Source organism: Siphateles boraxobius, unplaced genomic scaffold (genome assembly GCF_051911475.1).
Source record: "Siphateles boraxobius isolate OS27281-9 unplaced genomic scaffold, OSU_SipBor_1 46, whole genome shotgun sequence".
Lineage (NCBI taxonomy): Eukaryota > Metazoa > Chordata > Actinopteri > Cypriniformes > Leuciscidae > Siphateles > Siphateles boraxobius.
The window spans coordinates 9958342-10102520 of NW_027509097.1; the positions used below are offsets into that span (position 1 = coordinate 9958342).

At 38.4% G+C, this 144179-nt stretch overlaps 6 protein-coding genes across 6 annotated transcripts in view; 5 read left to right on the forward strand and 1 right to left on the reverse strand.

Annotated features, from left to right (window-relative positions):
* Nucleotides 1-3713: 3713 nt before the first annotated feature.
* Nucleotides 3714-11274, forward strand: pdk2a (pyruvate dehydrogenase kinase 2a). Its single transcript, XM_077200727.1, has 11 exons — nucleotides 3714-3969; nucleotides 5105-5246; nucleotides 5921-5992; nucleotides 6356-6540; nucleotides 6630-6719; nucleotides 7261-7338; nucleotides 7554-7630; nucleotides 7722-7820; nucleotides 8309-8419; nucleotides 9175-9288; nucleotides 9924-11274. Exons 1-11 carry the CDS (start codon nucleotides 3852-3854, stop codon nucleotides 10065-10067), a joined length of 1230 nt encoding a protein of 409 aa, XP_077056842.1. The 5' UTR covers nucleotides 3714-3851; the 3' UTR covers nucleotides 10068-11274.
* Nucleotides 11275-15673: 4399 nt separating this feature from the next.
* Nucleotides 15674-18760, forward strand: LOC143710271 (uncharacterized). Its single transcript, XM_077201259.1, has 8 exons — nucleotides 15674-15736; nucleotides 15992-16066; nucleotides 16210-16278; nucleotides 16387-16449; nucleotides 16647-16716; nucleotides 17083-17532; nucleotides 17625-17720; nucleotides 17846-18760. The coding sequence occupies exons 2-8, from the start codon at nucleotides 15992-15994 to the stop codon at nucleotides 18247-18249; spliced, it is 1227 nt and encodes a 408-aa protein (XP_077057374.1). The 5' UTR covers nucleotides 15674-15736; the 3' UTR covers nucleotides 18250-18760.
* A 1466-nt stretch (nucleotides 18761-20226) lies between these two features.
* Nucleotides 20227-98174, forward strand: myo1d (myosin 1D). Its single transcript, XM_077200723.1, has 22 exons — nucleotides 20227-20848; nucleotides 35731-35939; nucleotides 37325-37418; nucleotides 38857-39022; nucleotides 39398-39451; nucleotides 39764-39859; nucleotides 40772-40888; nucleotides 40983-41186; nucleotides 41775-41920; nucleotides 42063-42177; nucleotides 42304-42474; nucleotides 50204-50274; nucleotides 52637-52711; nucleotides 52803-52935; nucleotides 53412-53578; nucleotides 59537-59744; nucleotides 74979-75202; nucleotides 76371-76509; nucleotides 76615-76719; nucleotides 76842-76955; nucleotides 80988-81142; nucleotides 95680-98174. Exons 1-22 carry the CDS (start codon nucleotides 20754-20756, stop codon nucleotides 95834-95836), a joined length of 3015 nt encoding a protein of 1004 aa, XP_077056838.1. The 5' UTR covers nucleotides 20227-20753; the 3' UTR covers nucleotides 95837-98174.
* A 2528-nt stretch (nucleotides 98175-100702) lies between these two features.
* On the reverse strand, nucleotides 100703-106345 carry cdk5r1b (cyclin dependent kinase 5, regulatory subunit 1b (p35)). The gene is made up of 2 exons (XM_077200730.1): nucleotides 106039-106345; nucleotides 100703-104689 (listed from the first exon to the last, which is right to left on the reverse strand). The coding sequence occupies exon 2, from the start codon at nucleotides 104510-104512 to the stop codon at nucleotides 103598-103600; it is 915 nt and encodes a 304-aa protein (XP_077056845.1). The 5' UTR covers nucleotides 104513-104689; nucleotides 106039-106345; the 3' UTR covers nucleotides 100703-103597.
* A 324-nt stretch (nucleotides 106346-106669) lies between these two features.
* psmd11b (proteasome 26S subunit, non-ATPase 11b) lies at nucleotides 106670-125712 on the forward strand. Its single transcript, XM_077200726.1, has 13 exons — nucleotides 106670-107088; nucleotides 110295-110396; nucleotides 110491-110687; nucleotides 111131-111188; nucleotides 111469-111663; nucleotides 111757-111901; nucleotides 122973-123033; nucleotides 123228-123290; nucleotides 123378-123503; nucleotides 123641-123676; nucleotides 123888-123939; nucleotides 124225-124367; nucleotides 124460-125712. The coding sequence occupies exons 1-12, from the start codon at nucleotides 106998-107000 to the stop codon at nucleotides 124365-124367; spliced, it is 1269 nt and encodes a 422-aa protein (XP_077056841.1). The 5' UTR covers nucleotides 106670-106997; the 3' UTR covers nucleotides 124460-125712.
* A 1011-nt stretch (nucleotides 125713-126723) lies between these two features.
* Nucleotides 126724-144179, forward strand: part of ogfod3 (2-oxoglutarate and iron dependent oxygenase domain containing 3) — a 24311-nt gene continuing 6855 nt past the window's right edge. The window contains 9 exon segments of the mRNA XM_077200729.1: nucleotides 126724-126900; nucleotides 127143-127206; nucleotides 127209-127356; nucleotides 132041-132116; nucleotides 133206-133248; nucleotides 134772-134836; nucleotides 135323-135379; nucleotides 135825-135978; nucleotides 138791-138914. Of these exon segments, the coding sequence (XP_077056844.1) occupies nucleotides 126833-126900; nucleotides 127143-127206; nucleotides 127209-127356; nucleotides 132041-132116; nucleotides 133206-133248; nucleotides 134772-134836; nucleotides 135323-135379; nucleotides 135825-135978; nucleotides 138791-138914 (799 nt within the window). The 5' untranslated portion in view covers nucleotides 126724-126832.

Consider the following 144179-nt stretch of genomic DNA (forward strand, 5'->3'; position numbering starts at 1 on the left):
TACAATAAACAAGTAATTAAAGTGCCCCAAATAAGCTATTTTAAAGGTTCCTTATTTTATTTTTTCAGGTCTAATACAATAGGTTTACATGCATCCAAGGTAAAAAAGAAATAAATAAAAAACTCTTAGGTTTTCATATACTGTATATTGCACATCAGTTTTTATTTTTATTTAATTTTTTTGCTATTATGCGACTCAGATCTGTTTTTGTAATGAAAGTGTGAACAGCACAAACCACACGGAATCCGATCTTTTAGATTCTGATTTGGGCCACTTCCAGATATGTGGTCCTAAATCCGATACAGGTCTGATGTTTTGCAACGTGACCTCAGTTTGAACGGTAATATTAGAATTCATGCCACTTTTCCATTACTTATTCGTCACAATTCTGCACACGTGCATCACTTTAAAGATTTTACATGCTACCTGAAGTTATTGCATGCATTACATGTGACAGCTCTATATAATAGCAATAAATGTTTAAAACTCTGCTCTCTTTTTCACATTATCATCTTCAATTTTAATATTGCCTGCGCATAAATTCGCTTGGTCCTGCAGCAGATCACACAATAAATAAATGCGTAATCACCTCCGTGTTTACTTCCGCATCATGTGTGCTGCGTTAAGTATTTTTATTGTTCTTTTGAGCATGTGGGTCAGTTCAGGACCATTATTTGTTCACACTGGAATCTGATATTGGCCACATTCAAAACAACAATGTGCACAGCTATACAAAAAAAAAATCGGATCTGAATTGAGCATTAATGCTTGCAGTGTGAACGTAGCCGAGGTGACTGAAAACAGTTCGTTCAAAGATTCAGTCTCTCTAACCCCCTCCTTTCCACAAGACTATACTCTGCTCTGATTGGTCAGACGGCCAAGTCTATTATGATTGGTTTACCTGTTACAGCGATTATTTCGGAAACAAAACACCGCTTACCATATCTGAATTTATATGATAAGAACTATGGCATCAGTTTTTCCCAATCAACTCCAGAGCAAGTCCTTATCCTTTTGAAGTGCATGCGAATTGGATTCACAGCCCTGAAAACAGTCTTCTCAACATGTCATCAAACCTTCCAGGCCTCATCTACAACTACAGAGTTTGAGGGCGGGTCAAAGTAGACATCATTCACAGGCAGCCAATGAAGACCATAAGCTGGTATTATGCAAATGTGTTACATTGTTACGTAGGTATGTAACAGGAAGTGAGACTGGGATTGCTGATGACTCTTTAAGCAGTTCAGAATCTATAATTTTTTGTAGGAGACAACTTTATTTGTCGTGCACTTTGATATTTGAAACTTTGCAGACCTTTAACATTCACAAACAGCTATATTACACACGACAGGAAAGGTAATATTTGAAAAAGCAATAGGGGCACTTCAATAGTAACCTACATTTTAGACAAAATCTTGGCTATATAATGGTTTTAAATACATTTCCATCTTTTTAAATCTGACGGCTCCTCAGCAAAGTATCTGGTTATACATTATAGATTCTCAATGGATACAGTATGTCATCATGGTATTGCCTTCATGAATACTTTGTATTCTCACATTCGACTCATTTTACATATTATACATGTAGTAAGGAATTACGCATATTTAGACTCAAAGAATTTATAGCATTTATTCATGTTTTATGGCAGGGGTCTGTGAGAGTACATGCAACTGTATATTGCAACAACTTTAAAGTTAAAATCTTTAGAATTAGTTATCATAAAAGTTCTTTAGATATTACAAATATGCTTTTGAATATCACATCTGCACCTACAAGTAATTTCAAAAGGATGTATTGTGGAATCTGTTACTGTTGTGAAAATTGCTCCTGAAAAGGAATGGCCTGAGAGCGAGTTTGACATTTTGCTCTAGGCTGTTCCATTCATAGACGTACACGGCACATCAATGACCCGTTTCTGAACATAAAGGAAATTTCCACTGGGCATGTTTTCTTCTCCCCAGGTCCCCAGGTCTTAATGGCTGTACAATCACTACTGCATACTGCATAGACAAATGCTTTGGAGTTTAGATAACACAGTTTAAGGCAAATCAATTTGCTACAACTGATCTTTTATTATTAAGCCAAACAAAACAATACACCATAATGTACTCCATCATGCGTTTTAAAACTATAGAGCCAAATAGCATACTTTAGTGCCAAATAAAGTGTTTTAACAGCTTTGGTTTTACTATAACGTTTAACTTACTGTTGTTGTTTTTTTTCTCTCTCTCTCTCCAGACACACCACAAATGTAATGAACAGGGCTGGGCAACTCTGGCCCTCAAGATCCACTTTTCCTGCAGAGTTTATCTCCAGCCCTGAGAAAACGTATGTGCCTGCAGTTTTCTAGTAAAGGAAAGTAAATCTCAAGGGCCGGAGTTGTCCACCCTTGCTCGAAAATAGCATTACTCCCCATTTACGTTGGTGGAAGGTTAAATAAAATATTTTTTACCACAAGGTGGCGCCTTGGATAACTTGCTAAGCGTGGAGCTGTATAGCTGAACATATGGGAAACGTTATTTGTCATGATAATCATGGACAGAGCCACTACACTGTAAAAATGATTGATTCATCTAGGTCTCCATTGTGATAAATCATCTGATGAGAGTCACTGCATAACCCGTAATTATGAATGCATATGGAAATCTGCAGACTAATCTCAGTTTGTTCATTTTTAAAGATACATTTAAAGATAGACATTTGTTATATACATCTAAGCTCACATTAAAAATGGGGGAACCTCTGATTTACTCAGCTGACTGCTGGCTGGAAGGGGAGAGTGAAATATGCATGACTTGTCTCTTATCGAGACTGCCCTGGTTATGCAAGAATGGATTTGGCACTTAGTCTTTCATAGAACATAATGTCCTCAAACACACATTCACAATTCAAAACAGAAAACTTTGGATATGAACGTTATATTATGTATAATATGGATTTGTCCGATTGAACTACCTAACTCTTCTGTATTGGACATGTCCAATATTTAACTCAGTTCTTGTAATCCAGCTCTGGTAAAATAGCAGAATTAAACTATGTCAGGCTGTGTGCTGTGATATATCAAAATTTATATTTTATTTTATGGTTTAGTGTTGTTCTGGATGTCCTGTAATGTGTTTCTCATTATCTTCATTTTTAATTTAAACTCATTATTTTGTTGTTTTTATGTTCAAACAAAAGTCAATAAACATTTTTGGGGAAAAAAATATTGATTTGTCCCTGCATGTCCTAAAAAATATCCGTGTGGTAAAATGAAGTTCAAAATAAATTTTTAGCCTAATGTTTTCATACATTATCGTAATTTTTACCTTGATTCAACTTGAGTAATTAAATTTAAATGAATTGAATAAAGTGTAATTAATTGAATATCATGGGTAGTAACTTTTGCACTTGATTTTATGAAGGCAGTAGCCTAATTAAACTAAAGTTTTCAAAGGAATGTTTTACAGTGTGCTACAATTAATAAGGTAGCCTACATTATTGTTAACGCAATATACCTACAATTCTGATAAGCATATTGATTTAGCTTTAATGGTTTTCATTAATGATCATTACAGTTGGATGTGCTTCTTCAGGACGCAAACAACACAGTTGTCGAGGACTATCATACACTGTTTATGTCCCTCACTGAATGCTTATTTAATCCTCCACATGCTATTGGACGGATCTGGAGTAGAAATAGGAAACTCGGACTCTGATTGGCTGTTGAGTGCTCTTGGAAGAACAGCTGCCTCATAGACCATCATATACAAGGCAGTACATGCATTATAAACATCATAGCTATTGATAAAACTGGATCTCTGCAGCTGCTATATCTGGTATATCTCAGTTTCAAACCAATCATCGAAATGAAGTTCGTCAGGTTTATAATGAAGAATGCTGCTTTGGCCAATGTGCCTCATCACATCGAACACTTCTCCAAATTTTCACCTTCTCCACTTTCCATGAAACAGTTTCTCGATTTTGGTGAGTGCTTTTTCAGCTGTGTTATCTGCTCGAGTATGAAATCATTTGTATCCCTAGATTGATAAGGAATAGCTTTCTAGCCTGAGTATAGGCGCTGTCTTTGTGAATGGAAGTGCTCGTGTGTAACGTTATCAGAACAGGCATTGGCATGGCATTATTATTATTATGCAGTACGTTCATGATTACGTGCATGACTATGTAGTTGCTCGTGCAATTTACATCTACCTGATGCATTAATTATTATTTGATACTGCTCTACTGTAGCTATGAGATTCGGGAACAAATTGTTATTTTGATTCGGATCTTTTCAGTGAATCCGCTGACTCGGCTCACAGAATCAGTCTGAATTTGTTTACGAAAATTATTGAACGATACATTTACAAATCTGCCTGAATCAACAACTCCCTAACTTGAAATTGAATTGAGGGGATAGTAAGAGTATTTTGGAGTGAACCAAGGACTGATGGGCTGAAAGCCAAATTACTTTAAGAATAGCAAAAATGCCAAATAAAACGCCTACGTTACTTGAATTGTTTTCCGACGTATTTATTTAGCCGTTTTTAATAAGTGCAATTTTATTAAAACACTCAAAAAATTCAGGTAGCAGATGTAAATACATTTTAGTAATGTTTACGTTTATGTTTTAGGAGATGAATGGCTGAAACAAACTGAACTGGACCTCAAGAAATTAAATTAAACATCCCTTTTAATACAATTTAATCGGCGAAAAAATGCAATAAACTGCTATATTTTCCAACATAATGTCTCATTTGAAAGTTTTAAAGCACTTCAGAGAAAACGCGATGACGTAGTGGCTTCAATCTATTTTCTGAACCGGTTCTTTGAAACAAATTATTGGAAAGATCCGATTCGCAGCAATGACTCGGAATGTTCCCATCACTACTGTTGTTCATACTGACTGGTTGTTGCATCATTTAACTGCTCTTTGCTTTGCCTTGCACCACTGCCATGTTTTCGCATATGCATTCGACTGTTTAATTGCATTATGAACGTGCATAGGCCTACATTTCAGTCCCGAACTTATACCATTCTTCATATACTGTATTTATGACACCGTGTAGTGTGTGTGCGTCCAGCGTGCCAAACTTATTTTTTACATGTTGTATTTGTCTAGGTTCCACCAACGCATGTGAGAAAACGTCTTTTGCTTTCCTGAGACAAGAGCTGCCCGTACGTCTGTCAAATATCATGAAAGAAATCAACTTACTCCCCAAAAGATTACTTACCACACCTTCTGTACAAATGGTTCACAGCTGGTGAGTTATACAACATTTTACTGTACACGGATCTACCAAGATTAGTATTGTTATAGAAACGACGGATTGTTTAAGAGGCGATTAGATGACCAGAGGCTTGTTATTTATTGTTAGTATGATCCGAAAACACCGCGGTCTACTTGAGACTAGGCCAAATTCAAAGTTGTGTGACGTAGTAGTAGAGCACGTGAACTTTGTCCCACATTCTACGTCAGGGTGTGGGAGCTATAGCCTACTTCTTCAAGAAGGGACTCGTCTGCTGTGAACTTTGTCCCACTTTCACTACCTCGTGCCTTACCCTTGTTTTTCCTTTTAGGAAGAGTGGAAACTTAGGCATAGCAAAAACAAAACAGTCTTCCATTAATATGCATGGTATGCAACTGTTTAACGGTTGTTTTTACACAGATATTAGGTCAATGTTTTTGTGAATTGCATCCGTTTAGTGCGATACATTTGTGCACATCTTAAATGAAATCTCAGATTTCCAGTTTGTATTAATTATAATTTTCTTAAATGAACTAAATATAGGCCTACATGATGTCACAAAGATCTGTAAAGAAGTTACCAGAAGAGTCTTTGGACATGCTCGTTTCCCAAAGTTTATTTATTTATTATTATTATTATTGCATTTATTGACATCAATTCAAATCATATTGCTTTTTTTGTGTTCTAAGGTATACTCAGAGTTTGATGGAGATCTTAGAATTCCTGGAGAAAAGTCCAGATGACCACAGTGTGTTAGAAGAGTAAGTAGAAATTAATTTTGTAAATTTCATGGAAACATCTTATGTTTGGCCTCAAAATCAAAAGAAAAACAAGAAATTATATTTAGAAGCACGTTTTACAACCATCAAGATTTATTCAATTGTTTGCCATTATTTTCATGTCAATTAAGTAAATTTTCCTACAAAAATTCTCATGAGTATAATGCATCAGGGTTATGTTAGGGTTAAAAAAAAAACAGCGTTATATTGAGAATTGAGCGGATTGTCTAATTATTGTCATGAAAAATATTTTGGTCATAGGCTTTGTTGTCAAACTAAGTATTTACACTTTGTATTTTTTTCCTTGTTCATTGCCCATTTTAACACTCTTGACTCTGCACACAGGTTTGTGGATTCTCTGGTCAACATCCGAAACAGGCACAATGATGTTGTACCCACAATGGCCCAAGGTGTGATTGAATATAAAGAAGTATTTGGTCAAGACCCAGTCACTAATCAGAATATTGAGTATTTCCTGGATCGTCTCTACTTGAGCCGGATATCCATCAGAATGCTCATAAACCAGCACAGTAAGCACAATATTAAGGCCAAATAATACCTCTGAGCATCAGTGCTTCTTAAATTGCTTGTATTTATGTTATTTTCTCTGATTTTTCAGCTCTTGTATTTGATGGAGCCACAAATCCAGTTCACCCCAATACCATTGGCAGTATAGACCCTCATTGTCAGGTGGCAGACGTTGTTAAAGGTAGGCTATAGTGTGAAAAATCTATCTGATAAAATCCAAAAACATGGATGAGTGGGTGATTGTATATAAAAAAATAGATGTATTCCAAACCTGTAAGACTTTAGTTCATTTTTCGAAACACAAATGAATATATTTAAAAAAAAAAATCTGAATTTCTGTCCTTCCCTCGACAGCCTACGCAACTAACACAACATAATATAAGTGAATAATAGTCTAAATTCAATCTTTTCCACATATAAAGCGACCTTGTCTCTTCAGAAAAGTTGGACTAAACCGCTCAATTCATATTGATTAGTTTTACAATCTCTTTATGAACTTTTTGAAACGTCAAAGTGGTATTTGCTTTGCTGCCAATGGAGGGACAGAAAGCTCTCAGATTTCATTAAAAAGATCTTCATTTGTGTTCTGAAGATAAAGGGTAGGTAATTGTTGACAGAAGTTTAATTTTTGGCTAAACAAACCATTTGACCTATTTGTTTAGTCAATACACGTACACTTATATCTTTCTAAAATATATTATGTCAACACATTTTTCATGTAGATGCATATGAAAGTGCCAAGATGCTGTGTTATCAGTACTACCTCTGCTCACCTGACCTGGCACTTCAGGAACTCAACAGTAAGATCAGATAAATCTCATTATGTTCATGTTAAATACCATGACAAAATCACAATATATATATTTAAATCTATATTTGTATTTAATATCTAAATGTATTCCATCTATTGGTTCTACAGTATTTGTTTCATGCATAATAGCTTAGAGCTAAGTTATAATAGATGTTTTAGCAGCTATAGACAATATTGACACTGTGACTGGTCTTCCTTTTACAGCTAACAACAGGAATCAACCTATCAGCATTGTGTATGTGCCTTCCCATCTGTACCATATGCTATTTGAACTGTTCAAGGTGAGCTGTAGCCCATCTCATATTCTGCCCTGAAACAATGCTGTTTACGTAAGATCTGAATGTTGTCATGACAATATGGTTTCTTTCTCAGAATGCAATGAGGGCAACCATTGAGAACCATAAAGAAGGCAGTAATCTTCCACCCATTCAAGTTATGGTGGCTATAGGAGGAGAGGACCTCACTATCAAGGTGATTTTAATTTGAACAAGCATAATTTGTTGTAGGCAAAAAAAAAAAAAGGTTAGACATTTAGACATGTCAATTATGCACATTTTCCAATAAATTCTCATTGATGTGTTAAAAAAAGTTCTTAGTATTTTTTTTTTTTTTTTTTTTAAGTTCTTAGGATTTGTCAGTTCACTGACACCTTATTGATTGTAGTCTGATGTAACTGGAGCCATCAGTCATTTTCCTATCAGTGAAACACCTGCTGTTGCATAACACAGTACATGAGAGCTGACTGACCTTGTTGTTTAGTCACCTTGACAATGCTGATTTGAGTCGTTCAATTGCTAAACAGTTGTGTTCAGGGGTCAAAGTCACGGCCAGTGCCCGTCTGTTGGTCTTGCGTCTCACCCCTCTCTGTTTTTTCTCTCTGTGCCCTAATTCACTCCCTCATTCTTTTTCTCCTTTTTTTCTAGTTTTAATTCTAACAATGTCTTCTTTTGTCTTTATAGATGAGTGACCGAGGTGGTGGAGTTCCTTTCAGAAAGATGGAGAATCTCTTCAGTTACATGTACTCCACAGCACCAACACCCCAGATGGATGAGAAACAAATGGCTCCCCTGGTGAGACTTCACCGCATTATACATAAAATACAAATAGAATTGCAAGAGTTATTATAGTTAAAGGAGTAGTTCACTTAAAAATGAAAATTCTGTCATTGAAAAGTTGTTTCAAACCTGTATGAATTTTTTTCTTCTGAAATATTTTGAAAAATGTCGGTAATCAAACAGTTGATGGACCCCATTGACTTCCATAGTAGGAACATTCACTATGGACATACATACAGTAGTAGGTGGATCAACTGTATGGTTACCGACATTCTTCAAAATATCTTCTTTTGTGTTCAGCAGAAGAAAGAAATTAATACAGGTTTGCAGCTACTTGAGGGTGAGTAAATGACGACAGAATTTTCATTTTTAAGTGAACTACTCCTTTAACTAAAGCTAAAACCATACAAATTTTATTGTTACTTGAAATAAAATAAGTATTAGCTGAAATAAAACATTTCATTTAATTTCATTTCAGCTTTCCAAGGCAACATTTCTCATTTTCTTTCAGTTTAACTTCATGTACTAAAATAACTGAAATTAATACTAAAATAAAAATGTATAACAACTATACAGACATATTAATATAATGAAATAAAAAAACAAAGAAAATGTCGAAAAAACACAAGAAATTACTAAAACATTAAAATGAAAATGAAAGCGGAATATATATATAAAAAAACATAATGCAAAATATAAATAAAACTAAAAAAGAATCAAAGAAAAAATAACACTGCGTCTTTATAATATCATCCACCTTTTGTCCACAGGCTGGGTTTGGTTATGGGTTGCCCATTTCTCGACTCTATGCCAAGTACTTCCAGGGTGACCTCCAGCTCTACTCTATGGAGGGCCATGGTACTGATGCAGTCATTCACCTGAAGGTACATTTAAAACCTTAAAGGAATAGTTAACCTAAATTTTAAAATTCGGTCCATTTTCAGAAAATGAAAATTATTCAATTATTTGTGGAGCTCCAAATCTGTATGACTTAATTTCTTCAGTTGGACACAAATTTCAAAGATAGTTTAAAGAATGTTTCAACTGATTTTGTCCATGCAATTAAAAATCAATGGGGTCCAAGCATGTTGACAGTTTTGGAACGATACTATTGACAGATTTCAAACTATCCCTTTAAAGCGCATGTGTCAAACTCCACACCTGTCCTAAAGAGTTTAGCTCCAACCAGCTCCAAAACACTTGCCTGGATGTTTTTGGGGCTGCGTCCAAAATCAAATACTTCCCTGCTTATGTTGAAAACAGTACGCCAAAAGAGTAGGTGAAAAGTACCCGGATAACCAACTACTTCCGCAGAGATTCTGGAGTGTGCATTTGATTGACACTTTACTATCCCATGAGGCCACCGGAGAGGATTTATGAATGAAAGTGCCCAAGAAACTGAGTCTGACACTCCTGCTTTAAAGAACGCGTTTAAAAATGCTTGGAACTTGTTGTAAATAAGAGTACTTAGAATACTTTGTGTTGTGTTCTAACAGATTACATCATGTTTTTCCCTCAGGCTTTATCCACTGACTCAGTCGAAAGGCTCCCTGTGTTTAATAAGACAGCTCGACGGAACTACGAGGTCACGCAGGGGGCAGATGACTGGTGCGTTCCCAGTCGAGAGCCACTGGACTTGGCCAGGTTCAGACTGGCCAAGTGAAATGAAGCATGAAGCCTCCAGGAAGGAAATAGGACAGTTTTCTGACCTCCTGAGATGAGTGAATGGGAAAGGACATGGTTTCCACATGGCAGAGCCCCAAGTCTCCACTCACTGTGAAGCCGTGTAGTCTCAAAGCAATACCGTAGTTGTTGCATGCAATGGTTTTCCTCTGCACCACCACCATGACTATATCATATATTTTTTTATTTGAGAAACTAGGTTTTGTCACAGTGTTACCTGCAGACCATACTAACTCAAATGAAGTGGAACAAAGTACCAAGAAAATCTTTTATTGGAAGACTGTTTAGTAGACGTTCCAGTGTGGAAAAGTGAGCCAGACAGTCAATTTAACTTCTGAAGCCTGTGTTAGCGGATAAGGGCCGTCTAGACTAGTTATTGGAACCAGAAAGTGACAACGGGCTCGTGCTAAGGAACTTAAAAGCACATGAAATCAGAGTTCAAGGGCCAAGATTGGGTGATAAAAAACCATATGCAACCTATGATGGTTAATCTGTGTAAAAGTGTGCTAGAAGTACATGTTGCACTGCAATATTAACGCTGAAAATACAAATATTAATTAAATGAGTTTGACTGCTGAATGTAGGAGTGTTCATACTCAAAGAGAAAGAGATCATAGAGGCCATTATTGTATCTGTATTAGTGTGTGTGGGGTTAATATGTCAATGTGATCCCTAGTATTTTCTTCACACTTGCGTTTAAGACGCTAGAAGGGGATCAGTTGGAATGTACTAATTATCTCATTGATTTAAACTTGAAACACTTAGAACTGAAATGCACCAAGCATTTCAAACACAGTGTTTTGTGCATGTTTATTCTTAAACATGCTAAAGCATTTTAGATACCTCATCGACTGAAGATAGTTTGTCAACTCTAAGACCTTCGTTCAGCTGTTGCCTTTTTCAGATTTGTGAGCCTTTGGCCACTAGTTCTCTGCGAATATTATACAGCATGAAGTCAGAGCTTCTAATTTTAAGACTGCTCTTTTGAGAGCATGCCTACTGTATTAAATCAACCATCTGCTTTGAACACGCATCATATAACCTTACATGTAAGGACCATATTTTGTGTATTTAAGTTTTTGTCGTGTTATTCCAGAAAATCTAAACTTTATTTTTGTAACATGTTTTCCATCTAAAGCAAATGATGAGTATAGAATTGAAATAAAAAATTGTTGTCATATATTTCATTTATGGGAGTCATTTATGAGTCAACAAGTACTCTCAACTTTATTGATGGTTTTATTAGTGCAAGGATGGATTATAGAGAGGACAAAGATGATTGGCAGGTGTGGATTGAGATACTACACATTGATCCTTTGCCCAGTAAGGCAGAGGTTAAATTGCATAGTAAACAACATACCTTTTAAGGTCAGAGGTTACATGGAAAGTGAGTTGGCATGAATGGAAAGGCATGAATGGAACAACAAGTATGAAAGAACCAATGAACTTAGCAAATCAGATGTGCAGTGATAGAACAAAATTAGTTCCTGCTAAATGTGAAAATAACGTCAGGATCATTTCGTGTCCGTAGAGACTGTGTTATTGATGGATTAACTGGTTGATAAACAAGTGCTCCTCTTACAATGCATCACAAACCATAAAGCACATGCTATGAGGTACTCCATATCAGGTTAGATGGATAGCTTGTTTACATGCAGGAGCCTTTGGAATGTTTTAGGCCTTGGTAAACAAATCTATGTGATAACATTTCTAATTACTTTTCATTTTTGAGCAATCATAGAAAGCTTCTGCACATATTCAGTATGTTTGAATGGTGTTTTTTGTTGTTCATGTCTCACATCTTCACACTCTCAGATAACTTACATAAAATGGGCTACAACAGCTTGACACTGAGACAGAAACCTTAAAAATTGAACTAACACATTTTTCGGCAAAAAATATGGACCCTTTATGACAACCAATTTCCGTCAGGTAAAAAACATGCTTCGGTAAATCATAATTATGAAAAAAAGTAATTATGATTTGCCACAGCACTTTTTTTTCTCATGTGGCTGAAATGGGCTTCCATATTTAAAGTTATAGTTTAGCAACAAATAAAAACAGCCAACTAATCCTCTTGACTTTAAAAAGCTCTATATAATACATTAAAACTTGAATATAATAAACAGAACGTTATTGTCTGTTGGTCTGTCACGATCTGTGTGTTTAGAGTCGTTTTAATGGACTTTCAGTTTGCATTCGTCAGATACCCGTTTCCTATGTTTGTTAGTTTTTTGTTGCTAGTTTCCCGCCAGTCTTTAGTTGTCATGGACACTCATTAATTATCACAGCTGTTTGTCATTGTCTCATCATCACTGTATTTAGGTTCCTCTTTGCGCTCACTGCAGTGTCTGGTATTGTTTGTCTTTGTTACATGTTTCTTGCAATTGGATTATCTGAGTTTGTTTTAGAACATTTTTTTATCTTTTTCTTCATCATCTGGATGTATATGTGACGTGCTGTAGATGGTAATATAGTTATCGTTGTTATTATTCTTTGTGTGAACGGGCCTTTACACACCCTCATGTCATTGTAAACTTGTTTGACTTTCTTTCTTCAATAAAACACAAAAGAAGATATTTTGAAAAATGTCTCAATGTTTTGTCCATACAATCCAAGTCAGATGTTGTTTTGGACCCCACTGACTTTAATTGTATGGACAAAAACATTTGAAACATTCCATTTTAGGATTATTAATATGCAAATTTTACATTACCAGGCGAAGAAGAAAAAAAGCATATAGAAAAACAAAACGCTCACAGGAAAAGCATTGATGATACAATATAATCAGCTATTAATATTTGGTTGGTTCTCTCTTGTTTTTGCATGTACGTAATTTCTTGGTATGATAGCTAGGCCAAAAATGGCGCGGAACAATTTGGCATATTTCTTTGTGTTGTCACACATAAAACGGTTGACTCCAAGCACAATATCCATACAAAATCTTTAACAAATTTGTAATAATATTGGAAAAAAGGGTGATTTTCCTAGGCTGGACATCACTTTTGGCCACTACTGTATTTATAGCCACACAGGTGCAGAAGACTGCATGATTATCTAAGCATTAAAAAAGAGACAGTAACAGACGACTTCCCCCATAGAGTGCCCTGTTACGCAGCTGTTAAAGACTGAACCCTCATGTGCTAGAATCTACAGAGACGTGCGAGTATAGCAATGAGCAGTTCCAGGAACCATGATAGGAAAAGTACAGCCCTAAGAGAAGGCCATAAATGATGCCGTGTATGTGTTGCTCTGTGGGTGAGTGGAAATGTACGGGGTCGGGGGTGAGTGATGTATGCAAACATATCACAGTTCACAACAGGACGTAATGGGATTGTCCAGGTGGCTGTTCTCTTTCTAGCATGCCTGTCATTCCCCAGGGCGGTTTACTGATGTCTCCTGCTTATGTAAAGGGCCTGTGCTTCACATCAAAACATGAACATTGTTTTCCTGGGTGGACTATTGTACTGACTGGACTGATCTTATCTAATCACACAGTCGACGGCTCATTGCTCTGTTGACAGTGAGAGTTGAGGTTTCTGCCAACTATTTTAATATATTACCAAATGGTGTGTGGTGTTGTTACGGTTAATGAGAACAAAACACAAGGTTCCGTTGACCCTATTCTATTATTATGCCCAGATGAGATAAGATTGGATTCAATTTATTCAGAAGTAATGTCACTTAATTAGACCCCAGTGAAACACATTACTCCCATTTTACGCAATAAACCGGTTTGATTTTGTTTTTACAATGACAGTTAAGTACTTTACTGGGATGTTTGTTTTATACAATCTTGCCAACGCATCAGTACTCAAGAAAAATTAGTGCGCGCACGCTTACACACACACACACACGCACGCACGCACGCACGCACGCACGCACGCACGCACGCACGCACGCACGCACACACACACACACACACACACACACACACACACACACACACACACACACACACACACACACACACACACACACACACACACACACACACACACACACACACACACACACACACAAACAAAATGTGCCATAATAATATACAAATTGAAATTTACAACATAATATAAAATGCAACAGTATCAAATTAAAATCCTAAGACAATACCACATTGTCATTTTAGCATCGGGATACTTTTATAGTTTATATTAATATGTATTATATATTTATTGATTATGTATTTATGTGTTCTGTTTTCATTAGGTAGTTTTGTTGTGTGTTTTTTTCTCATTTTGAAAAGTTTTTTTTAAATATGTCAACATATTGTTTTATTATTTTTTTATTTTAGCTTTAGTTTTTTATTTCAAGTTAAAATAAAAAAATTAGCTGAAACAAATTGATTATACTTATTAAAACACGTTTTTAAATATTTTATTTTATTTCAAGTAACAAAAATATATATTTGCATGGTTTTAATTTTAGTTTTATTTCAGTTAAATAACCTGGGCAATAAGGAGCACTAGACTAGTGAATATGATTCAACAATTGTTTGTGATGATTCAACAATAACATGATTAGTGTTTCACCAGAATATTTTCAAAAGTAGTATATTAAAGTGTATGTCCCTGCCAGATTTGTTCCTGTCCAGTAAACTTGTGAAACCCCAATGTTTTAAAATAAGTTAGAGGTCACCACCTAGTGGTGGCTTTCGTTATTGCAGACACTTGCATCCTGCACACAGACACTGGCAATTTCATTTCCACCAGTCAAAGAAAGCGCATCTTTGACTCACAGCGCATATTTTCCACGAAACTATTTCCTACTCACTATCATTTAAACTTTATTAATCCTCTTTAAATCTTCTTCAATGGCCACATTTCATATTTCATATTGCTTTTAAATGTGAAAGCAATCTCATTTAGCCTATTTTTCAGGAGTGCAATATTAATTTGTTCTACTAACACATTAGATTAAGCAAATCATATATGAAGTGTTTTTTAAGATATGCTATTAAACATAATGTGTTTGCTCAAAAGAGAGTTAAGATCTTGTCACTGTTAAGCTGATAATGCAAACAAGTTTTTTGCTATAACCAATGACTTGTCATGTGGTTTCAGAATGATGCTTGAAAAGGCAAAATCTATAACAGTCAAATAACTTGTTAAATTGCAATGCGAAAGTAAGTAATTGCTAACTTGGTAAAGCATGACTAAAACCTGGTTGATCACAAAAAGCTAATTAACTTTTCCAAATGCTCAAACAATGAAAACATGGTTTAGTGTAAAACTTCTGACCTAGCCTGGACCTTGTTCCTTTTAAAACATATTTTAATGCATTTTCTTCTTTGTTTTTGTTTGTCAGCATTGCACATATTTCTACCAATAAGTTTAACTCATTTGAACGTACTTCAAGGAACTTATTTTAATAATATTTTGCATGCATATATGCAAATACATTTTTGCACAACATTTTCTGCTGACCTGGTGAGCTCAAAAACGGCCTGTGGCTACTTTTCATGTGCATGTTAGCACCTTATTTGTGAACATTGTCACTAGAGTTTCATGTAAGAAAATGTTGGTGTGAAAGTCTGACCAGAAACTTCCTTCTGCATGGCTGTATAGTGTCCAACCCCACTGGTGCAGTATATAAACTCTATCCTATATAGTTGACTTGCATAACGCATAGAGATCTGCTCTTTGTGAAAAGGTAAGCTTCAAATGTTCATAATTTCTAAAAGACAAAAACAGAAAAAAAAATAGATCACTTAAACCAAATCACTTAATTTAATTACCTGTTAATTCCAAGAGTTTGCATTCTTGATTGTGGCAAATTAACCTAATAGCAAATACATTTTTCAAATAGAAATGCACTTCATATTATTATTTTTTATTTTATTTTTTAAAAATGTGTATAAATAAATAATACAGTCTAATGCAGCTTTTTTTTTTTGGTAACCTTTAGATGCTTTCCTTATGCATCCAAGTGTTTGCGGTACTGGTTGTACGTGCAGCTGACACTGAGAACAGAGATATTTCAGTAAGTAGGATCAAGTTGGTTAATATAATTAATGTTATAAATAAAATAAGACCAACATTACATTACAATATTCTTACATTAACTCTGCGGTACAGTAACTGTCCATATGTTATTTCACATTATTTCATTGCAATGTCTTCCAGTACACATTCAGAGCTTGGAATAACCGGTTTGACCAGCGTTTGCAGGAGCAACTTGCTGTTGTGTATAAGGTCACTACCTTATACCCTGCTTTTAAAATGATTTGGTATCCTAAATGTTTAAATTTCTAAAGGAAGAGTGGTCTAAACATTGTTTGTCTTACCTGTGTATTTATTTAGGAGATGGAAAGCTTGAAACATGAACAGGTAGTAATTAAACAAAAGCAAGAAGCCTTGAGCCAGGTAATATTAAAGTTGATAATCTTTAAATAAAAATAAAAAAGTATTCTAATCAGTCTCTCTGGATCTCGTTGGACTTGCAAAAAGATTTAAGTAAATATAACACGAATGCAGATTAATTGCACCATCTCAATGTCAACATATGGCTGGAGGATAAGAATTCATCGTACGGTGAGATAAACTATTTTGTTTTGTTGTAGGCATTACCGTACTGTTCACAGAAAGCTATTGATACAGACGTGGAGATGAATTTGACATCACTAGAAACTGGTCAGTTTTTTGATAAAGTATTCTTTATGGTTTATTTAAAAAAAAATAGATATAGATAAACACTGTAAAAAAAAAACGATATGATCAATAAGTTATCTGTTTTTACATCTCTTTAACTCATCAAAATAAATTAAGCAATTTTCAACTCTTTTCTTATAAGTTATACAAGATTCAACTCATTTTAAGCCAGTTTAATGTAATTTAAGTTGAAATTACTTAAACGTCAAAGGTGATTGTATTTAAAAATTTAAGGCAGCAACTTTATTTTTACATTATACTGTCCTCATCATTAAATTATTATTTTTTTTTTTTATGTGTGTGTTCGAGTGTGTTTTATGAAGGACTATATATATTTGTCTTTGTTAGGCAGCAGCCATCTGCTGTATACCCTCACCCAGGGTGAAGATGGAGTCGAAGGCTCCGGTGAGGATGACAGTGGCCCAGACCTTGACCCCTGCTTTCACTATACCGTGTTGGACCAAGCCTGGAGAGCTACAAACTACAGCACCAAGAATATTACTTGTGACAATCGTGTCCAGTGGAAGGGCTGGTACCGTCTCTTCTACCGTGGGAAAACCATCCAGATGCCCGAGAGGTGCGTGAGGAAAGAAATGTGTGGCACGCAAGCTCCGCTGTGGCTCGTCGGTGGTCACCCCCGGGTACGAGACGGAGTGGTCACCCGTAAAGTGTGTGGAAACTGGAGAGACAACTGCTGTTTGTTCAAATCCCCTCCCATTCAGGTCAAAGCATGTCGGGGAAACTACTACGTCTACAAGTTTGTCAAACCGGTAGCTTGCCGTATGGCATATTGTGCAGGTAAGATGTGATGCACACAGGCTTTAAGAAAAAAAAGAAAAAAAAAAGATTAATATTGTGTATATATTGACTGTTGCACACCATCTTTTCAGACATTAACACACTTGTCTGTGGGAAGTGCAAAAAAAGTGAGTCTTGCGTCAGCAGAGACAAAATCACCTGGTTGTGTAAGAAAAACCAAATGAGAGGTGAGTCATTTCTCTTCATTATTATTCATTAAATGAACAAATGGTGTGAAGCGTTGTTATTATAATTACAATGATCTACCTTTTAATACAAATAATGGAGCATTTTCCTTTCTTGTGATCCGTAGTGAAAGCAAACATCCATTTTTTTGCCACCTACCCGACCAACATCTCAGGAAAAGTGAACAAGATTGTGTACAGGAAAGTGTATGTGAATCAAGGCGGGGCTTTCGACTCTCGCTCCGGGATCTTCAGAGCTCCGGTTTCAGGCATCTATCAGTTCTTCTTCTCCACACAGACTGGGGGGAGTGGGGAAACTGACCTATGGCTTGTTGTTAATAACTACTGGGTGGCTGTGTCCCATAGTAATGTTCAGGGCTCCAACTCAGTTGGGAATCTCTCTACGTATATGACGACTCTGCGCAAGGGTGCTACGGTTTACGTGACCCATAATCGTGGCCGCTCATGGGCCAATAGCGCATCCAACACCATCGCTTTTGGGGGTTCATTACTTATGGTGAGAAAAATCTAAGAGAATGTAAATGTCAACTGTAGCAGAGTTATGAACATTTACCCCTGGTTTCACAGACAAGGCTTAAGCCTAGTCCCAGACTAAAATGCATGTTTGACCTGGTTTAACCTTAAGTAACGTTGTATCTTAAAATATGTCAGTGCCATTGCTTTGTCTCAAGATTCAAAAATCAGTAATGTTTTTTTTCCCCCTAAGGCACGTTTATAAAAGCTACTTAAATGTCCAAATTGAACGGCCTAATCCTGTCTTAATCTAATCCCTGTCTGTGAAACCAGGCCTTATAGTTTAAATGGAGGCCAATTTAATAGTAGGTTTGATATTATATATACAATGGTAAAATGTCCTGCTATAGTTCTGTTTATTCATTGCTTTTTATTATTCATTTAACAGTTTTTAATACATGTGTCTTGCTGAGAGATATATTTCCAATGCAAAAAGTGCTTTCCAATTTCTAAGTGCTTTTTTTTCTATAAAAATACTTTGCCATAAAATGTCTGAAATTAAGACTAAACTAAAACTTTTTTGTCATTATTTTATATATTTATTTATATTAATATTTCTAAAAATATTGAATTGTTATTTTTTTAAATAGTTTACCATAGTAGATGACTAATATAATAACAATAATAATAGTGCAAATTAAAGAAAACAGTATTTGTTTCAAATATTAAAACATCTCAAATGCAAATTCCCTTAACAGTTTTCTAATGAGACAAATCTTACTCTGAGACAAATTTTTGAGACAGACTTTTCGGTCGTTATATATATACAAATATATTTTTTAAATAAATATTCTTTAAAATATTACATGTAAACACACACACACACACACACACACACACACACACACACACGCGCGCGCGCGCACACACACACACACACACACACACACACACACACACACACACACACACACACACACACACACACACACACACACACACACACATATTCTTTTAACAAACATTGTTTTCTTTTACACTATTATTGTTGGTAAACTACTTATATGTAACTATAAGTAACAGCATTGTCCCAGACAGTGTCCTGGAGATACAGGTGGGGGCAGCAGAGTCATCTCATTGTGTTTAATCAGATGTCACTGGGCCACAAGTACATGTAGTTCCACAGAGCAACCTGAAGCCATCCTCAGTCCTCATTAAACTTAAACACGTTCTTGTGTCCCGAGTTCACCGCAAACACGGTGACAGCACGTGGCAGACCAAATTCATGTTTTACCATATTAACAAAATTACGAAAATGTATATTATTAATATTTTAGCTGACCAAGAAATGGCCAACCACCATTGTGCTACCTGTGAGCACCTGTACATTTGGTTTCATTAGTTCAAATGTCATATATGTTGTAATTAACTGAAGTTTTATGCTGAACTACTGTTGGGAAGTGCACTCATGGGATTTTATCCATTGCCTTATATGGCTAGAGGACAGACGGACATTCCAGAGATATTTAGAAACTCACTGATGATGATGACTAACAGTCTTCAAAGAATTCTAACTGCACAATTCAAAGTCAAATGTCCCTCCATTTTACTGATAATTAAAATGTTAACTCTGGCAAATGGACTCATTTAAACGAATTCAAGTAGTATCTAGGCTACGTCTTTTATGTTAAACAAACATTTTGTTATTTATTAGTAAGCAATCCAGTGCATATGTTTACTTGTAAATTTACTAGATTTTTTAATTGTAATTTTACCAATAATTTATTCACTTATATTAGCTAGCCCAACAATTTATTCATTAGCCTACAATCGGCTACTTATTTCTTAGCTAGCACAAATAGTGGCAAGTAGCCTAGCTTACGTTTTTAGCTGGTGACAAATAAACATTTTCGCCATTTAGGCTACTTTCAGCGATCAACTATTCACTTCTGAATAATACGAATTCCGAGCGTTCATCATTTGGGATTTTGTAATAGTCTACAAGTATGTTGCTAGTAGCAAGAAAAAAAGAAGAAGGGCCGGATGTTAACACTGCTTAGTCGACGGCAACTGTATCCACCTTTGTAACTGTGTCATGTTAATGTACAGAGGTAAGCGCGAGCGGGAACGCGCCCGAGAGGGGAGGGGCTTGCCTGAGACGGGCAGGATACCGAAGCCACAGTGTTTAGGCGAGAAGAGTGGAGCTCGTGGAAAAAGGGATGAGAGCGGTGCGACTCTCGATGTAGCGGACTATCACTCAAACACCGGGAGGCTCGAGAAAGTTGTGTGAAGTTTTCAGGCGACGGACGAGTGTGTGGCTTTAAGTGTTGTAACCTTCAGCAGACGAAAACAACGTATAGTTAACGCACATTGCTTGTTTATTTTTTTCCCTTTCCTAATAACATGAGAAAAGCCGACGAATAGTGCGCTAGGCAAATGTAAACAAATTCAGGAAAATGCATTATCGCTTCGGTTTGGTGTTGTCGAATTGACTTGAGTATTCGTGGGAAATTCAACAGTCAGCTTTACATTTCTCCATTACTATATTTCTAACGCGTTAAAATGGCAGAACACGAAAGTTTGGAGTTCGGAAAGGCAGACTTTGTTCTTCTGGACAATGTGTCTTTGGAAGAGTTTATGGCCAACCTTAAACTCAGGTAAGATAATTCAACCTGTTACCAGGTATTATAGTTGTAGTAGCCGCTATCTATCTATCTATCTATCTATCTATCTATCTATCTATCTATCTATCTATCTATCTATCTATCTATCTATCTATCTATCTATCTATCTATCTATCTATCTAAAAATGGTGATGCAGATTAGTGATGAAATTGGTTATGTTTGTGAACTGTTTTAATATTGTGAACTGGTAACTAATAATAGGTTGCAAATCTGAATCATTCTCATTGATTTTCTGTTGCCAGATGAAAGAGTTCCTCAAATCATCTGGCAAAACATCTTAAGGTGTAATCATATATTAATTGACTGATACTGGGCAAGTTTTTTCAGGTCAAGAGAACAATGCATGACACATCTCATGTCTACATTAAGGGAATTCTTGGAATTGTTGTGTTTGCTGTATATGTAGCTTCATATAACTTGCTGCACCTGCTGAGCCAGAGTGCTGTGGGATGGCCACAGAGGTGTGTTGGCCATGGTAACACCCACTCTGATTGGCCTTATTGTTCAAATAAGTTTGCAGTGGATATCCTGCCATTGTGTTTCATGGTTTTGGTGATGTGGATCACATTTCCTCATCTGCACACTGTAAATAAATGACCTGCTAGCTCTGATAAGATGGACAATGGGGTTTCAGCATGCAGTTAATGGTTGATATAACAATGCCATAAAATCTATGTATGATTCTAATGTCAACTACGTGACCTATGTGTGGATGTCTCACAAGGGCATTAAATAAGCTATGAAATGTTGGATTGATATTTTAATCTTTTCATTTTATAGCATGACATTACATATTTGTATTGTTCCTGTAATAGTTCTGATGATATTGCAGGTAGTGTTTTTCAGTGTTTTTGGAGCACATAATAAACTATAAATATTACATAATAATAATTTAAAATGTGTAAAACCTCTGAAATTTAAGTCAGTCATAAAGTTCAGTCCCTTTTTTAAACCCACCATTCAAAAGTTTGGAGTTGGTAAGATTTTTTTAAATTGTTTTTGAAATATGTTTCATTTATTAAATAAAAAAAGTAACATTGTGAAATATTTTTAACTTAATATATCTTTTTTTACTATTTTCATATAAATATAATTTATTCCTGTGATGGCAAAGCTGAATTTTCAGCAGCCATTACGCAAGTCTTAAGTCTTCATGATCCTTCAGAAATGATAACAATATGCTGATATGCTCAAGAAATATTTGTATTATCAATGTAGAACATAGTTGAGCTATTAAATATTTTTCAAAAGTTCAAAAGGACAGAATTAGTTTGAGAGAGAAATCTTTACTGTTACTTTTGATCAATTTAATGCATCCTTGCTAAATAAGAAAAACATTACTTGCCCAAAACTTTTAAACAGTATTGAAATCTGATATACAGATAATTATGAATCCGTTGTTCAAATGCCATGCGGATAGACAACTTGGCCATTAATTAGCAACAGGAGATGCGTACTGGTTCCAGTAACTCAAAGCACAGGGTGTCTTTTTTTCTCACCTCTCTCTCTCTCAGCCATGGCCTTATTTTCTCCCTGGCTGGGGGATGGCGTATGCAGTTTGTTATTTGCAGAGGGTGTGACCAGGCCAGCTTCCTGAGCCTTCAGTCTCCACATCTGTGTCTGGGACTTCAGCTGGAACAGCAGCAGCTATGTGATGCCAGATCACTTCCTGTGCCCTCTGGAGTGTTAAAGAGGAGTGCTGTTGAACTGGAAATTGCTTTTTACGTGATGCCTTTTGAAGGCCAGTTGCTTTGTATTCAAAAAGAACATTTATCATGTCAAAGCAAAACTTGATCTGAACTGGTTGAACACATTTGGATAGATACCTTTTATCCAATGAAATCAGCTATGTTTACAGTCAGCTTGGGGTTGCTCTGCTGAAAAAGCTCCTGTATAACAAAGTTAAAATTCAACCTTTCTATTCAATGCATTGACATAATGTTTACCCATGATTAAAGCAATTTTGTCAGTCTGTTTAGTTGTGAGCGTTTAAAGGATTAGTTCACTTTTTAAAAAAAACTTTTGCTGATAATTTACTCACCCCCATGTCATCCAAGATGTCCATGTCTTTCTTTCTTCAGTCGAAAAGAAATTAAGGTTTTGATGAAAACATTCTAGGATTTTTCTCCATATAATGGACTTCACTGGGTACCAAACGGTTCAAGGTTCCAAATGACAGTTTCAGTGCAGCTTCAAAGGGCTTTAAACGACACCAGACGATGCATAAGGGTCTAATCTTGCGAAACGATCGGTCATTTCAAAAATAAATAAAAAAGTTTAAGTTTTATAAGCACAAATGCTCGCCTTGCTCTGTTCTGTGATGCTTGTTCGTGACTCTCATTGAATGAATGAAATGATTCGAAAAAAGATTAGTTCATTTTGATGAACGAGTTCGAACAGGAGAGTCACAAACGCGCATCACAGAACAGAGCAAGGCGAGCATTTGTGCTTATAAAACTTAAACTTTTTTAAGATAAGACCTTTATGCATCGTCTGGTGTCGTTTAAAGCCCTTTGAAGCTGCACTGAAACTGTCATTTGGAACCTTGAACCGTTTGGTACCCAGTGAAGTCCATTATATGGAGAAAAATCCTAGAATGTTTTCATCAAAAACCTTAATTTCTTTTCGACTGAAGAAAGAAAGACATGGACATCTTGGATGACATGGGGGTGAGTAAATTATCAGCAAAAGTTTTTTTAAAAAGTGAACTAATCCTTTAAGCTTCTTACAGTGAGGTGTCAAAGTTAAACAAGTGTCAGAACTGCTGACACGTACTGTACATTGTAGCTTGATTTGAACTCTGCCCAAGACTGTGTTTACACAACGCTCCCTTTTTCGAAACAAGGGTTTGTGTAGGCACTCTGGAATCACTGCTTAATTTGATGTGTGCTCAGGGCTTGACTTTATATGGCAGTGTTGTTTTGTCTGCCGCTAGGATCTTGGGGAATTTTTTTGGCAATCCTCTGCACATTTCCAAAAACAATTACAAGTGCTGCCCGAGACCATGTTCTAAATTCTTTTAGACACTGGCTCTGATACTGCAGATGAAAAAGTTGATAATCAGTGCCTTCCAGCTTTCTGTCACATCTTGTGTCGAATACCAAGGGTTCGCTCAAAGCAAGGCGAGTCTGCTTTTAGCTCTTATGCCACCCGTAGCTGGAACCAGCGTCCATCAGATGTGCTCCAACAGTAGCCGCATTCAAATCCTGACTCAAAGCACATCTGTTTAGCTGCGTCTACTGAATGAGCACTGTGCTGTACGTCCAACTGATTGCACAGCAAATCAACACAGTGCTCAAGCAACACATGTTTGGCCTTTATTTGATCCATTTGTCCTCTTTTTATTCTTTAAAATCTTTTTATTACTGTTTTAATACATTTTAAATAAATTTGAATCAATGTTTTTTTTTCTTTGTTTTTGCTATGCACTTTGTTAAATCCTTTTTGAAATCCTTTTTATTTAAAGCACTTTGAATTAACATTGTGTATGAAATGTGCTATATAAATAAACTTGCCTTGCCTAGAGTTTGCTTAAGGGTCTACTCTTGTGGCTGGAAGAGACTGGAAGAATGGTCTCAGGAAAAGAGCATTGGCAACTTGTGAGGCCTCGTTGCTCTTCCTATTGACATTTTCCTGGACAAGAGACTGTGCAATAGGTGATTCACCCAAAAAAAAAATTGTTTTTGTTATGCTGGTTGAAAGTCTCCTCGTATCCTGATAGCAATGAAATGTTAGGTGGTCTAAATATATTTTTATAAATATATAGTGTCTGTGGAATACGTAGGGCCATAAAATGTTTGTTAAATCATGGCATTCGGTTTGAATTAAATGATAGCATGCGTTCAGTCAACTATCAGTCAATGTGTGTTTGCATACCAGTGCGCAGCCTGTTCACGCAGACATCATCGTAGCAAACAGTTGTTTATGTTTGTTATTATTAGTGTTACTCACTGTATTGTAAAGTTTCTCACCGGTGAATGATACATGATGTAATCCAATAACATTGTCTCACTTCTGGTATGTGCGATTTCATGTGTTTTGGAGGAGGTGTGGCTTTGGATGGCGATATGCAGGGAGGGTGGGATCGAAGGCTTTCACTGCTAGCAGGCTAAAGATAGCATTTCCCAGATCACCTATTGCACCTTTAACTTTTGACCCTCACAGTACTAGACACTGGTGTAATGAGTTTGATTGATCCAAAGCCTTTGTGTGGGTATTCTTAGAGTGAGAAACAGAGGAAAAAAAGGACCAAATGGTTGATTTTTTTATTTTCCTAATGCTCTGGTTCAGTCAGAAATAAGTTGCAGGGTCACAGACAGTAGGAATAACAATTCTGAATCAGGACTGCCAACTTTTGAGTGCAGCTTGGACTTGATTTAATGATTTAATTCAATTCAGTTCAATTCAGTATCGATTCATTTGGATATACATTAACATCTTTCTTTATCAATGTTACAAGAAACCCTGTCAACTGGTACATTTCTATTGAAGGTTAAAATTAACATATGTGCATATTGGGACGTTTTTATAAAATTAACATTATATATTAATAACCTTTTAACGGTATTAGAGTAAAAATATAATAAATAAATATGTAATGTTCAAAATGCTCCTCTCTAGTGTATGTCTCTCACCAGCTATTTGGACTCTGAATAGGTTTTAGGGTAAATTTAATGTTACCTGCCATATTCTTTCCACGGTTGAAAGTGACATTACATGAGACATGATACATTTCAGTTGTTTGAGTTTAGGTTGTACTGGTTCTTTCAAAATGCCCTGGATGTTTTTATTTTGTGCTGTGACTAGTAAAGTGGAAGAGATGATCGGTTCAAGGGCCACTTCTGAGGTTATCTCTATACCAGCAAACTGGCATCCAGAAGTATTTATTGTTTGAATATATCACAATTGAAGAATCTAAATAACTTGCTCTGTCTTGTCTGAGAACCACTGTTGTAATATATCTTGCTAGTCATCTGTTTTACAGGTTTGTAGTAACAGGGGTCTATTTCTTTCCTTTTCCTAAGAATAATTACACATCCAGTGCAGATGATTGCTTAAAAATTGACATGCTGTGTTGTGTGGTCATAGAGTGGAATGAGGGTAACTTTAAAGCAGAAGGTTGTAAATCTGTGCCGTTTCCTCAGCTTTTTATCAGGGTCTCTGTAGAGAAAAATCAGCCGTATGATAACTGTAGGTAGGGGTCTAAGGTTAGGTTTAATGAGGGCTACAGGAAATAATGAAAGCTGAGCCCATATGCTTGTTTCTGTTCCATATTTACAGAATGGTGCCACTGGACAAAAACAAACTGAAGACAAATATAAACTCGGGCACAAAAATCAATTCAGGCCTTAATGTGTCTTTGAATGAAATTCACTTTTTTAAATTCCTCATGGGGCAGCTCACAAAGACAAAATTCACTATAAAAGTGGTTCCTGAATTTAATCTTCCTGTCATAATTATGTTATATCTTAAGGTTTTCAGTTGTGTGAAGTTGTCGGCTGAAATAGTTTAAACCTCTCCCATATCAACTTGTGCAAAGCCTCACTTGTTGCCTTAACAGCTGAGCCACGTGGAGTCCAGCTGGGACACATGGCAACCCGATTCCCATCCTGCACAGCAAACAGAGGGATCAAAGTCCTCGGAGCTCAGGTGCACTGCACAGAGGCAGAAACAAGGTCAAAGGTTATATTTCCCTATCCTGTAAGGATAGGTGCAGCAACGGAGATACATTTTGGCCTGTAAGAAAGAACGATGCATTTACAAATCCTTACATGGTCAGTGCATTATGTATATATTTAGGTACTTTGACCAGCACTGCTTTTTAAAAAAAAGGTCCTCAGTGTAAAAGATGAAGAAAGAATACCACTGGAAAAATATTTTCCTCACAAATGTTTTAAAGGATATATCCTGTGATGTTATAATAGCCTCTGACCAAAGACATGGTACATCTTGTCCTGCTTTAAGTTCTGTGCTTAATCACAGCTATGGATTCTTGTGTGGTCAAATCTTCCATTTATAGTTTCTGTCTTATTTCTAATAAAAACACAGACAGTATTCCTTGCTCAACTAGTGAGTTTGTTTTTACTTGTTCGCTTTCAATAATCCCTTAAGGCAAGTTTAAGTCCGGTCTGATCATCTTGGCAATAGGCGTGCAAGTAAAGCTCCTACTTGAATTGGGAAAAATTGAAATATCCATCAGGATTGTGTTAAAATATATCGAATCATCAAAATTGTAAAATAATAATTAAATTTTTGCAGCTGCAATTTGAATATTATTACATATATGTTCTACCATTTTTCTACAACTGTATGATTTTGGCCTTTTTTTATTTAATTAAATTTTGCTTTATTTTATTTTACTTTTTTATTTCTGTTTGACTTTTTTCAGCTCTATCCCTGTTGTTTTGAAGGATTGTTTCCTATCACATTTAGAACAAATTTTCAGATATATCCATTTCTTTTTATTATCCTGCTGAACCAAATCTTGCTGGTTAAGCTAGTTAAGTAGCCTGATCACTATACAAGCATCCAAAACATGATATATGCTGGTGACCAGCAATGCTAGTTTTAAATTCTTTCTTCACATAAAATGGCACTGCTGCCTGTTCAAAGGCGCTGCACATTCCTAGGAGAATCTCTAAAGGTAAATAAGTCTCTCAAAAGGCTGCTTAAAAAAAACGGCCTGATTTTCTCTCACTCTCCAGTGAAGAAAGGCCCTGTCTGCCCTCAAGAATTTCCATACAACCCCCTGTAATCTGAAACATATCACCGGCCTTACATAAACAAGGCTGTTGCTTTTTTGGCCTTTTTTCCCCCAGAATAAGCTTCAAGCTCCACAGACGTCTCATTTGTGGACTATGTGCCTTGGCTGGCGGTCACTGAGATCACTAAGCATGTAAGAGGAGCTCTCTCACTCACATTCACTGTCTTTAGGGTTTATAGCCTATAGGTTTACAGTCTCGATCAACCCCTCACCCTCTTCATAACCCCTTTCTCGTTCATGTTTACAACAGGCTACATCCATAGCCCCAAATTTCATTATTCTGTTTTTCATTGTGCACATGAGCGACTCCTAAATATTGTGTATTCACCCCTGCTGGAAGCCCATTTCCTCTGATGATGTGGTTTGATTTGATTCCATAGACACATTAATGAGATTATATATTTTGTGTTCTAGCTATTAACATTTGGATTGGACACAATGATGGATGTCATGTATTTAAATGCTGTTTTTATGTTCTTGATGCAGACAATCGCTCAGTTTAGTCACATATTTCCGAGCAGGTCTGTGTCCTGCTGTGTCGGGGCAGCTGTGTAACAGCCAGATGTAACATTCACACTAATTTCCACTCTGCTTCTCCCTTTCATTTCCTTTTTAGCCAATTACCTCATTAACTGTACTTCTTGCTCTTTCTCGTCTGTTTTTGTACTCTCCATCCCTGGCCTCTTTTTTACCCTGATGGAGATCACTTCTTGAAATAGCTTGCTGAGTAATGTCTGACTCCGTTTGGCTGGTCTTGTCTTTTTGTCTGCTTTTTTCTTCTCAAGTTGGCCGTCATGTCATCCACTACTGCTCAATGACATCATATTGGGATCAGAAGAACCATGTGCTAAAAGCTCAGATGAGATCGAGATTGGCTCATGGCCTTGTCTAGTCACTTTACCGTTGACCTTTGAAACACAGTCGTCAAAACATGCCCCCGTTTTCCCCTCATTTTCTTTCCCTCGTCATAATGGGAGAACAAAAAAGTGCCTATGATCTCAGGGAGACAATGAAGGGAGTGGGCCAAAATAACAAAAACCTTTTTCTGCTTTCAAATACCGCTTTCTGGTGCGCTCTGACATTTACACCTGGCTCTCATTTCCTGAGTAGTCAGTGCAAAGCTAATGAAAGTTAGCGTGAAAGCTGCACATTAAGACATGGCTTGAAGCTTTGCCAAGTGGGACACACATTTTCTCCATTCAGGCTTGCGCACAGTAGTATGTTTGTAAAGAAGGTTAGCTTGACAAGATTGAGTCAAATCAAGGACAGTGGACTTTTTTTTTTGCCGTACGAAGGATGTGTGTGTTAAGCTTTAAAGGATTGTCAGCAGTACAGAAGCAGTTGGTGTTCAACAGCAAACAGATGTAAAGTTGCACAGAAACTTATTTAGAATGTGTGAGATGAGTTGTTGTGTTGGGGGGTTGAATGTTAGCCTGGCTCCGCCCTCCTACGCACTTCCGCTCAATTTCATTTTCCTTCAGTACTACGTCTGGGATTGCGCTGTAGACTTTGGTTTTCTCCGATCATTTTTTTACCGGGCCAATCAGCGAACAGAGGGAGTGGCTGAGAACGATGACGTTGATGTCGACTCGTGCGTTATTTTGAGTTGTAGTTCAAAATAAGAAAGATGCGAGCGAAGCCAAACGTCAGGTGATTGGTTGTGGCAGATAGAGTGACTCTGGGCAGATCCAATAGTTTTAGACTTCAACAGAATACCCGCCTACAAGGAAGTTAACGCTTGTCAATGGAGCGGTGCCAGACTCTCTGTAGAAATGAAATGTACGAGAGTCTGGTAGAACCAGGCTAGTTGAATGTTGCTTCAAAGATTAAATTCAAGGGACAAGAGGCCAGCAGCTGTCAATAAGGGATATATTGGATATTTAATAGTGCATGCTCATTTTTTCTATTTATATTTTTATATTATCTTTGATGTCATCACTTAAAGTTTGCTTTTAAAAACACAACACATCATTTACCAACACTGTTACATGTAAGTCTCAAAATGAATACCCATTATTTATACTGTGCAGTTCAATATTACAACCTAAATTCACTTATAGCATTTGATATAATTGATTTTATTTTTATGTGTTCATTTATAAGTTTATTTCGACAAAGTTAGTCAAATTTTTTACCACTTATTTATCACGTGCCATAACATGACACTAATTATTAGCTTATCATATCAGCCAGAAAATTTATGTGTCGGCCAATGGGAATGGGAAAGACAAATCACAAATGATCTCTTTCATATCTTCGCTATTCCGCTAATACATCAGTGAGATTACATGGAGGTCAAATGGAGACTTTTGCGTAAATGCTGAGAAAATGACCACAGTAATCTCACATGTGTTATCTCTAGAGATTTAAATAAGATGTGAAAAATGTATTTATTAGAACTGTGCTCAGAGCCATTTGTCAAGATGCTAAAGTCTCCAATCACATAGGTGAGATTTCAATATGATCTCCTACATTTCTCATCACATTCTCTCCAAATTATTGTGCTTTCATTTTATGACTCTTGACAATCGTCTCTTATCCTAAGGAATTTTTGAAACATCTGAGACGAAACGTTTCTGGGGTTGCATGATAGACAGTCCAGAGGACGATTCGCTATCAGGTCATAGTTTACCGTGCTTGTTCTGCGTTAAGCTGTGGACTGAGTAACACTGATTGCTTGGTGGTAAATTGTGTGCGGGGGATAAACATGGATAAGGAACAGATTATCCTTTCTTTGCTGGGGTTGTGAATACACACGCTTTGATGCACTATCTTGGGGTTGGACCATCTTATAAATCAACACTTTAGTGTGAAGGCATTCACATGTTCATATTCCTGTGTTCCTTCTTCTCTGTTTGCACATTGTATTTTCATCTCTTTTTTGTCTCTAAATTTTCCCACTCCTCATTTATTTATGCTGTACTACTGTCCAGTTCAGTTAATTTTCACTCCTCTCACTTTTTACTTTTACCCGCAACTGGTGTGAGGGAATTTATAGGCTGCACCCCACCCTGGCCAACCACAAGCAAATAACCACTAGAGACCCACCCAAACAAGCCTGAAACCAGTAGTTATCCTCAGCCTGGCAAGTGATCCCTTTCTAAAATTGGTGTCAAGCTCTTATTGTTTGGGACTTCGGATGACCCAAGTGTTGTAAAGGGTGTAGCTCTGACTTTAAAACCTTTTTAGCTTACTGAAAAAGTTATTTTATTTTATTTTTTAAAGTAATTGAAAAGGTATAGAGCAATTAAAGGGATAGGTTAGTTAGCCCAAAACACATTCTGTCATTATTTACTCACCCTCAGGTTTTTCTAAATCTGTGACTTCATTTCTTCAACTGTTTTTGTCCTTATAACGATAGTCAGTGGGGTCCAAATTAACACATTCCCTCATTGACTTTCATTGTATGGAAAAAACAAACAGAATTTTTTTTTTCCAGAATAGCTTCTATGTTCCACAGTAAGTTTTGATCAACATGAAGTTGAGTAAATGATGAAAGATTTTTCAGTTTTTTAGTGAATTATCCCTTTATGTAACAAAAAAAAAAATAGTAGTATAGGTACACTCGCATCATTTTTGTTCAGATAAATCAATTACTGGACAAAAATGCTGATGCTTCAACCTGTGGAGTAGATCCAGCTGTTAGAGGAAGTGGCCTGTTGCTGTCTGACACACATCCTTAATCTCCATGCAGCAGCAACCGCGCCCTATAAGCCTTCTGGGAAATGGAGGAGAAAAGATGACAGAGCCTCATCCACTGCTACCATTCCCAGATCTCTCTACATACTCACAGGAAAAACTTCTAAAACCTGGACCCCCACCTTAAAGCCCTCCTCTGTTCAAACACGTCATATCGATCTCCCTGTGTTGACCTGCCTGATCAAAAACACACTGAAAACTCGGGGACACTGACTCAAATTTAAACCACAAATAACTTTTTTGCATTTTCAATACTGATTTTTTTGGGTAAATATGGTAAAATGAGTAAAGTTGGGTAAATCTATGAAGCTTCATCTTGATTTCAGCAAGAGTAGATTCTGAACAGGCCTGCTTATCAGATGTTGATGATAATCTGATCACAGATGGGAGATGACGATTCTGTGCTTTCCCACACACCCCACAGCATGCTGGTATTCTGTTTCAATCAACAATGGATTTTTTTTCAGGCAGTTGTCCTCTGGGAGCAGGGTAAACCTAAAGGGTTGAGTCATGTCTCTAGATGAAAATGAAACGCGATGGAATTAGCTAGATTTACTGACAGGTTCTCAGAATTGTAGTGGATTTACGACTGGCCGAGTTGTGATGAGAGGACAGATGGGGGATACATTGGCTTGTGCAGTGTGCTGTGACATTAATGAAAGCAATCGGTACAATATGTCGTGACTATGACTTTGACAGAGGGCTTAAAGGGTTCGTTCACCCAAAACTAAAAATTCTGTCATCATTTACTCACACTTAAGTTGTTAGGTTATTAAGTTGTTAAGTTGCACCCTAAACCTGTATACGTTTCTTTCTTCTGTTGAGAACAGAAGATTTTTTGATTACTAGACAGTTGACGGTAGCCATTGTTTTCCACAGAATTTATTCTTACTATTAAGGAAGTCAATGGTTAAAATAATATTTTATAATATTCTTTTTTTTTAAATTGATTTTTTTTTTTGCCATCAGTGCCACTTACCTTTAAATTTTGAGGAATACTCATATAATGTGAAATACAATTTTCTTTAACTTTTTTTACTCCAATAAATTCAGGGTTAAATATCAAGATGAAAAACTATATTATGACTATTTTGGTACCAAAAAAATAGATGTTAATAGAGGCATTAGATGTAAAAGATAAGTTAAAAATGTATGATATTGTCTCTTTAATCCTTAGGTTCTGAATTAAAGGCCCTGTCCCAAATGGCACTCTCCGGACTTGTGGACTTCCTCAGAGTCCACACTTCGGTGACGTCATGTATTGCAGACCTATAGGGCCCTTAGCGCGAGTCCGCGAGGGCGCATTGAGAGGTATTTTTGGGACAGACTCGATCGTCACGGCCGAAACAGGAAGAAGGTCTCAGCTCAGACGTCGAAGCTGAATAAACTTAAAGGTCATCTCATCAGTCCCTTTATTAGAAAAATATCACAAATATCATTAAAAAAAATTACAGTCTTTAGCATCGAGAACAGGATTTATTTTATTTTCCCAAATCTTATGTCCATGTGAACTACACAGCCTGCTTTTACAGTTCTATAATTGTATATGCCACCTGGGCATTAGAATAGATGTCATGGTTATGTAAATGATCAATACAGTTGTACATAATAATACATAATGTTCAATTTTTAACACAAAATTAAAATGTAAATGAGTTTAAGAAAAATGTATAGGTTTCAATATTCATACTAAGTTTATATGCCATGACATTCGGTTCTATTTATGTAATGAATCATAATGCGATCGTATTATTTAACCCGCTATTATTATGTTTGAGATATCAACCACTGGTCGATAATGTTTGTATAAACTGTAAGTAACAACTGGTAAAATGTACGCCTATATCATAAAGCCATGTTAACAGTCCGTGAGCGAAATCTCCTCCCATCCGTTTTCTGATTGGCATTTCGCAAGGATTCCTGGGTAGTTAAAGTGCGTGGAGCCTGCATCTATGCGGGCTTCGTGGAAGACCGCTTTAAGGGTACAAAGGGGGCGCTGCTGAGCACACTTCAGAGCGTTAAAATGCTAAATGGGACGGCCTACGGACTCGTAGACTCGGCGAGCACGCGCAATTTAAGTCCACGAGACCGAAAGTCCGCATGAAGTGCGCCATTTGGGACAGGGCCAAACACTACAATCTCTCCACATTAGAAAAATGGATAGCTCAAATATAGTTCAAAATGATCCTCCTGGCATTGTCATTAGTTGACTTTGTGGTCCCTTAGGGACTGATGTGGGTGAGTAGAGTCAGCCTGCTGTGTAGGGGTGTGCGGTCCTGGCCTGCGCTCCTTACACACAGACCTCACATTGACAGAAGAACAATGGAGCGGGTACACCACAGTATCTTACCCCGCAGGCTGGCACAAAAGAGCCTTTTCATGCATGCTGCTCGAGGGCTGGCCTGACAGGCTGCTGCCACCAAAGGCACAAGCATCACTGCCATGCCTGCAACATTTCTTATTATTATCAATGTTGAAAACAGTCAAGCTGCTTTGTGTTTTTTGTGGAAACCATGATGCATACCCTCTCAGTGCAATCGGACTCTGTGCAATAACTGCTATGTTTTAGCTGTTTTAGCTGCTTTATCTATTTATTGAGTATGTGTATATGTGTATGCATGTGTATGTATGCATGTGTGTATGTATGTGTATGTGTGTATACCTTTTGTATATATCTTTTTTACTCTATGCTGCTATCTGGAGAGGATTGCTCCAACAGAATTTCGTTGTATCGCATACAATGACACTACATATCTATCTATATTAAATCATAATTCTCTGATTAATAGAAAGTTCAAAAGTATATAATTTATTTGAAATAGAAGTAATTTGTAACATTATAATTGTAGCAACGAAAGGGTGACAATGCTGATGAAATTTGAGTTTTTTTTGGGGTGAGTTTAAAATACACACACCATGTGAATCCATTCTCACTGAATCCATTTTAAATATGCTTCAGGATGTGTCCATGGTGATTTATTCTTGTTTAATGGATCACTGCTCATTCTATAAATCCTTGATGCATTTGTAAGAAGACCTGTGGGAATTGAGACCTGTTTCTTGACTTGTTTGTGTGAATGTTGTTGTATGGTACATTTCTGCTCTACTGGGTGTAAGGTATCCCCGAAGACTGAAGCAGTATTTTATATTACGGTCGGTGTCTAACTGTTCAACTTATACCTGGATGTTTAAATTTAATTAATTGAGTCGCAATCCTTAAAGAAGATGTATAATGCTTTTTTACATTTTCAACATTCTTTAGTGTGTAATGTTGCTGTTTGAGCATGAAAATGGTCTGCAAGTTTACAAAGCAGAAGTCACTCCGAAGGGAGTTCTTCTCAATATCAGTAGCACTGTTTCTGAACTCCCTAAAAATGCCTCAATTGTAGTCTTGAGTTCTCTTTTGGGAACACACGTCACAATATCCCTAATTTAAGTAATTCCCGCCCAAGGCATGCACAAAAAAAGGGGACGAGGCCTGGTTGAGTTGCAATAGTGAGTTGAAACTCGCGGTTATGGTAAGGGCCGTGATGTTTCCGAAACAATTTCAAAGCGTTTGACGAATCACAACACACAGGTCCAGCCGATCAGAGCACATTGCGCTTTTCAAAAGTAGGGGCTTCAAGGAGACAGGAACTAAACAGAGCGTTACTGACAGACTGGGAAGAGAGGTGCTGCAACAATGTCAAATATGTGAAAAATAATGTGTTTTTGATTCTTGTAGACCCCAAGAACAAAATCAAGAGTTTGTAAAATGGCATAATATGGCTTCTTTAGTTCAGTATTAGATTATGAGGTCATGCCTCAAACTTCTAAGCACACTGCCTGGGGCAGGATGGAGCTGAGGGAGGCTTGGCAAACCCACAGGTTGAGAAGAAAGGATGCCTTATTCTACCAGGCATGACCCAGGTCTGCTCGGAAGAACAAGGAAGTCAGGTTCCCCTGAGGATAGAGCTCAAAGCAGCCTGCTTTTTCAAGGCAGGGTGAACGTCAACTGTTGGCTTTATGCGACCAAGGAGTTGGGTGGATGTGGAGATATAATAGTCGTTGGATTGTCTGAATGACTGGTCAATTTGGCTGGTGCTGGTCCAGCACTAACCAGCCTGGAACTTCATGCTGGTCTTTTCAGCAGGATTTATTATTGTGCAAACAGATTATGCAGCTCATGAAACATGACCTTGACTATCCTGTGCTTTTTATTTGCTTTTGATTCTTGACCGAGATAATTTATTAAGCTGCCCTTTCTTTACATGAGGCACTTAAATTTGATTATACAAGCCGCAACACCACAAACCAAACAGATCTTTATAAAGTCATAGTTAAACAAATATTCCATAATCTTCATGAATGTGAATACAGATAATCAATTATGTGCTTGTCTTTCTGCTGCAGGTTTGAAAAGGGTCGTATCTACAGCTACATTGGAGAAGTGGTGGTGTCGGTTAACCCTTACCGTGCCATGAACATTTACGGGCGGGACATCATTGAGCAGTACAAAGGCAGAGAGTTGTATGAGCGACCGCCACATCTTTTCGCCATCGCTGATGCTGCGTACAAAGCCATGAAGAGGAGGAACAAAGACACTTGCATTGTTATATCAGGTAGACCATGTCTTAATGTGTTTTGAGTGTGACTCACCCTCAAGGTCATGGGTGATTCTGAGGAGCAGTCACAGAAGTAATCTTACAATTTAAGGGGAAAGGGGCATTACTTCATCTTCAAATAATAATAAAAATAGCTTATTGTCTTCCTTCTGCTGATTAAATAACAGGCCTTACAGGAATACAGGCTTTCCGGGGTCTTCTTGTGGGGTCTCACTATGACTGGGAATGATGTGATTAGATCTGTGGTGAGATTAGATGAGAATTGCTTGGCACTGACGTGGTGTGTGGTTTTCCAGTCACAGTGGACTGCTTGAGAAGAAGCTCACAATAATGTTCAGTGCATGAGCAAATTGCTTTCTCGAGACATGCCCATTGTGCAAAAAAGATTAATGACAACATGGTGGTTTCACAATTACGATGATGTCTCTTTGAGACTGTGTTTGTTTTCTGTCTTGGACACTGTGGAACTATGAGGTGGGGCACATAGCTCAAGGGAAATAATCTGGTGAACACTCAGATATAGCCTCTATAAGAAAACATTGATTGTTATCCAGAGAGTGACCACAGGTGGTGACTATACTGCAAAAATATTTGGTATGTGTAGTGCCATCTTGTGGCAAATAGAGGAACTTGCTATTTATTTACTGCGTAATTTTGTCTTAATTTAACAAATAAATTCCATTTTTGTGGTTTAGCATAATACTATTTTACACAATAAATAGATAAAGGGCCTTACCAAACCACTCAGAAGAGTGATATTTGGATCTTTTTTGTTTCTACCCTTAATTTTTCTCCTAGACTGGCTCTCTGTCCTACTGTAAAAATGTGTATTTGATACTTATAATTAAAAACACTAATATTGTGAAATATTATTACAATTTAAAATAAATGTTTCTATTTTAGTTAAAAAATAATTTTAATAAATAACAATATGCTGATTTGGTGTTCTAGAAACATGTCTTTTTATTGTCAATGTTTTATATAAAAAAATGCCGGGATATATATTTTGTCAGTATTCTCTGGTGAAGAGTTACACTAAGGAACACTATTTATTTAAAATGGAAACCTTTTGTAACAATACATAGTCTTTTCTGTCACTTTTGATCAATTTAATAAACCCTTAGAGTATATATAAAAAAAAAATACTGACTCAAAACTTGGGTTCAAAAATAAAAAATACTAAAATTTGAATTTTTTCAATTCTTTTTTAATTCAGAATGGTATGTTATTTCTGTATGTTCTTACATATTTGCATGCAATATAGACATTTTCACCAGTGGTCTCATTGTATTTCATTGTAGATTGTAATGGTATTTACTTAATTTTATCCAATTATATTATTATATCTATAAAGCATTAGTCATTGTTTCTTTACTTTGCAGGCGAGAGCGGAGCTGGAAAAACAGAGGCTAGTAAATACATTATGCAATATATCGCTGCTATCACCAATCCCAGCCAAAGAGCAGAGGTGGAGAGGTACGTACAACAAAAGCCTTTCTGTTCCTCTCTCCTCGCTGCTGCAGTGATGAGTCATATTAAGAGCATGCTGTATAGCATGCATCCTTAATGTTATAATCAACAACCACTAAGCATTTCACAAGTATTTGATGTTTTTATGTAGATGATATTCATAATGATACAAATCTTTGCTTAGTTCTGACTCAATTTTCAAAGTGAAGTTTCTCATGGTAGTGAGTCAATTAATAATGCATTGGAATTAGCTTCACAAGGAGCAATAGTGATAGAAGTGAAATGTAGGGCAGTGATTAAAATAGTGCTGGGTCATGCTAATTGAAATACGATGGATCTAAGTCAAGCTCGATGAATAAATGATAAGAATCCTTATTTTTTTGTCGGGCTTTTAATGTTTATTTAATCATAAAGATCTTTATAACTCTCTTATGCAACATCTTGCATAGAACTTCATTCTTGTATCTTAACAATGACCGCAGTAATCGTAATAACAATAAAATCAGGCTTTGCAACTGTTATCCACTTTTAGATGTATAGTGCTTTGTGCTACATTTCATATCACTGTTATTGCACCCTGTAGATATGGTTTATTTTCTCTGCTTGCTAAAGGTTAAAGCTCTTTCCAATCTGGGCGTTCTTCAGCGTGACATATTTTCCAGGAAGTACATCTAAAGCTATGCCAAAACAGGTGTTTTTGTAGTCCATAATAATTACCAACCAGGGTAACATACTGTATCCTTGAGGGGGTACCTAGCAGATTTTAGAGGGTAATAAGATTTCGATTTTGCTTTGCTAAACCTATAAAACAGAAATGTTGACTTTAAAATAAATAAATTATTAGGGCAGTTAAAACAAGATAATTAAGAATAATTAACTTTAATTGGGGCTTTTGGGATACCTAAAGCGAAAGAAGTTGGGCGACACTGCTATAGGCCCAATGGAAAAGCAAAGTGAAATTTTACAGGATGTTGTAGCTATTTGGGTCACAACATGGAGGAAAGTGTCCTGCTTAATGCCTGACAGGCTTGTAACAGTAGGGTTAGGACCTCTTCAGCCTGTCAGGCACTAAGCAGGGAACCTTCCTCTAATGTGCAAGTGTAGGCCATGCATGTCTGTATGGCAGGAGAACCAATGCTGAGCATTCTGTGGTCTGACCCATGCAGCAGGCCCCATAAATCATCCACTGAAACGCTCTTAACCACCATGCTGGTATACCACATGGTGATACTATATACACTAACATAACAAGATATAGCCATGCATACTGGCTTGTAAAGGCTTCATACAGACAGATTAGTGTATTTACTCTAATACCAAATGTCAGGAGCAATCAGATCCTTCAGCCTCATATTGAAACTGATGCTCGTTTAGTTGTGGTGGTGAACTGATGCACAAGTGGCTTGTAAATGTAGAAATAAACAGTGTGTGTGTGTTTATGCAGGGTGAAAAACATGCTGCTAAAGTCCAACTGTGTCCTGGAGGCTTTTGGGAATGCCAAGACCAACCGCAATGATAACTCCAGCCGCTTCGGCAAGTACATGGATATCAACTTTGATTTTAAGGGAGACCCCATTGGCGGCCATATCAACAACTACCTGCTTGAGAAGGTAGGGGTGCTAAAGAGGAGCAGCTTAGAGTGACTCTCTCATAGGGTCAAACTTTTTTTTTAAAAATATATATCATTCTTTCAAAAAAGAAGCCACCTAGCAACCACCTATAACACCCTAGCATCAACTTATAATGTAGCAACCACTAAGTAATGTGTTAAATTCACTCAAAACTTTAGCAACTGCATAGCAACACCCTGGCAACCTCCCACAACACCCTAGCATTATTGCAGACTGTTTTGCTCAGGCACAGACCACTCAGTTTTGTCTTGCTTGATCGTGAAATGTTTGCTGGAGAAGCGATGACATTTTTACGTTTATTATAAATGCATACGATTTTTATCCTGAACACTTATTTTTGGATTTCTTGCATAGTCCCGAGTCATCTTTCAGCAGGAAGGAGAGAGGAGTTTCCACTCTTTCTACCAGGTGAGTGAAGAACTCATCGCTGAAGTTGATATACTATTTTTATTTTGCCAGACACCAGACAAATCCTACCAAACCTGTTTATGACTTTACTGTCATAGCCTTAAAAGGCCAATCATTTCTCACTTTTATTGCCCCTAGAAAAATGTCTTATTGCTTCAAAACATGCTCAAAACATCAGACAAAACTCCATCTGTCTGTTAGTGCTCTACAGACCATTATTATTAAGACTATAATTTACATGTTCCTCCATATCAGCACAAGAGAAATGATCCTGTGGGGAAAGTCAAAAGTGCTTTTAAATGTGTTTTTCAGCTGGTGAAAGGAGCACCAGATGCTCAGCTGCGGTCACTGCACATTCAGAAAGACCCCACAGCATATACCTACATTAAAGTTGGAGGCCAGATAAAGGTATTGCACCATGAACAGATTAAAAGAGACTATTATGGGTGGTAATGTGTGTGTAATATTATACACGTTTTGGGGTTTTTATTGATATCATAAAGAGTCTCAAGACCTTTGGGATCTCTGGAAAATGAAATCTTTGCAGAGGCAATAACAAATAATTGTGCAGGGAATTTGATTATTGTTGTTCTGGGATACAGTAGCCATTGGTGCATAATAAAACCTATTTGTAATTGCCTCATATGTAATAGCCCGTTGAGTCAGGACTCAGGAGGTGAGATCACCCAGCACTGTTCCATTGCTTCTGCAGGGAGTTTAATGAGCGGGCACAAAAACAAATTTATAGCAACAAACAAGGTGTTGTCATGGAACAAGCTGGACTGTTGAGCTCACAGAGGTCTGAAACAAACAGCCTGAAGTGCTTTGAACATTTCATGCCAGTTCCCAAGTCTTTTGTAGGTGCACATGCTGTCTAAACTTCACACTCTGTCCAGCACAACTGTGGCTGTAAAAGGTTCCTTCTGAATGAAATCATCTTTACTCTGCAGGAGCTGTTAGCCATGAGCATGCCAGAATAATTAGCGATTCGAGTGTTGTGCTTTTGTTTTAGGAAGTCTGGGGATTTAGTTGCCGGTGTCAGCAATTTTCAGCTTTCAATTGCTCTGCTATAAATTGAATGTGAAAGTAATAGGTTTAATGACCTCCCATTTCGATATCATTGATTTACCTTCACTAAATGAAAGGCTTTTAGCCAATCTATATCCAACCATGCTGTTATCCCCAAAGCTGAATTAATTGCATACACTGTTAAAAGTAAGATCAGGATAAGGATGTTTTAACTAAACTTTATTTAATCTATCAGGATGTGCTTTTGTTTGTGACCGTAACTCACACCAGATTCTCCTTCCAATCTTGCAGTCGTCTATAAATGACAGTGCTGATTTTAAAGCTGTCGCTGATGCCATGAAAGTCATTGGCTTCACTGTTGAGGAGATTCAGACAGTCTACAAGATCCTGGCTACCATCTTGCATCTGGTTTAGTATTTCCTAAGCTTGTTCAAAAAATTATTACCAACTGCAGCTTGTATAGCCCAAACTAATTGATTGATGAATTATTGAATCTTTCCAGGGAAATCTGAAGTTTGGAAGTGATGGAGATGTGACTCTCATTGAGAACTCTAAACTAGTGTCCGTGCTGGGGGATTTGCTGTCTACCAAAGAGGAGAATGTAGAGAAGGCTATGCTCTATCGCACTGTGGCCACCGGTCGTGATGTCATTGACAAGCAGCATACTCATCAAGAGGCCAGTTATGGTCGTGATGCCTTGGCCAAGGTATGAATTGGGACTCTGGGAGACTTTCTTTAGGAGACTTTCTGTAAATAAAACAGCTGGACCAAACATTTGCAGATGAATTTCATACCAATGTCTAAATTAATACTTCAACAGGCCCGAAATATGATCGATGATAGTTTTGATCCACTGTAATGACACAGTGGATACTTCTGCACAGTATATCTGATGTACGTTTGTATTATATGTTGTCCTCTTGTATATTTTATATACAATGCATATAGTATATACTGCTTGTATATAAAATTGCATAAATGCATAGTATCATATATACTGTAGATACACACTACCAAAAGTTTGGGGTCAGTAAGGTTTTTGTTTTCCTTGAAAGAAACACAACAGTTCTATTTCAAATATTCTTTTAAATGTTCTGTTCATCAAAGAATCCTGAAAAAAGTATCATGGTTTACAACGTATAGCTATAGAGAAAAATAAATACAGTATTGTCGTAGCCGTCCAAATTTCAATAAATTACTTTACCAAGACAGATAAACTTGGTTGACTGATTCTATTCACATCTACGTTTCTTCTTCCACCAGTTCACTTTCACTCATTATTTGCTACTCGCAGGCCATTTATGAGCGTCTGTTCTGTTGGATTGTGGGAAGAATCAATGACGTCATTGAGGTGAAAAACTATGACGCCAAGGTTCATGGGAAGAACACAGTCATTGGAGTCCTGGACATCTATGGCTTTGAGATCTTTCAGAATAACAGGTTAGAGAATATACTGCTCCATACACGTATGAGGATCTTTATTGGCTGTATTATTCTATGAGGATCTTTACTAGCTGTATTATTATGCTCTGTTTACTAAACTAATTCTGTCTATCCTGAATATCTTCCTTGTTTTGTCCAGCTTTGAGCAGTTCTGTATAAACTACTGTAATGAAAAACTACAGCAGCTCTTCATTCAACTGGTGTTGAAGCAAGAACAGGAAGAGTATCAGCGAGAGGGCATCCCCTGGAAGCATGTGGGTTTCTCCACAAACCTTTCACATCTTCACAATACTATATACTAAAATAAACTCATGTTGTATTGATCTAGCATTACTGCAACTGAATAAACTTTGTTGTGATTTGTGTGTTCATGGAAACAGATTGACTACTTTAACAATCAGATCATCGTGGATCTGGTGGAACAGCAGCATAAGGGCATTTTTGCGGTCCTGGATGAGGCGTGCATGAATGTGGGGAAGGTGACGGATGAGATGTTCCTGCAGGCTCTCAATGGAAAACTGGGCAAACATGCCCACTACACCAGCCGCAAGGTATTGAAAATAACAATAACTGCACAAAAGCTATTTATCCTGTCAGTAAGATTTTTGTAATGTTTTTTGTAAGAAGTGTCTTATTCTCGCTAAGGATGCATTTATTTGATCAAAAAGTAAAAACAGAAATATTGTAAAATATAATTACAATTTAAATTAACTGCTTTGGATTTTAATATGTTTTAAAATGTAATTTTTATCTGTGATGGCAAAGCTGAATTTTCAGCATCATTACGCTAGTCTTCAGTGTCACATGATCCTTCAGAAATCATTCTGTATCATTCAATATGCTGATATGGTGCTTTAAAAACATTACTAATTATTATATCTATTTTGAAATCAGTTGTGCAGGTGTATACTTTTGTGGAAATCTTTATGTATAATTCTTCAGGATTCTTTATGAATTGAAAGTACAGTATTTAATCTGAATAGAAATTTGTTGTAACATTATAAATGTATTTGATCACTTTAATGCATACTTGCTATATAAAAATGAATATTTCTTTAAAAAATCTTTTGAACAATAGTGTACAGTACCCAGTGCAGTGTTGAATAATGCACATTTAGGCAAATCCAGTAGGTCATCTAGGTATTACAGAAATGTTAATTGAATTTTACGCATTACCCTGAATCAACACAAGGAGGCAATAATGGTCAGTGAAAAAATGTCCTCCAGTATTTTTCACTACTGAGCCTTCGGTGATGTCATTGGCAACCAATGGAAGCTAGTGAGACTGATGTCTCACAGCCTTGGCAAAGTATCAGAATGCGAGAGGGAGTTGGAGAATTATGGATAGAGACGCACTGAGATAAAGATAGAAAAATGCAGTAAACAAAACCAAATGTAAACATAACCCACCTTGCAGAGCTCTAGATATGATTTCTGTACACTGATGGGATGATCATGCATTCCAGAGGGCACAGACCCAGCTGAGGGTCAGTTCAGGTACTACTTTATCAAACTGCTCAGAATCTGCCCTCAGCTTAGCTGCATTCACACCGAAGGGAGGAAGCAAAAAGCTAGCAGGCATCGTCTGCCCCGATGTCAGGCTATGTGAATAATCAGAAGTCTCCCTGGATGCAGGAATAATAAGTGTCCTTCAGAGCTCATTTGTAATGCAGAGGGTTACTCCTCACTGTGAAGGAATCTTAGGCCTGTTAGCTAGATAGATGATGTGTCTTTCTCCTGCTGCGTGTGTGTGAACACAAACATCTGCATCTGTACCCATTTCATAGTAAACTAATCCGTTTATGTAAACCACTCTCACTAAATTCGACATGCAATATGAGCATATGAAAGAGAAACGGATGGGTCAAAAAGAAAAAGAAAGCTCTCTAATATGTTCAGCTGTGTGTCTAAATACAAATTAAATACAGAATGGGACATTTTTGTCTTTCCTAGCCACCTCTGAAACTTGAAATGTGCAGCCCGCTTTAACTGCATAATTAATGGTTGGCGCTTGTTAAAAATCTGTGGCCGAATCTCTTGCAATTTCTTTACGGAGGATATTCGCTGTGCTTTTTTCCTCTGCAGTCTCTGTTAAGGAGGGAAAGCTTCACCCTTGGTTGATTTCAAGTATGAAAAGTATGCTCTGTGGACCGGAGTTCTTTCTCTGTAGTTCTTGGTCCTGACAGGAAACATGGAACTTGCTCTACCATAAGCTACACTACAGCATAGCAGATTACAGTAGTAAAAAGATGAGATAAATGGTTCATTATTTCATAAAGTCGCTATTTTGGACTTTTAAATGTATGATTTGTGGATGGCTATGCTATGTCTGGTTTACTATCTTTGTGGGGACTCTCCATAGACTTAATGGTTTTTATACTGTCCAAACTGTATATTCTGTCCCCTTACACTAACTCAACCCTTAAACCTAACCATCACACACAACTGTCTGCATTTTTACATTTCCAAAAAAACTAATTCTGTATGATTTATAAGCTTGTTTACCCATGGGGACCTCAATTTATGTCCCCACTGTGACACAAGTCCCCATGAGTCTGTGTGAATTCAGGTTGAAGTCCCCACCGGGATAGAAAAACATGAACACACACACACACACACACACACACACACACACACACACACACACACACACACACACACACACACACACACACACACACACACACACACACACACACACACACACACACGCACACACACACACACGCACACACTTCTTTTTAGTTTAATGCAGTTGTGGACAGTACATTCTGTAACTTGTCCACATTTTAATATTAATAGTTTTTGCAAAATGGATGCTGGGTGTTCTTCTGTATTCTGCATGTGTTGGGCCCATTTCCACTGGCCTAGAGCCGTTATATTCATGCAGACAGAAACAATGCAGATTTTTTTGTAATACTGCTACTAAATAAGCCCAAAACAACAGAAAATGTTCACATGAAGGAGAGAGAACTCTATCAAGTCTTTAAATTGTTTTTGAAAATCTGGTTTAATCATTACTGATAACTGTCTGAGGCTACAATATGAGTGCATTGTGCATTAAAAGAAATCCATTATTGTACTTATTGAGCATTCCAAATATCCCTGCCCTATGTATACCATTTAAAAACCAAATATCGCTGGAGTTGTGGTCTAGTATACGGGAGATGGTTTCAATTATCCTATAATGTGCCCTCTTTAAATGTCAAATGACAGAAACTTTAGTTGTAAAAGTGTTTTGACTGCGGAAGCCCCACTTTTATATGTAATTGCTTGAATAACGAGTTTGCCTCAGTCTGTGTATGTTCAATGCTTAACCTAAGATGAAATCATCAGATGTAATGGCAGATCTATCTTTGAGCTGCCATACCCATCTCAATAAGGTGCTTCATTTACCACCACTTTCACCTTCTCACTATGCTTTATCAGATTGTTTACATCTTCCTCACAGGCTCTTGATGTACACTGCTTCCCTCATTTTCAATGCACCTTTAAAACAGCTTTGATCCTTCCAGGTGTGTGTTATAAAAATGCCTCTTTTCCCGTCAGCTTTTAATTACTGTTATTTGCTGACACTAGCGGCTGTCTGACGGTGTGCGTCGGGGGCTTCTTTCCTCTCTCCTGTTCTTTTCTTTGATCCCAATTTCCCCCTCCCTTCCCCCATGTTTTCCTTCTCTTCATCACATGCTGATTGGAGGTGTGGCTGTGTGAGTGGATGCTGCTATGGGAGCACATAGATGCCTGGTTGTGTGAAGGCAAGGGCAGGCTCATTATCCGATCAGGCTTGTGTAGGCCGCAGGAACCAGCCAATAAGCCGTCAGTTTCTATTCCTGGAGAAGAGCTTCGCTGGCCTCTGTGGCCCGCTCTTCTGCCGAACTGTTCATTAGGAAGAGATCATGACTTGTTTCCATCTCCGTGGAAGTAATTGCATTGTTTTCGCGGTGACTTGTGAAGCACCGACACATGTTTAGCACGTACATAAGTTACTGGTTAATTGGTATATGAAGTCCCATTGCGATTTGAGTTGACATGTCATTGTACCTGTTTTTTAGCACAGCTTTGCAGGTCTAGCATCAGCTTGTTTTGTTTTTTTCAGATGATTCGCATTAGTGTTGCCCAGTGCATTGAACTCTGCTTCAGCTTTAGCCTGCAGTGCTGGCCAAGCACAACTCAAAGTTCAAGCGTTTTCAACTTTGACCTCGCTTGCTGCTGTCCTTGTGCAGCCAATTTGCAGTACATCTATCTTTCCAAACGCAAGTCCATGATTTATGCTTTGTGTATTTTAGAGTACAAAGCAACAAGAAAAGTTTAAAAACATTCAAACTTAATGAATAGATCTTGGGATTCTATTTGTTAACATTAACTACAGTAGTAAGCATGAACTAACAATGACAAATACTTGTAAATACTAGCTTTTACTACTCTTAATTAATGTTAATTTTAATAAATTATTAAATTCCACCAAATCTGTGCCTTTTCAACTTGAAATGAAGACAGCTTAAAATTACCAGAAATTTTATTGTGCCATCTCAGGCTATGTCATTTTTTATTTTATGACTATTTATCTACCTCATGTTTTGATATTTTTGTTATCCCTGATGCAGACACAAGCATTACTATATACAATAGTTTTAAGTAGAGCTATGTTATTTTCACATATACAGTATGAGCAGTGTTCAGTCCCTCTTTTCACTGCGATTGTTTCATATTTTGGATTTTTGTTTTATCTTATATTTTTCATTCAGATTACCAAGGACAAACAAGTTTTGGAGGGTGATCAGATGCCAATTAAGAAAAATATATATTTTTGCAAGAGAGATATTAAAAGAAGGACTTTGTCAAAGATACAAAATAGATTACAATGGTAATATTATTTAATGGACCTAAGCTGGCATGGACAAACAGTGAAAAGTTATATTTGTATTAACTAACCTTAACAAAGATTAATAAATGCTGTAACACATGTATTTCTCATTGTTAGTTAATTAACTAACATTAATGGGACCTTATTGTAAACCTAAATTGTTTCCTTTTTTGTTCTTTTCAGTTATAATTTCCTCGGTTATTGAACTGAATTAAATTCACCATGAGCATCCCGAGAAAATAAAGTTTTGTGAAGCACATTTAATGAGTCTTATTGTTCTTTCTACTGTGTATCTAAGCAGTCGCAAGAATTTTTTAAAACTCAAACAAATTTTGAATACAAATTTTTTTTTACGGTTTACTGTTTTATTATGTCTGTTTGATCTAGACGTCTAGAGTCCACTGTGATTTGGATACCTGGCTGCTGTTGGCTGTGTGTGTGAATGGCAGATTTTGGGCTTTATTGGCAGGTGCCATTGCCATTGCTGTTTTATATGGTTGACTTAACCAGAACTCTGTATTGAGAAACACAGGTGTTAGACAGGATGGTGTGGTCCTGGGGGGTGAGAATAGAGCTTTTGGGTAGGAGGGCGGGAGGCATCTGTGCGACCAGCAGGATCCAGGATTAAATGTGTCTGTATAAACAAACACTTAAAAAAAACAACTGTAAATTTGGACTGGGTAGAATTGAAGTGCATGTTATTTAAAGCTGTCGACTAGAGGTTAATGCAGGTGGACCCAAACTGTGGTTCTTATGTTGATGATGTGAATTTGAGTCAATCCCTAAGGATTCATGAGCTATCGCCCTTGAACAAGGCACCTATGTGCTAATTAAGCAGTTTCCAGGATGTATTGGGGAAGATTTGGATTTTGCTTTAAGCCTTATACAAACAAATTGAAACTTAAATATTTGGGAAGTTAGTAGAATAAAATAATGCATTGTATTCAAAATATGTTTTTCTTGTCAGTTCAGTATATACACACACTACTGTAAAAATGTTTGAGGCCAGTAAGATGTCTTAAATGTTTTTAAAACAAGTGTCTTATGCTCACCAAGGCTGTATTTATGTGATCAAAAATACAATAATACAGTAATATTGTGAAATATTACAATTTAAAATTGTTTTGTATCCCTCTAATGACAAATCTGAATTTTCAGCATCATTACTCCAGTTTTCAGTGTCACAATCCTTCAGAAATCATTCTAATATACTAATTTTGTGCTGCTTATTTTTTTGTTTTTGTGAAATACGTTATACATTTTTCTTTCAGGATTGTTTGTTATATAGAAAGTTTAAAATAACACCATTTATTTACATCATGTTATCCTGCTATTACACAAACAGAATATTTTGATAAATAGGAAAAGCAAATACACATGTGCAATAATGCAACAAAATGTATAAAATTACAAACATCTTTTTCTTCAATATGTAGCAAATGTTTTTGCTGGCAAAGTGATAAATACAATTACATGGCCAACCGATTATCCAACTGTTTTCTAGCGTCGCCAGGTTTTTAAAATGAGCAGATATTTGGGTAACACTTTATTCTACAAAGTCCTTGTTACACTTTACAGTTACTATAGCAATAATTGTAAATTATGCATAACTAACCCTAAGCCAAACGTAATCCTAACCCTATAATAAGTGCTATAATTTAGTTAATTAATATTTTTCAGCTTTATGTTTTTAAGAGACCCAGTGAGTGTGTTTGGAGCCTGGGTCTGGGTACTACCCATAAAGTCTTTAAACTCTTCCGAAATGCAGTCTTCAGATGTCCCACATCAAATACGAATCTCTATTGCAATTTCAAACGGGTAAATTAGTTTTTTTTTTTTTTTAACACAGTTCCAGTCATCCATTCAAATTGATTCTGATTGCTCTTCCACTTTGGCTGAAGTATTCAGTTTTGTCCTTTCTGGTAGAGATAGTGGCTTCTCATCCATTCCCTTAGAGGGCCATTTTATCTGTATTGCATTTGAAATAAGCTGAGTGGGTGAGTCACCACAAACAAACTAAACAGAGACCCTATAGAGATGCTGGCATCTACGACAATGGGGACAGTGACACAAAAGCTCACTAAAACTTACTGATAGTCAATCCTTTAATTAATCCAGCATGTGAGCATGTGACGGATTGTGGCTAGAGGGACACTGAGTGTAATTGTTCTGTTCTGCTTTAATCCGCAGAAATGGGCGTCTCTGTTCACACAGTGGATCAGCAGCATTCTGTATCTTAATGAGAGCTGAGGCTGCTTGCCTTTGATGTCACTGCTGCATTTTATGAATGACACAGAGACTTATATAACTGCACTAGCTGCCCTCATCCAGCATGTAGAGGCTCCTCAAGGAGGACAGTGATCTGGCACTGATAACAGGGTCTTAGAACTTGGAGTACATGCACAGTTGTTGCCTGCAAAATGGAAAACATGTAACACACCTATGTGTGTATATGTATATACAGTATACTTGTATATTTACATGCAATCTGCAAGCATCATTGCTGCATTTATTTATGTATTTAGAAAAACACATGATTGGTATTGGGGACATTTATTCTTTGTTATAAAAGATTTTGCACATAAATACCAAATAATTTTAGTATTTTTTTTTTTTTAATTTATCATAGAGGAGAAAATAAAAAGTTTGGATATAATGGGGTGGTGATGGCACAGTGGATAAGACGCATGCCTTTGGTGTGAGAGACCCGGGTTCGAATCCACTGTGAGACACCAATGTGTCCCTGAGCAAGACACTTAACCCCTAATTGCTCCAGAGGCGTGCGACCTCTGAAATATAGCAATTGTAAGTCGCTTTGGATAAAAGCGTCAGCTAAATGAATAAAAATGTAAAAAAATGTAAAAAAAAAATATAATACAAATATTTCTGTAAAATTTGACATTTCTGGACGGGCATCAGTAATAAGACAAAAGACATTAATGAGCAACCAAAATGATTCGGAATTAACAATTCCCCTGGCAGGTAAAATAGAAATAAGAATAACCCTAGGCTGATTATAGCATGTTGACAGTGACACAGGTGTGTATTTTACAGTTTTAAATATACAGCTCATGAAATCAGAATTTAGAGTCAGAACTATAATTTTTATAACTGTAATTTAAGTAGGCACACTTGCCATTCATAACTAAATTGTGTAGTTAAAAGGGCACCATCTCTTTCACAGTCGTTCGCTGAACTATTTTCAGCTCTGCTGTTCTATGCTGGATAAAAGAGCGCATCTCATCTATCTTTCATATGCACAGAGTTACTTAGATGCCCCCTCCCAGCTTTGAGTTGCCTAGCTCTTTCTCTGACACTGCTGCACTTTGTGCAGGCTTGTTTAAGTTGCTTTACAGGTTTTGCGAGTCTACTTTCTGTTTAAAAAATACCCTAATTTCACATCTCTTTCTCCACAGCTATCCCCCACAGACAAAAACCTGGAGTTCGACCGAGACTTCCGTATTCGTCATTATGCTGGAGATGTGGCGTAAGTACATTTAGAGGAGGGGTAAGTGCACTCTCTGTTGTTTGAAACCATAAGCCCTTAAATGTTGTACTTAACAATCACTGTTAGTTACCCACAGAAGGCTTAATAATTAAGTGGAAAGATATCTAATCCTTCCCTTGGGCATGAATTCGGTTTGAAAAAGTTTGGTAAATAAACATTTTGGAAACTTATTAGTCAATCTAAATGATGTAAACAGCGGTCGCCAAAACAAATTTATTCCAAATCTAAATGCAGTTTCATATTCTCACTTCAGTGGTTTGCCAGATTGGAGGCTGTCAGTTATTTGCTAAAGTTCTGTGGGTGTAAGTGTGATGTAACACTAAGTTACAACACCTTGTTTATGCTCAGGTTCCTTTGTGTGTGTAAAAAAGAGAGAAACGGGTAGGGGAATGAAATCTAATTATATATATTCTCAATTAAGGAGCTAGAGCTTTCTCTGTGTCAGTTACTTCCTGAAAAGTGTAGCCAAAATAATGTTGGCCAGCTGCAATATAGGTCATAAACCCCTCCCTCTCCATGTAATTCAATGGGATCCGAGCTAGACTAAAATAAATAAATCAGATTGCACTTCAAATAATTTTTTCCAAGTTGGTTTCTGTCATTTTAGGTAGTTTGTATCTTGTTGATGTTTGTTCAAGTTATTTGATGCTATAAAAACTGGGTAACATCATGATTGATTGACAACTGGGCTTGTGATTGAGTCTGTGGAAGCGGGAGTGTGGGCGGGTCATTGATACCATTTTTTTTTAAAGAAAATTCAATAAAATAATGGGGGCTGATGGCATCAACAAAAGCATATACCATCAATTAATAACCTTGTAGCAGTAAGTTGTCTTAAGGTTTATTAGTTGTCGTTAAAAAATTAATTCCCCTATGGAGAGAATTTTTACTTCCGGAAGTCGACTATTGTACTCTATTGCACTTGTAGATGGGGGGAGTGTTCAAATAAGCCTATTTATAAACAATCATTATTTTTTAAATGTGTTTTGTGTTGCCATTGAAAAAATAATTGCACACTTCACCTTTAAAGGAGCCGAATGTAAGAATGTGGCCAAAACTGGTACTGCAATCACTTTCAAATTACTGTAGAGCGGTGTATCCCCTCTCCCTCCTCCCTGACTCGAGGTTGCCAGATAGGCTTGCAGGATACAGCAGGAACATAGGCTGCTACAAGAAGCTTTTTCTGTTAATTATGTTTATGCTTCAAATGAGAGATGTTTTGCAAAGTAATTATATATCGCAAAAATGTACTAATGGCAATTAGCCAAATATAATCGTAAAGATGTTCGCTCGTATGTGACAGTGCATTAGAACAGTAGCTGTTAGTCTAACTTGTAACGGTAGGTATCTGTCATTAACGTAAGTACAACCACAAGCCTCTGTCACTGTGTGTAACCGATATCAAAGATACAGCTATTCATTTAGCTGACGCTAAAAGTGAAAGCGACCAGCTGTATTTTTTAACTTACCCTGCAGTACACGTCCATAACGCTAAAATATGTGATGTGAAAGATTACGTGTCATTCTATTATTTTTGGCTGTAGAACTTGCATGATAAACAATAATGGGTGTGCTAATGTTGTTTTCCTCAGCGTCTCAGCATAATAACAGAGAAACGGAGAAACGGGCTCTGATAATGCATTGCTAATGTTAGTAATGACGACTCGCCGTTTTTATTACCTAAACAATTCCTTACCTTTTCAATTCGTTGACCCACCTCCTCCATATGAGCTAACGTAACGTTACTTGCACGAACATGCATAACCTTGTTCGACTGTCATGAATATTTGAAATGTCCATTTACAAGTTAGCCAAACATAGATGAATCTTACCTGTCCAGGAGAAAATTAGCAACGTTGGCGCCAAATTTTTCTTCATTTTCAGCCGTCTCCATCTTTCAAAGGCATCTCCTATACAGATCCTTGTTTTATTTCGGACTTTGTCACGAAGTATTTCGGATTCATAACGAGTTTTTTTTGGTTTCGCAACATTAGACATTTTTTTAATCCGATTCCGACACGATTGTAGCTGCAGCTGTGGTAACTAGCAGAGCTGGCAACCCGGATGCCGCAACACTACTGACTTCGTGATTGGTAGATAGTTGGAGGGTGGCGCATCAGACCAAAACACAACATGACAACATCAACATCAGTTGAGGGCTGCAACTTCATTTTTTAAATGACAATATCCTGGCCGGACTACTGTTGTCAGTGATATAGGTATTTGTATTGAAATACATTTCTTACATACAGCTCCTTTAAGTCTTAGACAGTTTGCCATGTGCAAACTCTTTGTATACTGTATGTTTGTGTATTTTAGTTGGTTGTGTGTTTTGTTTCAGTTACTCCGTTGTGGGCTTCATTGACAAGAACAAGGACACCTTGTTTCAGGACTTCAAGAGGTTACTTTACAACAGGTCAGTATTACCATAAAGTATGTCCCTTATTTACATACCTGCCAGATGTCACATGACATCTGTGACTTATATCTGTCCTTCTGTTTTACAGCTCAAATCCTGTGCTAAAGGCCATGTGGCCAGAGGGCAAGCTGAGTATCACAGAGGTCACCAAACGACCCCTGACTGCTGCAACACTCTTCAAAAACTCCATGATCTCTCTGGTGGAGAAACTGGCCAGCAAGGTCAGTGTGTTTGAAGCATTTTTGTGTAGGCCAAGATCAATGCATACAATATAGAAGTAATAATGTAAAGTCAGACAGTCATTATCGCAAAATAATGTATGGGTTTGAGAGTTTGTTTTGCGATAGTGACAGACTAATGAATGTTATCCTGCTTATTACACGACATCTTATCAAATAAGATGAGCTTGACTCTAACTCTTTTTCTCACTAGCCACTGTGGCTAGTGGTTTTCCAAAGTTACTAGCCACTCAGCGTTTTCACTTGTCACAATTCCGACATCGATACCATGGGGAAAAAACGGCCATATATATATATATATATATATATATATATATATATATATACATACATTTAAAAAACAAATTCTTTTTAAAAATCCCTATGAGGGAAACACTTTCAGAACCAAGGTGCCTGAAAAAGTGTTGCACTCTGTAGATACGTAATTACTCATCATAGCCCTCTGTTTGTTCATATAGGAGCCGTACTATGTACGTTGCATAAAGCCAAATGATGTGAAGTCACCGCTGCTGTTTGAACATGAACGCTGCAAGCACCAAGTGGAGTATCTGGGCCTCCTGGAGAACGTCCGGGTACGAAGAGCTGGTTTTGCTAACCGACAGACCTACCCACGATTCCTTCAGAGGTGACAGTCCTACTCTATTTCTTGTGTCCATTTCAAACCAACATCATCATTTGTTTATCTTCTGTTTAAATAGTCTTTTTAATTTATGCTCTGCATAATGTCACATTGGCATACAGTCTCAGCTCATGTATTGTAACTCAATGCTCTTATGACAGCTTGTGTGAGACTGTTGCCTCCTTGGTTGCTACTGACATCTGAAACTACAGATTGATCAATCAGATTGTGAAGACCTTCGGAGTCCCTTATTCATCATGTGTCATAACTGAAGGGTTTTATGTAACAATGACGTGCAGTCCGTGTTCATTATGAAGTCTTTTTCAATAGCCTTGAGTTAGTAGAGCATACATTGTACTTTGTCACTGAATATACAATTGTTTCTTGATAAATAAGGACTAGAATCCTTGAGAAAAAAAAACATTCTCTGATGTCACAGTAGTGTCCAAATACTTTCTGAGGCATCTGTATATTGCTCAAAAGAAATGGTCCCCAAAAACACCCTGAAACACACTTGCCACAACTCTGATGAGTTTATGAGATTCAACACCTGAGTTTACAAAATGTATGTCGCTAAGAGGAAGTTAGACTGAATTGCATGCAATTGAGAATGCAGCGTTATCAGCACTCACAGGATTGATTTGTGTCTCTGTCAAGGCTGCAGATGTGCATGGAATACAATGTACTACTTAAGATGCAAGAATGGACAAATGAGGAATTGATCCTAAGGGCCCGGGCTCATACTTCTGTTAAATAAAGACTACATGCATGTTATATAATGCTTGTAATAAAATGGATAGCTCAGAATCTGTATTCTGATTGGACAACCCGTGCTTAAAGCCTATATTAATGCGGAAAGTTGCTATTGTTCGCTGCTAGGCAACCTTATACGGCCAACAGGCTAAAGGACTACACCATATTACCAAAGACTTTAGATATACAAAGACGGTGCATTCATTTTACTTTGAATGGAAGAAAGTTCAAAACGCAATATGGTGTAATTAGTCCTGCCTTCTAAATAAAAGACCCAATCGCCAATTGGTAGTTGTAACGGGGTTCAGTTGTTATGGGAAGAAGGAGGCGGGAACCGGTAAACATTCAACAATTTAAATGATCAAATAAAAGAAATACAAAAACAAAAGTAACCGCCGCAGAGCATTACTCCAGACCGCCAGAACCGTCAGACTGCTGGCTACACAGAACAGAAATAAAACACAACATAAACTCAGGCCTGTTCCTCTCTCGATCTTCACAGTCGTCGCTCCTCCATGAGAGATGCGAGACCGGTGCGTCTCACAGGTGTCATTCATTATCACTCACACCACCGGCCTCATACCGTTCACTCACGTCCTTCGGCCTCGTCCTGCTCGCCACAGTAGTCATTGTGTCACTGCAGCTGCCTTTAGTCATTGTTCTGAGATGCATGCCGTGCTTGTGAAAAATGCTGTTTTTTGTCATGATTCGAGTGTTTGAAAAAAATAATGATGAGACGTTGTTGACAGTTCTCGTACGAGAGTATCTCTCGTACTGCGTAATATCTTACGCTATTGGGAAACCTCTTTTCCACGAGATATTGAAGCCAAAAGTTATCCTTAATTTTGAATTAATGCAAAACGCTGTGCGGCAGCATGCAGACATAGGCAAGACGGCTTGCGCGCCTATTGGCTGCCCTGCGGCAACAGCAGCAGCCTGTCGAGGGAGGCCCTGCGCGACGTGATACCCAATGGGGGCGCTTCGCGCCCATTTCGTCACGTCCCGCCAGAATAGGCATGGCCTTGGCCTATAAATACGCTATATGTATAGACAGGCTGATACAAACTGATTTTCATCTCTTCAGCGAAGCACTAATGCTTCGCTGGATCCGGAGCGAGAAGCCGCGCCGTTGACAGAAAGCCTTCTGCGGGACGAGCCTTCGAGCCTGAAGCCGCTGGCCTTCAACTCGCCGTACCTGCGCTTTCCGGCATCTATATCCTTTATTGCTAGAGTGTGTGTTCGCCGCTGCGACTCACACTCTCACTGTTTATCTCTCTTTCCTTTTTAAAGATGAAAAGGTCCTGCGGCTCGTGCCGAACCACACTCAGCGACGGGGACCGTCACGTCATCTGCGTTTCCTGCCTGGGTGAGGATCATGCGGATCTCGCTCTCGCCGACGGCGGATGTCCTCATTGCGAGCTATTGCCTGTGGTGACTCTGAGGACTCGCCTGGCATCATTCTCAGAGCCTGCACTTCAGCCCGCTGTAGCGCCGCGCCATAAAAAGAGCCGTGCTAAGCGCGGTCCCGAGCCTTCTCCTGCCCGCCAAAGCTCGCCGGTTCGCCCGTCAGCTTCGCAGGCATCGCTCGAGTCGCTCAACGCCCACCGTCTGCAGCCGCTTCTGCCATTGAGATCGATGAAACAGCCGAGGCCTGATCTATCCTGGCATCAGACAGTGAGGATTGGGCGAGCACTGTGGACCTCCCCCCCCGCTGCCCGCAGCCTGCTGGAAAACGAGCTGGCATTGAATCAGAGCTGATGCGTCTGCTCTCTCAAGCCGTCGATAACCTCGGCCTCGACTGGGAGGCGCCCGCGCGCAACCGACTGGACGGATGCTTCCTCAAAAAGGACCACGCGCCGTCACACTCTAGACCCGCGCCTTTACTTCCTGAGCTTCACGAAGAAGTCGCGAGGTCTTGGAACGCCCCCTTCTCGGCCAGGATACGTACCTCTGTCTCTGCTGCATTCTCCACTGTGGACGGTGCGAAAGTTAGAGGGTACCTTTCTCTTTCTCCAGTGGAAGCAGTGGTAGCATCACATCTCTGCCCGCCCTCCGCTGGACGGCGAGCACAGACAGTGCTGCCATCCAAAGCCTGCCGAGTGACGTCAGCCATGCACGGTCGCGCTTACACCGCCGCCGGACAAGCTGTGTCAGCGCTGCACACAATGGCCATATTGCAAATCTTCCAGGCCGACCTTCTCCGTAAAATGGACGAGGAAGGCGTGGAATCGATCAGCATCGCGGATTTAAGAAGCGCTACGGACCTGGCTGTACGCGCTGCGAAATCTGCTGCACAGGCGATGGGGCGGAACATGGCCTCTCTCACCGTGGCTGAGAGACACCTTTGGTTGACGCTGTCTGAGATGAAGGATTCAGAGCGCGCTGTGTTTCTCGACGCGCCCATTTCATCAGCGGGCCTCTTATGATCTGCCGTAAAAGATTTCGGGGACAGATACCAAGAGGTTCAAAAGACATCACAGGCGATGAAGCACTTCCTCCCGAAGCGCTCTAGTTCCGCAGCAGGTCGCTCGAAACAGCCGTCTGCCCTGAGCTCCAAGCCGCAGCCTAAACCACCCACCGCCGCCACTTCTCAACACTGTCAGGCCCGAGAACAGAGACCGCGCTCTCGCTCTGCCGCACGCCGCCCCCCTCAGCGCGGGCCCCGGCCGAGGATTGAGATCAAGCCCGAGGTCCCAAAGCCTTCCTAGCCACTGACGGAACGCCTCCTGGTCTGGGCTCTGCACAACCTGCTTTCACTGAGGGCAGCGCATGTTCCTGGTCACCTGAATCTGGGACCAGACAGACTGTCCAGAAACAATGTCCGAGCAGGAGAATGGCCGCTGCACCCGCAGACGATCCAAGTGCTGTGGGAGACATTCGGCAGAGCGCAGGTGGACCTGTTCGCGTCCCAAGAAAACGCTCACTGTCCGAACTTTTTCTCCAAGAGCAGGGATGCGCTGGCCCACGTATGGCCCCGCTGCCCCCTCTATGCTTTCCCCCCCATCTCGCTCCTGCCTCAAGTGCTGGAACGGATCAGGGAAAACAGATATCCAGTGCTGCTCGTGGCTCCGCTTTGGACGAACCAGACTTGGTTTCCAGTCCTGATGCGGCTGACCAGCACTTCCCCGTGGCCTATACCGGTGAGGAGAGACCTCCTCTCTCAGGCAAAGGGCTCGATTTGGCATCCTCGCCCGGATCTGTGGTCCCTACATGCATGGGCCATCAACGGGTACCCGCTAATCACCCGGAGGGAGTGTTAAACACGATCACGCAGGCTACAGCCCCGTCTACTGGACGGCTCTATTCCTCGAAATGGTCAGTGTTCTCTCCCTGGTGTCAAGCTCAGGGCTTTTCACCTGTAGACTGCATGGTTATGGAAGTGCTCTGCTTCCTTCAGGAGCTGCTGGATAAGGGTAGAACCCCATCCACGCTCAAAGTATACGTGGCGGCCATAGCTGCGTTTGCAAAACCGACGTCTGGCCAGTCACTGGGGAAAAACGACCTGGTCGTGCGATTCCTCAGGGGAGCTCAGAGGCTGAATCCTCCCAGACCCCCCTCAGTCCCTGTGTGGGACCTTTCTACAGTTTTGGAAGCCATGAAAGGTGCTCCATTCGAGCCAATCTATTTGTCAGACATGAAACATCTGTCTTTAATAATGGTGTTTCTTATGGCTCTCGCTTCAGTGAAGCGCATAGGGGACTTACAAGCGCTCTCAGTAAGCGCGTCATGTATGGAGTTTGGGCCTAATGACTCAAAAGTCATACTCAAACCAAGGCTAGGGTACGTGCTCAAATCCCTCAACACACCGTTCAGGGCCCAGGTTATTTCCCTGTGCGCCCTCCCGGTTCATGATGAGAAGGAGGATGCGAGTCTCCTTTGCCCTGTCAGGGCATTGAGAGCTTATGTATCCCGCTCGTCTGTCTTCAGACAGACCGAGCAGCTCTTTGTTTTTTTCGCCGGACGCTCCAAGGGACTGGCAGCATCAAAACAGAGTCTATCCAGATGGATAGTCGATGCCATAGCGCTGGCTTACACTTCTAAGTGCCCCTCTGTGCCGGCGCAGAATGCTGAGTTTTGCTTGTGCATCGCTCACTGATCGATAGAACAGCTCCATGGGTGTTGAATAACCCGTACTTATACCCAGTTCAGGCTGAACACGTTCACCCTGTCTGCTTGAAACACTGTTAACATAACTAGCTCCTGTGGGATGCTATTTCATGGGGAATGATGGTTGTAGCCTCTCTTCTCCGACTCTCTGTGAGTCTACGGTGATTATGCACTATATGAGCCCCGGGCTACTGCCCTTGGGACTTTGGGGTCGGATCCCAGTACGCACGGCGTGTTGCATTGTGTTCACCATAGCGTAAGATATTACGCAATACGAGAGATACTCTCGTAAGAGAACGTACTCGGTTACTAACGTAACCTCAGTTCTCTCTAGAGAGGGAACGAGTACTGCGTATCTTGCCGTGCATACAACAGCGCTGGTTCGCTTCAGCGATGAAAACCAGTTTGTATCAGCCTGTCGAGCGTATTTATAGGCCAAGGCCACGCCTATTCTGGCGGGACGTGGCGAAATGGGCGCGAAGTGCCCCCATTGGGTATCACGTCGAGCAGGGCCTCCCTAGATAAGCCGCTGCTGTTGCCGCAGGGCAGCCAATAGGCGCGCGAGCCGTCTTGCCTATGTCTGCACGCTGCCGCACAGCGTTTTACATTAAATCAAAATGAAGGATAATTTTTGGCTTTAATATCTCGTGGAAAAGAGGTTTCCCCCATAGTGTAAGATATTACACAGTACTTGTTCCCTCTCTAGAGAGAACCGAGGTTACGTTAGTAACCGAGTAAGATTTCATTGATTATTTCGAATATAGAATTTAATCGTAAGCTTGGTGAACAGCTTTGAAGAATTTGATGTTTCCCCATTCAGAGAAATAGGAGCTGTGCTTACTTGACTAAAATAGCTGCAGAGTGAAATGACTTGCCTTAAAGGAACATTGAAAAAAATATTGTTTAGTTTGATCATTGGTAATAAAATATTTAACTTTCTTTCCTGCTAAAGAGAGGTTATAATAATTATAATAAATGTAAAACACTGCATGATCTTAGAACACTGAAAGAAGTTTAAAATGCTGACAATAATATAAACCGTAAGAGACTGTCAAGTGTTGCTCTCTATCTTTTATCCATTATCTTTTCTTTTTCACCGTTCAGGTATAAGATGATCTCCGAGTTCACCTGGCCCAATCACGACCTGCCATCTGATAAGGAGGCGGTGAAACGTCTCCTACAGGGCTGCGGATTCGACCATGACGTGGCCTACGGCAAGACCAAAGTTTTCATCCGTACTCCCCGAACCATCTTCAGCCTGGAGGAGCAGAGAGCAGAGATGGTGAAGAGGATCGTCCTCTTTCTGCAGAAGGTTTGAGACATGTTATGTGTAGTTTAGGCTTAATTCAATTTATTTTAAATGACTAGTGTGTAGTTGTATAAATATATTCAGTGGCTTCAAAAAAATATTTGGACACTTAAGATGTATGAATGTCCTTGGATGATATAACACAATATCAAACCAATAGCAAAATCACTTTTTGGCAGATGCTACTTGGTTTGATATTTAATTACCTACTGCAATAACATTCAGACATTTTCAGTCTGACTTAACTGTCCAAAAGTCTCCAAATATACCTTTTGGGGAACCAAAATCATTAAAATCGAATCTCCCCATAAAAAGTGAAAGACTCATCCATGTGTGGTCATAATAAAATCCTAATGCTGCGTTCACACCAAACGCGAATAGAGCATCAAATTTGCGTCTGAACATTTTTAATCCATTTGCACGTCCAGAGCTTGTTATTTGAACCGAAATTGACGCGCGTCTGAAGCGAAATCCGCCTCTTGTGGGAGGGGCAAGTGCTAGGCGGTTGTCTGTATGCAAGATGGCTGATGTTGATCGAGCATTCATCGAGAGTCACCGCTCTGTTTTTACTCTGGGGAGCAGAACAGCGGTTTAGGGGTCATCGTCACCTTACTTGGGTCCACCAGACCCTCCGGAGGCGTTCCCAGTTTGGCGAGTTTCACCATTTGCTCCAGGGGCTGGTCCTGGATGACGGCCGCTTTCAAGGGTACTTCCGCCTGTCCCGCGCCCAGTTTGATGACCTGTTTTCCTGCATCGGAGGAAATGCAGGAAACCTAATCCCCCCCACCTAATCTGTCATATTTTTGTTTTGATGATAAATGAAGCCAGCCTCCAAAAGTGATTAACCTGTCCTGTGATTTTTTATCAAGAACTATGTTCTTGCACTAAAGTATGTTGGTTGTCTTTACATTAGAATAATAATGTTTCTTATAATCTAGATTAGATATGGAATAAATAGCATTAAATACAAAATGAATAAGACTCATATATTGAAATCAAGTTTTTATGTAATCAAATATGTGCTTTGTTGTGCATTAGAACCACGCAGGCATTTAGTCATATTACAAAATAATTGATTGAGGCCAAACATATAAAATAAGTTATTGAGGCCAAACATATCAAATAATTTATTGAGGCCAAACATATAAAATAAGTTATTGAGGCCAAACATATAAAATAACATTATAAACTGAAAACCGGGCCTGCCCCCGTTTATCACGTCACTTGACCACGTGACAGCAGCAAGCAGGCTCCTGATTGGTTTACGCGGCGTGAACTAGGGGTTGCACGACTACTGATTTCTGCTAGTCGATTTCTTATCAAAACAATACTCCAGTTACTCGACTACTCGTGGTTCATGCTACTGTAAATGTAAGACATGAAATAGTTCTTATCAATAAATATTCATTAATTCATAGTGTAGGGTATGGACCAATCAGACACATACTAATTATTCATTATATACAAAGGTTTATGAAACTCCTAACACAGCCCAAATGAACAAACACAAGGGCAGAAACAGTGTCATGTTACAGGGCATGATAAGGAGATTTTACGACCTCCGAGGAATGTGGCCACATACTCAAGAGAGATACTATGAAACAGAAACCCTCTTTAAAACAGACTTTGCTGCATTAATCATAGACTAACTGATCTATAAATGAACATGCATAAAACTGTGAAAGAAACAGAGTAAATGGTTAACTGTCTCGTGTACTATTAGGTATATATTATGGTATGTATCCTGGTATACAACCAACTAACGATCAATGTAACCTCACCTGTATCATGCCTCCTACCTAATTAATCCTCATTTAATGACTCACACTTTGATGTACATCACCTTCTTCTAGAATGTAGTGTGGATGTGTTATAGCTATCTGAGCATTAATGAAGGTATAATCATGCTAGGGACAAAGATCCGTAAATCAACTAAGAGGCACTTTCCCTCTCAGACATGTCACCTTTCTGATTGGTCGAGTTCAACCCTTAGGGGAGGATCTTTTCCAGGCCTTATTAGAGACAGTCCACAAGTGACCTCCCTCTCTTAGTTCTTTCATCCAGCCGCAACACTGTTCTGGTGATTCTGGGGAACCCCCTCCCCCTCCACGGGGGCCCCAGGGCCCAGCAGGCCTAGATTCCAACCAGATATGGGCTCAGGCAGGAGAGAGATGACTCTCTCACAAAGAACAAAGGACAATCTCAAGAGTTTTGGAACAAAGACTCCAACCAACAACGACTCCAATCACCCATCCTTCCGACTTCCTCACTTCTCCTGGGTGCTCGGCGTGGCCTCAACAGAGTCCCAGGCCTTGACCAAACCAGCAATGCGTTCCTGGAGAAAGAGAACGCTCAACCAACTTCCACTTGACACTGCCGGAATCATCAACGACTTCAATTTTCAACAACTTCAAGAATTGTTCCCATTACAAATGCAAGTATTCAATTCAATGAAATGTGAAAATGAAATTCTGATGGTTCTTCTCATAGACCCTCTTCCGGTTTCCAATTTCATCCTATCACTAACCTATTTATGTATTCATGTGTGTATGTTGTTTAGTTTATTTATATTCATATAAATATCTATATTTAGTTAATAAAACTTGTACATAATATGTATTTGGTTCTGTTTTGTTTGCAATACAAGTCACTTTACGATCACGGTTTTTGCTACTGGCTCAAAGTACTGTACAGGCGAAGAAATAATTATTCTTCTGTGGCCAGGGAAGATACCCTTTTCTTAGAATAAATTAATAATCAAAAGAGTTCGTTGGAAGAACTGATTAATTGATTGTAATATTAATTCAGCCACATCAAGTTAATCCAATTAACTGATCCAAATATTTATAATTAATAATAACAAGATATTATTGATTATTAATATTTCCAAAAAGCTGAGTTCCTTACAATAGCCTAATACAACCAATTGTATAAGTAAACTGTTTTTAATTAATTAACTTTTAATTTTAAACATTTTAATTTTCATGTAACAGAGCCAAAGCCAAATAAGCCAAATAAATAGCCGTTCTTGCCTTTCATTTCAGACGCAGTGTCCAATTTTAGGGGCCGTTTACATAACGCGTCTCTTGCACGCTCAAGTTCGTTATTTCAAGTGTAGGATCACGGCAAGCGCGCTTATAATGGAAGCGACGCGGTCGCGGTGCGCTAGTTTTTCCAGACACGCCGATGCATTGGCGACATGAAAACATCTAAACTTTTCAGAATGCCGCAAGCGCACCACAGGTCATGTGACAAAGACCAACCGATCACCTTCGGCCTTTCCGTAACATCATCGAAAGCTTGGCCGAACAGCTGATCATAGCTGTACAGGGCGGATTTTTATTTCTCATCACCATAAATATATCTAGTAGTAGCTAAAGCTTATTCAAGGGCTAGAAATCAATCCTTTGCCGATACTTCTTCATCATCATGGACCGCGCAGTTCATGGTTGCATGGCAACAAAAGACGCCATGGGAGCGCAAGCACTTGTGGAAAGGAGACAGCGGCACAGCTGCGCTTTCCATGCGTTTTTAGACGCAATATGTGAACGACACCCTTACAAATTACGATATTTTTGTCATCCTTGATGAAATACTTCCACACATCTGATGTGTGGTGTCTGTTGGTGACGTTCGCCATTTTTAATTAATTTATGGTTAATGCAAGCTCGAGTACTCAATTGCTTCCGACGGCGCCGACTACCGGTTGAAGTAGTCGATCTCTCGACTACTCGACTAGTCTATGCAAGCCCTAGCGCGAACTGACACCAAAGTTCAAAGATTTTTCAACTCTGGCGTCAGACACAACTAGTTCGTGTCAAACGCTTGAATGCACAAAAAGTACCAAATAAAATCGTATAAACGCATCTTTACATTGACTTAACATGGAAATCAGTTTGGTGTGAACGCAGCATAAGACCTGAAAAGGTGGGGGGGTTAACTATCCCTTTAAGACATTATTCTAATGTGCTGATTTGGTGCCAGTTTTTCATTCATCGTATTTCATTTGATATTCAGCTGGTTTTCAAAAATTAATTCTGATCAGGAATTTGACAAAACTCCATTATGGCACACACTCACGCATTTACTTAATCAGCTCCAGAGACAACAAGGTGCCATATCCGCACCATTAGTTCCTGTGATTCATTGACACCATTACTTTTCAACAGCAGACCTCACACCACAGCAGACAAAACAACAAGGCAACAATAAAACAATATGGCACGTAAATCCCTTTGGCTCAGGGCATTTTCTTATGTCTGTGTAAATACAAATACCGTGCTTTGTGGTATTTTTAAAGGGATGTTTCTACTTTTAGTTTTCCTCAGGAACATGAAAATGTTTTGAATGGCAGATTTATTGACTGCCAGTGTCATTTCACTGTCACACAAAATGATTGGGGGGTCTTAGCACGCTACTGTATATTCCCCACTCTCACTTTATTGTCTTCAGTGACTGACAGCTAGAAATCAAAGCATCTATTCTGTCAGCTCCTGTCTGTGCATTGAGTGTTGTTTTGTTTTTTTACCACTCCCCCCGTTGCAAGATTCTCTATTTCAGAAGATGTTATCGGGGGATACCCATTTTCGAGATGCTTTTATGGTTTTTCACCACGCCTACATTCGATATCAAACTCAAGCTCTCGTGGTCTCACCAGACTGCTACTTTCGTGAGGATACTTTCATATCAAAGTGTTGAATCTTTGCTCTGCCTGGATCGGAGATTGATTGTTTGATCTTGTTTTAATGGATTCAGAGCTGAGTTAGAGGTGTCATCCTGAAACAGGTTCATCTTGAGTTCCCTAAGGGGGAAAAACAGTATTTGGGGGAATGTTGTCTCTATATTAATCATATTGTAAACCTCCAGGCAATAACCAGACGTCCCTGGAGAGTTTATCTCCAGTGAGTGACAGGCGCTAATGTGTTATTTTGCACAAAAAAAACAACTTACGGTTAGCCCTAAAAACTGAAACCATTTACATGATTGTCTTTAGGTTTGAATCATCTTTCTTTCACACACAATCCCTTTATCAGCATATGGCAGACTGGACTGAGTTGTGCCAAGTCTACCGGTTTTGCCAGCGGTTCTAACATTTGTGCCAAAGACTCCCAATGAACCCAATTTGAAAATGCTACTGCTCATCTGTATGAACCTCCTTGTTTGCAGGTCTGCTTCCTTGTCTTTGTCTCTCATTTCTCAGTGTGTAGCACACGGGGATGCATTTATCTTTAATCTTTTTTAAGGATGTAAACCAAAATAACCCCCAACCCCCCAATCAATGCTCTGTTATTCCTCACCTCCCACTTTCTCCAGATTTACTGTCTGTCTCACCCCACCACTGCTTCACAGATCTCCTACCATTTTTCTGTGCCATTGCCTTTCTCCGCCCCCTCACTCCACTGCCATTTCTAAGCCGTTATGCTTTAGCGCTTCTCCCGTAGGTGATGAAAATACCCAGGATGCTCTGCTCTGCCAGCGAGCTCCTTTGGGCAGAGGCAAGATGCATGCTGACTCTCACCGTACGACCCTCTGTTCGGTTCATCAGAAAGCTGTGTCTTTGAATGGAAGCAATTTGAAGCAAATAGGATCAGCCTGTACAAAACACAAACATTGAGTGGCTGCATTATTCATGAATTTCCTTCCTTTAATTAATATTTCATTCGTTCAAGCCCCAGCATCCACAGCATCGGCCATGTTAGTTGTGGTTTCTGCTGTGAGAGAAGCTCTCTGTGTATTTTATGGACTGAGTTAAATCCCATATCACTAATTTCTGAAATGATAGAACAGATTTAAGACTTGACAATACAATGTGGATTTTTATTGCATCTGCTGAGCCAAACAAACACACACAATGCACAGAGATGTCAGACTCTCTGTATAAATCTCCTATATTTCCCCCCATAAATCGCTTATACCTCCTCTAGGATTGTTTGTTTTTGCTAAGCTTTTTTCTACTGCTGCATCTTCCTTTTGCTGTGTCTGATTGCAGTAGTAGATGAACACTGTTTTATAAAAAAAAATGAAGCATATACTTACATTTTATACTTGTCATGTAAAAACTGTAGGTTTCAGTGAAACGTTTGCCTGGTGCAATAACCCCATCCTGGTGGCTCACAAGATGACAGTTAATGGGGACACGCCATCACTGGCAAAGTGGAAATGCAAATGTACTGCGTCTAATGAAGGTGCTTTACCATTTTGTCCTTGAAAAGAGCCAGCTCAGATGTGCTCAAGGTCTTTCATCTATCAAAATATATTTACTGTTTCCTCAACCCCATTTCCATTATCAAGGAATCGGTTGACATTTGTGTTTATTAATGGTATTTGTACTGTTAGTGGAGGGGATCTTTCTCTCTTTCTGGTGGTTGCATCATTACATCTGCCAGTAGGTGGCAGAGAGTGTGTCACTGAATCATTAATTCAACCACTTTAGAGATAAGAGCTAAGATTAGATATAAGACTAGATGAGAAATGTGCAGCGATTTTCATAGACAAACCATGTCTACGGCAACCATCACTAGAAAAAAATCAAGTGGTAACTTATTTCATTTATTTATTTTATTTATTTAAAAAAAATATGTATTTATATTTTTTTATTAGGAAGGTCCCGTTGAGATACAGTATCTCTTCTACCAGGGACTCCTAGTCAGTAACTAACTACAGAATTACAGATTTTTTGCATTTTGTGTCAGACATAAGCAATTCAGTGAATTGTTAAAGCAACACTAAGTAATATTTTTTTACCTTAAAATAATGTTTCCAAAATCGTTTCAGTGGTTCATCAAGTTGTGACATGGTGAAATGCACCTATGCCACAACTTTGTGGGTCCTTTATCTGATATATCCACGCTATGTAAGATTGCCAGATCGGGTCGCCTTTCTGTAGGTCTAATGAGACATAAGAAAACTACTAATTTGCCTTGCTTTACGGCCAGCGTTACAATTGCTACAATTGCTTGTTTGTGATGTCGCAATAAATCATACTCTACCTTGTCTGTGGCCATTGTTGATTCCAAAGCCGGTTCTGGATAAACAGAGAGCATGTGCGTGCGAGTGCGACAGTAGGCTTCGTTAGGCTAAATTATTTACGACAGCGGTAATGGACAATTCTGCTTCCAACCTGTAGCGCGGCCGCAGAGGAAAAGTTACTTGGTGTTGCTTTAACTGGAGATGCACTCTTGACTGTATCATTGAATACGACTGTTGTTGAATCGAGAACAGCTACAATTGGATCAGTCCAGTTCACTAATAAATCATTAAGTGTGATTTGTGAACCAATTAATTAAAAAGCTCTTAAACAAATTTGCATATCGATTTATTAATTTCAAAATGACAAGGAATGATATATTTTTATGAAATGTAGTGGAGGAAAGTTTGTTTCTCAGAATAAATACTCAGATAAAGTACAGCCACCACTGGAATTTCTCATTCTTAGGATGTGAACAGCTTATAACTCAAATTAAGTATTGACTTCATATAGTAAGTAGCCAGCTAGCAAGTAGCAACCACCCAAAATAGTCTAGCTACCACATAGCAACATGCTGAAAACAATGAGAACACCTTAGTAAATATAGTAGTATCCTAGTTTTGCATCACACAAGTTTTATTCAGATATTAAAATTTAGATAAATATTACAGCAGTCAAACAAATTCAATGACAGCTGCAAAAGGAGCCTTGCTGTTATTTGGCTGAGAAAATGGCAGCACCCCAACATCTACCCCAGACTCAGACTCAGACACACACACACATGCACGCACGCACACGAGCGCGTGAACACACGCGAACACACACACACACACACACACACACACACACACACACACACACACACACACACACACACACATACACACACACACACACACACACACACACACACACACACACACACACACACACACACACACACACACACACACACACACACACACACACACACACACACACACACACACACACACACTTGTCCAACAATCTGCCAGAAGACACAGGGAAGATGGAGGGTTCCATCACCAAGTCAATGGTTTGCCAAGCACATGTTATTGATTTATGAAAATGGCTCTTTCGCATTTTCCTCCCCCCCCTGTCTTGTGGGATTGTCTGTGGTAGGATCTTTTGTGTATGCGTTTAACTCTGTCACATACCCTGACCGTGATTCTGTCCTGCCAGTGTGTGAAATTGTGTGTGTTTAGGGATTGTGGGATTTGCCTGCCTGCCTCTCTGATTAATGATAAGTCACCTCACATTCTGTCAGCCATCTGTAATTGCCTTTTGACACCTGATGGTACAACTGAATAGATTCTGTTAGAATTTCTTTGTCCTGTTTTCTGCAGGATGAGAGATTCAACAGCCTCTTTTTATTTATATATTTTTATTTCATCTCAATAAAGAAGATGTTTGCACACCAGTTATAGCCATAATACATACATAGATCTTATCCTGTCATACTCATAGTCTTTCTTTTTAATATTTTTTTGGCAGCCCTTAAAAGAAAGTTAAAAAGAAAAAGTGCTAAGCAATGGGTTTGATTGAAAGATTTATGCATTCATTATTTTTTTTATATGAGACTTCTTTGTCATAGCCTTCTCCAGTTTGTCTTTGATGAGTGTGTAAATCTGCTGCGGAAAGGCGGTATTGTGCTGGGTTTGTTAAACGCTGATCAGACAAGCTGACTGGAGGGGGCGGGGTGAGTTGAGGTCTTGTTATTGGCCTGATTTACCCACTTTCCCCCGGGTGTCGTCTAGTACCACCATTCTCTCTCTCTCAAAAAAAAAAAAAAAAAAAAAAACCACACAAACCGTCTGTCCACCCACTGTTAAAGCATTTCCAATGTCATCAGCATGGCCAGTGTAAATGTTCAGTTGCCCTTAACTCTCTAAATGACCTTAAACACAATTTGAACAGCTCAGGCTGATTTTCAATCAAACATTCTACTATTCTGCTATTGGTTAAATTTCAAATTATGTAGATTTTATGTTTGGAATTTTTGGAAAATTGGATATTTGCAAATATGCCAATTGTTTTCCCCTGCAGCATAAACATTTATTTGCTCATTTGATATGATGGTACTGGTGTGCTGCATTACAAAGGATAAATGCTGTAATGTGTGTGTGCGTGCGTGCGTGCGTGCGTGTAAATAATATAGTAAATATAAACATAATGTTAATTATCAAGAGTTCCTGAAGATCTCAATTAAATGGTTCAGTTGTGTTTGATCAGGGTTGGAGCTGGAAGGTAGATGTCCATATACTATATGTATATACAATAGTATATACACTATATGAATGTGTGATCTATATGTACAGTTGTAATCGAAATTATTCAATCCCCATTGCAAATCAGGTTATCATATAGTGTGTTGTCGAGAGGCCTGGGAGAAGTTTAGGAAGGCTCAGACCATGGAGTGGTTTTCAAAATGCCAGTTGTGGTTTATTTTAGAAGTTGCATTTCACAAGGTGCAGTTCACATAAAGTGCAAAAAAAAAAGAACAAAGGAACAAAATAAATAAATAAACTTAATGCAAGATATACTTGTGCTAAAAACAAAAGAAAAAATGCTGCGAGCAGCAAAACTTGCACTAAGCAATGCCTAGTGGCACATCCACAAAAATATCAGCATGTCTCACTTCAGACATGTTCAAGCGTTTGCACAGTATACATAGGATGCAACATTCCTCCCCAAACATGCTCAGAAAATGGTTTAAATATGTAAGTTTCCCGCCAAACACTAGTGAGACGAACCATTGCCAGAGGGTGGAAACTTTCCCTGTAACACTCATGACTGAATTCCACAACAAAACATTGGCACCTAAATAATATAACTAATGTTCAAGAACTCATTTCTGACATGCAATAATCACAATACAAACACGCATAACATACAACCACAAACTCAAACATATAACACCTCATAGCACTCATGTATCTCTCCATCTTGAAAAATGATACATTCTGGCTATGCGCACTACCAGAGCCCACCTCCAAAACACTGGCTTAGACAGGTAAGATCTAACGTGGTATAATATGCAAACTTTCACAAAGAAATAATTTAAAACAAACAATGGCTCTCTATTATCAGTCAAAACATTAACCCTTGTGTATCAATTAAAAAAAGTCACACATATGTACACAGAGGACAAAAATGTCCGTGTTTAAAAACTGTCATAAAAATGTGAAGCTTGGGAGCACAGACTTAAGTTTGGTATCATTTTAAACAAGGCCCTTGGCAGATTATTGCTGAAGTAGAAACATTATAATAAGTAAATCCAAAAAAAATGTATATAGGTATAAGTTTATGATAATTATTTTATACAAAATATATATTTTATAAATCAAGTTGAACTCTAAAACGGCAAGAAAATAAAAGCCATAAATCTAAATAAATTGTGTTCCAAATTTGAGGATGATATCTCAAAAAATTTGCTTTCAGTAAGATTTTGTTTGGGCGCAGTAACAGATTTTCCCCTTTGGGTGCCAGCAAAACTCCACTGGTGCACACAGTCATTGGATTTGTTATTTGCAGTTGAGTTTTTCTCTCTCAATATTACAAACACACACATGCACACACACACATATTATTTTATAACACACATACTAACCACACTCTGACATCCATACCAACACACCCACACAAATTTAATTTATCCAATTGTCTCTATAATATGCTGAAGTAGAAAACAGGAATAAAGCGATATTTGTCTTATAGGCCAAACCCCAAAATATGGCACCATCTGATAAAAAAAATAGTAAAAATTAAAATTTTGAAGCCTTGCCAACAGAATGAAAGCCTCTTAACAAAGATTGTATCATTTTATAGTTGAATGGCCCTGAGATTCAAAATTTCAGTTTTAATGGGTTTCAATGGGGACATTTTTGTCCAAAAGGGGCTAAGTGGGAGTATTTTGTGTAGCTAGTGCAAAAAAGATTTTTCAAAGGAAATGGGGGTGAAATAGTAAAATTACAATTAAAATACACACCTGTGCCAAAATTCATGCAGTTAACATTAACAAAAAAAAAAGTTACACATAGCTACAAAGTGGACAAAAATGTCCATGTCAAAAAACTGTCATAAAAATGTTAGGTTTGGGTGTAAAGACTTAAGTTTGGTCTCATTTTAAAGAGAACCCTTGGCAGATTATTGCTGAAGTTAAACAAGTGAAAAAAGTCAAACCAAAAAATTTGTATAGAGGTTTAAGTTTATGAAAATTATTTATGAACATTATTATCGTTATTTTATATAAAATATATATTTTATGAAACATGTTGAACTCTAAAACTGATATAAATTCAAAGCCATAAATCTAAACAAATTGTGTTCCAAATTTGACGATGATATCTCAAAAAATGAGCTTTCGGTATGAGTTTGTTTGGGCGCAGGAACAGATTTTCCCCATTGGGTGCCAGCAAAACTCCACTGCTGCACACAGTCATTGGATTTTAGATTTGTAATTGAGTTTTTCTCTCTCAAATATTACAAGCACACAAACACATATACACACACATTTTTTTTATTACACACATACAAACCACACTCTGACATCCATACCAACACACCCACACAATTATCGTTGCACAATTTATCCAATTGGCTCAATAATATGCCGAAGCAGAAAACAGGAAAAAAGCGATATTTGTTTTATAGGCCAAACCTGGAAAAATGGCACCATCTGATAAAAAATAGTAAAAATTTAAATTTTTAAAAAGCCTTGTCAACAGAATGAAAGCCTCTTAACAAAGATTGCATCATTTTATAGTTAAATGGCCCTGGGATTAAAAATTGCAGTTTTAATGGGTTTCAATGGGGACATTTTTGTCCAAAAGTCGCTAAGTGGGAGTATCTTGTGTAGCTAGTGCAAAAAAAGATTTTTTTACGAAAATGGCGGTGAAATAGTAAAATTCCAATAAAAACACACACCTGTGCCAAATTTTATGCAGTTAGCATTAACACAGGCAAAGTGATCAAAAAAACAAAACTGAAAAGGACAAAAAAGGGTTAACACGTCGAACATTTGATGTTGGAATTGTCCATCTACATACAAATACACAATCAACATACAATACATAATAAATACATTCCTGCAACCAGCACACCAAGTAAATTCAAAATAGCGCTAGACTGGCACTCTAGTGATGATGTCATTGACCTGGTTCATTATCAAACAGATTTATTGGCAACATTTACAGATTTTCAGCTGTTGGCAATGAACAAATTAAACAAAAGTAATTGAAATTGCTCAACAGAACAAATGTTTCAATTGGTTTCTGCAAATTCAACTGAAAATGCAACTTTTAATGACTTCTGCAGTCTCAAAATTATTCAACCCCTTCATGACAAGCATCTTTAGTAGTAAGTAGAGCACCCTTTTGCTGTCATGACCTGCTGAAAACGAGATACATAACCAGACAGCAGCTTTGTGCAGCGTTTCTGAGGAATCTTAATCCATTCTTCATGAGCAATGGCCTTCAGTTCAGTAATATTCTTGGGTTTGCATGCTGCAACCGACCGCCACCTTCAAATCCCACCAGGGATTTTCTACGGGGTTCAAGTCAGGTGACTGATGGCCACTGTAGAATCTTCCAGGACTTCTTCTGCAACTAAGCTTTGGTGGAATTTGAGGTATGCTTGGGATCATTGTCCTGTTGGAAGGTCCAATGACGCCCAAGCTTCAGCTTCCTCACTGATGGCATGTGGATTTCTCCTAGGATTTCCTTATACTTAAATGAATCTATCTTGGCTTCCACACACTGCAGGTTTCCAGTGCCAGAAGATGCAAACCAGCTCCAGAGCATCACCGAGCCACCACCATGCTTAAGTGTAGACCGTGTTTTCTTTATGCAGGTGAAAGAAGCATATGCTTCATTCTTCTTTCTCCAGACATACCGCTGATCCATAGGGCCGAAAAGTTCCAGTTTTGTCTCATCGCTCCTCAGAAGAGAATCACAGAACTTCTGTTGCTTATTGATATGATTTTAAACTCGTTTCTTGTGCTTTTGGGTCATTAGTGGTGTATGTCTTGGAGTTCTGGCATGCGTTTAGTATGCACCTTACTGTGCAAGCTGAAACCTCAGAGCCTGTTGCCACCAAGTCTTGCTGCAGGTCTTTTGTAGTCACTCAAGGGTTTTTCTGAACCTGCCTTCTCAGAAATATGTTGATCGCTTCCTTTTTCTGCCCCGTCCAGGTAGTGTAACCACTGTTCCTTTAACTTTGAACTTGCGAACTATGCTTCCAACATTGTCTATCTTTTTGTATCTTGTTCCTTGGTTGTGATGGGCGATTATGTCTTCTTTAAACTTTTTGGACCATTCTTTTGACTTAGCCATATTTCTAACATGCAGTCAAACGTGACACTCAACAAACCTAGCCAGTTCAGATATTTCATGTGTTCTAGCTCAAGCACATCTGGTGCAACTAATGAAGCCCTTGATTCGTTGCATCAGGTGTGCATGAGACAACACCTGTTTTTCAGATTTTTGCTGTTGTGAGGGATTCTATTCAAGGGGTTGAAGTCATTAAACATCCGAAAGTCTGTCCATTTTGCCAATAAACCTGATTTGCAATGGGGGTTGAATAATTTAGATTACAACTGTATGTGTGTGTGTATATATACAGTATAAAGATGTAGATGTGTGTGTGATATATATATATATATATATATATATATACAGACACACACACACACACTAAAAATATGTGTTCCGACTTTTAGCCTGACAAAAACAATTGGTTATGCAATAAGTTATTCCCTTATGTAATATGGAAATACCTTTTGACATTTAAATTGCAAATCATCATCAGCTTAATTTCCATACACTTAAAAAACAAAATTGTAGATTAAGCAAATTTCAAAGTGTTTAAAAAAAAAAGAGTAAGTGCCCCATAATCCAAATCTGGGCAACATGCAGCATTGTACAATATTTATAATGGACCCTTCAACCTCTAATTAGCAAAGCTAATTACCTTTATGTACTCTGTAATACATCATAATTAATGCCTAATCAATAATATCAATACGTTATTCTCTAAATTGTCCTGCATTTCTTTCGGATTGATTGATTGATATGTGTTTAGAAATGAGACAAGTGCACATCATGTCCACCGCATCAATTTAGTGATGTGGTACCTAGGGTAGCAGATTTGCTGAGTATGAATGTGGAGTCCTGCTGTTTTTGCACTCCTCTGCATTAGTCATACAGTTAAGTTACGTAATGGGTTCACTCACAGTAGCACAGAACTCAAAGCAAGTTCTTCCTTGAGGTCAGTACTAGCACACAGGCAAAGACTAGAGACCATGTAGGGGTACTCGCTCACACTACAGCGCTGATTTTTATTTAATTAAATTTAACACAAGTTTTTACACTGAATACCGTATAATGCAAGCTTGAGGCATCTGTGGTGACAGTCCAGGTCACCAAAAAGCAGCATCCTCAATTTTTGAGACAACATTATAGGACATTGGAATTTATATTTTTGGACAACACATACAATTTAACCTCATGTTTATGATGTCATATTTGCCAGACATAAGGCTCCTTTCACTTCCTCAATGTAAAGTGGATTCAACATATGGTGGGTTTTTTTTCTGAGTACTGGGCCACTTAAACAGCTCCCCAGAGGTCCATTATCATCTATTATTCATGTCTAAGACTGGCTTACATCCTCAGAAATGCACCTTAGGTGCCACAGATCACATTATATGTATCATTTGAGCAGATGTGTTATATCTGGTACCATTATATACTGAATCTCTACCAGGGGTATTCTTATACACAAATAAACAAGATAAAAATTGCTATATTTAGATCTGAGGAGTAGCGGAAATACTTGGAATGACATTATGCATCTAGATATAAGAAAAAAGATAACCGTGTTCAGATACAGCTATAAAAAATCAGATTACAATACACAACTTTTCACCTTTTTTTTCTTTTGAGTTAGTCTTTTGTCTGAAATTTTGAAAAATTTTCATGTCATTTTTAATTCCATTTTACTGTCAAATAGCATTTAAATTTAGTCAAAAAAGTAATATTTTTAGTTGACCATGTTCAAAATGATAAAATTGTGTACATAAGATGATTAAGTAAAGGTCTGTTGTTGATATTGCTTTTGTCATGTCTTTATTTGCATTTTCCTTGAGATAGTCCAAAAGTTTCATCTTTGATATTGTGATATTTGCATTAGGTTACAATGTAAATCTTGATCTTTCACTCACACTCTTTTTATCTCACTCTTTCACTCAGGTATGGCGTGGAACACTGGCCAGAAGGCGTTACCGCCGCATGCGTGCCGCTCTTATCATCATCAGGGCGTACAGACGATACAAGGTTAAGTCGTACATCCGAGAGGTCAACCGGCGCTTCAAAAATGTCCGCGGCATGAAGGATCATGGCAAACATGTGAAGTGGCCCACACCGCCCAAGGTCTTGCGGAAGTTTGAGGAGGCGCTGAGGAACATCTACAACAGGTCAGAGTTACAGAGGACAGGAAGTGGACAGGCTCACTGGTGCTCTGCGTGACTCATGGGGTAGTCATGTATGGCTTCAGCTGTTCTGTGGTCTGGCCTAATGTTATTATAACAATGTAATGTCTCTGACTCACTTCAATGATTTCAGCTCTTTATCATTGTTGGACAAGGAAATGTTCTTTTCTTTTTTGCTATAGGCTTGTGTATTTCCTAGGTCTTTAATGATGGAAAGGCTCTCTTGTGTTCAACAGAGCTGTTGAGCCTGAAGCACATATTGATCTTTCGATCAAAGCCTTGTTGGAGATCTATTCACAAGAGCCTTAACAAAGCTCTGACCCTGAAAACAATGTAGAAAATGGCCTGAAAGTCAAAATAATATTCCTGGTATTTAATTTTTTAGACAGACAGCAGATGTGCACCTACTTCAAAAAAATAAAACATCTATAAAAATATAGCAGTATAACAACTTGAGTGTAAAAGCTTACTGAAATTGACAGGAATTTTACAATTTCTCATCAGTATTTTTTTTTTTTGCACCTTTAGCATTTAAAAAAAATTTAAGCAATTTTTTCAATACAAATTATATTATCAGCATAACAATTTGAGTGTAAAATCTAACTGAAATTAACACATATTCCACTATCAGTATTTGGTTTTCCCCCTTTTGCTTTAATGCAGGGTTTCTCAAACGGTTTCACAAACTCCTGTGGGTTTGTCAGGAAACTTCACAAAAAGCTAATAATTAGATTCCGCAATATCAAAACGAGCTGTTTTTTGAGCTTGATTAAATAGATGCTTTGTTTTAAACTATGAAACATGCAATATGTTTTAATGATACAAAGACCTTTTATATTTCAAAAGATCTACGCAAATTTGATATTTCATGTCATGACTCCTTTAACATGCAAACATTTTGTTAAATTATTGGGAAAAAAAGTTTTTTAAAACTCATTTTACTCCATAATGTTTCTTTGTTCACATTTATTTTAAAGCCAGAGAACTTTATGCTTATTTCCACTGGTTTAAGTTATATTTTGAATACCATTTTTAGTGTGGTTTCAGTATATTTGAATGGACTTTTTAAGCTACAGTACATTCCTGTAACAATTACGGTATATGTTGCAGGTGATGGATTTGTGTTTAGGATATTTATTTGAAATCATTTTAGATGGTGGGCCTGGACACTCATTAAAAACCTGTCTCCAGAGGAGACGATGCAGGTCAGGGCTAAAGTGGCCACATTAGAGTGCCTGAAGGGGCAGAGAGCAGATCTAGGACTGCAGAGAGCCTGGGATGGCAACTACCTGGTTAGTGTTTAAAATTATGCAATGTATCTGTATTCTAATTTATCTGAATAAATTAGAATACATTTAGGATAGAATATTTAACACCAAGTTTTTTCTTTTTCTTAGAAAAGGGACAGTCCTGGGACAGCATCTTCTTTTACTCTGGTGTCCAGTGATCTGCAGAGGAAAGATAAGTTCATGAGAATCCTCTTCTCCTGCAATGTCCGCAAAGTATGTCCTTGATTATAATCAGTTCAGACTTCTCTGACTCACAGTTAATGTGTATCATAGCTCAAATTGCAGGTCTTTGCTTTTGTATGTTGTTAACCTATGCAATATTATTATCTGAACAGATAAATCGCTTCAATAAAGCAGAGGACCGAGCATTGCTCATCACCGATCGCCACCTCTACAAAATGGACCCCGTCAAGCAGTACAAGCCCATGAAGAGCATCCCACTCTATAATGTAAGTATTTACCTTATTCTTACTGTACATAAGTAATCATAAGTTGCATTCAAACATCAGCATAATACGACTGCCAATCATATTTAGAGTGCTAAATACAGTTTGGTGTTTAAAGAGAATGATAATCACATTATTCAATATCAAAAGTCACAACTGAATTTTAAGAATGGTTGCAATCAAGATTTTTTTTATTGATTATTCAGATTGTAAGTACTGTAATTTTCTTCACAGTTAAAATCAAAATGGATTGTGTTTATATACTTCCAGGTTTAATAAAGTCTGTTTTATTTTGAGCTAAAACTGGTACAACATAGTCTTTCCAGTCATGGTCAGTTTACATAACATAGCTTTACACTAAATGAATTCTCTGTTGTGCTTGAAATACAGCTCAGGTCAAGCAAACCCTTTGTCTCGGGGATTAGTTTTGAATGAGTTTAGACCTTTGAGTGCTTGAGTTATTTATTTATTTTTATTGAATGAATCAATAAATATATTGTATCAGTAAACATATCAGCTTTAGTGATATTTGTATTTTTAATCATATATACACTACTGTTCTAAGGTTTAGGGTCAGTAAAATATTTAAATGTTTTTGAAAAAGTCTCTTATGCTCACCAAGGCTGCATTTATCTGATCAAAATACAGTAAAACAGTGATATGAATTATTATTACAAATGATAAAATAGCTGTTTTCTATTTCTATTTTCATTTTTTTTTAACGTGTGATTTATTCCTGTGGTGGTAAAGCTGAATGTTCTTCAGTGTCACATGTCCTTCAGAAATCATTCTAATATGATGAATTGGTGCTCAAGAAACATTTCTTATTATTATCAATGTTGAAAATAGTTGTGCTGCCTAATATTTTTGTGGAAACCGTGATGCATCCTTTAAATGAATAGAAAGTTCAAAAGCATTTATTTGAAATATAATTTTTGGTAACGAGGAAAAAATTCTTTACTGTCAGTTTTGATCAATGTAATGCATCCTTTGCTGAATAAAATTTATATTTATTTTAAAAATACATATATTACTGACCCCAAACTATTGAAAAATAGTTTGTTTAAAAAAAAAAAAAAAAAATTTGTATATATATATATTTGTATAGGCTAATTGTATTAAATTAACTCATTAAATTGGTAGCACTAGTAGTGGGAGAAGCGAGTTGTGAAAGTGACACAATTTAAATTTATCAACGGCGTTCAATTAAGTATTCTTTTGTACTTCATTCAACACAAATACCGCGTTTATAAGCGGTGTTTTTTTTTTTTTATTGCTTTGACTATATGCACAGTGGGTCGGATAATGAATCTCCTAATGTGGGTGGGTAAATATCTGATTTTTTGATGCTGGAAAAGAGCAGTTATCATATCTTGATTAGGGAAAGGTCACTGCCCAGCTAAACCTTTTCTGCCCCTCACAATTATTTATTGCTCCAGTGTCACAGAACGCACAGGTCAGGGAAATTGATAAAATGATTTATGTGACAGCTAACACCTCAAAGACAAAAGGATATCAAGGACACTCATTGCATTATTAAATGGTTGGGCTGGAACCATGTCCTAAAAAAAACATTACAGAGATATTATCAGAAGAAGAAAAAAATCACCACGTTAATCCACCCCCCACACACACACACTCACACAAAACAATCCACTCTACAACTCAGCTACGCTCCTCCTTCTTCATCCATCTCCTTCTCCACTGTTGTCATGCCAACATCCCAGGGGATGGGGTTGTCATGGTGACGAAGCAGGAGTGGAGATCAGCTGATGTCTAGTATCGTTCCAGCATGTGCACAAATTTGCCTCCTCTGTGTGTTCCTTCTGCTCGGGCTTGCATGTGTCTTCGCATTTCTGTGCTCTTCCTTTGTTTTCATCTCTTTTCCTCCTGTTGCAGGCTGTTTTACGCTTCATAGACCTCTTTGTATTCTATATATTTTCCTGAATGCTGTTTGTTTGGTTCATTTATCTTTGCAAGATGATAAGAAATTATAATAGAATTGCCCAGTATTATTATGGAAAGGGAAAAAGAAGATATGTAGCCTATAGTGCACAAAATCACACTGCATGATACTTATTAATGAATCTTTGACATAACAGTGGGAGTACTACTATTCCTTCAATAATTTTCGAACACAGGAAGTCATTAGTAATGTGACTAATTTTCCACCGGTTTCTACCAGACACTTGATCTATATTTCCACAAGCATTATATGGATATCGGGATATCACAACCTGTTCTGACCTGGTCATCAGTGTCATGCTCACATTTGTCTTTCATAACTGTTTTTTAAATATTTACTCTTACTGTAAGTGACAAATTGCTCATATCCGGCATCCCATAATGGCTGTATTATAATGCGGTCCTAATTTGGTCACACTAGCTGTCGCCCTCTTGCATCTTTTTTCTATCTGCCCATCACCAAGATCTTAGATGTGGTAGAGATCCTTAGTTTTTTAATCTATTCAGCTAGTGATTTTTACCCAGGAATACTGATCCACGGGGGAGTCAGTACACTCGATTTCCCCCTAGCTGTTTTTTACTTTAACCCAGACTGTGTTCGTTGAACCCTAACCCCTATCTGAGTGAATAAGAGAGAGAGAGATAAAGAGAATGAAAGACAAAACACCACACATTTTGAAGTGCTTCATCTGGATAAGAACAGCTATGTACGGAGGTATGCTGTTGTATTTGGGTCAAAAAAGTATGTCTGAAAGTCTAGGTCTTAGAAATTATTTATGTTGGTTTCCAAAACTTTTGATGAACATTTATGAAATTTTCAGAATAAATTTTGAGACAAAAAACTGTTGAGTGCTGTGACCATGAAAGTGAATACTCTAATCATTATTTCCAGAAACGTCTTCAATTATTTATTTTTTTAAGTTTTTTTTTTTTTTTTTTTTTTTTTTACAAATTCCATGAATTTGAATTAAATAAATGTATTCACTTCTTTTTTTGTGGTTTCGCCATTTGCCAACCTGAGCTAACCTTTTCATGTCATAAAAAGGTTGATGATCTGACATTTTTAAGAGAATTGCTGAGGGTCTATAGCTCTATTATATTCTGTTTTATGTTTTTTTTGTCAAATGACAATAAAGTGGCTTCCTATATGGTGGTTAAACCAGACTGATTTTGAAATGGCAGACAATGTTATTATAATTATTAATTGTCTTTTAAATGGTTTTTAAATTATTTCTTTATTTTACAATCTCTAGATCATTTTTGACATTTTTGCTTAAAGGCCCTACACAAAATGTGAAAAGGAAATTAAATTAATATACTGAAATGGATGATATTTTAGTTGTTTACAAGTTAAGTCCTTGTCCTTGCCTGACTATATTATTAATTACTTAATTTAGCATGTAATAGAAACGTAATGTCATTAACTTTTGCAGTTTGTTCTGACACATGGTTGAACTAGAACCCAAGGTCCCAAGAACACACCACACTCAAACATCGAATATCCCTTTAATTATCACCAGTCCCATGTTAAATTACTGTTTTGACAAGTTGTTATTGTTAACTAATATTAAACTGTTACAAATAAATTTAAATGAAGCTGAAATAAAATATTACTATTAGATGTAAAACTTATATAAATAATAATAAACCGTCCCTTAAGTTTCAGTCAATGTACTAAAATTACTAAAACTATAATGGAAATAAAAAATAAATAAAACCGGGATAGAAATTTAAATGATATACAAATAAAAGCTTATTAGAAATATTTATAAACACTATAATAGTATGTAAATTATACTAAAATAACACTGGTTATTAAGGTCATCTGCTCTGGAAATATGCATCTCACCTTGTTCATTGTAACACAGTACATGATTAGTTGCTCCCACACTTCAATGTACCAACAGATGTGTAATGTTTCCTGTGAGTGCACCTCCAAAACCCAGGGCCCACATTTGCAGGTTGACGATAATGAGAACTAAATTATGGCAAGGCTTATTAGTGAATGCTGGTCTGCTGTGTCTGTATGAATGCTGTTTTAACTCACATCACCCTTTCTTTCTGTCACAGGTGACCGGAGTGAGCGTTTCCCCTGGGAAGGACCAGCTGGTCGTCTTCCACACCAAAGACAACCGGGACCTAATCGTGTGCCTGCAAGGCATGGTGCCAACAGGGGACAGCCGCATTGGAGAGCTGGTGGGGACCATGCTCAGCCACTTCAAAAGGTGACACCAGCAAGGGGCGCTCCTGAGAGCGATTTGGGAGAGATAGCAGGACTCTGGGGCCAGGGCACATAAGTCTAAGAATGCCAACCATAATAATTCACCCACTGTCTTCTCTGTAGAGCCAGTTCAGGGCTTTTAAGGACAGAGCAGCCAGCTTAGCCCTGTCGGATTGGTACCCCCTATGGCTTTTTATGATGCGGTAGAAAAAATTGTGTCTTTTAGATTTGAGAGTTACTTTATGCTTCAAAGAAGCTGCCAAATGAGATAGATGTTCTGCTTGATGTTTGCTAAATGATGTCCTAGTGTGTCATACTGTGATGGCTAAGGGGTTACACTTCCTGAAATTGACAGGCGGTAGACACTATAACAGCCCTTTTGATGGGTTTTTTTTCTGTATGGCTTATGAATCAGAAAAAAATTAGATGGACTCAAAAGGTTATCTGAGGTATGTAGAGTGTGTCTGTCTGTATATGTACTGAGATTAGAGGAAAGCCAAGAGATTCAAGTAAGATGAAGGGAGTATGAATGAATGGTTCAATTTTGTGTGTCTGTGTGTTTTAGCCAAATAAGCTTGGCTGACCGGGCAGATTGATTTAAAACACAAACCCACCATAATACAAGTGTCCCTACATATACAGTGCCCTGAAACAACCTTTAAAAACATGCACAATAACAAACCTAGGCTTTGTACAGAAAGTATACAGGTTAATCAGACAACAATTGGCCTCAGGCTTGCTCTGTAATACAGAGGTGAAGCACAAAATGTATTCAATCCTTCAAATATACAAAAAACACATTGGGACCTTCCATACACCTAGCCCAATGCAATGCTAGGCGCGATGCAAGTGTGTTTTGCTAGTTTCAACTTGACGCAGTTATCATTTTCACGTCCTGCGCCACGTTGTTTAAATGGCAAATGCATTTGTGCCTAATTTGTGTGCCCATGGCTGGTCATGGCCCATGACCAGGACCCATGGCCTATTTCAGAGCTGGTCTGAAAACGAGGTGTGTTCAGCCACATTGTTGGCGCGTTGCCATTTTGAGGCAATTGAAATAGACGGCGCAATATATATTTTTTGTTATTTAAAGAGCACATTAATAATGTGCACCTATAGGCGGTTCCACGACGTGCGTACACTTTGTCCCATAGATGGTCTGTTCGCGCTCATTACACTCGCAGATGAGCAAGTCTGTTTCTTCTCTAGAGAAGTGTTCAGTTTTTCCGCTTGCAAATTCCGCCATGTTAATAGCGAATCTGCCATGGCGCGAGCGCAATTGCCTTGTAAAGGGAATGGGAAATGAGACTCTGATTGGTTTATTGCAAGGTATGCCCAAAACACACCCATTACTCGTGGGAATAGTGCCAACCCTTTTAGACCATGCGCCGGGCTGCCGACTATTTTTCCCGTCGTTAAACTATAGCAAAAGTGGATTCGGACGCCCTAAGTGCACTTGCGCCGTGCACTTTAGACCATGTACTTAGATCGTTAAAATAGGGCCCTTCGTATAATGTGTACTTGCCCAGGTAGATGAAGACTGTTAGCTCGGCTACAAAAACAACTGCGCATGTAAACGTGTGATATCAACTTTCCTTATAAAGATGCTTCGCTGCTTTTCCTGTAAATAAAGCCCTATGTCCCCCAAGCAGGGTGTTTTTCAGAAAACACCTTGCTAACGTTTCGTTGCTAATGACCTGCAGGCATGAGCTCTCTCTGGATTCATATATCAGCGTGATCCATTCGCTGAACAAAAGGCCAGGCTCTGAGGCTGCTGTGTTCTGCTGCTTTCTTCTCCCTGTAGATGTGTACTTAACCTTTATCTCTCCTCCGCTGTCCCGCATAGCAGCTCGAGTACTAGCCAACGCAGAGACGCTAGTCCTTCCTCTCTCAGTTCACTTCCTATTGCACTTTCAACAGTGACATCTAGGAAAGAGCTTGTTTAGCAGCTTTGAGAGGTAGTAATACAAAAATAGTAGTCAGTTTAAATTATTTTCAATTACACCGAACCTATGCCATTATGCATGAAGTGGACGTTAAGTGAGTTTGGATCTCTGGGCACGTTTCACTGAGGTTTGACACTGAACTGGTTTGACTTTCTGCCAGAGTGGCTTTACGGGAAAAACTGCAGACATAACCGTTTTTTTTCTGTGCTATTAATAGATTGGAAGAACATCCCCATGTATTGAAAATCAGTCTGACTGGCAAAGTCTGTGCCATATGCGAGTAAAATCATAACCCTCTTATCTGCAGTAAGACTGTTGTTAACAAAGTCTCTGATATCTCAATTGAGTTCCATGTAAAAGAGGATTATTTCTCTAAGTACCCATTTTCTCTCTCAACATTTTTATTTTTCTCTAAAAACTTACTTTTGTTTATCCTCACCATTGTTCCAGCATCTCTCTTGCCCAGTAAAAAAACTTAGTAAGCTGCCTCACTGTCTGATGTCTATTTAGGCAGTATTGAACCTCAAGTGAAGTACACATTCATAATTAATTTCACAATTGAGTTTTATGTTAACAATGCAATACTCTAATAAGCATGAACAGAGATAACACACACATGTTGAATAAATCATAGTTTTAATTATGTTGAACTATTTAAATTTGTATCAACATTCTGTATAATTATTAATTAGATATACTAAATATTAAAATAATATTATGAAAAAATAAATTATATGATACATTTTTTTTTTTTACTGAATTAGCAAACTATGCTGCCTGTCTTTTGGGGCAACCTTTGCATTGGGATCCTACCTACTTATGTTATGCTTTAAAGGGATAGGACATACAAACATTTCAATTTTGTCATCATTTATTTACCCTCATGCCATTACAAAATCGTAAACACTCAAATGACTTTCTACTTTCTTCCATGGAAGTATTCTTTAGCTAAATGATTTGTATGAAAAACACACTACAATTACTACGTATGTTAAGTTTATTTTTATTTCAGCTTTAATTGTACTTCGTCAATTTAATTATTTTTCCAGTTAGTAGTTTGTGCTTCAACTTCAATTATTTCAGTTAGTTGTTTTTTCATCTAATATTTTTCATCTAATATTCATATTTTATTTCAGCTTTATTTCAATGACCAAATTTTGTTTCCAATAGTTTTAGTTATATAAACAAATTCAGTCTGCGTTTGTAAATATTTGTAAATGTCCATCTATTCGTCACACAAAGCTAATGTATGCTTTGGGGGAAAAAGCTTTCCCATTCATTGTTCATTAGTTACATGGAAAACAAAACTAGTATATTTATTTAAAAAAATGTTCTGGAGGAAGTCATGCAGGTTTTGAATGACATGAGGGTGAGTAATTAATGACAATTAGTTTTTTTCTTAATAACTATCCCTTTAAAATGCTGCCTGTGGAGGCTCAATATTTCTCTTGTCCTACTCTACTTTCTCTCTTCTTTTCCATGGATAAGATGTAGGATATTAAATATTTAAGGTTGTGTGACTGCAGCTCTATGTTTAACCAGGCTCTTCATCATTGGCATGCACAGCACACAGGAAGCACTGCACCTCTTTCTCTTTACAGAGGGAATGCCTCATCGCTCCAGCTATCAAACCTGCCTTTAAGCATTATTCAAAGAGATTCGATCCACAGCCCGACAGATACACACCCACACACTCTCTGGCCGACATGCGCAGACGCTCGCACACATCTGTCTGCATCACCGTAGCTGTCACTCATCCTGTCACAGTTATCAAGGAGCGCTTCACTCATGCACTGAACAGAATGTGTGAAGACCCAGATCAGGATTAGCTACACTATTTCGAGTCTTGAGGTTCTGTTGACTAATTTGTTGCAGCAAGAAAAGTCCTGAGTCTCTTTTATTAGCCTGTGTAACTCTTTCAAAAGAGGGAATTCCTCTGTGAGATGCCAAGTCCAGTGTGTTTGTCTAATCTGTTTAAATTGGGCTCGAAACAAAGGTGTTGCTGTCAGCTCAGCTAGTGTCTCATCTGAATGAAGACCCTTGTCTCTATTGATCACTGTAGCTTGAACTAAAAGGCCCTGTGAAATTAAATGAAAGAGTTCTCTACAGGAATCCATTAAGTCTGTCTTCTTTTAACACTTCTCTGGGTGAATGGACTCAAATCCTGTATCAAAGCTCCTGGGAGATTGACCAGGAGTTTGGATGTCTGAGTGAGTGTCGTTCTTGAACCTCTGACATCATTATTGCGTTAAGGATTAGGGGGTCAAAGACTTGTGCTTCAGGCAGTAGGAAAGCACGTGTGGGGCTTTTCATTTCCTGCCACTGTAATTATATATTGACATGCATATAGAAGGTCACAGGGTCATTGAAAGGCTCTTAGACAATAATCAGCAGGTACTGATATGAAATCATCCTTCAGGTTCAGTGTTCTTTTGGCTTCTGGGCTTCGCTTTATTGCTTTTTTTCTCTCTTTGTTTAATCTCTCAACTCAGCAAAATCACATGCCATTACTCTTTATTGATCCCTGTTTGTTCTTTGATTCCTTTCTGCATGCTTATTACCCAAGAGTGCCGAATGACCTCCATCTTGTCACTAACGAAACTGGGCCAGATTCCAATCTGCACTTCTCTGTAACTGTTAGACAAAGACTCTGAATATGTGTGTTTGTGTGAGAGAGAAGAGAAGAGAAATTTACAGCAATCCTCATAGTAGTCCAGCAGTAGTCCTGAGGTTGATTCCTGATTGCAAGGCATGATGGGCATGATTTTAAATAATATTTAATATTTCACAATATTACTGTTTTTAGTGAGCATACATCATCCAAACACGTCTTAACGACCCCAAACCTTTTGCTTTGTAGTGTACATTACAGTCTGGCTAATCGTTTTCTTCCTTCTAAATTACAATGATATCCATAAATCTATGGTGTCAATGTAGAAAACACAACATATTCCAATAATAAGAGTGTCTCTGTCCAGGCCGTAATTTGTGCTGCAGCACTTTTCATTCTTTTTATAAATCAATCACGACTTTGAGAGAAGAATTTCCGAGTAGAGGCATAAGTGAATTTCTTCCATTGATGGGATCAGGTTTCTAATTCTAAAGTCACTGGCTGGCTTAAGTGTGTGTTCTAGCGCCAGTGTAATGAGAAACGGGCATGATACAGCATAGAGCTGGGCAGGAAGCTACTCTATGCCTAATGTGCTGTATTATAAATGCGCACAATAATGCAAACGTTTTTTCAGGCCTCATTAGTCTGTTGCCAGTGACTCTGTGTTGAGGTGCTGGCTGCAATCATTGTGTCCTTCAGCGAGGTCATCCTTCATGCTGAACCCTCTTTCAGCCTCCAGATTGTCAAGTTTTTAACCCTCTTGTCGTTCCAGTGCTTCATCTTTGCTTTTCCCACTTCTGTTTTGTCCATTATTTCTCTGAGCCTGCACTAACTCTGTTTCTCATTCCATCTGTTTATTTTTTTCCTCTGTATTTCTCACCTCACCTCACTCTTGGTGCTGCAGATGCAGTTCCCATAGCAACTAGACGATCCATGTCTGTCTGATATTTAGTCCATTAGTTGGCCTGCCGGTTTAGAATACTAATGAGTAAGAGTTAGAGAGAGAGATGCTTCACTAAATAGATCCATTTGACTACCCTTTCAAGATAAAGGCTGCTATGAATTGCCTGTTGCAGTGATTATACTGGAATTCGAATGTAAATGAGTCGCTTACAGTAGTCTGCAGAGGGAAAACTCATTTCACCCCATACCAGCGAAACAAATAAGTGGGAATTTACAATCTTCAATGTGCATTTACATACATATGTTCTTCAGTGGTAAAGTTCCCTCTGCATTTGTTTTTTTAGTCAAGTATAATGCATGTGATATTCATGTAATATTCATAATACAATTTCCTTTTGATTTTTACACAATTTGAAGTTTTAAGGCATGTGGAACCTTTTATTCCACACTTTTGACTCAAAAGAGACATTTATTATAATATGTTATGTTTTTATAGTGTATTTACACTACCGTTTGGAGTTATACAGATACAGTTTAATTGAGATACAGTTTAATTTGAAAGAAGTCTGCATTTATTTGATCAAAAATACGGTAAAAATTGTAATATTGTGAAATATAATTAAAATTTAAAATAACTTTTCTATTTTAAAATATTTAAAAGCGTAATTTATTCTTGCTTAAGCTTATGCTTTCTTATTGTTTCTTATGCTTAAGAAACATTTCATATTGTTATCATCATCAATGTTGAATATAGTTGTGCTGCTAAATATTTTTGTTTAAACCATGACATTTTTTTTTTCAGGATTCTTTGAAATGTCTTTACTATATATTTACATTGGAAATGTCACTTTTGATCCTTTTGAATGAAAGTATTATGTATGTATTTTATTTTTTATCTTACTGACCTGTTTTGAACGATATTAATATATAATGTGTTACTAAGTTTTTTTTTACATTGCATTAAAAGTAATAACAACCTTATAAACAATATTACAGTAACTAGATCATTTTGTCTACCTTATTATTACAAACTATTTTTGTCTATTATCATTACGGTAAAGTTCTAGCAACCGCCATTGCTCTCCTGTCCAGCACTTCACCATCCAGTCCAGTAGGTGGAGCAGCATCAACTCCAGACATAAAACATTGAACACTAAACACTGTCAGGCACAACATAGCAATCAATCAGAACAATTAATTAACAGGCATGCAGCATTACCAGCTCAATGTAAGCACACAGCACTAGAAAACACAATGAGCTCATGGAGGAAACTTCACCACTGGGGTCACTTTTGGACAGTGTTGCTTCAAAATAAATCTGTGGTTTATAGAGTATACATTCAATATCGCAATAATCAAATTTTATATATTATTATATTTTATATATTTTATATATTTTATCATATTTTTGTACTGCCAACTACTATGTCCTTAGAATTTTCTCCAAATTCTCTCACGAGAAAATTCAAATACATCAAGTACAGTAGGCCTACAGTAAATAGCTGTTTCTCTGTCAAATTAAGCTTGTTTTGCTATCTAATTAGCTGGATGTGTTTGTGTGTTGGTCATCCTGAACTGAACTGATGGAGAGAAAGGCTTAGCTGACGAACAGGTCGGGGGGTTTTAAATGGGTGTTGGGGTGTAGGTGGATGGCTATGATATTGTGCTTGTGTGCGTTTGAATTGGAGTGGATGAATCTGACCTACTTTCTCCTTTGCTAGCTCTGCATTGCTGTGCCTTGCTCGCTGTCTCTCACCGCTCCACCCCCACTGCCCTTGTGTCTTACATTCTTTCACTCTCTCCGTTCCAACTAGCCAGAGATGTGATTATGGGAGGATGCTTGGTTGGCTCATGTACAACCCCCTCCTCTCCCTTCTTTCTGTCTGTGTGACTCTCACCTGCTCTGAGTCTGCATCTAATTTCTCCATTTTACCTCACATCCTGTTTCTTTAGCGTCCTCTCGTTTTTTCTCCAATCACTAATTGAACATAACCAAATGCTTATACATTTACGTTTGTGTAGCTGTCTTTACCACCACTACCATAATTACAGTCTCTGTCTTTGTAATTGCTACTATTATTGTTACTATTACTAATACAATTACATGTGCTATTTCTAAAGCTATTTTGCTTTTATAACTGCTACAATACTCATTATTACAGTTATTAGTGTTATCTTTTGGCTTTTTGCCTTTTCTATGTATAGTATTATAGTGTACGTTATAATGTACTGTAGTCCATTATTTTAAAAATTAAACTTATTTAAGTTATATGAATTTCTATTTTAATTTTGCTTGATTTAATTCAATTGAATGCAATTAGAATATCATTTTACTTTCTGTTTGCTTCCTTAATTGAAATGCAGGAATTAAATTAAATTTAAAAGCACGCACCATTTTGTACAATATTTATTGAAGGATTCGTTCCTTTTTTAATGTAATGTAGTTTTTTGTTGTTGTTATATTTAGGCATACTAGTCTTTTTTTAGGTGATGTTAGGAGGTTCTCATTCTAGAGAACGTTTGATTGGATGAAAATCAGTGTAGTGCAGGATACTTTGGTTGAGTACATCAATACTTTGGTCGAGTTTTCCAAGAGGAGAAAGACTCAATTTTAAATTTGTATATCTGCTAATTAATGTGTATATTTTCTAGTTCATTCTTTAAGTTTGTAATTTTTACTTTCATTCAGCAAGGATGCATTAAATTGATCAAAAGTGACAGTAAAGACATCAATAATGTTACAAATGTTTTTTTCGGTTTTAAATAAATGCCGTTCCTTTGAACATTCTATTAATCAAAAAGTCCTAAAAAATTATCGCGGTTTCTTAAAATTTTGTATAAACAAGTAAATAAAAATGTAAGCAGCACAGCTAATAATAGTTAATAAATGTTTACTGTTTACCTCCAAATATTAGAATGATTTCTGAAGGATCATGTGACTGAAGTAATGGTTGCGGAAAAGTTTGCAATCACAAGAATGAATTACATTTTAAAATTGATTTTTTTACTATTCTTTTTTTATTAAAGTAAATATATGCAGCCTTGGTGCACTTCAAAAACATTAAAAAATCTTTCTGACCCCAAAATTTTGAACAGTAGTGTATATGCTAGAAATACATTAGTTGAAGAAATAGCCTTTTTAAGTCAATAAGAAAAACAGTCGATCTCTCTTCTGTCCAGTCAACCTCTTTCTGTCATTCATTTGCCGATAGCAAGCTTGGTTTTGGAGAATGGACTGGAGTTAGCAAAACATCTGAAATCACCCATAGCACCTTCATTCTCACTCAACCTCTCAGTTCCTCTCAGTCTATCCTCTCCTTCTTCCCATCTCTATCATCTGTTATTAATAACCTCTTTCACTTGTCACCTACACTGATCCTCTGCTCAGGCTCTATACTCTGTGCTTTGATGTTCAGATGCTGATGAATGACAGTAAGGAGCTTTATGGCTATATAGACATTATCTGGACATTTGGCAAGTCATGCTTGGATCAAGCAACAGCCTCTTGCTGCAAATGAAGTGCTAAGCTGTCCTTGCTTCTGCCACGCTCTGGGAAATCTGCATTAACACTATTGATTTCCTGCTATTAGACCTTAATATCATGATATTAGCATGTTGATTTTTCAAAAGTGTCTACCCTTACCAGTCAGGATTATTTTTATATGAGTTTGAGTGACCAGAAATTGATCCAGAGTATTGTCCCAAAAAATGTCTTGTTGATTATACAGCTCCCATGGGGATTCTTTTAGGAAGTGACATTGTCTCCTCAGTAGCCAGCAGGGCATATAACAATGGGTGGTGTATGTATAAAGTGTGCTGATTTTCATGGGGCATCTGTCCTATTGTATTTTGACCATTGAGGAACAGATTGTCTGCTGTGAATCAGTGAATGGTTTTCCTCAACCTTTGCAGAGAAAGGGAGAGAAGTCTGGAAGATGTTCAAATTATTAGGTCCATACTGCACCCTACACACCTGCTGTTCATCGGATTTAGTTCTATTGATTCTAAACCTTCAGCACAGGTAATCTCGGGTCCACTTTGATCTCTGTGAACTCTCAACAGGAAGTGTATCTGCACACCATCAGAAAACTTACCGCCATATCAGCACCTGCTGTCGGTAATTTCAGTCGCTGATAACTGGAACACAGCGGCCTGTCTTTAGTCAATGAGCAAATCTGCAAGTGTCTGCTAAGCTTGAAATCTTGCTGATATTCCATAGGAAAAATGGACTTCCTGATTCGAGCCTTCAGAATTACTAACATTTTAGAGGCATGTTGATAAACTCGCTTGACGCATTTTAAAAGCCGTTTTGACCAGTCAGAGTGTAATATTGTATCCAAAACATCATGACTGATTTGACCTTTGATCATTAGGCATAATAATATACAGTATTTGTTGTCTTTGTTGTTATTATTATATATTTAAATATAATATAATATGCATTATACATATTATTTTTATGTTATTATTATTATTAATGGCAAGAAACTTTCAAAATATTATGTAATATAATATATTTTTTAAGAGATTGGCAATGATCATTTTATTGAGAATTTAAAAACTATTATTATTATTAAAAGAAAAAAAAATATTAGATTTTTTTTAATTGGTTTTTGAATTCATGGCATAAAAGGGTTCAGTAATATTTCTTTACTTAAATTAAACTAGTTAGTATAGGGTCTGTTTACATGACACCATTTTCAACTAAAAACTGAAAACTTTTAATGCGCGCAAACTTTTGAAAAACGTGAATTTGTGAAAACAGTGAAGTCATACCTAGTGTTTCTTTACAAAGTGACATCGCCAATTACTGGCCTGGCATGCAATACTGCGTTTTTAGAAGTTGAACGACACGGATAAAATATTTGTGTTTTAGTCGTTTAAAATGTCATTTATCTTGTATCTATATTTCACATACAGTGCCTGTGAGAACGCTGGCATTTGGAATCAGCGTCCGTCAAAAATAGACTAGGCCTATCTTTAGTGTAGCAGTGCGGAGAGTCACTTCTGGGATGCTTCTGAAACATGCCGTGTCGAGGCTGGCATAAACAAAAGCATTCAGATCCGGTGACCATGTAGGAGCCGTAATGCGCCGCAGACTTTTGCAGTTTAAATGAGGGGTTAGATGTTACCACATGAAGCACATTGTTGGCTTACCTGACACATTTTTCCGGTTTTCCCTGTAGGGCTGGCCTCTCTGTCGTCCATTATTTCCTTCCTGTCCTTATTCTTTTGCTCTCTCATTTTCACTTTGCTCATCCCTTTATCACTTTTCCCCTCCTCACTATCGTTTGCCTCTTTTGTATTCATGCCCGCTGTTCTCTGAGAAGAGCCCCAGCTTTGATCAATATTTCTTCTTGCTAAGCCTTTTCTCCCTGTTCTTCTAAATGACCTACTTTGTAATCTCCTCCTTAACAGCTCTCTTTAAAATTGTGGAAAAAGAGCAGAGGCAACGAAGCCCTGCCACTGATCTGATACATATTAGAAGCTAAAGCTCCTGCTTGTGTTTGATAAATAGTAGTTTTAGAGGGTGGAGGCTTTACTGCACAGAGAGATTTGAGGAAGCTGAATTATTATATTTTCTACAGTAATCTATCTACTTGGCTTATTCATCATCCGTGCTGGTGCTTCAATGAACGTCATGCTCCTTTTGGTAGATTTCACACATTGAAAATCAACTAAATGCCAATGAAAATTAAATGTAGCGAAGCTTAATTGTTCACTAATGAATCAATTAGGTATAATTTGACTGATTTTATTCCATATTTTTTAAAGGATCATGGTGAAAAAAACACTTACACATCACAATATGTGCCTTCTGTTGTAATCCCTAGAACAAGGTTTAATAATAGCAACCTCAAAAAGGTGCTTCCACCCTCTGTGTGTGTGTGTGTGTGTGTGTGTGTGTGTGTGTGTGTGTGTGTGTGTGTGTGTGTGTGTGTGTGTGTGTGTGTGTGTGTGTGTGTGTGTGTGTGTGTGTGTGTGTGTGTGTGTGTGTGTGTGTGTGTGTGTGTGTGTGTGTGTGTGTGTGAGTGATTACACCATGAGGGAAAGGTAGTTTAGTCTGATTACTGGAGTGGGGCTGTATAAAGTGAAGGATGCTCTGGTGCTGCCTCTCCTCTCTTCTATTATGCACAGCAAGCATAATTTTTTTTTTTTTTTTGAGGATGTGAAGACGGATTAGCCCAAGGGCATATCCGCTATTTTTGGAGGTGGGGTGTGACTATGTTGCAGACACACATTCACTCTTCTCTCCTCCAATTTCCCCTCTCTCCTCGACCCACAAAACATACTAGAGCCAAAATTGCTTTGCAGATAAATACAGATGCAGAACAGTGATCACAAGAGACCGTTTAACACCTTTCTGAACCTCAGTTGCATCTGCTGTTGTGGCAGTAGAATAGAAAGTGCCAGTAAGGGCTCTTTTACATGAAGAAAATCCTCTTTTTGGCCTGCTGACCTCCTCATGGACATTGAGAGAGAAAATATTTATTTAAACTTTATTGCTCTATTCGTCTATTGGATGCATGTTTATAACAAGTACACATAAAACCAAAGCATTACAGTTCAATGATGGTCATTTTAATATAAAGTGGTCCAAAAGTGTTTGGAGACACTGTCACACTTTAAACTTGATGCATTTTGTTGCATTAAATATAACAGGATTTCCCATTGTAAAACTAATATGAATCATTTTAAAAACTCGACTCAATACGATTCGTGCACACAGAAAGCCGCTTCAGACAATGACAATGCTGGACAAAAACACGCAAAATTATGCAAAAAATGCCCATTTTGCTGAGTATCCTCACAAGCACAGTTAAATGAGTTAAATTAAGTCTTAAATGTATGTAAAAGGTTACAGGGGTCGAAAACAATTACTTTTTGTGCATTTTGACAGGGCAAGTAAAAAATCTGAACCAGACTGACTTGGCCAGTAGAGAAATGTAGGTTATATATATTGAAGGGCACAGGTAAATGTGGCATATATATGATAATGGATTTATGTGAAGATTGTTTTAAGTTCACTTAAATTAAAAGATGTTATTGTTTAAAGCCTAATAAATGTTAAAAAAATGATAGCTTTCAATTTTACTGTAATGCTGAATGACTATAATTAATAGCGAGGGGAAAAAATCAGTTTCATAGCGACATCAGAAGCGGTATTGTTGATGCCTTCTTTCATAAAAAGATGCCATTAAAAAAATATTTCAAATATAGGCTACTGTCTTTATATTGTTTTTACATTAATTTGAAGATTAAATGTGAAATTATTACAATATAGAGAATATATTAAAAACTTTAATGTTTGGTTTTATTATTCACGATTAATTACAGTAAAAATTTGATTAATTAGTTCGTTTTTTTAAATTGATTGAGAGCACTAATACGCACGCGCACACACACACACACACACACACACACACACACACACACACACACACACACACACACACACTTATATATATATATACTGTATATGCATAGTGAGTGATTTCAGTGTCAAAAGTACTTTTGTTGGTTTCATTTGAAATTCCCTCGAACTGAAGAACACCAGAATGACGTGCGAAAGTGTAGTGATATATACAGACACACTCATGATGTTGTCTGGCACTAGACAACTGGGCTCGAGTTGTATTTACCAGTTACCTCTGCATCTCCTGAGGGCTCACTTCCCCTCCCCCTTTACCTTCCCTTAATACTCCTTCTATTCTGGGTAGCAGAGCAGGACTCAAAGGTGGTGAGTCAGTTGGCGTGAAGGGCACAGAGGAGAGGAGGGCTGGAAAGAATTGATTTTCCAGTGGGCCATGCAGAGTTGTCTGCTCGACCAGCACTGTGTGAGAGATACCGGCTCACAGAGAGACTCTCAATATGGGGAAATCTACAGTCTTCATGCCGTTCCCTGCTTCTACAATCAAAACTCAACCAAACCCCAAGATATTCAACTAACCTTTCATTCCTGCCTCAACAGGAAGCTGAAGGGATTGTACTGTATACCTAGAACAATGAGTAAATAGAGTTTTCACAACCTACCACATGATGGGGTTCATTGGGTTGCCATAGAAACGTCTGGCGGAGAAACCTGCTGGTGCTGTAACTTATGGAGAGTTTATCATCTGCAGGATTTCTTACATAAGCTGCCTGGTAAAAGTCACTCTTCTGAATCAAACAAAGATAAAACATTCAGTTATGTTTTACAAAAACAGACAAATGAGTTTGGGGGAGATATTGTTAAAGAATTCTTCATACGAGTTTATTTAAGGAATATTCTGGGTTCGGTTGGTAAGCTCAATGTTTGACAGAATTTGTGACAAATTCGTTTAGAATTTTCTTTAAAAAAACAAACAGTTAAACACCTACACTAAACGTAAATGTCTTAAAAGATTTCAATGCGGAAATGTGCCGTTTATCATTTTTATAAAAGCATTTACTGTACATTAATTCTTATGTTAAAAGTGTATGATTTGATCCATAGTTCTTGTCATTGTTGTGGTCTTTATTAGGTTGACATTGAATATAACGTTACACAAAAAAGGTTAGTAAACTATTGTTTCCACTAAAATCATGTTAACACACATAATGCTTATGTTGTGTGGCTATACTATTGAAACATTGAGAATTTTAACATTTACGGATTGGCCTTATTCACTTCCATTGTAATTGCCTCACTGTAACCCAGATTTTTGCTTTTTTAAATAAAACAAGGGGACAACGAGTGGAAATTCTCTCTCTCTCTCTCTCTCTATATATATATATATATAAATGGAGCTAATAGGTTTTCTAGGTTTAACGAGGCTTTTAGTGGTTAGATCTATTGACTTCAAATGCAGAGTGTGTGTGTGTTACAGTCAAACTTTTACTTTTCCATTCACGCTTCTCTAAAAACTCAGCCGCTTTCTCACTCAGCCAATTACTCTCGTGCTTCATTGATCCCCTCAGCGAGACAGTCTGGTGTAAAATGTCCATCCACCCAGAAACAGCCAACCAGATGAGACAAGCACAGAGTTCTGTGGACCCAAACAAGAACATATGCAATATTTCAATGACTCTCTCTTTCTCCCTCTCTCTCTCTGTTTCTAGTGAGAAGAGGAAGCTACAGGTGAACATCGTCAGCCCCATTCACTGCAGTATGAATGGGAGGAAGTGCACTGTCATTGTGGAAACCAAGATCAACCAATCACAGCCAGACTTCACCAAGAGCCGAACAGGATACATTCTCTCAGTGCCAGGCAACTAGAGGTCCGGGGGTCCCAAACGATCCCTTTAACAGGACATTGACAGCAGGGTATTATCTATTTTGTGCTAGTTAAAACTTTTGTGTTGAACCTCAGAAATGACGCCATACCAAATTCGCCTAAAGACAGGCAAGGCAGAATATTTAATTGAATTAATCTTTAAATTCCAAACTTCAGTTTAGACTATTTACAAGATGTCAAGGACGTAGTGAGATAGACCCTCGAAGATGATTTACTAGACCCGGCTCTGTGTATTTATTAAACATTACAACCAAATGATGGGTAATCATAAATGTAATATTTATGAGCAACAGGATACGAAGGGTTTTAAATGTATCTTGCTTGTGTTTTGAGGTTTTTCCTTGAAAGGGAATATGTTGGTTTTTGATCATTGCTTCATGCGGGATAAAGAACAGCTCTGTTTGTGTCTCGACATATTGCACAGATCATAAGCAGTCCTGCGGTTGCTGCTGAATTTGATCAGATGTTCTTGAACGGGATGTGTTGATCATATCCTTAAACTCATCAACTGCTCTTAGAGGAGCGTTAAACTCTCTCGTAATTTAAACCATTCTATTTTTCTGCATATAGCTGGTCATTTATAGCACGTTGTATACGGATACTGTCATATTTGATATAGCTTATGCAATGTACTGTATGCACTATATATAATGTAGGTAGGCGGAGAACTGTCATTTATTCACATATTTCACGTATCTTGGAGAAGAATCAGATGGGGCGGAACAGAGCAGGAAGTGATGTTATTTACAATTGCCATTTTATTAAATAATAGACCCTGCCGCCAATAGTGGTCCCTTTAGTCCTCCACTCAGCCTCACTGGTTTATAGCAACAACAAAAAAAGTCCTTTCTGTACTGATGAAGCCATTCAAAATTTTGTTTAAAAAAATGTTTACAAAGACTGAATTCAACATAGTCGCCATTTTACATGAGCCAAAAATCCATTTGTCACCAAAAAACACGAGATAAGGAAAATCCTCCAAACTCTTAAGTCATCATTTTTGAAGAACAGGCAACCAGTTGTTCAATTAGGTTCTATTTTTAGTTCAATATTTTGTCAACATTGAATAACACAGCAAGTGTTGATATTACGAACTTGCACATTTATGCGTATAAATGAGTTCAAATAAGAGAGAAAGAGAGCAGTATTGATTCATAGAACAAAATCAACAGAGTTCTGAGTGGAAACTCCCAAGATGTCTGACCCAGTTTGAAGCTTTCGCAACTGACAAAGAAAGTGCCAAACTGAAAAATGACTGCTGTTCTTCATTTCTAAGCAGGTGTTTGCATACATTTCTTTGCATAATTGTGTTATTGTTTTGTTCATGGCTAGTAGCTAGAGATCTTTTTTATCAGTTAATTAGGATCGTTTCTTGTGGCCAAAAATATCCCTAAGCTTCTATCAGTAGTGTCAGGGATGTTCCACTGCATGTGATTAAAATGGGGTAAAGTCGATTCGATGTGAAATGTGTTTGCATAGGAAGGAATATTTATGTTTTGTCTCTCTCTACACTCTCTCATCCTCTTCCTCAGTCCCTGTTCACTCTTTTGACTATTAGCCTGGATTGGTAAAGTGTGTCAGTAAAAGCATGAACACACAGTACTGTTGGACAACCCTGTTTCTTACCTCAATAGTTAAAAGCAAGGAGATGAACACAATAAATGAACTAACAGCATTTTCTAAAAGTTTTAAAGGTCTATTTTTCTTGAATCAAACACTAAATCTGAGCAATGTGTAAATGATCCTTTACCTCAATAATAGGAGTTATATGATTGTTCATTTGCATACAATCCAGCCCATTTTGTGGATAGAGCAGTCTGCTTTGTTCTGGCAGTGATACACATACAATTATGACCATTTTATAATATAATACATTTTTTCTCCTTGTCGTGATTCCAAGTGCCGAATAATTTCAGTTCCCAGATTTTTTATGTTCTTTGTTGTAATTTTACCTATTAGCCTGATCCGATCAAATGATGTGCCTAATTTTTATATTTCTCTTATTTAATTAATATATTTAAAATGTTGGAATGCTTGGACCAAATCAAAAAGGGAATCCAGTTTATAGTGTTTGTTTTAAAATAGCTTGTTTTCATATGTATATTGATGCAATAATTAACCATTAGTAATTTACAGAAATGAATATTATTATATGGAAACCAAACAAGTACGCTTTAAAAACTAATTATATTGCATAGAAATCTTAGTACTGATTTATCATAAGGTTGTTTTTTTAATCAAGTAAACGCTGTACCAAATATCTGCTCGTGAAAATAAACATGCCCTTGAAGTGTCTACCCCGAGGCTTTTGCTCCATCACACTGATATTTTGTCATTATTTCATTGATTTGCCACACGTGGCTATAAATCCAGGGAGAGCAGCTGTTTGCCGCTGGTATGTTGATGACGACGATTGAACCTGTCAATCTTTTCGGCTGTGGGAGTGGCTACAGCACATCCACTGACAGCAATCACGCTGTTTATTCTCATACGTGGGTATTTTAATCCAAGTTCATGATGGACATCTAGCATCTGTATGAATGATCTTTATTACTGTCACCATGAAATTAAAATTGACAATCCTTATGTTTATGGAATATTGCAGTATTTATTGTAACTTATTTATCTGTACACATAATTTTATTTAAAACTCATGTGCCCTCATAATCTTTGATCAAAATAACTTATCTTCTCTTTTCTTATGATGTGTTCACTGGCTCGAGGGCGAGTCACTCAAATGACATCATGGCCATCTACGATCCAATCACAAAATCAAGTCCCGCCCTATATTTTTTCTTGTTTGCAAAGCCATTTTAAACCCTGTTTACACCTGTTTTTAGGGTATGTTTACATGACATTGATGTGCGAAAAATGGAAACGTTTTTTTTTCTTCTTTGTACAGATGACAGCGTTATCAAAACGATTCCCGTTCACAAGGATCTGTGAAAACAACTAATAAAGCTGTATTATAAATGGCAGACAAGTATTTGGCGATGTCTCACATATGCATTCTTTTACTACAGTATTACTTTATCTTCTGGGTAAATTTCATCTTCCCAAAGCCCGAACCATTCACAGTAATCCCAATTTTAGAATGTTCTCCTCTGATATAAAGTCCCTTTTTACTTCCTTTAAAAAAATGTCAAATCCTTTGAACACAAAGCCTTTGAAAACACATCCTTGAGTCTGTTGTGAGGAACCTTTAATTTTTCATGATGACAAAATGTTATATTGTGTTTATTTGTGTAATCCTTATTGATTGATTTGTGATGTCCGTATGCAACCCATTTATTACTATCTGTATCCTTTCATTTGCAAATAGACTAAACATGTAATATGCATGTGCATGACGTTACCGTTTTCACAGATTCATGCTTTTGTAGTTTACACGAAAATGAAAAGTGTCGTTTTCTAAAACTTGCACGTTAAAACCCGTTTTCAAAAGTTTGCATTTTCAGGCCACCAAAACGCCGTTGTCGTGTAAATTAACGGCCAAAACGCATAAAAAGTCTTCCGTTTTTTGTCATGTAAATTGCCCCATAGTATCGTCCAAATGTAAACAGGGCCTCAGATATAGCCTACCTCACAATATAGTGGTGCAGGTATGACATCACTTTGTAGGCCAAAACGCCGAAACGAGTTAGCATTTTAGCACTTCCAGTTCCATTGTCCCGAAGTCAATAGGTTTTTTGAATGAGGTTTTTGAAATAAGGTACTTTCACGTTTTATTCTGTCATAAAATACATCAGTATTACTCCACTAATGATTTTTTGTCGAGGGAACCAGTGTGATGCTAACTGCCGGTTGGCCTGCAAAGTGATGTCATACCTGCACCACTCTATAAGGAAGAAACGACTATTATTCTAATGAATCGGTTCGTCCTAAACAGACCTCTTTGGAAAAGCCAAATCATTCTGGTGAACTTTTTATATCTTTTTTAATAGGTCTTCTACTCCTGTATACACTGTATAACCTGCGATGCTATCAATCCCTAATTGAGTTTGTTCATTCATTCAAAAACCCACATATGATTATAAATAATAGAAATTTTGATATAGAGGCACAACCTATTCCTGAATATGTGCTCAAATGTCTAAAGAGGTCTAAAAAGTGACACTTTAATTAACATTATTTATGATTATATTGCTATATACTTTAGTTAAAATGGCACAGACTTATGACTCTGCCGTTAAGCTAAGGTTAGTATTTAAAAATAGAATGTATTTACTGTAAGTCATTTTTTTAGTTTTAGTGGTATCCATTATAGTAGGGAAATGCTATTGTTTAAGAAGCAATAAGTATTCTAACCTAACCGATTTATGATAATGTGAGACCACCTAATTGAAAAAGAGGATGTTATGTTGGTAAACTGCCAGTTTTCATGTCGCTAAGCTGCAGTAACAACCTGTGACTAGGTACAATTTGGAGTCCAGCTAAGAATCAGTTGTTGTTTTTTTTGGTTGTTTTTTTGTGATTCCAGCTGAAACCTACCTTCCTCAAACAACCACACCGTGGTCTATCTTTAACGATCAGTGCATTTTATTTTTCATCACAGTACAAAAATAAATAAAAATAAGCAGAAACAAAATGCAAAAATTTACAGCGACATGTTTTCTTCTTTTTTAAAAGAACAAAACCACTCCCTCCCACCCGCCTGTCAAACTCTAGCCCGATACTATAGAGTCCTACCCTCTAATAAGCACGGCCATGCTCTGATCCTAGAAAATCAACATACACACGTCACATTCTTCGATACAAACACATTCACTCGCACTTGCACGCTCATGCAATCCTTTTTTGTAACACTGTTTTCAGTTCTACAAAGAATTACACAACAGATACAGAGAGAGTTTGACAGGAGTTTTTTACTTCTCTTTCTTTTAAGTGTTTTACTTGGTTTCAAAGGACTACTCTGTGATGCAAGTGAAAAAAATGGCACATTTGTTGTGGGCTGGGGGCAAATAATAGCAGGCAAGCGGTGAAATAGGGCTCACCTACTTCAACCCCCACAACCTCAAACCCCTGCGGTCTCCTCAGACAAATAGCTCACAGAAAAGTGCAAGTCCTGTAGCCAAACCTCTCCTGGCACGTAAAGTCACATAAAGCAATGCAGCAGGGCGAGCAGTCGCACAGAATCCATCCATCCCACTTTCATATCATGAGAAGAACAGGCTTTTGCATGAATTAACAGAGACATAATAATGTTTGCTTATATGACTGTCACATTCTTTTTTTTTTCTTTTCCTTTTTTGACTATAAAGAAAGCAATACATAACTACTGAAAGAAAGCATGCACAATTTAGCACTGCTGAGATGTTTTAAAGTGGGCAAATAGATCATATAACAAACAATCCCCCAATATTAATGTCCAGTTTGATGGATGTCATCAGTATGGCTGCAAATGTGAGTTTGTAACATTGTTTGGTACTTTAATGTGAATCTGATAAAAAATATGCTGCTTATCTCCAGAAATAGACCACATCTCATCCAATTTAATGCCCGGAGCTTGATGCCGTCTGTGTTTGGCACGTGTTGTCATGGGATAATCACTCATGATTTCTTTTGCAGTGCTGATATGTAGAACATCCCAACAGTACTTCACAGAGAAATTGGTTTCAGGTATTTAACCTCGATTGAAACCGATCGTCTGTCACTATGATGAATTACCTTGGTGTTTCTCAGATTTGAAAATGGTTTTAAACTAAGCTCTTATAAGACGTTATCGTCATGAATAATGCATTCGAATGCAAATGTGCATTAACCGTAATCTTCATTCTCACCAAAAGGTAGCCATCAAACTAATTTCTGCACAGTTTTTTTTTTGTACAACACGTTACTAAAATCTCTAAATGCAAGAGAGAAATGAGTGAAAATATTTAATTAATAAATAACAATAAATTACGCTTCCGATAGATACTTGTTGTTGTTAATGACAATCCTACTGTTCCAAACTTTGCCGCCTTTGGTATGTGTTTTTAGACCTACATGATTTCATCAAAGGTATGGCACTGTTTTTTGATACATTTACAGGCTTTTCTGTACAGAAGCCCCCTGCTGAAACTAGTCTGAATATAAAACAAAATGACAAAACAATGGCTCATCGAAGCAGGCATAGCAAGATAAACTTTTTTTTTTTTTCCAGATTTCATTCCCTAAACACATATACAGTCGCTTAAAAAACTCAAAGTACTTAACTTCATCCAGGTTGTGTGTGCATTCAGTTGAATACAGTTGTTTTTAAAAATGAAAAAGCTTCAGAGACGTAAACCACAGGAGAGGTCTGTTTAACTCTGTATCATGGATGAAAATAAAGTAGGTCTTTCTTACAAATGTGCTGACAACCTCTCTTCACCTTCTATATCAACAGCCACTGTGCAATGCTGGCCTCAAAGTCATTTCCCTTTATTCTTTGTTTGTGGCTTGCGGACATTATGACGCTCTTCCCTTTTTGCAATTGGCTGTGACAGAGAATTTGCAACAGCAATGTGTTTATCATTCAGTGTGTGTTCGGTTTCATGGACATAGGAGTAAATCAACCTCCAGTTCTTTTGACAGTGGTGGCAAAGATCTTGGTGCGAAGTGTCCAGACGTCAGCTAGACAACAGCTGGAGTCCTGTCCACATTCATGGTTGTGTTGTTCTTTTTATCTCGTTGTGTCTTTTGAAGTCTTTTCGGTCAGTGCTTTTAAATATTCACTACTTTAGAGCGTTTAGTCCACTCAAGTCTGGCATTTTTTTTTGTATTCAGGTCCAAAATTACCCAAATGCCATTGCTAAATGTAATGAAAGAATCACTGCTCCTTTTAGACAACATTAGCATCACCCATGAATATGAATGCGAATAATCCACTGAAACATATCCCATTAATTAGTCCACCCATGTAGGGATAATTCCCCCCAAAAATGAAAATTATGCCATTTACTCAACCTCTTTCTTCTGCAGAAAACAAAAGAACATATTTGAAGAACCGTTTTCGTCCACATCACTCTTAAAAATAAAGGTTCTTTATTGGCAATGATGGTTCAATGAAAAACCCTAATAACACTTTATTTTGAAGGTCCCTTTTGAACATTCAGTTGACTATAAGTAACTTTGCAACATGTCAACTAACTCTCATTAGAGTATTAGTAGACTTTCTGCTTAATCTGCTAACTATTTATTATGATGGTTCTCTTTGCAACTACATGTCAACTTATTCTAACCCTAACCCTACCAGTCTACTAATACTCTACTAATACTCTAATGAGTTTACGTTACTTATAGTCAACTTATAGCAACGTTACTTATAGTCAACAGAATGTGTTAAAGGGACCATCAAAATAAAGTGAAACCAAAACCTCCAACACCAATTGAAAATTTCCATTCCACAAAATGTTCTTTATAGTGTAAAAATCTTCTTTTAAAATGTCATTCACACTTTTTAGAAATTGTTCTTTGAGTATCGTTCGTCTATGGCATTGCTGTGAAAACCCCCATCGGAACCTTTATTTTTAAGAGTGTACTGTTAAAGTCATTGGGGTCCAAAACAACTCTATTGGACCCCATTGATTCTCAGAACTAAGAAACACTGAGACATTTTTCAAAATATCTTCTTTTGTGTTCCACAGGAAAAAAAAAGAAAGTCATACAGGTTAGATGACACGAGGGTGGGTACATTTCTCAGAATTTTCACTTTCGGGTGAACTATCAATTTTTTCAAAATGCCAGACAAGAGTTCCACCAAAGACATCTCCAGAGCCTCCTCACCGGTCCAGGCCGATGAGCAGACGACTCCTTTCCTCCTCCTTCTGGCTTTCGTTTTTGAGGTCTGCAAAGACCTGGGTGAAATAGTGAGGATCCGAGTTGATCTGCAGCATCTTGGCGCTCATCATGTTGATGATGGACAGACAGCGGTCCCAGAATGTCTCCTTGGAGGTCTCCACCAGGAATGGCTTGAGAGGGTATGAGATCTCATTGCCCATGTAAGAGTAAGACAGGTAGAGGCAGGTCAGCAGCACGGCCTGCAGCTCGTGCTCCGTGGCCACCTCAGAGGAGACGACGTCGCGGCAGAGCATGTAGACGAAAACCACATTGGCCGGGGTGATGAAGCCCTGGTCCTGCCAGCCCTGCAGCAGCAGAGAACGGTCCACGCTGCGGAGCCACAGCACGGGGTCGGTGGGGGAAAGGTGCTTGAGCCGATAGCACCTCCGGCAGAGGAATTCCCCCAGGCAGCGCAGTAGCTCGCTGGTGGAGGCTTGGACAATCACCCTCTTGGGTGTCCCGGGAACAATGTTTGAGTTGGAAAGAGGTGCCTTCTTGACAGAGGAAGCCGTGTTATTGGAGTTTTTGGAGCCTTGGTTTGATGGACTTGACTGGTCCTGCGTAAAGGACGAGAGATTTGCACAAGACTGTGACTTCTTGAGGTTCTCATTGTTGAGGTGAGAAACATTGTTCTGGTAGTTGGTGTTAGGCTGCACCTTCTTAGACCCCTTTTTTTTGGCTGAGACGGCTACTATTCTTTTCCACGGCAGTACGTTGATGAACGGGTGCCGTTTTAGGTTCTTGTCTTTGGCGTTCTTGCTGTTCTGAACCGCTGTGTAGTGGCCCACGGTGGACGGGCCATCCTCGAACAGGGCGGCCTTCCGGTAGCTGGGTGAAAGCGATAGCACGGTTCCCATGATTCTGGGATCGGGTTATCTGAATCTCAAGGTTAGGGGTCAGCTAAAGAAGGTGCCAAACTGGAGCCCCACTGCTTCCTGAGACTAGTTAAATCTGTAAGACATCCAAATTTAGGTTGGTGCTCTATTTAAAGAAGAATGATGTTGGGATGGACGAGGACTCTGTCACTGCAAAGCCTGTAAGACAATAAAAACATATATAAATACATATTAAATTGGTACTTTCCTGGCACATTTCTGATAGCAATAGTATTGTGTATTTTGATTTAAGCATCACAGACTTTTTATATTGCAGCATGCATGTTGTAGGCCTATGCAGTATAAAGTTGCAATATAGGCTCTCTTCAGATTAAAAGATGCATTTTTAATTTGATATGAGTACATTTTATCGTTATTTTATTGATATATTTGTTGCTATTTTATATTTCCTATATTTATTATAGGAATATATTTATATTTGAATTTGATCTGTTTTATTTTAGCTGGTCATCTACAAATATTCTACCTGTAGTGTCCTAACAGTGATGCTGCATGTTGAATTGGCAATTGGGCCTTTTGTTTTCATTAAAATAATCTTAAATTATTGATGTTAAGATGATTGGACAATGGGTTTTGTCAAGTGGCAAAATAATTATCTTAGGTCAAAATGAGGATATTATTAAAATATTATTGATATTTTTGTAATCTATTCTGAACATGTGAACCTAATTGCCTTTTTACTTAAGACTTTAAGATTTAAGACTATTATTTGTGGTTTTAAATTTGACGACAGTACTAGCCTATACTGTTTTCTTTATGTCGAAAACAGGCCTCATAAAAGCATTGTGTGGTAGATTCAAGTAAGCTGCATGAATTCTTTATTTCTTGAGACGCACTCAATAGCAAGCACACAATAGCATGCAAATCCTTCGTGTTCAACTACATTTGGCAAACAAAAAAACAAAAAAAAGATTTATGTAGCTCTACAGGACTTAAAACAATTGACTCCCCACGTATATATAGCCTGCATTTTACACTGTAAACTCAAACCCGCCAATGAACATAAATAAAGACATCGCCATTATGGCTGAGTCCAGTGTTTACTGCTCTCTTGTAAATACTGATCCCACTGTATCACCGTTCGTAAATCTGAATTTAATGGGACCTGTAGTATAACAGCCTACCACATTCTCGTTCAATGTATGTTTGTAGATTATTTAACAAACGAAAAAGAAAAAGAAAAACTTTCGTTTCGCCACTATAATGCATTTGTGCTTTGCTGAAATATGTCAGCCACTGTCCAAGGTTCTGAAAAATGTAGATCCTCCCTGCGATGTTTACATGAGCACGAGAGATAACTTGACTCTGATTTTCATCATCACGTCAATACAATTATAAGAAAGAAAAATCTACAAATAAATGTTTACCAAACCAGCCTACAATTTGTCGATAAATAGGCTACTGTAAAACCTTGAAAATATGACCAACAATCAACCAAATATAAAATCTATGATTACAGAAGCTTCGATGAAATGCATCTCACTTACAGGAATCTGCGCTCCTCCACGATGCTTTGGCAAAACAAGAGCCGCAGTAATGGCTGTCTGGGTTTATCCTTGATAAACTGCGCATCAAGGAGATGCAGAATCGGCCACACCAAGTCAAATATTTAATTTCAAGATGTTCAAGACGCCTAAATTCAAATAAAATAATAAGCTTTTATCAAACAAAACAATCTTCCCGTCTTGTCGGAGGTCTCTGTAGGCGCTCCAGAGGTCTGGGGATGCTGAATGTCTCCTATGGTTGGTGATGCTGAGAACTGTGAAGCTGTGCTATTGGTCCACACCAGCAGATACGGGATTTAGGTTGATGTTGTGCTGTCAGAGCCGCGCGCACTGCGTCCTGCGATTAGAAAGCTTGTGCTCGAGTGCCTCATTGTGGTCTGTTTCTCAACTTCCCCGCCTTCGCGCACCTGGCAATCACAACAAATTTCGACCTCATTTTAAAGTTAAACAATAATAATAAAAATAATAATAAAAAAAATCACAGACTTGTTGAATTTCACCCTTCAACAAAGCAATGCAAGATAGTCGATGGGCATTGAAGGATATCTGTATGGTAGGGTCTGTCACCACCTACTGACCATAAACAACAACAACAAAAGGAAATTCTCTAAGCAGTTGGCTACGGTAGCCTGCTAAATTGAATCATGAATTGAATAATAGCCTAATCATATTTACAATAATTATGATTAATATTTACATTTATTATAATTAAAAAGAAGTCAATTTAATCATGTGGCAGTTGCTTTTATTTACAGCAACTTATATGAAACAGCAATGTTTAAGATGTAAATGCTTTAAGTAGCCTACTCCACCTTGCACTAGAAAACGTAAAGGTCAAAAGACTACAAAACCCAACCTACCACCGCACGGACGCACGTACCAACGCACTTCCGGGTGAGGTCGCAAGTGCTTGTGGGCAGTGAGATTTTTGAATAGGGAAGATGGCAGCCGCGGCAGTGGTGGAGTTTCAGAGAGCTCAGTCTCTCATTAGCACAGACAGAAACGCTTCTATTGACATTTTACATTCAATAGGTAAGGCTGTGTTTAAATTATTTTATAAAATTTTACTTTTCACTCTGTATACTTTAATACTTTAGTATTAGGAAGCTAAGGTACCATGAGCCGGTGCTGCGGTGCTGACTCACTGTACTGTGTGTATGCGCGCGTCTCAAAACATAGTAAGCTGCCTCCACAGACAGCATTTTTAGACCTTATGGTGGCATTCGAACTTACGAATCGAGCATAGAACGAAGACATCTTTTTTATTGTTTTCATATGCGTGCTCAAACATATGCCTCGAACGTTCTAAAGCGCCCCCGATTCCCATAAATAACTGTCTAGGTAGGCAGCTAGCTACGTTTTGAGACACAGCCCGATATGTATGGACAGTTAGCAACACTATTAGCCACCCTTCGAGGCCAAGGCGCATTTTAACACATTTATCTGGGATTTATCTTAATTTTGTATTAATAATAAGCTCAACCGATGACATTTTATTTTGAGATTCAATTTTTTTTGACAATCTTAACTTGATCAACTTGACGTACTTTCATAACAACCATAAGACAATCTTTGACATTTGTTTTTGCTGTCGTAACTTTCACTGAGATTTCGTTCGTTCTTTTTTTTGGCTGCTGACATCCTCATTTTTTTCGTAAATATATGAACTTTCTGTTTACGTCATAACACGTATTATTTGTTTAAGCAGTTTGGTAGAGTACAATCAGTTCTTTTTTGTTTAATAAAAACTTGTGCCTGTTTATCTTTGTCGACTCTAAGACCCAAGTTTCTTTCGTTTCAACCTTTTTATAATTTTTCCCTCCATGGCTCACGTAATGACAAGTTGGTTTTCTAAAAGAGTTACCTAAGCTCATTAGACACAATTAGTTGGTTATGTTTACGATGTTTTTTTTAATGATGATTTAAAAAAAAAAAAGTATTTATTCAAAACCACCTTAATTTACAGAGACAACTATAACTAGTCATTTGTAGGTTGATTTTGCTGAAAAGTGTAAATAATATGGCCTTATATAACAATATATCAAAACATTAGTGTTATTTTTTACTTTTATTTTTTAAAGTTTACTTTTTTCCCTCCTTGATGTGTACAAAAAAGAAAATAATAGAACAAAAGAAATTACAACCAGAACACAACCATAAACGATAACTGTTACATGAGGTCTTACAAGGAGTCAGCAACTAGGCCTATGTGATGCAACTAGGCCTATGTGATACAAGTAGAAATTGTGGTGAAACATTACTGTTATTTTGAGCACCTTGAGGAGCCCAACATGGCAACAGTGACTTAACCAATGAAATGAGGTCACAGTGCATTGATTAACAAAAAGTTTTCAGTCAACACATTTGATGTCGAAGACGAATATAGATATATATATATATACAGGTCCTCCTCAAAAATTAGCATATTGTGATAAAGTTCATTATTTTCCATAATGTAATGATAAAAATTAAACTTTCATATATTTTAATTCATTGCACACCAACTGAAATATTTCAGGTCTTTTATTGTTTTAATACTGATGATTTTGGCATACAGCTCATGAAAACCCAAAATTCCTATCTCAAAAAATTAGCATATTTAATCCGACCAATAAAATAAGTGTTTTTTTAATACAAAAGAAGTCAACCTTAAAATAATTATGTTCAGATATGCACTCAATACTTGGTCGGGAATCCTTTTGCAGAAATGACTGCTTCAATGCGGCGTGGCATGGAGGTAATCAGCCTGTGGGACTGCTGAGGTGTTATGGAGGCACAGGATGCTTCGATAGCGGCCTTAAGCTCATCCAGAGTGTTGGGTCTTGCGTCTCTCAACTTTCTCTTCACAATATCCCACAGATTCTCTATGGGGTTCAGGTCAGAAGAGTTGGCAAGCCAATTGAGCACAGTAATACCATGGTCAGTAAACCATTTACCAGTGGGTTTGGCACTGTGAGCAGGTGCCAGGTCGTGCTGAAAAATGAAATCTTCATCTCCATAAAGCTTTTTAGCAGATGGAAGCATGAAGTGCTCCAAAATCTCCTGATAGCTAGCTGCATTGACCCTGCCCTTGATAAAACACAGTGGACCAACACCAGCAGCTGACATGGCATCCCAGACCATCACTGACTGTGGGTACTTGACACTGGACTTCAGGCATTTTGGCATTTCCTTCTCCCCAGTCTTCCTCCAGACTCTGGCACCTTGATTTACGAATGACATGCAAAATTTGCCTTCATCCGAAAAAAGTACTTTGGACCACTGAGCAACAGTCCAGTGCTGCTTCTCTGTAGCCCAGGTCAGGCGCTTCTGCCGCTGTTTCTGGTTCAAAAGTGGCTTGACCTGGGGAATGCGGCACCTGTAGCCCATTTCCTGCACACGCCTGTGCACGGTGGCTCTGGATGTTTCTACTCCAGACTCAGTCCACTGCTTCTGCAGGTCCCCCAAGGTCTGGAATCGGTCCTTCTCCACAATCTTCCTCAGGGTCCGGTCACCTCTTCTCGTTGTGCAGCGTTTTTTGCCACACTTTTTCCTTCCCACAGACTTCCCACTGAGGTGCCGTGATACAGCACTCTGGGAACAGCCTATTTGTTCAGAAATTTCTTTGTGTCTTACCCTCTTGCTTGAGGGTGTCAATGATGGCCTTCTGGACAGCAGTCAGGTCGGCAGTCTTACCCATGATTGCGGTTTTGAGTAATGAAACAGGCTGGGAGTTTTTAAAAGCCTCAGGAATCTTTTGCAGGTGTTTAGAGTTAATTAGTTGATTCAGATGATTAGGTTAATAGCTCGTTTAGAGACCCTTTTTATGATATGCTAATTTTTTGAGATAGGAATTTTGGGTTTTCATGAGCTGTATGCCAAAATCATCAGTATTAAAACAATAAAAGACCTGAAATATTTCAGTTGGTGTGCAATGAATCTAAAATATATAAGTTTAATTTTTATCATTACATTATGGAAAATAATGAACTTTATCACAACATGCTAATTTTTTGAGAAGGACCTGTATGTATATATTATTGTATGTGTGTGTGTGTGTGTGTGTATATACAGCCGATTCTGACATCAAATGTGTTAACTAAAAAAAAGCCTCTAATTTTTATTTATATATCCTAGTAACTTCAATTCTAACTGTGGCTTATGTGCAAAAGCTAGGCCAATTACTTTCTATTGATGGGAGGCTTAGATGGCTTGGTCTTAGTTACTGCTTTACTTTTGACTTGATCTGTTTTTTTCAGTGAGACGGGATGTCCAGGAGGATGATGAAGAGGCGGTTCGTGTCAAGGAGCAAAGCATCCTGGAGCTGGGCACTCTCCTGGCCAAGACGGGACAAGCTGCAGGTGACGATCCACACACTGGAGCGATTCTGTGCCTGCTATGGAAATATTTTAGTTTGTTTTGACACATCATCATAATTCTGCATGTATTTTTTAGAGCTTGGAGGCCTGCTGAAGTTTGTGAGGCCTTTCCTGATCTCCATAAGCAAGGCAAAGGCAGCACGGTTGGTGCGCTCGCTCCTGGATCTATTTCTGGACATGGAGGCAGCCACGGGCCAGGAGGTTGAGCTGTGTCTGGAATGCATTGAATGGGCTAAAGCTGAGAAGAGAACCTTCCTCAGACAAGCCCTAGAGGTAAACTGAGCATCAGCTTTGAACTGTCAGGACGATCAGAGCTACTACACAAGCCAATCATTAATATAAAATGGGTAGTTCAAACTCTAAGATCTGACTGGATGCCATAAAAGTGCATATATATATATATATATATATATATATATATATATATATATGCGCGCAGAACTGTGACATCAAGTGAATTGTATATTACTCTGCCAGAAAAAAACATTTCACACATTTTATAAAAACAAGCCATTCCATATATTACAGTGTTTTTGGAGCTTTGCATTGTCTTCTAACACACCTCAAAAACATTGTTCTTTTTGGCCTTATTTCTTTTACTTTAAGTTTATTAATAATTTAGATTTTTTAAAAATGTGTATATATTCTCAATTAAATTAATAAATTGAATTTAACTAGCACTAGACAATTGTATAATTCCTTGCCATTTTTTTCAGGCTCGACTCATTTCACTCTATTTTGACACCAAGAGATACCAGGAAGCCCTTCATCTAGGTAAAAATAATCTAAAAATATATGTATGTGCAATGAGATCCAGAAGTCAGAGCCAAATAATAAGAAATGATCAAAATCATGTTTATTTAATCACTTTTTGCTCAAAATCTTGTATGATTGTATTAAATTAGAAAATGGCAATATAAGCATTCTCAATAGAGCTTTCTGTCTTTTGGACCTACTGTATATCTAAGTTTTTGTTGTACTCTGTTGTTGTTCTCTGCTTTTGATTTACTTGATTTTATTTTTGAACATTAAAAGATCTGTTCTTTCCCCTCAGGCACCCAGTTGCTGCAGGAGCTGAAGAAGATGGATGACAAAGCTCTGCTGGTGGAAGTCCAGCTGCTAGAGAGTAAAACTTACCACGCTCTCAGCAACCTGCCCAAAGCCAGGGCTGCCCTCACCTCAGCCAGGACCACCGCCAATGCCATATACTGTCCCCCAAAGCTCCAGGCAGCTCTTGATATGCAGTCAGGCAAGTCTCACTTCTCTGTTTAGCGATCTACAAGTGCGTTTGAGATTGGAAGTGTGCTTATTGATATGTGTCTTTTTCGCACTTCCACTCCAGGTATCATCCATGCAGCTGAGGAAAAAGATTGTAAAACTGCCTATTCTTACTTCTTCGAGGCTTTTGAGGGCTACGATTCCATTGACAGCCCCAAGGCAGTCACTGCACTGAAATACATGCTTCTCTGCAAGATCATGCTCAGCTTGTAAGTGAGATAACCGCTTGCATTTTATCCCTGTTTGTGTGTGGGAGGCTACAGGATAATAGAACAGTTATTGTGTTAGTTACGCCAAGCTCTGTTATGTAATGCCGACTTTCTAAGTTATACTGAGGCTTTCATTTCTTCAGTACAATCCATCTCCATAATGCATCGCCTACGCTTAATGACCCGTGCAGCTAAAATACAGAAAGTGTAGCATGTATTAAAACAAATCATTAATATTTGTTGGTAATTTTTGAAAGAAGTGTCTTATTCTCCACAAGGCTGCATTTATTTTTTTATCAATAATACAGTAAAAACTGGTGATGCTCCATAATGATTTTTTTTTTTAAATTAAAGTTTTCAATTACCTGATAGCTTAAAACTAAAATAATGTTTAATAATTAATTAATCAAACTTATTTAATAATCAATATCAATGCTTCTCTCTCGAGTTATTTTTAGTTATTAGCTGTGTCTGTGTCCCTCGTTTACTCATTTACTAATCCCTATATAGTGTATCGCATTTGAGTGCACTCTATCACAGTGTTACTCATTGCGTGGATCCTGCGGCTCGTCAAGCTTTTATTTGTTGCTCGCATTGCGGTAAATAATACGGTGATATGATCATGCAGTCACTATAGATATTTCATAAAAACATTAGAAACAAGTAGGGCTATAATTTAACCCATTAACATCTCAAAGTGTCAGCTCTATTACAAATAATTTCGATCGAATTGAAAGGGGTGGTTTATTCCTTTTCTAATCCGATCGAAAGAACATGTAAACTCTTGATCGGATCGAAAACCGAAACTGAAAGGACGACTTATGACGCGTGGAATGAGCTGTTCTTCCTTTTGAATAAAGTGTCATATAAATGAGTGTCGCGTCATTCTAAAATTCTCCTTTCACTCAGCGTCTATGAAGTGGAGCAGGGCAACGTCCCACCAGTCCTTGTTTCAGATTCTGATCCACAGACAACTAGGGCTGGGCGATATGGCCAAAAAATCATATCTCAGTATTTTTTGGTTATATGGTGATATACGATACATATCTCGGTACCTTCTACGTTTTTCTATTTGGATAAAGAAAATGTATTTATTAAAAAAAAAATGTTATTTCACATCCTGCTCAATGATATCCAAACACTGTTGATATTGAAGGACATGGAAACAAATAGTGAATGTAATGTAGGCTATGCCATATATTATGTGCAAAAAGGTGGTTAAAATCACATTACATTCTAACATTATAACATTACAAACTAAAAACAAAAATAATGCTTTTGTTTTTAAAAATGACTAAAGGCTAAACTAAAAATGAAAATAAAAACAAAAGCACAAACTAATTATATTAGCCTGCATTTGATTACCCCATTATAATGTTCACTTTCATAAAAATATACTTGTAGGTTTAAAATTCCACATATGGCACATTTATTGTCTCCAACAACAAATATTTTAGTAATATGTATTTTAGTCAGAATTATTGGGCTACTATTCTATTGTGCTCGTCTGTTTCTATTTTACTCATTCACGGAAGCTTGAATTTGAGCGGAGATTAATTTGCAGAAGCTCGTCCTCTCCTGACAGTGAAATGGACATATTTGTTTGATTTGTTAGAACATTTACAGATGGAGAATATACCTGTGAAATATAAGTTAACCCTCTACTGCACGCATTATTATGCAATCATGGAAAAAAATTTTACAGTGTTTTTTTATATATAAAATAGACTCAAATTAACATTTTTTTTTTTTTTTTTTTTTTTTTGGGGGGGGGTACTTTTGGGTGCGTTGCCATATGGCAACATTGTGCGACAATGGAACAGCCTGATGCGTTTTCTCCCAAAATGACATGAAATTCATAGATGATTACAGACCTGTCTTTTAGAAATGAAATTGTTTTTATTATTTAAAATGTTTTCAAGAGCTTTGTGTACAAAATATGAAACTAATTTTCAAAGTATTATTTCAACAACATTTACAAAACATCTGACGCAAACTCATAAGAACTGTTCAAGTGAAACTACTCAATGTGAAACGATTATTTCAACAACATTTACAAAACATCTGACGCAAACTCATAAGAACTGTTCAAGTGAAACTACTCGATGTGAAACGCCTTAAAGCAGTTGTTCTCTCTGTTAAAGGTGGGGTATGTGATTTTCTTTTTTGACCATTTTTTCAAAATCACTTGAAATCCTATTCCTAACCCACTTACAGCCACTGAGTTACAAGCACTGACATGAAAATTAAAAAATTTAATCATCTGTGGAACGGGCAGGACTCGAAAAACTCGAAAAAACTCGAAAAACAGCCAATCATTTCCAAGACGACCTAGAATCATTGGACAGTAAGTGCGTCAATCAAACGGTCGTACCATACCCCCCTCCCCCATGCCCCTCTTCGAGTGGGTGGAGTCAGGGCCAGCGTTGGAGGAAAGAAGGTAGGACCTTTTGAGTTGTGTATTTTCAAAATCTGCCGGCCGTTTTGCAAATCACATACCCCACCTTTTAAGCAGAGGTGCACCTTGCACTTAGAGCAAACCCCTCTGACGATGCCCTTGCAGCCAGGATTCTTGCACCTTCCTTTTGGTGCACCCATCTCTGGCCAGTGATCAAAGCGGTCAAGACGGATATATATTTTACTTTTATACTTTACTTTTACTTTACTTTATAAATATATAAATATATGAGTTGAATACAACCATCCAACTATATCAGTGCATCCATACATTGTCATTCATACAAAGCTACTCTGCATTAGAATGGGCAAAATATTGTTACATTACCGCACAATGTTGCCATATGGCAACACACCTATTTTATTAAATAAAAAGGTAATATAAGTATCAAAACAATGTGACAATGATTGAAATAAGATTAGAACTTACCCCAAATGCTTGATGTATTTTTTTATTCCGAAGAAATATGAAAAAAATGAGGAAAATCTTCACATATACACAAGCACTTTTTCAGCAGCTGGAGTCATCAAAAGTGTGTGAAAAGAATGACGTTGCAAGGGTGTGTGTAATGTCGTGATGTCATCAAAGCATATCATTGGTTACCACCAGGTTCTAAGATGATTTTAAGATTAATCAGAGCTCATATTTATTTTCAAATTTCAAGAAATGTCCAAAGAAAGGGTATGTTGCCATATGGCAACACCGTGCAGTAGAGGGTTAAGCACTGAGGAAAGCACCACATCTCAAACGCATTAAACAGCGCAAGTATTTATCTGTCAGTCAGCAACAGTATCTGTCAGAGCATCTGACAGGGCAAGCTGCTTTGAACTTGTTAACTATCTTACCAGTTATTTTGAAGCGCTTAATAAGCTTGTGTCATGTTTAAGACAAATTGTACTATGTACTTTCACTGCAGGAGCTCACACTGCGTACTCCACTATTTTTCAGATGTGCTCGTATCAAACTACTGTATCGATATAAACGGTATTGCCTCATTGCATATCGTGGGGAAAAAAATATCGATATATTGTACAAACTCGATATACCGCCCAGCCCTACAGACAACTGGTTTTGGGCGCTGGGAGGGACATTTTTACTGCGTGAAAAATACAAACAGCACGGCACAAAGGTTCATATGTTCATAGTCTCCAAATTATGACCAGAGATGGATAAATATTAAGTCTGCTGTTTAAAACAAATAAAGAACCAATGTAGGAGAATGGTTAAGCGCAAACAGTGGTAAACTGCAGTTATTTGTGCAGTGTGCGGCATGTCAAAAAATGTATTCCGATTTAAATCTTGTGGCATATAAACACGCACATCAACCCGTGTTTAGCATTCATGGAAACTACAATACATTCAGAATCATCAATCGGAATGGTTAGATACATGATTGGCTAATGTAGAAAAAATAACTTGAGGTCATTAAATATATTCTTGGATGAATGTATAATATGGAAATCCTTTTTTGTCATTAAGGGAAATCATCTTGTCTCAGTTACAAATTTGACTGGTAAATCATAGGTTTTTTTCTGCCCTTTTGTATTTATTGCATTGCATATTGTATGCTCAGGGACGACAGATTGATAAGCAGACATGGTATTTATGACTGGATTTAACTTTTGACACTTTGATACTAAAATTGGCTCTCCTACTGACTTTCTCCTATCAGTGTGGCTCTCATGAAAAAAAATAGTTAAGACCACTGCTATATCAGCAAGGAGTGAATGAAATAAAGTGAGTGATTTCGGATACTGATGTATACACTGTGCGTCGGAGAGCTGGAGCTGTCACAGAAACATAGTGATAAAACGATACTCGGTTACTAACGTAACCTCGGTTCTCTCTAGAGAGGGAACGAGTATTGCGTAAGTTCAGCTTACGCTACGGGAAAGATTCATCTTCTCGAGATACTGAAGCCAAAAAATTATCCTTAATTTTGTATACCTTGTCAACGCAGTGCAGCAGCTAGCAGACCTAGAGCAGGCCATCTCGCGTGCTCATTGGCTGCCCTGTGGGCAACTGCTGCAGCCTACCAGTGAGCCCGGCGTGACGTCACGCCCAATGAAGGGCGCCCGCGCCTTTATAGCGTCACAGCCCGCCAGATAGGCGTGGCTTAGCGTATAAAATAGGGGCTGTAGGCTGAATTCTCTGGTTTTTCGACGACTGAAGCGAAGTCGCTCGTGGCGCGAGCACGGCCGGTTACGCAATACTCGTTCCCTCTCTAGAGAGAACCGAGGTTACGTTTGTAACCGAGTATCGTTCTCTTACGAGAGGTTCTCTCGTATTGCGTAAGTTTAGCTTACGCTACGGGAACACTTTGTCAACGCCGTGCGCGCCAAGCATCCACATGAGACCCCGAGCTTGAGGGGAACCCCATAAGTGGAAAAAATAAGGTGGACAGCCACGCGGGCCATCACTTGTACATAAGCACACATAGGGAATACAGAGCAGCGCGCCGGTCTGTATAGTCATATGGCACATACCCTTCTTAGTGCAGCTCAACCAGGAGAGCTGAGTCATGAAAGTGATCTGAGCAGGAGATCTGGGCAGAATACACCTCTTTTTCAGACTGACAACAGTTTAGCCTGCAAGGCAGGAACTTCTAGGTTATAAAACCTGACAAAGGTAGACGGGGAGCTCCAGCCCGCCGCTACACATATGTCATGGATAGAAATTCCAATGGACCATGCCCACGACGAGGCCACGCCTCTCGTGGAATGAGCCCTGATGCCCAGAGGGCATTGCAGACCTTTTGACGCGTAAGCTGCCGCTATAGCGTCCACTATCCATCTGGACAGGCTCTGTTTCGAGGAGGCGAGCCCCTTGGCGCGCCCACCAAACGAAACGAAAAGCTGTTCCGAACGCCTGAAGGAGGCGGAGCGCGTAATGTACAATCTCAGCGCTCTGACAGGGCAGAGGAGATTCACATCGCTTTCGCTGTCAGATGCTGGGAGAGCTGACAGCGAAATAACTTGCGCTCTGAATGGAGTGCCCATCACTTTAGGGACATAACCATGTCTAGGTCTGAGGATGACTTTGGACTCATTTGGTCCGAACTCAAGACACGACGCGCTGACAGACAGCGCTTTTAGATCCCCTACACGTTTTACTGACGACAGTGCAGTCAGAAAAACGTTTTTTAGTGATAGATATCTCTAGACTGCGTGATCGTGTTCATCACTCCTTCTGGCAGGGCAACGAGTACCCGTTGATCAACCATGCATGCAGAGACCAGCGCTCTGGATGGGGATGCCAGATCGTGGCGCGAGCCTGAGAGAGGAGATCTGCCCTCACCGGAATCGGCCACGGAGCTGTATGTGACAGCCGTGCCAGTTCCGGGAACCAAGTCTGATTCTCCCAACGTGGGGCTATGAGGAGCACCGAGTGGCGCGTTTCCCTGATCCTCTTGATCACCTGTGGCAACAGAGAGACCGGAGGGAAAGCATATAGCGGGAGGCTGGGCCAAACCTGGGCCAGCGCGTCCTCGTCCTTCGAGAAGAACGTCGGGCATTGAGCGTTGTCTTTTGACGCAAACAGGTCGACTTCCGCTCTGTCGAATAGGCGCCACAGTTTCTGGACCGTTTGGGGGTGCATGGACCATTCCCCTGGGGGAACATTGTCCCTGGACAGTTTGTCTGGGCCTTCGTTCAAATGGCCAGGCACATGCGCCGCCCTCAGCGAGCGCAGGTTCATCTGTGACCAAATAAGGAGGCGTTCCGTCAGATTGCAGAGATTTCTGGATCTGACCCCGCCCTGACGGTTTACATAGGATACCACAGATGTGTTGTCCGAGCGGACAAGAACATGCTGATCCTGTATGAACGGGAGGAAGCACTTCAGCGCGTTCTCGACCGCTATCATTTCCAGACAGTTTATGTGAAAACCCTTCTCCTGGTCTGACCACTGGCCAAAGGCTGGTCTGCCCTCGAACAGCGCGCCCCAACCCGAGTTGGACGCGTCTGTCGAGATGACCTTCCGATAAGAGATGGTTCCCATCATTACTCCCTGCTGGTACCAGTCGGCCACTAACCAGGGCTGCAGAGCTGTTATGCAGGTCTGAGTCACTCTGATTTTCTGGCCGCCAGACACCCAGGCTCGGCGAGGCGCGCGAGCGTTCAACCAGCGTTGGAGCGGGCGCATGCGCAGTAGGCCCAGCTGGAGCACCGCTGCAGCTGATGCCATACAGCCCAACATCCTTTGAAATGTTTTCAAAGGGAGAAAGCTGCCCTTCTGGAAAGATGCGGCTAGGTGGCGAACACGGCGCGCGCGCTGTGTCGATAAACGAGCCGTCATGGTCACCGAGTCCAGTTCTATTCCTAAAAAGGAAATTGACTGGCTGGGCAGTAATGAGCTCTTGGTCCAGTTGACCGTGAGACCCAAGCTTTCCAGATGACTGAGAAGCACTGTTCTGTGAGATAGTAGTTCTGTCTCTGACTGTGCCAATATCAGCCAATCGTCCAGATAGTTCATTATGCGCAGCATACTTTTCTCAGGGGGGCGAGCGCCGCGTCCATGCACTTTGTAAATGTACGGGGTGCCAGGGACAGGCCGAACGGCAGGACGGTGTATTGATATGCCTGACCGTCGAAGGCGAATCTCAAAAATTTCCTGTGACGGGGTACTATCTGAATCTGAAAATAGGCATCCTTCAGATCTAGAGAAATAAACCAGTCCCTCGGGCGAACGTGCGCGAGGATTTTCCTGGTCGTAAGCATTTTGAACGGTCTTTTTGCAAGCACTTTGTTCAAATATCTCAGATCTAGGATAGGTCTGAAGGCTCAGTCCTTCTTGGGTACGAGAAAATATCGGCTGTAAAAGCCTGACTCACTCAGAGAAGGCGGTACCTTTTCTATAGCCCCTTTGCACAGCAGCTTTGCTATTTCTGCGTGAAGTAGGTGTGCTACTTCCGCATTCACTATCGTCGCGGTCCGGGCTTGAAAGCGCGGGGGACGGCGAATGAATTGAAGTGTATAGCCCTGCTTTATTGTGCTCAACACCCATTCTGAAATCCCTGGGATAGTTTCCCACGCAGCTATGTGAGCCGCTAGGGGGCGAATGGCCTCCGGGTTCAGACCGCCGCCATTTGCGGGCTTGTGAAACTGAACCGGAGCCGAGAGCGTGGCGCGCGCGCTCTCGGTTCTGGGCAATGGCCGCTCGCTGACAGCCGAAACCGGCTGACTTATGTGAGATGTCCCGATCATAAGGGATGGGGAACATACTTTTACCACACTTTGACGCGTGAGCAGCGCTCTGTGCGGAAGAGCTCTCTGTAAGCGTGAGCGCGCGCACGCGGGCACGAGACTTACAACTGTATCTGACGCCTCGATCATAATAGATGGGGAGCGCTTTATTAACTCCCTGTGTTTTGTGATAACACTTAAACGCGCAGGCGGGGCCCGGGGGGAGGTTTGTGTTAGCAAGCGTGAGCGCTTTCTGGCGGGCACGAGACTTACGTTCATAACCTGCTTCTTTGATCGTGTAACAGAGCGGGCAGATAGTGGGCACAGACCTGTGGACACATTTCTTACATTCAACACTCGAGCGGCTTTTCTGCGCTTTATGAGAGTGTGCTCTGTGAATGACACGGGATTTGGGGTGCTTATGTGTAGGGGTGAACACTGGGGCGTGGGCACATTCACTACACTTAAAACACTGACGGCGTGAGCCGGACCAGACATTATACTCTTTTTGAGATTTCTCTGGGTCGCCGTGAAAACGGCGTTTGTGTGCAGGCGAGAGGGTGAATAAACCGGCTCATTGGCTGCTAGTTGAACCACTGCAGTAGCCTGTTTGAAGGGGACTGACAGGGAAATGAACTTTGACGGCGGTCCGGCCGCAGCGGGACACGCTCTGACAGAGCTGTTTTCTCTCTCGCTGTTAGGAGGGCTTCGCGTGCTCGGACTTCAGCGTGATTCTTTGCCGAGGCCCTCTGGGGGGCGGCGGTCTGTGACGGCTGTCTGAGCGCGATCTAGGGCGGCCGCCCTGACGTCGCTGCGAAGGCTGAGGCTGTGCTGGACGCTGGGTGCTGGTTCGCACAGGAGGCTGGCTTTGTCTCTCGCGAGAGCGGCCTGTGGCAGAACTCGAGCGTCGCGGCAGGAAGAGGTTCATGGCCTGCGTGGTCTTTTGTACCACAGAGAAGCGGTCAACAATCCCATTCACCGCTGGGCCGAAAAGACCAGTGGGGGAAAGCGGCGCGTTCAGAAAGGTGGCTCGCTCAGTTTCCCTCATATCCTCAAGCGTTAACCAGAGGTGCCTCTCCGTCACGGTCAACGCGGCCATGGCTCGTCCGATGGCTTGGGCAGCGGCTTTGGTGGCGCGGAGAGAGAGATCCTTTGCGCTTCTCAAATCCGTAACCGCAGCTGGGTCCCGGCCCTTCTCATCCCATTCACGGAGGAGGTCGGCTTGCAGGATCTGAAGCACAGCCATCGAGTGTAGAGCAGACGCGGCCTGGCCGGAGGCGGCATAAGCGCGGCCGACCAAGGCGGAAGTGGCTCTGCAGGCTTTAGACGGGAGGGCTGACCGTGACCGCCATCTCGCGGAGGACGGGCAAAGGTGCGCTGCGACCGCCTCTTCCACAGGGGGAATCGCTGTGTACCCTTTCTCGGCGGCGCCGTCCACTCGGGAGAGCGACGCGGAGGCCTGTGACTGAAGTCTACCAGAAAACGGTGTATTCCATGACTTCGTCAGCTCCGCATGAAGTTCCGGCAGGAATGGAGCGGGCCTAGTTTCTGAAACTGCGCGGCGGCGACTTTGAAGGAAGCAGCCGTCGAGCCTGTTCGGCGCGGGTTCCTTCGGCAGCGACCACTCGAGCCCGAGACGGTCAACAGCTTGCATCAGCAGGCGCATAAGTTCCGCGTCAGCTCCAGCGCGGGTACGGGTGGATTCCTGGATTGACGAGGAGGCGGAGTCAAGCGACCATTCCTCGCTGTCTGATGCCAGGATAGAGCAGCAGTCTCTTGTGACGTGTCCCTCGGACTCATCCTCCGAAGCGACGGCAGTGAGGCTCGCAAGCGGCAGCTGCGCGTCGGTGAGGAGAGGTGGGGAAGGCGAGAGCGAGGCTCGAGGGAGGTTCTCCGGCGAGCGCGTCGCTGTGGCCACCGGTTCCGGCTGTCTCAGGGAACGGCGCTTCTTTCTACACGGTCCCACAGGGGGCGGAGTGACTGCTGTGGTGTTGAAAGCTTCGAGTCGAGCCCGCAGGGTCTACAGCGGAAGCTCCTCACAGAGCTCGCAGCCCCCGGACGCGAGGGCGAGCTCTGCGTGTTCCAGGCCCAGGCAGAGAGCGCAGATCAGGTGGCGGTCTCCGGCGCTGAGCGGGGCTTTACACGAGCCACAGGAAGTGCGAGGCATCTTTAAAAAGACGCTCGCTGCTCTTTTAGAATAATAAGCAAAAAAGGATACGTCGCCGGATAGCGTAGCTCGCACGGATGGCTGAAGGTGGCGAAGACGGCCGGCTTCCTCAGCGCTGTCCTAGGCTGGCTGTTCGCTGTTCGACGGCGGCGGTGGCTTCTCTCAAATCCAGCGATGCGAAGAGCTCGCTGAAGAGTCGAAAAATCAGAGAATTCAGCCTACAGCCCCTATTTTATACGCTAAGCCACGCCTATCTGGCGGGCTGTGACGCTATAAAGGCGCGGGCGCCCTTCATTGGGCGTGACGTCACGCCGGGCTCACTGGTAGGCTGCAGCAGTTGCCCGCAGGGCAGCCAATGAGCACGCGAGATGGCCTGCTCTAGGTCTGCTAGCTGCTGCACTGCGTTGACAAGGTATACAAAATTAAGGATACTTTTTTGGCTTCAGTATCTCGAGAAGATTAATCTTTCCCGTAGCGTAAGCTAAACTTACGCAATACGAGAGAACCTCTCGTAAGAGAACTACTCTCACCTTAAATGTAACTTACTTTAGAAAATATTAATAACAGTAACAATCATAATGACTTTATAATGGAATTATACATCCCTCTGTGCCAGCATTGTGGTTTCATCGATTTTATATATTAATACAATATATATCAATTTGGTTTGTCATGCTTAATTTGTGTATTTTTTAAACTATATTTATTATTTTTAGTTCTTGAAACTCTCCCGAGCAGCATTTTACACTCAGAGATTATGATGGTCACATAGTGCCCTCAGGTCACCATTAGAATTACATTAGAATTAATACTCAACCTACAGGTGATTAACAAATATTTTTAAATCATCCTCTAAATTATCATTTCTTTATTTGTGTTGTGAGTTGACCACAATGCCACAAATTAGTAAAACACGTGGCTGTTTGTAAAACGCATTAAATTGAGTAAACTCCTAAATACTGTATTTTAATAATAATAATATATAAATCAAAAGTTTACTTCATATCATTTCATTTAATTTTAAAATCATCTGTATAATATTGTCTCTATATTTTAATGTTAATCAAGTAATTATTAATTAAAAAAAAGATCAATTAATCGCACTCTCAGTCCTCTCCTCGTTGGATTTTTGGGAAATAGAGATTCAGCAAGTGTACATAGGATGCACGCTCAAAATCAGATTGCATTGTGGGTATGTAGGAAATTAAGTTGTTCACTCAGAGCGATTGATTATATGAGACATTTTCTATTCTTTTCTTCCAGGCCAGAGGAGGTACAGGCCTTGATCAGTGGAAAACTGGCTCTACGATATGCGGGGCGACAGGTAAGCTCATTAAAATGCCAGTGTCTTTTTATAGATGAAATGACTGCTTATAAACAAATGCTCTACAGAAGCATTACATTGTTCTTCTGTGCACCAGGCTTTTTACAACCTGTTACACATCTGACAAATCTTTTTTCTTTCTAGGCAAGTGCTCATTTATAGTTGTGGCCTATAATTTTTGTTTTCTCCATCAGACCGATGCACTGAGATGTATAGCACAAGCCAGCAAGAACAGATCATTAGCAGATTTTGAAAAGGTGAGATTTTGACTGATGTCTGTATATCATTTTTCAACGGACGTCTCTGTCATGCTCAGCTTTCTGTTTGCTCTTTCACACATGAAGGCCCTGACAGAGTACACTAAAGAGCTGAGGGACGACCCCATCATCAGCACGCATTTGACCAAGCTTTACGACAATTTGCTGGAACAGAACCTCATTCGGGTCATTGAGCCTTTTTCCAGAGTACAGGTAGTGTGTGTGTCTTTCATAGATAATTTTTAGCCTTAAGTGCATCATTTTGTTATTTATTGTAAATATAATACTTTAAGAAATTCAATATTTTATTTAAAAAGGACCAATATATATATCTTTTCTCTCTTTTCAAGATTACACATATAGCTGGTCTCATCAAACTCTCAAAGGTACGAACTGTTATTTTCTTTTCACTCTCATACAGAGTATTGTGTATAGCTTTAAACTAATATTAGCTTAGGAAATCACGATGCCTTTAATGTCACCATAAACCAAAAATATGACAAACTATAACATGAAACAATCGATATGTAAGCATTTATACAAGATTGCTAAAATAAAATGCTCTATCTGTTTCTGTTATTCGTTGCTGGCCCACAGGATGATGTTGAGAGGAAACTGTCACAAATGATCCTGGACAAAAAGTTTCATGGTTAGTCTATCTTTTTTTGTCATTAACTTTCTTGGTCATTTATCTTTTTGCATTTAACAAAAATGATTTTATTGCAGAGCATTACAAAAAGTCGCAACCATTCCAAGTAAAAATGAAAAAATCTCCAAAAATAAATACAAAACCTTTGCTAATTGAATGAATCCAATAGCATAATGAGTGATTTACAAGCAACTTTTTGAAAGTGGTCTTTTTTGACCGGGAACACCAAATTATGTAAAGGGTTTTCAACACATCACAATTTATTTGTCTGTTCTACTATTGCAGGCATCCTTGACCAAGGTGAAGGAGTGCTCATCATATTTGAGGAGCCGCCTGTGGACAAGACTTATGAGGCAGCTCTAGAAACCATACAGAACATGAGCAAAGTTGTGGATTCACTGTACAACAAGGCTAAGAAGTTAACATAGGTGAGGTGTTAAATGTTCGTCTATAATTAGTTTCTTAAGTCTGATTTTATAAACCGGTTTCTTATGTGCATTTGTGTTTTCTTCTTCTGCAGAATAAACGTCAGAAGCTGCTGCTGTGTGAAATGGTTGTATGCGTGTGAGTTTGCCCGTGTGTATGTGTGTATGGCCAACATGTGGAACTTTTTTTTCACAGCAAAAAGGGACAACATTGAGCAAGATCTACTTGTTCCCCAGTTGAGAGTTTTTAATGTTTCCTTTCTTTCAAATGGACAATTTCATCTTTCTGATCTTCTGACCTTTTTGTTCTTCTCTGTATCTCTCAACGGCCAACACAGGCCATCAGGGAATGTTGTACAACTACAATAAAATCCTAAAATGTCATGTAGAAATGTATAGCTCTTCTACATTTAAAGTTTTTTAATTACAGCAACTTTGTGATAAAGACTCCTGGTTTCGGGTGTCGGTGGTTCATCGGTTGTTTGCTGTAGTGCATATCTTTTTTTCTCATTTTATGGATGCACATTTGATCTGATTGTTGTAGGTGAGAGATTCAAAGGAACTTGCCCTTAATGAAGAGGCTCTGTAATAAGCACAGTTGCCAATCATATTATCACACACACTAAAACATTTAGTATGATCAAGGGTATTGTTTGCTGTTTACTTTTACAGTATACCTACCGTCTTTACGGTTTTGTATTTACAGTGTACTGTTTGCCAAGTTAGGTTGGTTATATTAAATGGCCCAATCATACAAAGGTTTTAGTCCTCTTTGATTAAAAGATAATTTTCCCACTGTACTGAAGTTTATTCTTTTATCGTTCACTAATTTTCCCCCCCGATCAGTATCTCAATGCAAACTCCATTTCTAGTTTGCCAGCAATAGACCATTATATAAGTTAAATACTCGCAATATTATTTTAAAATTCAATGTTTTGTACTTTTTTTTTAATCTTATCGATTTTCTTGTAAATGTATACTTTCACACAACTTTTGCAAAAAAAAAATTATTTATGTTCACATTTATTCTGTTTAGTGTACAATTATAAAAGTTATTATGGGAGAATGGTGTTTTTAAAAGACTTTTGAAAGTCCAGTGTTGATTTGAGAGCTTCCTGCATGTGACTGTGATTGATTTGTAGTGGCGATCTAGCGTTAACCAATCGGAAATTTAGTGAGAGAATAAACACTTTGGAAAGTAAATTTTTTTTTGTCCACAAATGTCCACTATCAAAGCTCAACTTTTCAAGCATCAAATATTGGTATAGGCATATTACAGTTTGAGAAAAGTGACTGTTTTATTTTTGTATGAGTTGGCCTGTTCACTAATTAAAGTGTTTTGATTACATTTACCGCTTTTGAGGGAAATTATCCTTATCTCTAATGTGTACATGGGTATAAATACAGTGCAATTTCCCTTTATGTGGAAGTATATGCACGTTTGTTATGCAATATGTTTTCTTGTGATGAAGTGATTTGGGGATTTTCATATCAAATACTGTACATTAAGATGTAGTACTAAATCACAAGGACTTTTGTTCATGAGAACTTTTTAAAATTGCCCAAAATATTGTTGCTAATAAAGCAATATTAATGTACACCCCTTTCAAATAGAAAAATAATAACCTCATCATTTATTAGATCCTCAAATGAGTTTAAAAAATCACTGGAAAACCTTTTTTAGTAAGTTGTGTTTAAACAGTGTGACTGTTTAAAATCAAACTAGCGATTGCTAAATTTGATAACGATATAAAAGCTTAAAGCAGAATACTTTTAAGTTCCATTTTTTAAAGGGTTAATGTATTATTTTGTATTTCTTGCTAAAATATTTATGGCTGACAGAACTGATGGGAACGAAAAAAAAATTACACTAAAGAAATGATCACAATTATAATAAAATAACAACTGAACAACCTTAAGTTCTCTTATTCCATATTACAGTTTATTTGAATGAACCATATAATAACATTACAATTTGATCAGGTTGGGTTTAGTACCTTTGGCAGCCTGTTGAAATGGTAAAATTAACTCAGATTTTAACAGAACCGATATAAACAACGATATTAAGAACGTAGAAGATGGTAAACCTTTATTTTGAAAAGAGAAAAAAAAGCTACCCTCAGGTTTACAGTCTATGACTTAAACTGCATTAGGTCTAAAATAATTCGTTGTTTAATTTTTCCTTTTTTTAAGCTTCGAACATAGATTTATTTATTCGAATCATATAAATAACTTAAATTCCGTCACACTATACAAAAACGTGCCATCCAAACTGTGTACCGTAAACATGGTAGACTTTTATTTTGACACTATAAACGTTCAGTGTTTGACGACGTCCTTCCGGGCGCTTCCACTCTGAACCTGCTCTGAACTTGTATGGGGCAGTTCAGTAGAGTAGACAAACATTGAGTGAAAAAAAACCATACACGTGTTATGTTGATGCACGCAGACAGGTATATGTATTAAACATGACTGTACAACGACGAGTAATCAGTAAAAATCCAGAAAGTAGCGCCATTGAAAAGAAAATTAAGAGGTAACGTTAATGATTTTCAATTTCGGAAACTTTATGAGCTCACATTGACTTTGTCTTGCAGCAAACGATGAATGATGTTGCTTAAAATCCTTGTTTACATGCACAATAAATGCATTTCTCATGTTCCTTTCGTTGTGCTGTCTGACAGTCAAATGAATGGATGAAAGAAATGCACACCTGACAGACAGGTCATCATAGCCCCGTGTGTTCTTAGGCTGAACTTATATGGTATGTTTATTCAGGGGAAATGCGCAGAGACAGGCCTCTTCATGGAGAGGTAACTGGTCCACGCTGTTGCTGCTGATAGAGGAGTCACTGCACTAGTGAGCCTGGTGTATTTCACATGGACTGATGACTTTACACACACTTTGGTGTCAAGAGGTGAAATCCTCACTCAGCCCAGAGTGTTCACAGTGGACTGCTCTGAAGACTACAAGAAGCACAAGCTATTCCCAGGTATGTTGGTGGTTCTTATTCCGTTGACTGAGCTTCATCGCCTAAAAGTGCAGACTACATTGCAAACTTTATTGGAAATTTCAGGTTTAGTTTTGGTGTGCATTTCTGGGTTTTATAAATTTAACATGCAATAACGATGAATGATGTTATTGTGAAATTTGGATATTGAACTGTAATTGGTCTTTTTATATTTTTATCTCGGCCTATGCTACATAGTACTGTCAAAGTCTTTCTCTATTTGTATTCATATTTTATTACAATTCTTTTGCTACTTGGCTAGTATGTTTTTTTTAAGTTGCTTTTTTCTTTTGAGAAAATAGAATTTTATATATTATAAATAAGTAATATTTATAATATATAAATTATGAGGAATAAAAAGTCAAATGACAGTTATAATACTTAAATGGTCATTTAACTTTTTTCCCTTCTTGAGCAAAGTTATTAACAACACAGATCGAATGTGTCCATACCTTCCAACCATTTATGTTATTGTGATTGTTTGCATATTGAACTGGAAGAGGTCTTTTGTATACTTAACTTATCCAATCTATATTTAATTTTGCTACCATGCAAGTATTTTTTATAGTTTTCAACTGTGACATTTAAAATGCATTTACATGTATTGTTACTTTTGTAGAGAAAATATAAGAAATATTGAGTATTACACACACACACACACACACACACACACACACACACACACACACACACACACACACACACACACACACACACACACAGTGTGTATATAGCAGTATATATATTTACTGTCCTCTGAAAATAACTCAACACAGCCATTATTGTCAAAAAAGCTTCAAACAAAAGTGAGTAGTCCCTAACTGTGCGTTCACACCGCTGCTGGAAGTCATTAATTTTCAATGACAGCCGGCGGCGATCTCCGGCGAGGGTGGCGTGTCTTGGACGGTGAGAGCAACGAGGAGAGTTGAAACCAGGTCAACTTTATGGTAATGAGCTATGACGCGGTTTGGCGTCAGCCAATCGAAATGTAGAAGTGCTTTTAATTGGTTTATTTCATTAGCAAACATGTCACTATTATTCTTAAGTTCTCTCCAACGATCAATTTTCTGCAAAAATAATGATTGACATGCTTGTTTGTTTTGCGGCCCCTTAAAATAAAGTTTTAAAAAAGACAAAGCATTCAATCTACATCAGAGCGTCCACAAATCTTTCCATGGCGTCGCTGGCAGGGCGGAGAGAGTGAAATTTGCCGCTCTCGCCGGCGCGGTGTGAACGCACGGTAAGTGAACATGTCAAAACTGTGTCCAAAGTGTCAATATTTTGTGTGAGCACCATTATTATCTAGCACTGCCTTAATCCTCCTGGGCATGGAATTCATCAGAGCTGCACAGGTTGTTGCTGGGATCCTCTTCCACTCCATAATGATGTCACAGAGCTGCTGGATGTTAGACGCATGACGCCTCTCCACCTTCCGCTTGAGGAACACCACAGGTGCTCAATAGGGTTCAGGTCTGGAGACATACTTGGCCACTCCATCACATTCAGCTTCCTCAGCAAGGCAGTTGTCATCATGGCGGTGTGTTTGGGGTCGTTATCATGCTGTTCGGCCCAGTTTCTGAAGGGAGGGCATCATGTTCTGCTTCAGAATGTCACACTACATGTTGGAATCCAGCCTTCCCTCAATGAAGCACAGCTCCCCAGTACCAGCAGCACTCATAAAGCCCCAGACCAAGGGCAAGACACTATTTTCTCGGTACTCCTCACCAGGGCATCGCCACATATTCTGGACACCATCTGAGCCAAACAAGTTTATCCTAGTCTCATCAGACCACAGGACATGGTTCCAGTAATTCATGCTCTTGGACAGGTTGCTTTCAGCAAACTGTTTGCTGGCTTTCTTGTGAGCCAGCTTCAGAAGAGGCTTCCTTCTGGGACGACGGCCATGCAAATCGACTTGTTGCAGTGTGCGGCGTATGGTCTGATCACTGACAAGCTGACCTTCCGCTTCTGCAACCTCTGTAAGCAATGCTGGCAGCACTCATGTGTCTGTTTTCTTTAAGCCAGCTTCTGCACCTGACACACAGCACGAGGACTCAACTTCTTTGATTGACCCTTGTGAGGCCTGTTCCAAGTGGAACCCGTCTTGGAAAACCTCTGTATGACCCTGGCCTGTACTGTAACTCAGTTTCAGGGTGTTACCAATCTTCTTATAGCCTAGGCCATCTTTGTGGAGAGCAACAATTCTAATTCTCAAATCCTTAGAGAGTTCTTTGCCATGAGGTGCCATGTTGAACATCAGTGGTCAGTATGAGAGAATTGTACTCCAAGCACAAATTGTAACTGCTCTAATACAAGATACACACATTTGAATGGTCTTGTCAAGCAGTCAAAAACATGAACATGTTAAATAGGACATGTGGCTTTGCATGGTTAAACGACGTACAGCTATCATCACTTAAGGTGTACTCACTTTTGCTGGCAGCTATTTTGACAATAATGGCTGTATGTTGTTATTTTCAGAGGACAGTAAATATATACTGCTATACAAGCAGCACATTGACTACTCTAAAATATATCCAAGTTTCATTTTTATAGTATTGTCCCTTGTGAAGATATACTGAAATGTTTTTTGAAATGTGAGGGGTGTACTCACTTTTGTGAGAGAGCCTACTGTGTGTGTGTGTATATATATATATATATATGTATACATGTATGAAATTGTACTATAAACTCACTGTCTGCTTTATTAGGTACTCTTGTTCAACTCCTTGTTAATGCAAATATCTAATCAGCCAATCACATGGCAGCAATGTAACAAAGCATTTAGGCATGTTAACATGGTCAAGGCGATATGCTGAAGTTCAATCTGAGCATCAGAATCGGAAAGAAAGGTGATTTAAGTGACTTTGAACATAGCATGGTTGTTGGTGTCAGTCGGGCTGGTCTGAGTATAGAAACTGCTTATCTGCTGGGGTTTCGTGCACAACCATCTCAAGGGTTTACAGAGAATGGTCCAAAAAAGGATCAAAATATCCTGGTAGCGGCAGTTCTGTCAGGGGAAAATGCCTTGTTGATGTCAGAGGAGAATAGCCAGACTGGTTCGAGCTGACAGAAAGGCAACAGTAACTCAACTCGTTAACTGAGGACTGCAGAAGAGCATCTCTGAACACAGAACACTTCCATCCTTGAAGCAGAAGGACTATAGCAGCAGAAGACACACCGGGTGTGCCACTCCTGTCAGCTAAGAACAGGAAACTGAGGCTACTGTTTACATGGCCTCACTAAAATTAAGAGTGCTGTCAGAAAAAACTGAACTAAAATGGAAGACTGAAGAAGCATTGCCTGGTCTGATAAGTCTTGATTTCTTCTGCGATATTCAGATGATGGGGTCAGAAGTTGGATTAAACAACATGAAAGCATGGAGCCATCCTGCCTTGTATCAACTGTTCAGGATGTTGTGGGGGATATTTTCACGGCACACTTTGTGTCCCTTCTTAGTAACTGATCTTCGTTTAAACACCACACCCTACTTGAGTTTTGTTGCTGACCATGTCCATCCCTTTATGACCACAGTGTACCCATCTACTGATGGCTACTTCCAGCAGGATAACACGCCGTCACCCGTCACACAGTTCAGATCATCTCAAACTGGTTTCTTGAACATGACTGAGTTCACTATACTCAAATGGCCTCCACAGTCACCAGATCTCAGTCCAATAGAGCACTTTTGGGATGAAGTGGAATGGGAGACTTGCGTCATGGATGTACAGATGACAAATCTACATCAACTGCGTGATGCTTTCATGTCAGTATGGACCAAAATCTCTGAAGTTTCCTCCACCTTGTTGAATTTATGCCAAAACGATTTAAGTCAGTTCTGAAGGCAAAAGGCGGTCCATCCCGATACAAGCAAGGTGTATCTAAAAAGTGCCCAGTTAGCATAAAAATCAAGAGGGGTAAAAAGTTAAAGTATTTAACTTAGACTGTTTTTTTTTTTTTACTCTTGGGCGCAGTTATTTCCAAAAGTTTATGAAAATACTTTGAACTAATGTGCATTGCTGTATCGGAGGAAACCTGCTCCCAAACAACTTCTAGGTCTAGAAAGCTTTGCTTGAACAAAGCCAGCACCTGTGCATTCCATCGGTGTAAATCAGGAAGGTAGATATTTGTTGAGGAGCCAGAGCTGTGATTGACAGTCTGAAGCCTCCCACATAGGACTCATTACCAAACCTCACACCAGCTTCAAAAAGATGTGCACTTCACGAACAAAGCATGCACTGGGATTAACAAGCATTCCCTTGGCTCTAGTTCATACCACTCTATTTAAGACGGGCGGAAATAAACTCTGCTGGTAGGTCTTACAAATTCCTCCAGTGAGTACGAATTCTCACTGGATTCTACCAAGTGACATATGAATCTATGCCAAAGTACTGTATACTGTGGAATTTGATTGGACTTAGGGCCTTATTGTAAATTGAACACTCCACTGTGAATGTTGCCTGACCAAAAGCGCTTCCTCTCTGAGAGGATGCTGGGAATAAACAGAGTCATTATGCAGTACATTTTGCAAGGCAAGCTGCCTCGCTGAATGTGTCATTGAATATGCAGTTTGAAGAGAAAATTTGGCAGAGGCGTAGAGCCAGTTACTTTAATTGGTGTCATAATTAATGAATCGATATGAACTGCTTATGCATTCCGTCCTCAGGTTGCACCCCAACAAAATGCGGCAGAGCTATTTCAGACAGTGTTGTGACTTTGGAGGAGGCACAGAAGCTAAGAAGGTACACATTCACAAAATATATACACTATCTTTCAATAGCTTGGGATCTGGAAGAATCTTTAATGTTTTTGAAAGAAGTCTGTTATGCTCAACAAGGCTGCATTTATTTGGAAAAACTGTAATATTGTGAAATATTATTTTTATATATTTTAAAATGTAGTGTATTTTTACCAAGCCCCTAAAGGGACAATGTGCTGGAAAAATGTTTGCGTTTCCCCGAGAAATTTTGTTTGCTTCCAAAATCTTTGCATTCCCTCGGAAAAAGTTTGTTCCCTCAAAAAATTACTTAATTTTTTTTTTTCAAACGTAAGTTTTGCGAATCAATGGAAAGTTGTTTGGTGGTACATTGTAAAAACAATGCAAATGCATTTACATATAATTCCTCCCATCTAATTTTTTTCATCACTATGTTCCTTTAGGGGTTTTATATATTTCTGTAATGGCAAAGCTGAATTTTCCGCATAATTACTCCAGTCTTCAGTGTCAAATGATCCTTCAGAAATCATTCTAATATTTTTCATTCACAATTTTTGTGGAAACCGTGATACTGAAAGTGTATTGAAAGTTCAAAAGAACAGCATTTATTTGAAATGGAAATCTTTTATAACATTAAGGCGTGTTCACACCAAGGATGATAACTACAATGATAAAAATATATGTCTAAAATCATTCTAGATATAAAAGAATAGCAGAGTCTACACCACAAAGATAACGGCACCAAGAAACTATGTAGTTGGAAACACTTTCAGAATGATTTTTTTCCAGCTGATGAACGATAAAAACACTGACAGCCAATCAGAATCCATCCTGCTTTAAAGAGCTCGGTAATTTAAAGTGTCAAACGACAAAACTGCAGCGGGCTTATAATAAACAGAATGATATTGTCCGGTGGTGTGGATGCTAATAGTTAGCGTTATATTTATAGTTATCGTTATTGGTGTGAACGGCTCTTTAAAAATGTCTTTGCTGTCTTTTTTATCAATTGAATATGTCCTCCTTAAAAAACGAAAAGAAAAAAAAATCTTAACTCCAAACTTTTGAATGGAAGTGTACATCTATAAATACATGTGTGTTTCCTCTAATTCCACAGGTTAGCTGAGCGGGGGTTGTCACTTGCTGGCTCAGATGGTGGTGTGAGTAGAAACTCTTCATATGCTTGCATCCCTGTTTAAAAATTGCTGCATGTTGGTCTTTTAAGGAAGCAGCTGCTTGAGAACACAAGAGGGCAGTGCACACTATGGTTGTGACTTCAGCTGGAATTTAAAAGCAAACTTCTTTTCCATTATGATGGCACCATATTGTTTGGCATGATTGAGTTTTTACAGGAAAGCGGTTTCATTGAGAGTGCATTTGAGAATTCACATTCAGTGGGTGGAAGATTCTGGAAGCAACTATTGTATGTTTGATGGGAACAGCGTGTGACATTGCCAGTGGTGATATCGCATTTTACATTCGTAATGGATTAAGCTCAACTCACCAGTTCATCACTCTGTTTTTTTAATGGTAAAATACTAAAAAGATTAGTAGAAAGTACACGTGGTGTCGAGACCTGGACCATGTTGTAAAATAATGCACCAGAAACAATTTAGAGTGAATATAAGATCATTATATGTGAAATAGTTAAGCAGCTAGAGTTTGATTTGTTTTCCTTAAGTGATTTGTTGATGATGTTTCTGCTATAAGGGCATGGAGTGGCGTTGAACTTGTTAAAAACAGTGACATTGTGAAATATTATTACAAACTTTTTTTTCTATTTTAAAATGAATTTGATGGCAAAGCTGAATTTTTAGCAGCCATTAATTCAGTCTTCATTGTCACATAATCCTTTAGAAATCATTCTAATATGCTGATTGACTAATAATGTGACTAATATTTTCGTGGAAACCATGGTACTTTTTTTCGGGATGCTTTTATGAATGGAAAGCACAAGAAACAGCATTTATTTGAAAGATAAATCGTTTGTATTAATGTCTTTACTGTCACTTTCTGTCAATTTAATAAAAGTATGCATTTCTTTAAAATAAATCGTAGCATCCCAAACTTTTGAATGTTGATGTTCAAGCCTTTTACCCATTGTTATACTTATAATATAATTTGTAATTATACATTTCATGTGTAGAAAAATGCAAAATTGAAGCATGTTCATTTGTGGTGACTTTCGAACCCCTCTTATGGAAGGACCGCGGATTACTTTTATGAGCTGTTCACTTTATTTTAACTCCAGTGGATTACACAGAGAATATCTGATACCTGTATAATGTTATATAAAATGAACTTTTCAGGTAGAAACCTAGTCTTGGATCTCACCAGGCAAAGAGGCCTTTTATAGAGTGTAACCAGTGAACTAAAAGAGGTTATAACAGAGGGTCCTGCTGAGATTTTAAGAGCAGATCAGCCCCATCATGATGATTTATGATGTGTGCGGAGACATAGAGCAGGGAATACCAGGGCTGAGAGGAGTCCATCTGTTTGACCTTATGATGAAGCATGAATAACAACAACCTCAGCGGTACGGTCCAGCACTCGGTAGTTGCAAGCCCTCAGTGGTTGTCTTTGGAGTTGAGTCAGACCCAGAGACACTAGGGAAAGCTGGGCTTTTTTGTCAAATATTGACTGTTTCCCCTGTCTTTGTTCTGTTCATTTTTGTTGTGTACAGGCCTCCATCCTGGATCTTCACTCTGGGGCGCTGTCGATGGGAAAGCAGTTTGTTAATATCTATAGGTGAGTATTCCGTGTGGATCTATACGGCATCTAACAAGAAGTCGTCTACAATTGAACTCCAACGACAGCTGTCCAAATCACAGCTCTATCAGATTTCTCGAGGTGCGTTTCATGTACACTTCAAAGTATACCCCTAGGCCAAAGGAGCTGAACAGAAATCAATGGCGGCAATGATGGGAATGAAAGATTGTGTCTTCATCTCTTACACCTGGAGATTTTCCTCATGTTTTTTTATTAGGTTTACACTTTGGTGCCCACACACAGGCTGGTACTGTGCTGGCAGTTAACTTGTACAGCTGGCATGTGTTGGCACGCTTGTGACATTTTGGTCCTCTATGTGTGTATCTATTGATGCTTGCAATTTGATTGCAATCGGCAGTATTTATGTATTTAAATGGCTGCCATCCTACAAATGTTTAAGGAGGTGAGTTTGATATTGGTCTTTATTTTTATTTCATATCAATCCATATGCTTTTTCATCCACAGATATTTTAAGAATGAGATAAGGGATGTTTTTACAGAAGAAGATTTTGAACTATACAAGTGAGTGATGTGGAAATGTTTGAAGCATTTCTTTTGACAAAATCTATTAACGCAAATCATTCAGTTCTTAAATATTGGATGAGTCCAACTTTGGTCTATTTTATTTTATTGTTTTTTTATTTTATTGAATTGTATTTTTTATATTTTGCTTGATTTTGAAATTAATATTTATTGTGTGTGCTTTTTTTCTTTTTAGCTTTGTCATTGTCACTTTAACTATACACCTGGAGAGAAACATTTTTGATCATTGCATTGTGATTCATGTAGGTTTTAAACCATTAGCATTTTTACGACAATGTGTCAAGTTAAAAATAGTTTGCCCACCAACTAGTTGTTTAGAAAATCTGTGGTTTTTGTAATGCCTATTATGGATATGGATGGATAAAAGTACAACAAGCTGATGGCAACTATATAAAGAATTTTTATGTGCTCTGTTTTAAACCAGGGATGTTCGTGGCCGAATTCAAAAGGTGATAGCTGAGACGTTTGGTCTGGACTTCAAACAGATGTACCTCACCAAGCCCACCTTCTTCTCTTGCATCAACAGCACCTCTGCCAAAACCACTCATGATGAGTACTGGCACCCACATATCGATAAGGTAACTGGCACATCCAAGAAAACGTTTAACGTCTAGTTTTAAATCATATCCTAGGAATGTGAAAGAACTCGTAATGTTTACTCTATGACCAGTGTTCTGATACTGCCAATCACATTGGTTCTCTCAGAACATGGACCAAAAATATCTCCATGCGCAAGGACTCAGATGTTTTGAGCTAGTTTTAATAGGCCATATTATTACAAAGTTGACATCTATAAATAAATAATGTTTCACATCAAATTAGTTCAGTGACTTGAAATAAAGCAGAACTTTAAAGATTTGCCTTCCTAGACAAGTATTTATAGCAAACACAAAGGGATTTGGATATGAATAATGGAAGTACATTAATATTATATTCATGATGTAGCCACGCGTCAGCTAATTATTACAGATATGAAATTAATTGGCACTCAACCCCAATTTACTGGCGTATGGGAGATCCCCACAGCCCGGTGGTGCTCGGCTTAATGAACCATTTATATAATAGTTGAATTTGATATTAAAGTGGCAACTATACTTTGTGTTTACACAGACTTTTAATGCTGCACAGATGTATTCTATACATGAATCACAATCACAGGGAACAATGAATCACACACTGTACTGTTCATTTATTGATTTGCACTGAAACATGCTGATTGATGAGACATTGATGCTTTCTAAAAGACTGACTTGAAACGTTAACAAAAAATATTTCAAAACCAAACTGGCAACATAAAAATAGTATTATTTAAGAGCGGGCTAAATTGCCCAATTTAACACAACTTCTGCTTTCAGCTATATAGTTATCAGGATTCAATCGCTTTAAGGGCTTTAGGAAACATGCGTAAAAAAGGTATTATGTTTTAAGCCTGTAACTACCGTACTAGATCATAGATGGAAGAGACTATTTACAGCCAATATAGGTAATTTACTTAGGAAATATATGATTTTTAATCAGCTTTTAATCAGGTTTTTTCCCCCAGCTTTTTCCCAGTTTTCAAGCTTTTTAACAGTTATGACGCTACCTATGGCCCAAACTCCATAAGCTTGCATGCTTCTTTAGAATCGTATGTTGGATATGCTCACCTAATTTTGTGAATGTTCTATGTAAATAAGACACGAAAATTTTCAGCAATATCATGTGATTTGCCATAGAAATATAGCATTTTAACCTTTTTATAACCTTTTTAACAGTGTCACCTTAGTGTCACCTAAGTTCCTATCTCCATAAAAGCTTGCATGCCTCTTTAGAATCATTTTTTCCACAGGCTCACCTAATTTCGTGAATTTCTGAGTTTTCTTTTAAGATTGATAGACTTTTGGGTACACTTGTACTACCATCCCTCAAAGTTTGAAGACTCTACAGTCTGCCTGATCACTTTTAAAGCAGAATGTTGATCTTTGAAAATCACAACAATTCCAATAGGGTTTTAGTGTTACGTGCTTGAACTCCTAAATACTCATGCATAACAAGCCCCAGGAGGGGCCAGGACTTGCGGTACGCCACAGGCTCTTATGGTTTTAGCATATTTGAGACTATTTTCAGATTTTTCTCATGCTTAAAGATGGAAGTGCTCAGTAATATATGCACCCAAAACAATGTTTGGTACAGCATGTTTAGGACCTGAATTCTTTATTTGGCCAGAGTTAAAATCGTAACATTTATCGCAACAACATTGCCTTTAAAAGACATGATTTATTTTTGAAACTGTGTAATGCTCCTACATAGCTTTCTAGCTGTTGAAATTAGGTCTTGAGGGGATTTAAAAACGAGTTCAAGTTCATTTATGTCTGGTCTTTAGAAGTACCTTTGATCTCTGAGTTGGTTGTGCGTTTATGAATGTGGCCATCAGGGTGATTTTAATCAAAGTGATCATTTCACTTTGCAGGCAAGGTTTACGTGCTTGGCTGTAACACAGTGGAATAAACTGCTTACACTGAAGATAAATTGCTTTTGTGTTTTGGATTTCTTCATGTTGCATGAGAGGAAAAAATATAAACAGATAAAAAGATAAACAGAAGGTTGTAGCTTGTGGCTGCACCTATTGGTTTGTTTTTGAAATGTAATTGTCCACATTGCTTCATCATCTGTCATTTGCTTATACAATTTTACAATTCACTTTAATCATCTCGTGTTTAGTCAAAAATGCATTACGCCAAAGTGATAATGTGCTGTGCTGGTAGGGTTTGTCCACATGGGTTGTGGGATGATATTTTGGCATCCGTAGAATAATAAAAGCAAATAAGCGTCTCAAATGCTGAATGTACTCCCTCTGCGGTAGCTGTGTGGAATATTCCTAATAAATCCATCTCTGAAAAACCAATGGAAACAACGTGTCATCGCCAGAATACTGCCAGTCTTAATCCCTACATTAGATTAAAGTAGTTAAAAGTGTGATCCGACATGCAGAGAAGTGACGCCTGTGTGGTTTGGGATCACTAAAGAGATTTCCCTCATAAAGCAGAGCAGAGTTTAAAGTCCCAGGGATGCCATTAAATTCTAACACTGTTTTTCGTTAAGCCAGGAAATCTTAGCTTTTACTCGAGGGCTTTTTTTTAAATGCTTGTATATTTATTTTTACTTGTCTACATTTAAAAAAATTGTAACAATCAAAAATGAATGAATTAATACATGTGTCAATCAAACGGAGATTAGATTTGTTTTAAGACAACTAAAAACCCCATGTCACGTCATGATCCATTTGGTTCTCTCCATCCAACTAAGATTAATTATTAAAGTGCTTAAGGCTCATGCTGAGATTTTTTTTTTTAAAGATTTTTACAGAAAAGAAATGTTCATGGGGTTTAAAATGTGAATTTTTTTTAACAGGAGACTTATGGATCTTTTGACTATACTTCTTTGCTCTACTTGTCCGATTATGGTTTGGAGTTTGGTGGCGGACGGTTTGTCTTCATGGACCCGAATAGCAACAGAACGGTGGAGCCACGGGCTGGTAAATACACACAACATCACACACATCATCGGGATTTGTATAAAAGCTTGAAAGTAATGAAATGTGTTCAAGCAAGATAAGGATTAAATTGAGGCTATCAGTTGATTTTTTAAAATGAAATTGAATTTATGGTAAGATTAATTAAATGATATGCTGATTAATCAAATTAATGCACCGCATCTGCAGTATATGCATGTTTAATGAGAAATTCCCCAAAATTAAGATATTAATTATTGTTGACTTGTAGTCAGGAATCGGATTCTTGTCATAAAATAAAAAAATCGATTTCTCTTATTGATTCCTTTTGTGAGGATTTCAATATGACTTTAAACCATTTTAGCTCGAGGTGACTCGCACGCTGTTTTCTGTGCTGCACACACATCCAAAGCGCGCTCAAAGAAAGTGATTTTAATGTGATTTTAAACCATTCAAGCGTGAGACTACACACAAACTGTTTTATGTGCTCTACACATCCAAAACGTGCGTACAGAAAAAGTGATTTTAATGTGATTTTAAACCATTCAAATGCGAGATGACTTGCCACTGTTTTCAGTGCTGCAGGCATATATAACTACTCTTAAAGGGATAGCAGCCTAATATTCCTGCTGCCATCGCTATAATAACACTAATCAAACAACAAAAGACAGAAAATTCACTCGTTCTTGACTGAATAACTTTTCAAACTATTTTTGTAATGTATATTTTATTTATAAAGTGCAGTGTTATTTTACATTTGATTATAGTTTCTGTACCTGAATACCTGAAAATCTTTTAAAAAAAGTTTTATTTCAATCGTATCTTCGTTCAGTTGTCGAGATTGGTGAGATTGATCATTTTTTAGTTGTTCTTTTTTAGTTACTGAGTGTTTACTGGTTTTTAACAATGCTTGAAATGTATATTAGTTAGGATAGTTGTTTTTCTATGGTATTTTTAAACCTCAGGAAAACAATTTGTGATCTGAGGCTGTTGTAAATTTGGCATGGTAAAATTAACATATTTTTAAAAGAATTATTTGTACTTTTATTAATAGGTTAAATAGGCTGGTAATTGATGGCATCATTTTACTTATAATTCTATTTCAAATAAATGCTTTTTCTGGGAATCTATTTAATTTCTGTGCTCCTGAGTATTCAAATGACCTCTTGCCAGACAAGGTGTTACGTCTGCTTAAATTAAGATCAGTCACGCTCTGCCTGGCAACTGTGCCTAATGTGGCATATAATGTGCAATGTAGAATGACAGTTTTGTTATAACATGGTAAATTTCCATTCTTTGAATTCTATTGGGAGGGGGAATTGCAACTTATAGTAGCTATAAGTGTACTTCCTGTAGAAGGTTAAGTACTAAAACCAGTTGATAATGAATCTGTCATGAAGATACACTGCAGGTAGTGTGTTTAAACTTTGAGGTTATTAAATTGGAATCGCTGAGGTTCTTTCGCACACTGGATTCCATTTACTGAATCATGTAAGTGGTTCTGCAGTTGCATTGAAGTGCGAAAAGATTAGCAATAATTATCACTTTTTGCGTGCCACCATGAAATTTCACTAAGGCTCGCTCCTCCATTGCAATGATTATAGCCACACTCCAAAACCTCTTTATGACATGTTTTACATATCTTTTGCATGGACTAATTGTTTTGTTTTCTCAGTCTGGCATTTTGATAATGTCCCATGATGACGGCGTCCATGAATAGCTGCCTGATTATTTGGTCTGCATGGAGAAGCTTTTATTTTGACTCGTGCCTGTGAATTCATTTACCTTTCAGCTCTTTATCAGAATCTGTCACTTTTGAGTGGATACTGTTTGCTATTTTCCAAGGTGCACTCGGTGGCGTCATACAATAATGATAGAAACTGTCAGGCTCCTTCCTTTAAAATCTGCCCCCACATATCCCCACTGGGCCGGTGAGAGGTGTTTTGCCATGCAGCGTGACATTTGATCATGGAGTGCTCTCTGAACCCATTAAAGATTGATGGCAGGTGATAGAAAATGGCAGGTGACTGCAGATAAGAGAAATGCTTTTGTTTGTGCATGTACAGGGGTTGAACAAAATAATGTGAACAATCAAAGGGTTCATGTAATTTAGGCTACAGGGAAAAATCAAAGATTGCTATTATCTTTTCAGGCTCTATATACTCTAGGTTGTATATTGTTGTATAAGTTATGTTCATTTTACCAAGTGGATGGTAAATTGGGTTATTTGTCAGACTTCTAAAAAGGATAATCATTTAGCAGGAGCATTTGCAATCTTAACAGCCCTATTGTTTGGTATTTTAAGAGTAACAGTTTTGTACACAAAGCATGGCATGATTTGCTCTGGAGAAAACCAAAAGCGAATAATGGGGACCATCGAACACTAAGAAAGATTGTGTCCAAACAACACAGAACTACTACAGAAAAAGTATAGCCCTAAATGCACTGTACTTTACCTTTTCTTTAAATAAAAAAAATACAAACAAATTTAATTTAATTGTAATATAATGCATTTATGAACAGCTAGTTGATTTTTACCTTAGCAAGTATTGGTGAGAATTTTTTATCAATAAGAATTGATTTGTTTTGTCAACTGATATTTGTGCGTTCAACTTATTGTTCATGTATTATGTAACCTTTATTTAAAAATTTGTGATCATTTGTTTCCGAGCAGATAAGTTCACCGCATTTGCTAAATTAAACTTGCAACTTGATTATTTATTAAAAAAAATTTAAATGCAAGAAGTTTCAACAGTCTTCGATTTTTCTTCTTCCTTGTGAGAAATACAACCGAAACAAATGATAAAACGCAATACTGACCTGTTAAATGAATGTGAATATAGCTCAGATAATTTAGTTTTTACGAGAATTAGGTGAGAAATGTGAGAAAAGTTTGAGACATTAAGATCTCCAATCAAGTCTTAGAGAAACATTAAAGATATCTATTTTGTGGTTTTTATTTCCTGTAGAACAGTACTGGTGCTGACATAAATATGTGTGTGCGTTTATGTGAGTGATCAGGCATTATTTGTTTACATTTTGATATACAGTTTGTGGTAATTATCATATAATCATTAATAATCCTAAAACCTGGACAGCTGGAGAACCAAGATGAACTTCAACATCTGCTGTGGCCAGCTTAATCACCTGACTTGAATATCACTGAACCAATGTGAGCAGTTTTAGAGAAAAGATTGAGGCAGATTCCCTCTCCAATATCTCTGAAGCAACTGGCAGATGCTCTGATGGATGACATTTCACTGAAAACTGTACAAAAAGTAACATTAATCTAGATTTGTAAGCTGTGTTATTGGCAAATTGTGGTGAAACGCATTAATAAAAATAAATCGCCTGTTTTGCCAGATGTTGACATTAAGATTATATATATGTGTGTGTATAGATACAGGTCCTTCTCAAAAAATTAGCATATTGTGATAAAGTTCATTATTTTCCATAATGTAATGATAAAAATTAAACTTTCATATATTTTAGATTCATTGCACACCAACTGAAATATTTCAGGTCTTTTATTGTTTTAATACTGATGATTTTGGCATACAGCTCATGAAAACCCAAAATTCCTGTCTCAAAAAATTAGCATATCATGAAAAGGGTCTCTAAACGAGCTATTAACCTAATCATCTGAATCAACTAATTAACTCTATATACCGGCAAAAGATTCCTGAGGCTTTTAAAAACTCCCAGCCTGTTTCATTACTCAAAACCGCAATCATGGGTAAGACTGCCGACCTGACTGCTGTCCAGAAGGCCATCATTGACACCCTCAAGCAAGAGGGTAAGACACAAAGAAATTTCTGAACAAATAGGCTGTTCCCAGAGTGCTGTGTCAAGGCACCTCAGTGGGAAGTCTGTGGGAAGGAAAAAGTGTGGGAAAAAACGCTGCACAACGAGAAGAGGTGACCGGACCCTGAGGAAGATTGTGGAGAAGGACCGATTCCAGACCTTGGGGGACCTGCGGAAGCAGTGGACTGAGTCTGGAGTAGAAACATCCAGAGCCACCGTGCACAGGCGTGAGCAGGAAATGGGCTACAGGTGCCGCATTCCCCAGGTCAAGCCACTTTTGAACCAGAAACAGCGGCAGAAGCGCCTGACCTGGGCTACAGAGAAGCAGCACTGGACTGTTGCTCAGTTTTGCATGTCATTCGTAAATCAAGGTGCCAGAGTCTGGAGGAAGACTGGGGAGAAGGAAATGCCAAAATGCCTGAAGTCCAGTGTCAAGTACCCACAGTCAGTGATGGTCTGGGATGCCATGTCAGCTGCTGGTGTTGGTCCACTGTGTTTTATCAAGGGCAGGGTCAATGCAGCTAGCTATCAGGAGATTTTGGAGCACTTCATGCTTCCATCTGCTGAAAAGCTTTATGGAGATGAAGATTTCATTTTTCAGCACGACCTGGCACCTGCTCACAGTGCCAAACCCACTGGTAAATGGTTTACTGACCATGGTATTACTGTGCTCAATTGGCCTGCCAACTCTCCTGACCTGAACCCCATAGAGAATCTGTGGGATATTGAGAAGAGAAAGTTGAGAGACGCAAGACCCAACACTCTGGATGAGCTTAAGGCCGCTATCGAAGCATCCTGGGCCTCCATAACACCTCAGCAGTGCCACAGGCTGATTGCCTCCATGCCACGCCGCATTGAAGCAGTCATTTCTGCAAAAGGATTCCCGACCAAGTATTGACTATTGAGTGCATAACTGAACATAATTATGTGAAGGTTGACTTTTTTTTTTGTATTAAAAACACTTGTATAATTAACAACATTTTTTGAGACAGGAATTTTGGGTTTTCATGAGCTGTATGCCAAAATAATCAGTATTAAAACAATAAAAGACCTGAAATATTTCAGTTGGTGTGCAATGAATCTAAAATATATGAAAGTTTAATTTTTATCATTACATTATGGAAAATAATGAACTTTATCACAATATGCTAATTTTTTGAGAAGGACCTGTATGTGTGTGTGTGTATATATATATATATAACATCAGTGTCACTGATCTGATGTTCTAGGCTTAAAATACCCATTTTAATGCATTATTCATCAGACCCCAGTGTTTTTAGCTCTGGATTTCTCCCTCCCGTCATGCTCTGTCTCCAGCAAGGGTGATCATTTTTGAATGCATGCCTCCAGTTTTAAATGAATTGAGATGCAGTGCGTTAGATGTTACAGGTGGAACATGTTCCTGTTCACTGGGTGGCAGAAGCAGTGTGCTCTGTTGGTGCGTTGATTATCCATCAGGTGTGGCTGATGAGCGCTGGTCTTCAC

Coding starts and splice junctions, on each gene's coding strand:
- cdk5r1b (XM_077200730.1), bottom strand. CDS start 104,512: ATGGGAACCGTGCTATCGCTTTCACCCAGCTACCGGAAGGCCGCCCTG.
- myo1d (XM_077200723.1), top strand. CDS start 20,754: ATGGCAGAACACGAAAGTTTGGAGTTCGGAAAGGCAGACTTTGTTCTT. Junction 59,745..74,978: donor TCGTCCTCTTTCTGCAGAAG/GTTTGAGACATG, acceptor TCTTTCACTCAG/GTATGGCGTGGAACACTGGC. Junction 75,203..76,370: donor CTGAGGAACATCTACAACAG/GTCAGAGTTACA, acceptor AAATCATTTTAG/ATGGTGGGCCTGGACACTCA.
- psmd11b (XM_077200726.1), top strand. CDS start 106,998: ATGGCAGCCGCGGCAGTGGTGGAGTTTCAGAGAGCTCAGTCTCTCATT. Junction 123,677..123,887: donor GTCTCATCAAACTCTCAAAG/GTACGAACTGTT, acceptor GCTGGCCCACAG/GATGATGTTGAGAGGAAACT. Junction 123,940..124,224: donor CCTGGACAAAAAGTTTCATG/GTTAGTCTATCT, acceptor CTACTATTGCAG/GCATCCTTGACCAAGGTGAA.
- LOC143710271 (XM_077201259.1), top strand. CDS start 15,992: ATGCTTTCCTTATGCATCCAAGTGTTTGCGGTACTGGTTGTACGTGCA. Junction 16,067..16,209: donor CTGAGAACAGAGATATTTCA/GTAAGTAGGATC, acceptor AATGTCTTCCAG/TACACATTCAGAGCTTGGAA. Junction 16,450..16,646: donor AGCAAGAAGCCTTGAGCCAG/GTAATATTAAAG, acceptor GTTTTGTTGTAG/GCATTACCGTACTGTTCACA.
- pdk2a (XM_077200727.1), top strand. CDS start 3,852: ATGAAGTTCGTCAGGTTTATAATGAAGAATGCTGCTTTGGCCAATGTG. Junction 3,970..5,104: donor GAAACAGTTTCTCGATTTTG/GTGAGTGCTTTT, acceptor GTATTTGTCTAG/GTTCCACCAACGCATGTGAG. Junction 9,289..9,923: donor ATGCAGTCATTCACCTGAAG/GTACATTTAAAA, acceptor TTTTTCCCTCAG/GCTTTATCCACTGACTCAGT.